The sequence below is a fragment of the Natrix helvetica genome (genome assembly GCF_964273705.1).
Source record: "Natrix helvetica genome assembly, chromosome: 3".
NCBI classification, from domain to species: domain Eukaryota; kingdom Metazoa; phylum Chordata; class Lepidosauria; order Squamata; family Natricidae; genus Natrix; species Natrix helvetica.
In genome coordinates this window covers 129560695-129704873 of record NC_138549.1, presented here as the reverse complement: position 1 = coordinate 129704873, position 144179 = coordinate 129560695, and the positions used below count along the sequence as shown (strand labels likewise).

Genomic DNA, 144179 nt, shown 5'->3' with positions numbered 1-144179 from the left:
ATCTACGTACATCTACATCTACATCTACATCTACGTGCATCTACATCTACATCTACATCTATATCAATCTATCTATTCTGAAGGATTAGAAGAGATGGTGAAGAGTGATTCCACCGATATGTAATATACATGGTGCTTTTGATACCATTTCATTTTGCAGATTTTCTGCTTAAACGTAGAAAAAATACTCTTTAACATTTGCAATATTTTTCTATTGGCATCTTTTTGGTCAATTCAATAGGACACCATTTAAAAGATTCTGAAGATGGTAATTATTAGATTCAGTATTTACAGAAGAGGCGTGAGACAGCTGAGGTAAGAGAACAGCTCCGTTTATTAAGTAAAACAATAACTAACTATGTACAGACGAATTCAGCACCTCGCCCTGCTTGACAGCTATTTATACTGGAGCTGTCAAGCAGGGTGACCAATAGAATTGCTTAGACAGCCCGCACACAGCCAGCCACGCTTTAGCCAATCAGGCGTGGCTGAGCTGTTGCTGGCTGTTCAGTCGTAAGTTGAGGACTTGTGGCCGGTCGCAAGTCAAGGACTTAGCACTCCTTCCCCCTAGTAAGGGCGCATGTGCAAATGAAGTGCATGCGTAATTGCTTAAGAAGGCGGGTCGATGCCGGACACGCCCAGAATGCCTCAGTTGCAGCAGCGCCATCGATGAGGTAAGAGGTCCCTGTGGTAGCTCCTCCCTGAAAGGAGTGTAGCTCCGGGTGACGTCATTGAGGCCTTCCCCTGGAGGCGGATCCAATGGAACTGGTAAGCCTGGGCGTAGTGGTGTGACGGAAGGAGGCGATGCCGGGAGTGGCGGCTGGAAGGCAGTGGCCAGGTAGGAGAGGCCTGATTGGGTGAAGGCCTCATGCGAAGGATGAATGGAAGGTGCAGTGGTGGACGGAGGTAGAATTTGGGCAGGCTGCCAGAAGGGTAGCCTGGGTAGGAGAGGCCTGATTGAGGGAAGGCCTCATGTGGAAGTCCATATAACGATGGGACAAAGGGTTGAGATGGAACTTGGGGCTGCTGCTGGACGGCGGTGGCTGGGCAGGTGGGGCCTGATTGTGAAAAGGCCTCAGGTGGAAGGCAGCATCTCAGTTGATCCACATGGCGTTGCCATTTGCTGCCGTCTGGGAATCCGACGCTGTAAGAGTAGGGGCCGTTTAAAGAAGTGATGGTGGCAGGCACCCACTTAGGATCCCCAGAAAAGTTCCTAGCATAAACTAGGTCCCCCTCCTTGGAAAGGTGGGGAGGGGCCCCCAGGTTGCAAGGTTGCTGCCCGGTATAGAGTGGGTACAGCCTATCCAGGATGGTTCGCAGGCGGCGACCTATCAGCAGCTCGGCAGGGCTTTAATTGGTTAAGGGGCAAGGGGTGGAGTGCTGCCCCAGGAGGTAAGCAGCCACCCTTGCCGGACAGTCACCCCGGTCCATTCTGCCTAATGCCTCAGCTCACTCCGCCCCTGCCATTGCAAGCAGGATGGTATCGGGCGGTTGAAGCGTGGCAGATCCCCTGTATGGCCAGAAACTCCTGGAAGGTCATGTATGTAAATTGGGGGCCGTTGTCGGACACGATAGTGTCCGGCAGCCCGTGGGTCATGAAGAGGCACCGCAGAGCCTGCACGGTGCTCTCCGCTGTAGTGGAAGACATAAGGATGAGCTCTAGCCAATGGGAATATGCGTCCACGACCACCAGGAAGCTCTGCCCATGGAAAGGAGCTGCAAAATTCAGGTGGATTCTAGACCAGGGGCCCCTAGGAATCTCCCAGTCCTGGGCAGGTACAGAGGGCGAAGCAGACCGGGACACCTGGCAGAGGTGGCAATGGCCTATCCAAGATGCTATCTCCTTATCCATGTGGGGCCACCAGACACAGCTGCGAGCCAAAGCCTTCATGTGACCTATGCCTGGGTGGTCCCTATGGAGGCAGTGGAGCACCTGCTGGCGAAGGGAGGGGGGGACGATGACCTGGTCACCCCAAAGTAAGCACCCACTATGGAGGGAGAGCTCCATCTGGCAGGTCTTAAAGGGGCGGAATTCCTCAGAGACCTCTCCCAATGGCCACCCTCTCTGGACCAAGAGAAAACTTGGAAAACGACGGGTTCAGCCAGAGAGTGGGCTGCCACGTCGGAGGTCATGAGCGGCAGATCCAGGGATGCGATGGACAGCACAGACGTGGAGGGAACAGGGTGAGGGTCAGCAGTAGGGAGGGGGCAGCGGCTGAGGGCATCAGTTTGAATTTGAGTTTGAGTTTTATTAAATTTGTATACCGCCCCCCTCTCCCCGCAGGGACTCGGGGTGGTGTACAGACAGTACAAATAAAACAACAAAGCAAGAACAACAATACATTAGACAACCGACAAAACATACGGTCTGTGACATACCCAAACTCATTTCAAGTTAAAAACAGTCTAAAACCAGATTAAAACCCCAAAATTTACAATATTAAAAGCCATCCAGGAAGGGCAGTAATAGATTGTACTTAAGATTCCGATTAGGCTAGGCCTGCTAGCTGGAACAGGTGGGTCTTGAGTTTCTTACGGAAGGAGCGGAGATCAACAGTAGTTATAATGTCAGGGGGGAGTTCGTTCCAGAGGGTTGGGCCCATCACAGAGAAGGCCCTACTCCTGGGCACCGCCCGCCCGCATTGTCTAGCGGAGGGTACCCGGAGGAGACCCTCCCTGTGTGAGCGGATTGGTCATAGGGATGTATGGGGTAGAATGCGATCTCGCAAATAACTAGGTCCCGAGCCATGAAGCGCTTTGAAGATGACAATCAACACCTTGAAACGCACTCGAAAAGCCACAGGTAGCCAGTGCAGCTCGCGCAGAAGTGGTGTTACATGGGAGTACCTGGTACTCCCCAAGATTGTCCGCGCGGCTGCATTCTGAACCAACTGGAGCCTTCGGGTGCATCTCAAGGGGAGCCCCATGTAGAGAGCATTACAGTAATCAAGACGGGAAGTCACCAGGGCCTGAGTGACTGTGCGAAGGGTGTCCCGCTCAAGTAGGGGGCGCAATTGGCGCACCAGGCACACCTGGTGGAATGCCCTCCCAGCCACGGCCGTCACATGATCATCCAGCGACAGCTGGGAGTCTAGGAGGACGCCCAAATTGCGTGCCCTATCCACCGGGGGTAGTTGTTCCCCCCCGATGGCCAGAGATGGAGCAAACTGGCTAAAGCGGGGCACCGGTAGCCACAGCCACTCCGTCTTGGAAGGGTTGAGCTTGAGTCTGTTGTCCCCCATCCAGATCCGCATGGCTTCCAGACACCGGGACATCACCTCGACGGCTTCGTTGGGGTGGTTCGGGGTAGAGATGTATAACTGAGTGTCATGACCTCCCCCCTGACATTAGAACCACTACTGACCTCCGCTCCTTCCGACAGAAATTGAAGACACACCTGTTCCGACTGGCTGGTCTGGCATAATTTATAACGTCTACCTCCTGGCATACACATTTTTACTGGTTTTTAGAGGGATAGTTTTTTTAAATTTAATCTTATATGACATTGGGATTTTAAATTTTATACATTTCGATTTATTTATTTAGCTGCACAGTTTGGCATATTTTATCCTCCTCTCATATACGTATTTATGTAGTTATTACTATGTTTTATTTGTTGTATTTTGATACGGACTGTACACCGCCCCGAGTCCCTTTCGGGAGAGGGGGCGGTATATAAACGCTAATAAATAATAATAATAATAATAATCTGCATACAGATGGCACTCAACTCCGAATCCTCAAATGATCTCGCCCAGCAGTTTCATGTATGTGTTGAACAGGAGAGGTGAGAGGACCGACCCCTGCGGCACCCCACATGTGAGCTGCCTCAGGGTTGACCTCTGCTCCCCCGTCAACACACATTGCGTCCGACCGGAGAGGAAGGAGGAGAACCACCGCAACACGGTGCCCCCCACCCCCATCCCCTCCAGCCGGCACAATAAGATACCATGGTCGATGGTATCGAAAGCCGCTGAGAGATCTAATAGGACTAGGATGGAGGAGCAACCCCCATCTTTCGCCCTCCAGAGATCATCCACCAACGTGACCAAAGCCGTCTCAGTGCTGTGCCCGGGCCGGAAACCGGACTGGCGCGGGTCTAGATAGACAGTTTCCTCCAGGTGCCGAGGGAACTGTTGCGCCACCACACTCTCAACAACCTTCGCTAAAAAAGGGAAGGTTGGAGACTGGACGATAATTGGCTAACTCTACTGGGTCCAGGGAAGGCCTCTTAAGTAGGGGCCTCACCACCGCCTCTTTCAAGACGGCTGGTAGGAACCCCTCCCTCAGCGAGGCGTTCACTAGTCCCAGGAGCCAGTCTCGTGTAACCTCCCAGGCTGCCAGTACAAGCCAGGAGGGACACGGGTCCAATAAACATGTGGTGGCCCGCAGTCGCCCGCGTAACCTGTCCATGTCCTCGGCGGCAACAGAGTCAAACTCCTCCCAGCATGGTACCTCAAGACTCTCCACCAGTGTCTCCCCGAGATCACTCAAGGAGACCCACTTGCTCTGGATCCGATCGATTTTATCCTGCAGATATTCCCCAAATTCCTCTGCCCTACCCTGCAAAGGGGCTTCCCGTGGCCTCTGTGAAAGGAGGGAGCGGGTCACCCGAAACAGGGCGGCAGGGCGGTTTTCTGCAGACGCAATAAGAGTGCATGCCCTAGCTGCTTGCCCGGACGGTACTGCAGCGTATAGGAATATGCAGCGAGGAATTCCATCCAGCGGGTCATCCTAGGAGAGAGAATGGGAGGGGTAGGATGGTCACTGGTCAGAAGCCCAAGGAGAGTAAGATGCCGTCCATATAAATAGTCATGGAACTTTTTAATCCCGGACACAGCAGCCAGAGCCTCCTTGTCGATCTGGCTGTAGTTCCTCTCAGCAGAGGAGAGTGTCTGGGAATAAAAAGCTATGGGGGCCTCTGAGCCACTGGGGAGTACATGGCTCAGAACCGCTTCCAGACCAAAGGGGGAGGCGTCACATGCCAATGTCAGTGGCAGCTTGTTGCTGTACTGCACTAAGACAGCCGCTGACGTAAGCATTGCTTTGACAGCCGTGAACGCATGCGCCTTGCAGCTGCCCCAGCACCGGGCCATGGATCGGTCAAGCAACTGATGCAGCAGCTCGGCTAGTGATGCCTTATGAGGTAGAAAAGGCGCGTAAAAATTCAGAAGGCCAAGGAATGCCTGCAGCTCTGCCTTAGAGGAGGGCGTGGGGGCGTTCTGGATGGCAGCTACTTTGGAAGGGGTGGATGCCCTGGGCATCAATTAAGAAACCCAGGAACTCCACCCTTGGCACAGCAAACAAACATTTTCTGCGCTTTAATTTTAATCCCGCGCCCCTGAAACGCTCGAGGTCCTTCCAAAGAACTTTGATGAGTCCCGATTGACTGCGGGCAGTGATCAGGACATCATCGAAGTAGGGTAAGACGCCTGGGAGCCCATGGAGCAAACGCTCCATGAGGCTTTGGAAGATCCCCCAGGCAACTGATATGCCGAATTGAACCCGATGGCAGTGGAAATCCCCTTGGTGGTGACGATGATCTGGGCAGTGGTGGCCTCGTCATCCACCGGGAGCTGCTGGTAGGCCTGCGCCATGTCCAGTTTGGCAAATATGCAGCCCTGCCCCAAAGAATGGAGCAGGTGCTGCACTACAGGGACTGGATAAGGGTTTGCCTGGAGGCCGAGGTTGATGGTCAACTTATAGTCGGCACAGATCCTGATGGACCCATCAGCCTTAATGGGGACCACAATGGGGGTCTCCCATTTAGCATGGCCGACGGGCTCCAAGGCTCCCTGCGCCAACAGCTTGTCTATCTCGGCATCAACCTTTGGCCTCAAGGCAAAAGGCACCCTGCGAGCCTTGAGTCTGATTGGGGCAACCTGGGGGTCTAAATTTAAAGAGATAGGGGTACCCTTATATCCCCCCAGCTTACCGTCGAAGATGTCAGCGAAGTCAGCAATGACGTGCTCAATGGTAGGGGATGCGGCCGAGGTTTGGTGCACTCCCAAAAGGGACAGGCCCAGAGACGGGAACCAGTCAAGCCCCAGGAGGGTGGGCAATGGCTGCCTACCACCAAGACGGGGAGTTTTCCGTGGAACTCCCCATAGTCAACCCACACAGAGTAACTGCCCAGGGTGGAAATTTGAGTCCCCTGGTAGTCTTTAAGGATGGTATCTGGCGGCGTCAACTGGTCACAGGAGACAGCAGGGCACAGCTTGGTCAGTGCAGTCCAGGAGAGGAAGGAGTGGGAGGATCCTGAGTCAACCTCCATGGTGCAGGGTGACCCTTTGACCAGAAGAGATACTGAGATCTTCTTGGAGTCAGCCGACGCCTTGCTGACTGACACTGCAGGGGTGTCCTGTGGATGCTTGGTGACGGTGTGGCAGTCGTCCTTCCACGGCTGCAGGTGGCATTGTTGTTGGCGTGGTAGCTGTGGCTGACCATAATGCTGCAGCAGTGGCCGGTACTCTGGCTAGGTGCAGGAGGCAGGGTGGCATGACAGACCTGTGCGAGGTGGCCTTTTTTGTGCACTGGCAGCAAATAGCGGCCCTGAAGGGACAAACGGAGCGGGAGTGGTTGCCCCCAGACCCAAACAGGTGCTTGCAGCCGTGCGGCTTGCCAATTGAGGCAGCAGCCTTCTGGGTAGAGCTCGGAGGCGGTCTACCTGGGTCCTCCTCTAGGTCATCCAGGGGAACCAGCTCATCGATGAGGCAGGTCCTCTGGGGAGGAGGAAGCAACAGCTGGTAGCGGTGCATTTCAGCCATCGACTGCTCGGAGAGCTTGGTGGCTCTGGCTTCCTCCACTGCCTGTTGTAGGGTGATGTCCACCCAGGTGAGCAATCTTTGCTTTAGGCATAGATCGCGAACCCCGCAGACAAACTGTTCGACTAGAGAATCGTCGATGTCGACAAATTCACACTGAATAGCTGCCATACAGGGAGACTGTAAGAATTGGCTTACAGTCTCAGTGTCCTTTTGTACGCACTGCCTGAAAACATACTGGCGGGCTATTCTGGAAGGCGTTGGGGCTTAGTGGTTCCTCAATTTGCTAATAAGAGTGTCCCAGTTGAGCTCGTACATGGCCAAAGGTGAAGCGAGAGCCCTGGGCGTATGAAACATCTCGGGACCGCATGAGCTCAAAACAAACCTGCATTTGGGGTCCGAGGCTAATTGATGGTTATTATTAGTGATGAGGAAGCATTCAAAACGCTCCAAGAAGCCAGCCCAGGACTCGCCAGCGATTTCGAAGGATGCGAAGGGTGGCAGCGAAGCCATAGTTGTCTCAGAGCTGAGCTGAGGTAAAAAAATGTTGGAAGGTAGATGGGAAGGAAATTAATCGAGTTTCCTTTCCTCAGACTATTCAGGCTTGAACCTTCAGCATCCCATCCTCATTACCAGTGTTAGATTCGGTATTAACAGAAGAGGCACGAGGCAGCTGAGGTAAGAGATCAGGTCTGTTTATTAAGTAAAACAATAACTATGTACAGACGAATTCAGCACCTGGCCCTGCTTGACAGTTATTTATACTGGAGCTGTCAAGCAGGCTGACCAATAGAATTGCTTAGACAGCCTGTGCTCAGCCAGCCGCGCTTTAGCCAATCAGGTGCTGTTGAGCTGTTGTTGGCTGTCAGTTGTAAGTCGAGGACTTGCGGCCGGTCGCATGTCGAGGACTTTTGGATCAGTCGCAAGTTGAGGACTTAGCAGCAATATTCAGTTTTAAAGCTATTTCTAAGCCAAATAGAATTATAACCGATTAGCTTTGAGAGCTATAGTAGCATCCACATTCACAATGAGAAGACAAGATTACAAAAGGTAGAAAGACCAGAAGTAAACATAGATTTTAGGCTAATACCAATTTAGCAGAGAGCTTTCACTTGGCTTAATAAATAGCAGCATGAAAGCTGCTACAATGCTGTGAGAAGCAGCAAATCTAGGAAATTAAAACTCTGGTGTCCTAAATTAACATAGGTATAGTACTGGTAATCCTTATCAGTATTTCTACATTTCTGATACCATTTCTTAGCATAGCCACTTGGGGGCAGGCTTGATACACTTACATATATTTATAGTCCTACATAGGGATATGCATACATATTCCCAAGCAGTAAATTGATATTTTAAATTCTCTTCCTCACATCTTCTGGAGAAGGACAGTGGCATGGGAATAAGGGGGAAGAGAGGCAAGGAATGACACGTGCAATCTTACATATTAGTTTAGCGGCTGGAAAGCTGAGCCAATGAGGGCACAACTGGCTAGTCCATCCCCCCCCTCCTCAAAAATCTTAAATCACAGCTTTGAATTCCCCCTCCATTGCTCAGATAGAAACTAAGGTGTACAGTGTGAATGGAATGGAAGACTGCTGCCAGGCACATGTCATAGGCTTTGACCCTGACAGGGAGATCCAGCTAAGAGGTAGGTTGCTTCTTCCCTAAGCCAAATTCAGAAAACATCCCAAGCAACAATTTTCATTTTCCAACTTTGGTTTCTTCTTTAAATGATTTCTCCGGTTCCTTCTTTCCATAACAATATTCCACAGAATCTGCATTTCTTCTTATCTTTATTATTCAGGGAAAGTAGACATAGAGGTTGAGTGGATGCCACCAAGCTTCACGGCAGAAAGGAACCGAGTGGATTTCTCATGTAGAGATTATGGTTTGGAGTAAAAATAGGTCAGCATAACATAGTGAGTTCAGCTGACAATTGTGCAGCATGCAATAAAAATTATAAGGATGCTCATGCATTTTAATATGGAGCAATGTTCTGAATGAATGCTTAGCAGAGAAATTCTGCAGATAAATTGGCACGTAGGAATAGGCTTCATTGAAGGGTGCCTTGTGGATACATCGTCTTTTTTTGCCTAGAAGTAGGGTGAGACATTAAATTTCTAAAATAAAAGAGTTTGCAAATGCAGGTTCATGTGACTTCAACCCAAAGGCCTGTGTTTAATAAGCAGTCAGGCAACTGCTTCAAATACCACAAAATGGAATTTGTTTTGATGTGTGTGTGTGTGTGTGTGTGAGAGAGAGAGAGAGAGAGATGATATGTTCTGTTCCAATTATTATTTCTCATTGTATTTCTTCAGACTTTAACAAAATACCCTTCTCTTTCCAGCATACAGTACATAGCTTTACAGTGGAGAAGGAATATTAATATAAGGAGGTGCATATGGCAATCCTTTGAAATTATAAAAATCCAGGCAAAGAGCAAAGTGATGAGGTTCAGCAATGTAGTAAATGAGGCACTGAAGCATGGAAGATATTATTGCTAATTTCTGTTACCATATCCTGTTTGCACAGGAAGATTGTTGTTGTCATATATAAAAAAGTAATATTGCTGTCCCTCTGGATCCTGCTTCTCTGTTAGATGAAGACACTTTGCTAAATGAAGTTATTCTTTATACAATTACACAGGGATCGTGCAATTTATTCAGAGAAAAAGTATGCTTCCCAAGAGTTAAAAAATGAGCATTCAAATCATACACGTGATTTGTAAAACACACACACACCACACTTTGAGATGTGTTTTTAATTTAATCTGTCCATTGTATCAGCTCAGGATTTCAGCAGTACCGTGTGACAAGTTGATTTTTCTACTAAAGAGATTATGGTGGTTTGACATTTGATAAAGATGTTATCATGCTGGTGTGGTAGGAAATTCTTTAAAATAGTCTTCGTATCAATTATATAAGTCAGTGTTTGCATATGGAAATTCTTGCACAAACTTAATGGAAGAGAGTGAAGGTCAATGAGTGAACATAGAAACCAGCATAATTAGGCAAAGGCCTAAAATTGAACTCTCAACTCTTGCTTTAGGTGCCCACCTACTGAATTCAGTGCACACAGCTGTTTTCAGAGTAGACATGCAAAGAATTATCCCACATGAATAACCAAAGAAGTACATATGTGCATATGTCCATGCGCATGTGCACATACACCCATGCAAAGATATATTCAAATATGCAAGTATCTCTTGGAATGCAATGGGCAGTTAGAAATTATCCATACTTGAATGTTCATTGGGATGCACTTTCTATCAATGGTGGTTCTGGTTGCCGCTATGGCTGGTTCGCTCAGGGACACACCATGCGCCTGCATGCTTGATGCGTGCTGTGCGCGCATGCGCAGTGCAACAAAAATTGTAACAAGATGGCAGCAACTACAGCGGTACCAAGAGAAACAGTTCTGGGGCGTGGCAGGCTCCAAGGACCAAGGCCGCCAACTTACTACCGGTTCGACTGAACCGGTCCAAACTGGTAGGAACCCACCTCTACTTTCTATGTATGTGTGTATGCGTTCATCCATATGTCCTGCTTGCTGAACAACATTAAGTAAATTCAAACAAGCATGGAAATTAATAAATGTCTAACGAAATCTGTCCTGATAGTTTAGTTGCTGTTCTCACTCTATCCCTGGTTCTCTATAAAGGCAGCTCCCACCTATCTTTCCACACTCTGATTCAAAAGTGGAGTTTTTCTACTCCTGCTGGAGCAAGCCTTTGAAGGTGGTCAGTCTGCTGAGAATTATTCAGAAATGACTTTCTGGTCCTGCTGCTCGTGGTCACCAGAGGCAGCCCTGGGCTTGCCTCCTTTTGGATCCCTGACCACTGACTTTAAGGACCATTCCCCTTGAATTGGGGTTCTTCCACTTCTTTTGCTAACTTCTGGGTGGGAAGTAGGGCTTTCAGTTCTCTAGGTAATCCAAAGACCCTCTTTCTCTCATGGAAGTGAGGAGGTGGGGGTGGATGAAGAACAGGTCTTCTCAGAGAATCAGCAATAAAGGAACAGTTCTCTCCTTTTTTCCCCCTCTCTGTTTTTCAGCCACCATGGGTTAGGCTTAAGCTATATAAGTAAGTAAAAAATAGCAAGACAAGGCAATATAGAGAAACGTATCTTGTCTTTATTGATAACAGTGCCTCTAAACCAGTGGTGGGTTTCAAATTTTTTTGGAACCTACTCTGTGGGTGTGGCCTCCTTTGTGGGAGTGGCTTGCCGGCCATGTGACCTGGTGGGAGTGGCTTGGCAGTCATGTGACCAGGTGGGCATGGCTAACTTGGAAAATGTGGTGAAACTCACTTAACGATGCTCTTGCTTAGCAACCAAAATTTTGGGCTCAATTGTGGTCATAAGTTCTTTTTCTTTCTTTCTTTCATCTCTCTCTCCCACTTTCTTTTTTTCTTTTTCTTTTTCTCTCTCTCTCTGGCTCTTTCTCTCTCTCTCCCTCTCTGTCTCCCTCTGTCATTTTCTCTGGGTGTCTATCTGTCTGTCTCTCTCTCTGTATCTCTGTCTCTCTCTCCTCCTTCCCCCATCTCTGTCACTCTGTGTGTATGTGTCTGTCTGTCTCTCACTCACTCTGTGTGTGTGTGTGTGTGTCTGTCTCTGTCTCTCCCTCTGTCTCTCTCCCCTCCCTTCCTCTCTCTCTGTCACTCTGTGTATGTGGGTGTGTCTGTCTCTCACTCATTCACTTAATCACTCACTCTGTGTGTGTCTCTCTATCTTTCTCTCCCTCCCTCCCCCTCTCTGTCTCTCTGTGTGTGTGTGTGTGTGTGTCTGTCAGTCTCTCTGATTCCCTCCCTCACTCCCTCTCTCTGTCTGTCTGTCTGTCTCACTCACACACACACACTGTGGTCACCTTGTTGAGTGTTCCAATCACATTTGAAACACTCAACAACTGGCCTGCATTTATGGTATTTTGCAGCATTCTGCAGTCATAGGACCAAAATATATGCTTTTAACCATATATTTTGGTCCTATGACTGCAGAATGCTGCAAAATACCATAAATGCAGGCCAGTTGTTGAGTGTTTCAAATGTGATTGGAACACTCAACAAGGTGACCACAGTGTGTGTGTGTGTGTGTGAGTGAGACAGACAGACAGAGAGAGAGAGGAACAGAGAGGGAGTGAGAGAGGGAATCAGAGAGAGACTGACAGAGTCTGACAGAATCAGAGAGGTACTTTTAACTACCTGGCAGCGGCGTTTTTCCTTGGGGGGCTCCTCAGAACATCCTAAGACTTCGGAGGGAAGCCTCCAGCCCGGAGCAGGAGCAAAGCCCCTTTTCCAACTGGCCTTTCCTCGCTTGGAGGGCTTTGGAGGGAAGCTTCTGCATAAGCCCGGCCGAGTGACAACAAGTTCCCACCGTTACGAAGCCTCGGAGGCTGTAATTTTCTGAGCTGTGCGCGCCCGCCTGTTTTCCACGGCGTGGAGCAGCAGCGAGGTTTGTGTGGCCGGCAATCACTCCAAATGCCATCCGGGAAGACGAGGAACGTGAGGGGGGACCGTTGACGGCCTCCGCAATCATCGCTCGCCTCGCAGAGCCTCGCTGCTGCTCCACGCCGTGGAAAACAGGCGCGCGCGCACAGCTCAGAAAATTACAGCCTCCGAGACTTCGTAACGGCGGGAACTTGTTGTCACTCGGCCGGGCTTATGCAGAAGCTTCCCTCCGAAGCGTTCTGAGCCTCGGAGGCTGTAATTTTCTGAGCTGTGCGCGCGCGCCTGTTTTCCACGGCGTGGAGCAGCAGCGAGGCTCTGCAAGGCGAGCGATGATTGCGGAGGCCGTCAACGGTCCCCCCTCGCGTTCCTCGTCTTCCCGGATGGCATCCTGAGTCATTGCCGGCCTCGCAGAGCCTCGCTGCTGCTCCACGCCGTGGAAAACAGGGGCGCGCGCACAGCTCAGAAAATTACAGCCTCCGAGACTTCGTAACGGCGGGAACTTGTTGTCACTCACCCGGGCTTCTGCAGAAGCTTCCCTCCGAAGCCCTCCAAGCGAGGAAAGGCCAGTTGGGAAACGGGCCAGAAGACAAGGAACAGCAGTGGCGGCGGGGAGTCAGCCCCGATGCAAAAAAAACACCAAGGGGGCGGGGCCGGAAATTACTTCCGGGTTCATTCTTCAACCGGTTCGCACGATCCGGTGCGATCCGGTAGAAACCCACCACTGCTCTAAACTAAGAATAAAAATAAGTAGGCCAAGAAGTCCCTTAGATAATCGAATAAGAAAAATGGGTGAAGAGAAAAAGAATGCAGATAGGCTTGGACCAATACAGTATATTGTATACTACAGCCATGGTGGCGCAGTGGTCAGAGTGCAGAACTGCAGGCTACTTCTGCTGACTGCTGGCTGCCTGCAATTTGGCAGTTCAAATCTCACCAGGCTCAAGGTGGATTCAGCCTTCCATCCTTCCGAGGTGGGTAAAATAAGGACCCAAATTGTTGGGGACAACATACTGACTCTGCAAACTGCTTAGAGAGGGCTATAAAGCACTGTAAAGTGATATATAAGTCTAAGTGCTATTGCTATAAGAAATATGGAATGTAAAAGTAAAGAAATATGGAATATAGAAGTAAAGAAAAACAATTGAAAAGTGGGATATAGAATCATCCTTGGAAGAAAAAACAGAAATGTGTGGATAAGCCAGGTACAAAGCCTTAGAGCTAGGATGATGAGATAAAGAGTGAGGGAGACAGAGATGGGAGAAAGGAATGCACTGTTGTCCTTAAATCAGAAGACCTGGAAATGGCTGTTGTCAGAAATCTTATAGCACTGGCTAAAGAAATCCGTGGTAGAAATATGGTAAACACTCCCAATGTGGCTGAAAGTTAAATCCAAACTCAGCGATGAAGTTCAGTTGATTTTTTTTTCCTCATTTGATTTTGGTGAAGATACTAAGCTTCTGCTGATTTACTGTTTACAGTTACTGTGAATGAGCAATAACGACAGCTGCTGTGAAGAATGAAAGACTGGTGAGTAGCTTGATCCTTCAAATCTCTCTTGAGAAGGAGAGAAGGAGAGATCACCCACAAGTGCTCCTTACCTGGAGATAGTAAGACAGCAGCCTCTCATGGGTCTAAGCGCCAGGAGCCAAGGGAGACTACAACTTTGCTCTCAGCATTGGCAGTGCCTTTAACAAGGACACTAAGGTAACTGAATTCACATTCCAATCACATATAGAAATGTTCAATTTAACCACATTATAGATACTAGCTTTTAGCTCTCTTTTAGCTTTCAGGAAAAGCCTTAAAATCTGGCTATGCTGGCTGTCAATGGGTCCAGAAGGAGAGGCTGTCAGCTGGAGATGGTTGGTGCACTAACAGAGAACATCATAGCCTCTCCACTCCAAACTCATGTCTTTTGTAACAAAAAAATCCTGGATGGATGCCTCTTAATGGGATTTACAAAGTAGAAGATTAATGAAAGATGACACTGAAATTATTTAAAGGTCAAGATTGTGAAGTGAAAAAAGAAGGAATATAAAGTTGGATTGTTTGATCGGGGATAAATGATTAGTATGATATTTCTGGTAACTCTTAACTGACTTTTTGCTGAGCCAGGATTGAAAAGATTAGCATTATTGAAATGCATATACGGGAAGTCCTTGACTTATGACCACAACTGAGTCCAAACTTTCCATTGCTAAGCAAAGCATTTGTTAAGTGAGTTTTGCCCCATTTTACAACCTTTTTTGCCACAGTTGTTAAGTGAATCACTGCAGTTGTTAAATGAATCATGTGGCTTCCACCATTGACTTTGCTTGTCGCTAGCTGGCTGGGAAGGTTACGAATGGGGATCACGTTGGCCTGGGACACTCCAACCATCATAGATACATCCCAGTTTCTATGTTAAACCAATAAGTAAGGAAGCTGCTGTGAACAATTATAACTTCTGATAAATTATATCTTTAACTAGTCAAACAATAGTACAGAATCTACTGGAAATGCAGATTCTGTCAAATGTTTAATATAAATGTTTAATAAATGTTTATTAAGCACACTTTAAGCTATGACCAAAAAATATTAAATTTAAATTTCTAACAGCAATCTATTTAAATCCCATTATGATTTGAATTGATATGAATACATTGATAAGCTGTAAATTACCAATTGAATTATATAGATGTCTCAGTCTCTTTGTCTTATTAATACTGAAGGTTGTTATTTCAAATTTTGTACAGACCTTAAGCAGTTCATAATTCTTAAGTTTAATTTTAATGCTAAATATCTAATTCACTTCCTGAATAAATATTCAGGAATACGATTTGCAGTCAATTGCCTAAAGTCATGGATGGAAAAAGCACAATTAATCCTTTATATTGTGCAGTTATTTTACAGCCAGAAAACGGGGTTCATTTTCTGCTTGATGTGCTAACTTCCTGGGATGCCATTGGGATGCCATTTTCTGCCCTGCCAGAAGCAGGAAAATGCCTTTGGCTAGCAGCCTACTGCTTCCCAACACCAATCAGTCTCTGTAGCAAGAGGAATTTTTCTTCTGACATGTGACAAGAAGGGAGCATGGTGTTTAAGGTAGTGACACCACCAGAGAAGCTCTGGGATGCCATGAGAGGGAATTTTCCTCGTTAATCATTCTTTAATTAAAGGACAGCTTGACATGAGAAAATAGAACCTGGCCTCTTGTGTAAACAGAATCCTGTTTCTTGTGTGTGTGCTGGCTTTCTTTCCTTGTTTCCTTTTTTTTTAAAATCACTTGCTGCTCACATTTTGCCATATAGCCATGTAGCTCTCTGCTACTGCTGCCTTTTAAAAATTATCTTCCTAAAATAAAGTGAGAACGGGAAAAGCCACTGCTGCTTTGGGAGAAGATGTTGCTCTGACTTATCTTTTATCCGTTTATGGAGAGCTTATGGTAGTATGTCAAGATAAGAAATGAACAGGCATAGTCTAATTATTCTTGATTGTTAGTGGTGCCAACAATTCCTTATAGGCTTCATGCAGATGCTGTCAGCCATTGCTAACATCTGTAAACAAAAAATGCATACCACAATTTTGTGCAATCTAGGTGTTCTGAAGTACAACTCTGGATTAGTCTACTCTGTATAGCAATTGGCCATGCTGCCTGAAGATAATGGGAGTTGTAGTCTCCACTTAGCTAAAGGGCATCTATTTGTGAAATATGAAGAAACCAATACCTCCGGTCACCATTTTACATGATGGAAACACAATATTTACTGATTCCCATAGTGATCTTGGAGCAAAATCTTGGAAATAGTTTCTTGAACCATATTTGTCTTCCTCAGTACACACAACAGAAGTTTCTGATATTAAGGTCCAGGAATCTATACAACCACAGAAACATAAAGCAGGGGAAGCACCAATTAGGAAGTCAACTCTAACAATAGTTCAACTGTTCTGGTATATTTAAGATTGTAGTCTGAATTTCAAAATAATTACAGTGTTAGGATTTTGCTTGCTTTCCCAGTGTTTAGCAATGGAAATAATAGCTCTAATGGAATTCCTCATGCAGTATCCTTTGGATGGATATTTTACTATGCATTTCTCTTTAGCATTTATTTGTCAGCTCATCAAATCTTTTCCTGAGGAAAGATTCAGTTCTCAGCCTAATGATAATTCTAGCTATCTAGTCTAGCTATAAATAGCAGTGTGATTTTAGTCTACAAGCAGACTCTTATTTTCCCCACCCTTCCAACAATGCTCCCTTTTATTTCTCCAAAGTTTGATTAGAATTTTGAGGAAGTAATTACAGTAGTTCTTTCTGAAGCACAACTGATTGAAGAAAACTGAACAACAACCTAAAACAGTTTTCTAAAAGTATTACAACAAATAGGTAATTTTGTTTATTTGATTTGAGGTCAATACCCACCCACGTCACATTCTTCTAATTCAACTCCTATTTCTTGTAGCTGTTTATAAAGAGTAAATTAGCACTTTTGAATATGGATTACACAGTTCATGGATTGCATCATGGCATGGTTTATTTAGACATGAACTGTTGAATAAGGCTCTTATATCACATTGAGACATCATTTGGCTTAATCTTGGTTTATGGTTTAAGAATATAAGCAATGCTCGATCAGACAATCTAGTCCCTCAGTCTGTTCTCACAGTGACCAAGAAAATGCACAAATGCATAAGGAAACCCAATAGTGGATGGCCTTCAGATGCAGTCACACTGTCATCAAAGTTAACAACCATTGATCTCCATGACTTCCATATATTGGTGCAACCCTTTTTAAGAGTTACCCAAGCTGGTAGTTGCACCACAGCTCATAGTAGCAAATGTCAAAGTTTAATTATGCTCTATGAAAAAAAAAAAAATTTGTATTTGTCTGTGGATATTAGCTGGGTTCACTTAATGCAGTCAACCAAACCCAAACAAAACGTATAAACTGTGTCACAAAACGTGGAAAGCTATGATCTGTTGAATAAACTACAACTAGCCTAAGTCATATACCATGTCATCCATAAACCATAGTGATATAGTTATGACAATTATAATTGTGATCCAGGCCATTATTGCTAACTTCATATAACGTGTTGGTGAAAGTGTTTTAATATTGTATGTCACCTCGAGTCAATCAAATAAGCATGTCGATAATGTAAAATAATAAAGAAAAAAGTGATTGGCTAGATTGTGATTCAGTGGATCATGTGAATACAACAAGCAACTGCTTTCAGCAAGCCAAGGTTCAGTTTGAAGACAGGAAAAACAAAGCTCAATGATCCAAATGATGTTAGATTCAACCACAACAATACTCGAGCAAACAACAGATACAAACTTAAGGTAAACCGCTCCAAACTCGATTGCAGAAAATATGACTGCAGCAACAGAGTGGTCAATGCCCGGAATGCACTACTTGACTTTGTGGTTTCTTTCCCTAACTCCCAAAACTTTATCCTTAGACTGGTTACTGTTGACCTCACCCCATTCCTAAGAAGTCTTTAAGGGGGGTGCATAAGCGCACCAGCGTGCCTACCGTCCCTGTCCTAATGTCCCTTTTTATTCGTATCCTTTTCATGTATTCAAAATCATGTTTATACTTTTATCTGTTATCACACACACACACACACACACACACTTGACAAAATAAATAAAATAAATAAATAGATAAAAATAGCAGTTACAAAATGCTAGTCATGCTATTTTACCCACCAATCATAGCTACAATATACATAAGTGAAACATCTTAAGGTTTTATACATTAAGGAATTGACCAATTAGTCAATAGCTACCGTATTTTTTGGAGTGTAATACGCACCTTTTTTCCTCAAAAAAGAGGCTGAAAATCTGGGTGCGTCTTACACATCGAATACAGCATTTTTTTGCCCCTTCACAAAAATGGCTGTGCATACCCTTATAGAGGCTTTCAGAGAGCTCCTGGGGGCTGGGGAAGGCAGAAATGAGCAAAAAATGGGCCGTTTTTTGCCCCCCCAGCCTACAGCAGCACTCTGTGAGCTTCCATAAGGCTATGCATGCAATTTTTTTGACAAAAAACGGGCCTGTTTTCACGAAAAACGAGCCATTTATTTTGCTCATTTTTGCCCCCTACTCCCAGGAGCACTCTGCAAGCCCCCCCAAAGCTATTCATGCCTTTAAAAAAAACAAGCCTGTTTTCGTGAAAAATGGGCCATTTTTGGGAGGTTTGCAGAGTGCAAAAACTTTTTTTCCTTTCAGAAAGCTCTTTAGTTAGAGTGATTGATGAGAATTACATTGATCAAGTGCTGTGCCAGCAGAAACAAGTCTTAGGTGCTGCAGATTGTCAGCGATTTCCTTCTCCAGCACATGGATAAATACACCTGGAAACATCTACCTACCTACCTACTCTCTCTCTCTCCCTACCTACCTACTATATTTCTCTCTCTTTCTCTCCCTCTTTCTCCCTCTATCTACCTACCTACTTTTTTAAAAAAATTGCCTCTTCAAAACCTTGGTGTGTCTTATACTCCGGTGCGTCTTATACTCTGGTGCGTCTTATACTCTGAAAAATACAGTACTCAAAGTAGATATGAGTGCCTTTTTTCCACAAGGAGTTGCTGTATATAAGAAGGAAGTGTTTAACAAGTTTAAGAATTTCTGACATAAAAATGTTTGAGCTACTGAATTTATGCCTGTTGTAGCATAAGAATCTTCAAGGAAAATTATGTGACAATCATCAAAACAAAGTGACAGCCAAAAGTATATCTTGAAGAATTCAATGATAATGTTACTCTTTACCAGATTGTGCAAGTATGAATAAATTCCTATGGCAAATTCAAAATATCTTGGAATGTTATTAAATAGACATACATGAATTTGCTGACATTAGGAATTTTCTTTGGATCATTGCAAAATTGATTTTAAAAACAAAAGTAAAATTAAAGGTCTGAAATTAATAGGTTCATGAATCACAGTAAGCTAATTTTAACTCATTATATCGCTTCACTTCATTGTGTGAAATTAGGATTGCTTAATTTGGGTTTGAAAATTTCAAATAACCACTAGATGGCAATAAGGTGTTAGTTATCCATAATTCTTTGCTGCCATCTGATGTTCTTGTGGGTTGTTGCAGCACATTTCTGGTAGCTGCAATATAGCTTATTATTTGGCGGGTGGGAAGGGAGAACAAATGCTTATTTTGATGCGTCTGTCACACGGAACTGCAAACTCTTTGCTACTATGCATTGATCATTCAGATATTTGTCATACAGGTACTCTAGGTGTAGACTGTGATAATAACAATGAAACCTCTATTTAATAGGTCTCCGTTTAGCAGACATTGAATGCAATGAACCCATTTCCATTTCCCCTCTATAACAGACATGGTATCTAAAACAGCTTGATGATGTACTTGGTTTCACATTATATACTGTTATATTTCCATCATTTGTATAATAACATTTGTGCAAGGGTGTAAAGTGCATCATCCACATAATTTTATATCATGTGGCACAAATGATACGATTTATATCATTTGCATAATGCCATTACACAAATTCACTTTTCTTATCAATCGTAACCTGCTTAGGCATTTCATGCTAAATAACTTCCTTAATCATACTATGAATTCTAAGATTGATTGGGAATGTTCTCTCTAAGTTTATTACTTGCCTGCCAGGTCAGGAATTAAAATATGTGCGGAGATATACTCTGTAATAGCCTTCACTTTGGGGCTTCTTTTCCACTCAAAATTCTCAAAGCCCAAAGCATTTGCTGTTAAATTTTGAGAAAATAAAGTGACAGGTCTAAGCAACCAATATGTGCTTAGCCACTGTGGGTGCCATGTGGTGTTTGAATTTCCACTCCAACTCTCCTTCCTTTTTGTCATTTGGACTTGATTTGCATTAGAAACTGGTCTATATCAGATCAGCCTATATCAGACCATTATTCCACCCTGGCCTTTTATGGTCTATTCTGGCAACAGGTATCCAGAGTCTTCGTCAGAATTCATTCACGTTCTCTGCAATATATTGATATCAAAGTCTGAATTTTAATGCTTTTGCATTGAATATCCTGGTCTTATACATGACTCTCGTTGCATAGAGTCACACATTTGTATTAAATGCAATTTATGCTTGCAACCTACCAATAACATGAAGGCAATCTGTTTATGTATTAACCATTGCTGGTGATGTGGTGGTTCAGGTGTTGTAATGTCTCTGGGCAGATGCCGATTCAAGTCTACCCTCAGCCATGGAACCACAGCGGCTGGCTTTGGGCTGGCCATTTTTTTCCATCCAACCTATCTCATAGGGTTTTTGTTGTTGTTGTTGTGGGGAAAAATGAGAAGAGAGAAAGCGAGAGTGCTAGAAATGCTGCCTTGAGCTCTTGAATGAAAAATGGGATATAAATCACCATGGGATTATGGGTGAACTAGCCTAGACTGAAATTCTAAATATGATGTATGTGTGTCAATAACTTCAGGAACTAAAATATCGGTGCCTTTTCCTGAGGGTGCAGAGATAGAAATGTGTAGATTTGTTTCAGCAAGATATGAATGTACTATGAGTATGGAAAATAGAAGAGCTGAGCCTGAGGGCTTCCTTAATCTGAATAGATAAATCACTTTCCAGGCTAGAAGGTTGCTGGAATAAAAGTTCCTTCACATCGTCACTGGCTGTTCATTTCTGAACCAATATTAAATGCCAACTAAGTCTGAAGCTAAAGCAACATATTTGGGTGGATGAGTTTGGGAATTGGGCAGTTGGTATGCTATTAACAGGGGAAACATAACTCAGGAAAAACAACTAGAAAGTTTGGGAGTGCCCAATTACTTCTTTGGCTTGGAGTACTAATACCAATTTTGGTTGCTTATACTTTTCTGCAGTGAAGTTGTCGTGGTTTTGATTGCTGTAGAGAGTTCTACGGGGTGGTATTCTTGTACTTCAACCAGAGTGCGCATCAATCAGCGTAGAGCTGGAAGGAGCCTTGGAGGTCTTCTAGTCTAATCCCCTGCTCAAACAGGAGACCCTATACCCGTGATGGCGAACCTATGGCACGCATGCCACAAGTGGCACGCGGAGCCATTTGTCAGGGCACGCAAGGCGCTGCCCTGTCAGCTGGCCAGCGCGCATGCGTGCGCTGGCCAGCTGAGTTCACCTTTTTAAAAGCTATTTTTCGCCTTCCCCAGGCTCCAGAGGCTTTATAGGAGCTTGGGGAGGGCGAAAAGAGCCTCCCCCGCCCCCCCGGAGGCTTCAGGGACTGTCCCTGATGCCTTCGGAGCGCTTAAAACGACCCTCCGGGCAACCCGGAAGTCACTTCCGGTTTGCTCGGAGGGTGGTTTTAAGCGCTCCAGAGGCTTCAGGGACGGTCCCTGAAGCCTCCGGGGTGGGGAGGCTCTTTTCGCCCTCCCCAAGCTCCTATAAAGCCTCTGGAGCCTGGGGAGGGCAAAAAAACCATGTAAAAATGGGGGGGTGTCGCGCGTTGTGCACGCATGCACACTGGGGGGGTGTCGCGCGTTGCATTATGGATGCGGCACGCCCGCACTCGACCCCCCTGCGCTCCCCCCCACTTGTGGCACGCGAGCCAAAAAAGGTTCGCCATCACTGCCCTATACCATTTCAGACAAGCGACTGTCCAGTCTTCTTTTAAAAACCTCCAGTGATGAAGCCCCTACAGCTTCCAAAGGCAAGCTGTTCCACTGGTTAATTGTCCGCACTGTTGCAAAGTTTCTCCTTAATTCTAGCTTGCCTCTCTCCTTGATTAGTTTCCATCCATTGCTTCTTGTCTTGCCCTCTAGTACTTTGGAAAATAAGTTGATAAATTGAAATAACTCCCTCTTCTTTGTGGCAGCCCCTCAAATACTGGAATATTGCTATCATGTTACCCCTAGTCCTTATTTTCTTTAGACTGGCTATACCCAATTCCTTCCGTTCTTCATATGTTTTTGTTTCCAGGCCCTAAATCATCTTATCATAGTTGCTCTTCTTTGCACATTTTCCCAAAGTCTCAACATTTTTTTTTGTAATGTAGTGACCAAAAGTGGATGCAGTATTCCAGGTATGATCTTACTAAGGATTTATAAAGTGGTACCGGTACTAATACTCCACATGATTTTGATTATATGCCTCTGTTTATACAACCAATGATTGTATTTGCTTTTGGGGCTACTGCTGCATACCGCTGGCTCATATTTAAGTGATTGTCCACTTGGACTCCAGGGTCCCTCTCACAGTTACTGTTTTTGAGCCAGATTTTGCCTAATCTGTATCTGTACAAGCGCAAAGTCAGAATGATCAAAGAAGTGAAAGTACGATGTTTCCAAGGCTCAAATCTCCAGCCTCCAAGTGGCAATGTTGCTTCCTTTCCCTCTAAAGTTACAGCTCTCTTTGTACTCCTTTTGTATCTTTTTTGTATTCCAGGTTTTAAAAAAAGTAAAATTCTTAAATGAAACAAAATAGAAAAAAAGGAAAAAAAACTCTTGTAGAAATGAAAAAAAGAATTTTAATCCATAGGTTATAAAAATAAAAAAAAATAGAAGAAGAAAAACTAATCTGTTCACTTTAAAAAGCTTTGCGCAAATTCCATCCATAAAATAGCATTTAAAAAGAAAGATAATACACTGTCCAATGCAATCCAATGTAGCTTAATTTCGCCGCTTATTTCTTCTGCTCTCAAATTTAACTTAGCTTTAAGGTTTTTTTCGGGGAGTCTCTTTTAAAACAGTAAAGTTTCCTCACCAGCTGTACACACTTTCTCTTTCCGTTTCCTTCCATTCCAGAGCTGTCCCAACTTCATCAGCTTGTGGCTGCACTTTTGTCACCGGCTAGAAGAATCTCTCTTGGATCAATCAGGATCTTTGCGGGGTCCCTGAGATCAGCAAGACATATTCTTCCTGATCACTGTCTCTGCGGGACGGCTTAGGTCCATACGGACCGTCCAGAAGCAAAAGTATCGACTGCGATCTCGGGACTTCGAGCTCGCAGGTCGTATCTTCACGACATCGGGTCCTCCCTCCTCAGGTGTTGGCTATTCTTGCCAGCTTAGTTTCATCTGTTTTTTAAATTATTTTTTCCAGTATCTTCCTGGGTATTGATGTTAGACGGATTGGTCTTCTATGGAAGAATTTCTGTTAGCACAACTGCTTTCTTGCTTTTGTCAGCCTGTCAATGGAGAGGAAGTCTCTTCCTACATGTAGTTTGTCACCAAGTTTCTTATAGTGGGAAGTCTGGTGAGTATGTTCCATTTCCAATTTTCCAATCAACTGGATCACAGAACCAGCCAAACAACACAGAGTTAGATGTAGAGTAAAGGGTATGATGAAATTTCATCTGGGCCCCAAAAGCATAATTACTCCTGAGCTGCATGAAGATTTGATGTTACGGGGTGAGTAACTTAGAATGACAAGGGGATACTCGGCATTGATTAAGTGTTTGAGCCTGCAAGTTTGTTGCCAACTGTCTTTTCAAACAATTCAACTGTTTCTCCCTATTAGACATTTCCTGCTTTCCCACACCTTCTGCTACTTTTGAAACCAATCCAAAGTTTTTGTTTATCTCTGAATCCATTCCAAAGGTAGTGAATTGCAATCAGTGGAGAGTGATGGGCAAAAGGAGGGGGAGGCCTTGCCATTTGCTTCCTCCCCGTCCGTTCATTTCAGCCTTCTTTCAAGCAGAAATTACTCACATTAATCAAGAGAGAGAATGTGTTTGCAGCTTGTGAATTTGGTGCGGTGGAATCAAATTCCATCAGCGGTAGCAGAAGACAGGAGCCTCTATCTCTGTCACACATGGCCTAATAGAGCCATTGCCAGAGGAAATTGGATGTGAGAATTCTCCTAAATAAATCTGCCCTTAAAAAAGGCCAGATCTACATGACAAATGGATACTTCGAACAGAAACCAGTACAGATGTCCAGTAGGGCAAATTAATATGGATCACTTCTGCAGTAAGTGTCAAAGATGGGAAGAGATGCTCTATAGAGAAAGGGTTTTTAGTTGTGTTAGTTTATGACAGTTTGCAAAGGGAAAATAAGTTACAACAAGTTACCTGAGCATTGCATTGAGACTACGAAGGTAAGAAGGGTACTGCTAAATCAATTGAAAACCCAACTTTAGGTGTCCCACAGGGACCAACAGGATGAGTTCAAGCAGCTCATAAACGTGGAAAGAAGAATGAACAACTCTGGCGTACTTTTTAAGATAGCTGCCTGGGATTTTGGAGCTATTAAACACCCATGAAGATTCAGTAGTAGACATTGATAGCTAGGATTAGTATTACAGAGGTTTGAAGAACATGAAAAATAAACTAAAAACAGTCCAACCAATTTGTGATTCTGTTTGTTCTGGAAAGCCATACATTTTTTTAGCATGTCAATGAGTCCATCATGCTAAGTCATAATATGGCTAACTAACATATCATGCAATTGTGTTTAGTTAACTTAAAGTTAGGGATCAGTATGTCATGTAGAACCAGCTTTCTAGATCATCAGCTTTCAGGCCAATGAAGCCCTTGGTCTAATTTCAAACATCATTTTCAAGTGATCAATTCAGACCACTTAAAAGACTCTATCAGGTTGCTGTATAAGAGGAAGAGAAGGAGAAAAAATGTTGCTAGTGGGGCATGTTAGGGAAGGCAGATTTCAAACTGAACACCTCCAGACTCTCGTTCAGACAAGCTCAGATACATCAATATACATTTTTGTCTCAATCATAAAGTTTGACAGATAGGCCCAAATATTTTCTCTCCAGGAAAAATTGAGGAACAATTTTGTGCCAGGGTGCAAAATAAGAGTAAGCTGAGATTGTTGTCCTTCAGCTTCAGAATGATGTTTGTGCCTTCAAAGAGAAAGGAAGTCCAAATACACTGAATCAAAAAGAAAATCTGATTCAGGGATCTTTATTTGGGCAGATGTAAATAAATGTCTACTTAGAATTGCACTGAATTTAATCTTTTTTACAACTACTTTTATTCTCTCTTCATAATTTAAGGAATCTGTGCAATTGATCCCTTAAAAGGATTCTCCTTATTGGTAACAAATCACTGCTATAATTCTTCTATTTACATTTATATATTTTACTGGATCCCTTCTTTTGTTTCATTCCTTTGCTATTGTTGGATCCCCAGATCCAAAGAGTACTGTAATTTATTTTTCCCAACACTGATTACCTGCTTCTAATAGCAAAGAGTGAAGAAATACTTCCAAGGAAGAACTGAGTAGGTAATTATAGCCTCTATGCATAGAACACTTTTCATCACCTCCTCTGATAAAAACATTTACATTTTTCTCTCTTCTTTGATTTATTGCATTGATCCCATACTTTTTCTCTTAGAACTTTAGACTAAAACTAGGTTTAAGTTGAGAGGAGCTTGCCTGCCTTGCATCTGTGTAGCAAATGAGAACTTGCCTTATCCCTAAAGGATAAGCGTTAGGACTCTTTCAGGATTCCCAGCCAACATTGGGAATGAATCTGGGGCTTAGTTGATTACCTGAAGTGGTTACTCACTCATAGCAGCTAGTTGGCTAGTTGCCTCTTCTCATCCTATCACTCACTGGCTCACATGTTGTGTTAAGTCACAACATGATTTGTTTAACAAACCATGGTTTAAACAACTTTTACCTTACCATGATTCTAATCAAAATTTTAATGGCCTGAAATGAGAACAATGGACAGAGAAGGCCCACATCTCTCAGCTGTGCTTCAGGCAACTACTCCCTTCGGTCTCTTGAAAGTGTGTGATCCTTTTCAATAGATTAACCTGTCCCTGGGGGCTTTTTGAGATGAGCTGACATGACACAAACAAGCAATTTCATTATGCATAAAAGCAAGATGAAAGAGTGGCCAATAATGTATCCTGAAGGTCATAGCAGCAAATGCCAACAAGAATCCCTCTGCACTTTGAAGACAAGCAGGCTTGTGGGCAAACTTATCTTGACCTGAACATTAAAGGTCAAGTGCCTACTTCCGAAACATGAAACTCATTCTGATTTTTCTTTCCAAAAGAAGGCCATGCTTGTCCATCATCTGAGAAACAAGACAAATTAATATTCCAATCCTTGTTGTCTAATTTAAAAAAAATCACTTCTGACAAGAACAACTGCATTTCAGACTTTCTGGCTTGGGCATTGCATCTTGAGACTTGGATGTTTTGAAGGAATGCTTGTCCCTCTGGATGACTGCTAATTTATTTTTAGTTATAAGACTGGGAATAAGAGGCATGCAGGTGTTTTTGTTCTAGAGTGAGTCTTTTGCCCACTTGAAAAGCAGATCACGTGGACTGGAAGGAATGATCTCACAATCAAAATATTCTCTGTGTACTAGGCACAGGCAAATTGCTGTTCATCCATTCAGATTAACAAAAGGGCGGTGATTTATATCCTGCTCAGGAGGTACAAGGTTTGAAAGGCAGAAGATATGGTTTTACTGTTACTTTGAGTAATAGTCTAGATTGCCAAGGTCGTAACATTTCCATCCAATCATACTAACATCAAGCAGCATTCACATGAGCTGCTGTTGTCTGTGTGAGCCAGGTTAATAGCCTTGTTAAACTCTTTCAAATGATTGTCAAAAGATCGAGCAAAGAATTGGAAACATTTATAGGAAAGAAAAGCTAGTATCTTCCTGGTAGTCGCATTAATATGCATTCTTTCACTCCTCGGTAGCTGAACCCTATTCTCTCTTTGTGACAAAGCTGGCAATTGATGTTGTCCTTACAATTTTAATGTGGAACAAATTAAAGATTCACCTGGCTGCATTTTCAATCCCATCCAGTGTCACTTGCAAGCAGAACAAGCAACTACCCATTGGCGTTTTAACTGTGGTGGGGTAAACTTGGGAGATTGGGGAAAAGTTACCTCAGATGGAGGCTTTAGCCATCTTATAAACTGTCAAGTCCCACTCTGCTGGGAAAACTCAAGAGAGAACTACAGTTTTTCTTATCCTAAAGGCAAAGGTTCCCCTCACACATATGTGCTAGTTGTTCCTGACTCTAGGAGGTGGTGCTCATCTCTATTTCAAAGCCAAAGAGCCAGCGCTGTCTGAAGACATGTGGTCATGTGGTCGGCATGACTAAATGCAAAAGACGCACAGAATGCTGCTACCTTCCCATCAAAGTGGTCCCTATTTTTCTACTTGCATTTTTACATGCTTTCGAAATGCTAGGTTGGCAGAAGCTGGGCAAGTAACAGGAGCTCACTCTGTTATACAGCACTAGGGATTTGAACCGCCAAACTGCCAACCTTTCTGATTGACAAGCTCAGTGTCTTAGCCACTGGGCCACTGCATCCCTTTTCTTATCCTAAGGTATCTTTAATTCTAATCTTGGAATCAATAGAAATTTTGGAAGCTGTAAGAATTTCCAACCTTTTTAATAGTAATATCATTAAGATGGGTTCTCTTTGAATGACTTGAAAAGTTTCTTCTCATGTTTCTTGCCCCTTGGTCTGGGTCGCCATTTATAAGTGAAAAGTGCAACAACTTCTGTCTTCTGATTGTTTGTATCTGCATTCCCTTCCTCTACTTCTCCAGCCTTTCCACAATTCTTTACCCCAAGTGACAATTCTGCAAGCCTGCTACTTGAACTAATTCTTGAAGAGTGCTAAGCTCACAACCCTCCCCCCCCCAAAAAACCCTGGTTGACATGTCAGTTGAGCCAAGGAGGAGTGTGGGGTGAGATAGGATCCTCTTTCATCCCACGTCCCTTGTCTGCTCTGCTGACATGCCAGGCAGGCTATTTTTCAACATAGATTTATTGCTCTGCTAGAAAACTGGTAGACACATGTTTGAAATATTTCAAGTGACAGATCAATAGTGCAGTATAGAGGTTGTGGGGAACACTGTACATTTCCTTCTCACTTCACCCTGCACCTTTCAAGAGTACCCGTGGCTTGACATTTAAACCAAAAGGCAAATAGGGAGAATTCTTGTTAATTGTATCCCAACTTTAATCCAAAATAAAGATTTAAGGAAACAGTATTGGCAGTAAGTGGCCATGCCCAAACTGTAGCCTGTAAAATAGCCCTGGAGTAATCTGTAAAATAGACAGAATGGCATCCCCCCCCCCAAGTAATAAGAACAGTAGAACATTTGACCATGTGAAATGACTTCTCCTTTCAGGAGAAGCAGTGGAGAATGTCTGATGCACTGATTTGCAACAGAACCAATAGAACACAGTTGGCAAAATTGAACACTGATTGGGTGTTTTTTTTAATGCAGATCAAGTGGCTTTTCAAGATTGCTAAATCTGTGTTTATCCCATAGATCTAGTACTCTGACCTGACAAGTGCACTGGAATATGCCAACCAGGCATTAAAAAAGTAGATTTTTCTGTGGAACCAGGTCAGGTCTCTCCCAAAGTCTAAACCAATTGAGTAGAAAAGAAGACAAAATTAGTGGATCAGAGGAATGCCATCTATATAGTTTACCTGGACTTCAGTAAGGCATTTAATAAGGTAGACCATAACCTACTACTAGATAAAGTAGAAGAACGTGGATTAGACAGCATCACCACCAGATGGATTCGTAACTGGCTGACCAACCGCACTCAACATGTAGTCCTCAATGGAACTGCATCTACATGGAGGGAGGTATGCAGTGGAGTACCCTAAAGCTCTGTTTTGGGCCCAGTACCCTTCAACATCTTCATCAATGATTTGGATGAGGGAATAAATGGGGAACTCATCAAATTTGCAGATGACACCAAGTTGGCAGGAATAGCCAACACTCCAGAAGATAGGCTTAAGATACATAAGGATCTTGACAGACTTGAACATTGGGCACTATCTAATAAAAAGAAATTCAATGGTGAAAAGAGTAAGGTTCTACATTTAGGCAACAAAAACAAAATGCACGGGTACAGTTTAGGTGGTACCTTGCTCAACAGAAGTAACTGTGAGAGGGACCTTGGAGTCCTAGTGGACAACCATTTAAATATGAGCCAGCAGTGTGCAGCAGCTGCCAAAAAAGCCAACACAGTTCTAGGCTGCATAAACAGAGGGATAGAATCAAGATCACGTGAAGTGTTAATACCACTTTATAATGCCTTGGTAAGGCCACACTTGGAATACTGCATTCAGTTTTGGTCGCCACGATGTAGAAAAGATGTGGAGACTCTGGAGAGAATGCAGAGAAGAGCAACAAAGACGATTAGGGGACTGGAGACTAAAACATATGAAGAATGGTTGCAGGAACTGGGTCTGTCTAGTTTAATGAAAAGAAGGACTAGGGGAGACATGATAGCAGTGTTCCAATATCTCAGGGGTTGCCACAAAGAAGAGGAGTCAAACTATTCTCCAAGGCACCTGAGGGTAGAACAAGAAGCAATGGGTGGAAACTAATCAAGGAGAGAAGCAACTTAGAACTGAGGAGAAATTTCCTGACAGTTAGAACAATTAATCAGTGGAACAACTTGCCTCCAGAAGTTGTGAATGCCCCAACACTGGAAGTCTTTAAGAAGATGTTGGATAGCCATTTGTCTGAAACAGTATAGGGTTTCCTGCCTAGGCAGGGAGTTGGACTAGAAGACCTCCAAGGTCCCTTCCAACTCTACTATTGTATTGTATAAGAGATATGCTCACAGCAACCTCAAGTAATATTCATCAGTATTTTAATAAGGTATCATATGTGATTCAGATATAAATAATTGTGATGGAATAAAGAAGAAAACCCTGCTTTTAAAATTAAAAAAAGATAAAGGCAAAAGTAAGTTTTCTCCATGTTGGGTTGAGGATAAACCAAAAGTGAGCCCATATGGATATGTCTTTCAGATATTGTTAGTGATGGATTTTCACACCTTTGTTAGCAGAATATGGGAATGAGACCAAAATTATTCTCTTCCACCTTCTATCTGTAACCTACAATTATTGGTCTTTAGAGTGTTTCTCAGAAAAGGACATATTCTCCAAGAAACTGATTAAAAATAACAATTGAATGCCAAAAGATTAAAGATGTGATAGCGGCTGAAGAGGAAGATGTACTGTTTTTAGTTAAGAGTATTTTTAAAAATAATCTAGTATAGATATATCTCACATACAAAGTTGTTATAGCTCTAACCTTTTCTCCAAGATGTTTGGAGTAATATTTAATTATTTCCCTATTTCTTTTATTCTGGGAACAGTCTTTGGACGTAGAAGCAGAGAATCGTGTTGCTAGTATTTTGCAGCAGAAACAGCAAAGACATTTATGGCATCTTGCCTGCTTACACGGTTATTACAACAGACAGTCCTGTAGACTTAAATCCACTTCATCAGGTGTATGATTGAAGTTTCATGACTGGTGGCAGCAAGCTAGGCTCTGAAATGGTGATTAATTGAGCAGGGATCTGATTTTGGCTCTTCTTGTTTAATATTGTTAACTAAACAACAATAAAGCATGATGACAAGAAACATCTTTATTGTTACAGATCAGCAATCATGTGCACTGATTGCTTGAGAAGTGCTCTTTCCTTGCAACAGAAATAGACCCTTAAGGGAAAAAAGAGTAATTTCTTCGACAAGAAGCCAGCGGTGTAAAAATCACTTCATCACTGAATTGTTCTGCAAGATTTTAACATTGTCCAGCTTTTTCCTCCTAATCAGTGGCAGCCTTTTTGGGTGCATGAATTGCTGCCCATACAAAAAGCTGCTGAAGCTTTAGCAAGAGGGAGAGGCACTTTCTCCCACACCAGCTGCACTCACTTATGGTCACTCTTCTGAATAACATCTACTGCATCCCCTTGTTCTTTTTCAACTGTGTCAATGCCCGTCGTACGTTGAATGCCTTTAGGTCTCTGCTCCCCACCCAGTAGCCTCAGACAATTAAATCCTGACCTTTATAGCTGTGGTTTATTAACTCCCTGTCTTGCTATGTGAAGGCTGAGCATTTACAGGTGGGAAGGGAGACAAAAGCCATCTGCGCACCTAAAGATTGACAGAAAATGGAGCTGTAATTTATATCCCACAAAACAAAAAGAGCACTTTTGGACAGAAAAGAACAAGAGAGTTCAATTTAACAGTTCTCATACTGCAAGAGGGAAGCTATTTTCCAAAGAGTTTCTTCAGCAATAATTGGCAATACAATTTGAGGAAATGTCAGCATCTGAAATACAGGAATTGCCATCCACTTAGATCACGGGTGTCAAACTCACGACATCACGTTGCCGTAGCTGGGGTGGGTGTGGCCTGCGCATGATGCATCCAGCCCATGGGCTGCCAGTTTGACATCCCTAATTTAGATGATGGGATAACTAGAAGTCCTTGACAGACAACTTAAGACCTGTTCTTCATTTTGAAGTGCTCATTAATAATCAATTGAATTGAATTATAGATATATGTATTTATATAGCATAGTAAATATTATTTGCTGGTACTACAGGCTACTTCTGTTGACAGCCAGCTGCCAGTAGTTCAGCAGTTTGATTCTCACTGGCTTAAGGTTGATTCAGCCTTCCATCCTATTGAGTTCGGTAAAAGGAGGACCCAGATTGTTGGGGACAATTTGCTGACTCTGTTAACTGCTTAGAGAGCTGTAAAGCACTGTGAAGCAGTATATAAGTCTAAGTGCTATTGCTAAGTGCTATTTACCCATGTAGTAGGCCTGTAGCAAATCAAATATATTGTGTCTCTCAATAGGAGGAACTAGAAGAGTGCAAAGAAGCAGACCACGTCACTAGAAATGGGGAGCCAAATTCCACCATCAACTCTGGGGCTGTGGAATTTGATCCTGATACAGAGATACAACTGCTCGTATGAACACTAATAAGTCAAAATTCAAATATATGAGAGGTGAATTACTTGAAAGAATGTTGTTAAAATATTATTTTAATTAATCATTATTTCCAAGTGATTGGAATTTTATTTCCAAGTGATCTCCTCTGCCATTCTCCTCTGCCATTCTCCTCTGCCATTCTCCTCTGCCATTCAGACTAAAAATGTATTAAAAGAAAAAGCACTTCCTCATGCCAGCATTAACGTGCATTCATCCAATCCCTAAACTGTCAGAAAGTATATCAATATAGCTGAATTTTAATATGTTTCAGCAGCATAGTTACAGAAGTAATTTGGGGCAATTTCACGGCAGTGGGCTCCCCAGCTTAATTTGCTCTCACATCCAGTGGCCCATATTAGTGGGAAAACCCACCACCAATCATTACCCATAATATATGACAAGGTGAGGTTGAGGGATTTCCTGTTTCATCCTGCTGGTAAATTAAGGGTGGGTTTTTGTTTTGGCCATAATAGATATTCCATTCCAGGAGATCAATACTGTCAATCACAATGGAGCTCACTTGCAGATCAGCAGAACTCCCTGCTTTATCCCTCACCTCAACTCTATGGTAGTAGAGTTGTAATACAGTAGTATTTTCAGAGTCTAAAGAGAGACTCACATCCTGGTTACCTGCATATTCTTCAGCAACAGTATCTGGGAAATGGCTTCTTTACCGAGGAGAGAGAGGTTGTTAACCAAACCTGAAAAAGCATCTGCTGTACTAAATAGAGAGAAAAATTGGATTCTAAAATGAAAACAATTCAGTCATAAGATTTCTGTAACTGATTGTATTCCATTTCTGTTACTCTTGTTAAAAACCTCTGGGAAAATCTTATTTACAAATGAAGTTGGCCTCCAAGAACATGATATAGTCCATTGATGGGCCATCCAGCATTTTTTACTTTGATCATGATCCCTTAGTCAGAACATTACTTATGCACATATATAAACTGAGTTCCATTCTGCTTCCTCCTGCTCCCTTTGTACACCCTTTGCGTTTTGGCACAGAACTATAGAATCTAAAGATTCCCAATGACAAGGTTACTCTAACTTAGCAACTTTAAGATGTGTAGAATTCTGGTAGTGGAAGTCCACATGTCTTAAAACTCCTGAGGTTGAAAAATGCCGGTTTAGAAAATCAACATTCCTATGACAATTAACTAAAGCATTAAAACCCAACCAATTCACAGGTCAACTTTGCATAAGCCAAATGTCCTGTCTCACTTACAGCTCAAGCAATATTGAAAGTTGAGGACAGTGCTTGGCAAAGGGACAGGAATCAAGAATTAGATGTAGATATAGACCCAGATTCAGATTTTGTCATGTGAAAACAACCAAACAAAAATGGCTGTTCAAACTAAATGTCTGTTTTCTCTCCAAGCTAAAGCCAAAGTGGCCATAGAGCGTGATGCAATGCCCAGTGTCTGACAGAGAGAAGTCTTGCCCACAGTAGCCAACAGCAACTGGCTAGCTCTCTATCTATTAAGATCTGCCTCGTCTCTAAGATGTTGTAAGATTGTTTGTATGGCAAACTTGTATTGGGAAAGGAGGGAATTTACCATTGGAACATTGGAACAATTGCATTCCAGCTGACTCTGCAGCAGCCTGGGAATGAGACAAAGGCAACATCATGAGGAATGCCCCATAAAAATAGTTTATGAGGTGTCTTTGTGCCACAGTTAGAGAAATGTAAGTATAAGCCCTAAGTGGTGCCAAATGAACAAGTGCACACTTGCAATGCAAACTATTTCTTCATGGAACAGTCAAAGTCCAGGAACAGTGATAGTGAGTGCTGGACTGTGTTATTCTACCTTTAAATCTTTGTCTTCCTGATTCTGACCCCTACATTGACCTGTCTAATCTTGGAATTAAACCTGGAATTAAAGTGTCTATTCTTGGACTTCTGCTTTAGCTTTAGTCAATTTCCCCAGCTTCAGACTTGCTTTGTAAATGAGCTATATATATGCAGTCTTGATCCCTCTAATTATGTTGCTGTTCTATAGGTCAGGATCCAGATGGTCTTACATGATATTATGATATTTGGCAGAGCCATTTTCCAGGTTCTTGGGTAATTAAGGAGTGAATTTCCTTTTTTAGGCCTGGCAGGTATTTATAATGGAATTATTTTCCTTGGGAGACTCTCCTGGTGCCAACGCTGGTGCAATTTTAGTGCTAAATCTTAATGCCACTTTCTTTTTCTGGCCTTTCAGATTGTAACATCAGATTGGCCCTTTTATTGTTGTATCTGTTCTGAGGGAGATTTATGAGCTCTTTTTAATGGTTACAGTGTGGTTTTGTTTATGAAGTGCTTCAGTGTTTCAAAAACTATTTTACACCTGTCAGTTTTTAGTCAAGATCAATATAGATATTTTCAAAATTAATAAAAGTAGAAGTAAAATAAATCAGTAGAGAAATTGGGATTGACTACACACACCCTTATAAAGTACTGTATAAACTTGGTGTTAAATAGTTTTGCTGTTGTTGTATAAGTACAAGGGTAAACTGGCACATTTATATTTTGTGACATATTTTTGTTTTTGTCTGTCACTATTGCCTTTGGACCTCTCTTATTTGGGTAATTATGTAGTGAGATTAGTTTAAATAAATCAATAAAGACACAGATTGCTTATTTTAATGATGTTAAAGTAGGAATTGTGCAGAAAAGAAGCCATTTGTTTGTTGGTGGTGGTTTGGCATCAACCATTTTTGGTAAGATGGTATGCAAATGGAGTTAATTATGCAAATTATAATTATATAAAATTAAAATTACATGAAACTAAATTATGCATCTTAACTGCAGCCCTCCAGCTCATAACAGATTTCTGATATCGTTTTCTATGCAGAACAAGCTCTCATTGCTGCACTAAACAATCAGTTTCTATCCGTTATTTTAAAAATCAAGTTTTCCCCTTAGATATTTAGCTGTTTCAAACAAGAACATGTGTTAGTCTGCGGGGAGCCCTAATAACTCGAGAGTTCCAAGATTCCAAAATCTGAGCAACGTCAATTTATTAGGCTGCATATTAAATGTGCTATTTATGCAAACCAGACAATATATTAGCATACCTATATTTCTGTAATTTCCTGTCAGCTGGAGGGGAATCTGCCTTGTTTTTCACTCATGAATGCCCTGGGAATTGCAAGATTTTGATAGGAGAAAGTAGGAAGCCCACTCTCACTCTCAGTTCCTCACCTTCAAACAGATATATTTAGATCCCTGACTGTTTTTTCTTAAAAATGGGAGAATGGAAGTTATCTAGGTTCATGTGGTACTTCATAATGATGCACAATGCCTACAGCGGTAACAGCTTCTGTACAAAGACTTCAGAATGAGCCAAGTGCATTTGAACCCATGAAAAGGAGAGAATCATTTTCAAATAACTTGGGCTAATTTGGTATTTCTAACGCGCCTATAACCTTGAGTACTTTTTCTTCATTAGGAGAATAGGATGGGAGTGAATTGTGAATGTCATAAGTATAGGAGTGAATGAATATGAGCAGGAATACATTAGCTGTACATTTTTAAGAACTGTTTTGCCAGTTCCTGAAGAAGTAAAAATGCTATAGGCTAAAAAGCACCTTGCATAATTCTACACCATTTGAAGGCAATATTTCAAAATACCCAACCCAGGATAGATCTTTGTTAAACTACAGCCAAAATGTATTGCTGTAAGGGAGTGTGTTTGTAAGTAAGAGAGTTAAGTGCAAATAGGAGCCGAGGCCCCTTCCCTGTGAACAGTTCCAGTCAGGTGGGGGCTACTCACTAAAGCATGACAGGCAGCATGCAGGCCGCAAGGGGATATTGATTACTTTTACAGTGTAAACTGACATAGACTATTTGGATGATGTAATGAAGACAGATGATTCTGGTCTCTTCTCAGCTCAGCCTGGAGGAGGGGATGGAGAAGTGGTGGGGAGAGAGACGCATCATCAATCAGATCCTGAAGATGCACTCCATAGCTTTTCCCACCTTTGATCTTCCATCCAATCTCTTTTTCACATCCCATTTCCTCAGGCTCTTTTGTTCACACATCTTGGCTATTCTGTACACTGCCCTTTCCAACTTCCTTTGCTGCTGTGGCTCATTTTCTCAGAAATAAGCTAGCTCCATATTTGACCTGCCTCCTCCAATGTAACAAGGCTCGCTGCTCGTTTCATTCTCATTACTATTTCCTGTCAGGGTTTTTTTTTTTTTTTTCCTCACCAAGTCAGGGAAAACAATGGGTTTTAAGAAATGAACAACCGAAATAACAACAAGTCTGTGGGATGAATGGATGAGACAACACAGATCTGAATGTAGATTGACTGTTTTGCTTTCTTTGATGAATTCCAATTTTCGTGGATTTTTAATTTATTATGGGATTTTTAATCCTGCCTTTATTTTTTGTCAACTCCATGTGGTATAGAAGCTCATACCTTCTATTTTCCCTACAACAACAACCCTGCGAGGTGGTAAGAGAAAGATTGATTGGCCCAAAGTGACTCAGCATCTGTTCATACCCAGGAGAGGAACTTTTGCTTTACTTTTTTATCCATTACTAGAATTGTATTTTGAAAGCCTAATTTGGGAATTTGTGTGTACTTTTTGCATAAAAATAGAGCAACTCATTTCAAAGTAATGAATGCCGAATAGATTGTAATGACTGGAGATTGGGATTCAGGAGTGCCAGATATGTTTCTTCCTCCAATACATCCTTCAGTCTGCCTTTTTTCCATGCACAGGAGGAAAATGTATGATCCCAACATGGTTGTTTTGAGTCTGCAGATGTATTTCTCCATGCAAGGAAAAAGTGGCTGCTATTTTCTGAGTACCATTTCTCAGAGATGACCATGTTTGGCTTTCCTAAGAATGTTGCATGTGTATCTTTATATGTGGTTTGTTCGTTTATTTTTGTCAGAAACATCACAATTAAAATAATGCATACAATATCATATGACATTTAAAATATAAAATACAAGACTAAAATATGTACACATGTGGTAGCAATATGTAAGGGAGTATTTAACACCTGGATAGTCCTGACATGTGCCCACAAGGTTTTCCTCCCGTGTCAGTATAGTCCTTCAGGACACACTATTCCCTGTCCCTGATGCAAACTGAAGATCTGTCTGAGGAGAAAATTCTTGTCTACAGTAGTCATATGAGAGAGATGATCTGTTTTGAAGGCTAGCCACCAAGAAGGCCTCTTCTATAACCACTCTGGATGGATGTTAGATATTTGGAGGACATACATGGCCCTCCCCAATTAATGAGGTTTATACTGTAGAAGAAATAGCTGAAGTAAAAGAAAAATTCAGGAAAGAAGTGAGAACGTCTCCCCAGGGATTACTGTATGGAGTGATGTTCTGAGCTTCTCTGCGATGCAGAATCATTATAGTTAAATGACCTTATATATTTAATCAATTAAGACAGTTTCCTACATGTTGTTGAAAATTATCCTATAGTTCTCTCTTTTAGCCACGGCTAGGTGTGGAAGAGAGACTTGAAGTTTTGCTTTTTACCAATTGGGTGACTATTTCTGAGCCATCTGTGGGTCTTCTCCTCCTCCTCCTTCTTCTTGTAATGTATTATAAACCTTGCTTGGATAGAGATCCTAGCAGGACAAGATGACTACTCCATCCCACTCCACACAGAGGCCAGCAACTTTAAGAATCATGACCACATCCATGATGGCTTGGAACTCTGGATGGGGCTGGGATACATTTGAGGAAGGCTGGTCTACAGAATGGGAAGTAATACCCCTAACAATTCTGTTTTAATATTTCTTAAGAAATGTAGGTATTGAAAGAACTGAAACAAGGGGATGGCAGTTCTGTGTCCAACTTAATGCAGAAGAGACAAAACATCCTGAAATTAGATTTCAGGAGCTGTAATTAAATTAATATTTAGGCTAGCCATTGGAGGCTTGCACGTTTCTAATAGCAGTTCTAAAGCTGCTATTAGGAAATCTCATTAGGAAATCCACAACTCTCTTTGGAGAGAAAAGGCAGGACAGAAAGATTCTTTCCTGACTGAGAGACATTGACCTAACATCATATTATGCATGTAGGTGGATGAATGTTTTTGAGGTCAGCTACTGGTGTTCCGCTGCTATAATATGATATGTGTTGTAACCATACTGATTTAACAATCTATTTATTGGATTTATATCATGCCTTGTGTTGTTTTTAAAGGTTGAGAAAGACCTAGATAAATTCCGATTTATCTACTGCTGATCCCTGATGTAGGGTGAAGTAGCCAAAGGGCATTGTATTCATGTGATGAATTACATTAATAAGAAAAAAAGGCTCTAAAAGGAAGGAAAATAATATTTTTCTAGAATGCAGCTACTATATGAAGGTTTTCTTAGAAGCTTATTTTCTGTACCGCACATAGGATGCTCCATAACTGCGATGGTCATTTTAGTGTACAGTCCTGAAATCAAATGCTTGGACATTTCTCCAAAGTAAACCTGCTGCAGCTAGAGCGCTCTATATTCATAGATTGCTTCCAATCTGATTGCTCATTCTGAGTTTCCACAGTATTTCCATCTAAATGATGAATTTAAATGTACCTCACGTATGCTTGTGAATGATGCTTTTGAAAATACCATCATGTTGTAACTGTTGCCTTTGAAGTTTACAGAGATGAGATTTTTTTTTGGCTCATTAGTCTTTACAGCATTTGTGAATCTCTAATCTGGCATACCTGAATAGTTAATCCTTGCATGGAGAATTGGGAACATGAAGGATGCTTTTGGATAGGTAACTTCTAGTGCTACCAATCAAAAGACATTGTGCAGTGTTCAATCTTTGCTTCCTTAATTAGTTTTTTTTGTAGTACAGAAAGAAAAAAAGATGAAAAAAAACTGGGGGGGGCAGAATCCACTGGAAGGTCATAAAATTTTGTGAATGTAAGCCTGGTGGCCCAGCTATTGATGGGAACTTTATGGCTGAAGAACAGGTCAAAGTGCTTCAAACAATTACAACAAATTAAATACTGGGGATTTAGGATGTTTCAATGTTTTTGATTAAATTCAGGCTTTGTTTAGCACTTGCTTTGTGAAGTAATTATTCAGCTCTACCCTTACCCTAATTATACTCTACTCATATGTTTAACTAAGCAGACAGGTGCAGGTGTGTACAAAATGATAACTTTTGGTGTATACTAAGAAATATATAACAAAAGGAAAGTTAGTTGCAGGGCACTTAATAGAAAACATAAAATATGTCAATAATAGAGTACCAACATTGGGGTAAAAGTACAAATAATGTCCCCCCCCCTTTTTTTTTTTGCTAACCATGCATTATGTTGATGGTACCTGTAATTCAGATCACAAATCATTATAACACTGTCTACTTTTTTCTTTTGATTTGTGGACTTGGAGAAATTTGGGAGGGGGGCTTCTCTAGTAACAAATATGAGAAATTATAAGCAGCCAGTTGTATTTCCGTGCCCAATTCTAAGACATTTATGCAGTGTGCTGAGAGAGAGAGAGAGAGAGAGAGAGAGAGAGAGAGAGAGAGAGAGAGAGAGAGAGAGAGAAAGAGAGAGAGAAAGAAAGAGAGAGAGAGAGAGAGAGAGAGAGAGAGAGAGAATAGTGTAGAAATAGCATCTAGACTTATATACTGCTTCACAGTGCTTTACAGACCTCTCTAAGTGGTTTACAGAGTCAGCATATCCCCCCCCAACAATCTGGCTCCTCATTTTACCGATCTTGGAAGGATGGAAGGATGTGTCAATCTTAAACCAAGAGGGTGGGTGGGGGAGAGAAGGGAGAGAAAGGAGGGAGGGGGAAGCTGTGAAGTAGCCTGCTCCAGAATTCCAATAGAGTTATGTTAATCATCAGGTGAGCGAAGAGAAATGTAATAGGAACTGGAAACATGTCACTGCTAAAAAGCTATACTGTACTGTATGTCATAAATGTAAATTCTTCTAGAATGATCCAAAGGATGCTTTGGACCATGATGTTAATAAAGAACAAAAGAAGGAAACTATGCATAGACATTTATTCCAATAATGATCATCCTCCTATATATCTCTGGGAAACTCATAAGCAAAACTTTGGAGCAGCCATCTTCCCTTATTCTTCTTGTTATAGCTTATCTAGGCACCCTAGTTCAGATTAACAGAGTTGGAAGGGACCTTGCAGATCATCTAGTCCAACCCCTGGCCAAGCAGGAGACCCTACATCTGCCACTACCTAGGATCGAACACACAACCTCTTGCACCAAGAATCCATAGAGCCATAATGTTAGAGTTTTTTTTGGTGTCTCTTGGCTGTCATTTAGTGGTTGTTTGGATTATTACAGGTAGATCTGGTGCCCCTTGCTCAGGGATAGTATTCAGTTAATACTTAGTATTCAGTTAATACTTCCAAGTATTAACTGAAGAAATCTAGATTTCCTAGACTGATATTGTCCTGAATTTTACAAAGCAATAATGCTTCTGGAACATCTGGCAATATAAAACCATTGATTTTGTAACATCTCTTCTTTGAGTGGTCTTATTTTCTATTTGTAATGAAATATTGTTACATTAGTTTCTTTCCAAGGGATGCTAAAACTCTTTTCATTCTCTATGAACGGAGTACTGTTACAATATAACTTTATGGTGAGTTACATTAACATTAAATCTACGAAAATGCAGCATACATTGACAATAGGTAGTGACAGAAATGTTTCCTTACAGTTTCTATTTGATTTTCTAGCTAATTAACATATTTAAGCAGTAATTTTGTGCTCACTTGTGTGGGAGCAAGCCTCAGTGAGACATAGTTTTGAATATACGAAATATGAATATATGAAAAAATATGGATGTGAATGGAATGTTTTGACCCTTTTCACTCTTGGACTTAATCATGCAGACCTGATAACTGTTTTCCAAACTGGTAGCCCATGAAGTAGATGTAACAATGAGGCTTGGCTCCTACTCTGTAAAAGCTAGCCAACAACAAAAAAGAGAGTCTCCATTAAAACCAATGCAAGCCTTTCCCTCCTCCCTCAAAGATAATTAGCTGCAAAAGAGAGTAATTTAGGGATGGGGATGGGGAAGAAGTCCCAGTAGGGAAAAGAATGGTTAAACCTTACTTCCACAGGTGCTGTCATTCTCTTTCACAAATCCAATTAAGCCAGAACAAAACATCTCTAAATACCACAGAGGAGATGGGATGTCAACTCCAGAAGGATGATCCTATAACCATTCCCTTTGCATAGTGATAAGGTTGAAGAAAGTGCACTGCTTGCATTGGCTGCTCTTTACTGTGTGTATGTGTGTGTATGGGGGCCCTCATGCCTGCACATGAGTGCTGTCCTCTCCAGGCAATGTTCTGTGAAAGTTGACAGCTGGTAAGGTGATGCCCTATTACCATTATCTATTCAGCCACTGCCTCACACATCAGAGCAGGTGATGGTCTGTGCCAGGGGTAGGTTCCTGCCAGTTCTAACTGCTTCTATAGAAGAGGTTCCACATACCTACAGTGCCGTTTAGAACCGGTTCCAGCTCCCTCCCCCTGCCCGTCCGCACATCATCAAGATGAAGAGCGAGAGGAGGAATTCTGGGAGTTGAAGTCCACAAGTCTTAAAGCTGTCAAGTTTGAACATCCCTGGGGTTTTTTTCTAAAGGGTTAGGGGTGCAAGTGTCTTGTAACTTGACAGCTTTAAGACTTGCGTGCTCCAAATGCGAGAGTTTCTGAGCCAACATTTTGGTCGCTAAGCAAGAGCATTGTTAAGTGAGTTTCACCACATTTTACAAGTTGGCCATGCTCACCCAGTCACATGACTGCCAAGCCACTCCCACTCAGTCACATTGCTGGCAAGCCACTCCCATCTGGTCACATGGCTGGCAAACCACTCCCACCCAGTCACATGGCTGGCAAGCCACTCCCACGAAGCAGGCCACACCTACAGAAGAGGTTCTAAAAAAATGTGAACCCCACCACTGGTCTGTGCATACTAGTCTTGCAGTCCTCTGGGAATTTCTTCTGTGTACATTCTGCCCCTTAGATTATGCTCAGAGGCCCAGAAAGGTAGATTGCAAGAATATATGACTGTGCACTTGTACTTCGGTTCAAATAAATACTTTATTTATAATGCCAATTCCAGCGACCCAGGCCACCAAACCACTACCCGTTCGTCCGAACTGGTCTGAACTAGTAGGAACCCACCATTGCAATGAATGTGTAAATGGATCTGTACAATTGGAAAATGAGAGGATAGAGATTTCTGTAGAGAACAAGTCATGTGGTTTTCAATTCTTGGAGGGGGAGCTTTGACTCTGCCCAGTATCAGGCATGCAGATCTTATAAAGTTATTTCAAAGGATCTTATCCTTGATTGGAGCTTCTGTAGAATTTTAGTAACCTCTATTGCAAGGCATACATTTAATCATTATGGACAGGACATCCTTTAGAGAGAGCTAGAGCTAGTTTGACTACAGTTATCCATACATTGATAACAACTAGGCTTGTCTAATATAATGTGTTGCACACTGGGCAACCCAGAAACACAGTGGGAAAACTTCTACTAGTTTAAAATTTAGTTGCAAGAAAGTTGTTCGTTGGGGTTAGCCAGAAGGGAGTTATCTAATAAATGCATTATCTTATGGTTCATTTCTGAACATAACAAAAACATGGGTGCCTTCTTAAATTGAGCTATCAGAACAATATTTGAGGTCACTTTGAAAATCCTTTTCTAGGACCCTCCCCATTTGAGGTAGGGCGTGTAGTGAGCATCCTTTTAGAGCAGTGCTTCTCAACCTTGGCCCACCTGAGGATGCATGGACTTCAACTCCCAGAATTTGGGGAATTGAAGTCCACGCATTTTCAGGTGACCAAGGTTGAGAAACACTGTTTTAGAGGAAGGAATTAAAATAGCGAAATGTTTCCTAATGCCAATTTATTTCACTGGAAAAATGTGAATCAGGCATTGGGATTTGCTCACAAAGGCAACTCTATGACAATGTTAATGTTTCTAAAATGGGCCCCTGAAAAAAGATCCTAAACAGGATTCCCCTTTTAAATTCATCTCTAAAAAAAATATTGGAGGACCAAGTGTTGCATAAAACTTCCATATATAAGCAGGCTTCCAATGCTTTTTAAACGGCAGCCTGCAAATGCAATTGTTATCTAAGAAAAAGCCCTCACAGGGACAATGCAAAAGCATAAAAATACAGAGGGAGGGACTCTGATGAACAATGGGTGGCTAAATATATACAGGAATTGCCTGTCTTTTGAGAGACAGAATTATTATTTGTGATGTCTTTGCTTGGAATCCAAAAATGGAGAATTGTAACATAAAAACGCCCTTAAAACAATATTTCCTCTTTTAAAACCTGATCTCAATCAGAGAGACAGACACCCAAAGAATGAAGCCTATTCACTAGAGGGGGAGAGACTGCAAATTAATTTGAAGCTTTTTTTTTTCACTTTAGAATTAATTAGGTTCTTAATTGAGGCTTCTCACTGGGTAATAATGCCCAAATCTCTGAGCCTGCCTAAGCAGAAGGTAACAGTGTGGGCCTGTGTGGTGAATGTAAAAATCTCATCATCATAACACCATTGATGCAGAAGTCTTTGCTGGGCCAATGAGAAGAGAGCAACGGATGGAGAATAATTTATTCAGTAACCTCACTTTCAGGTTGCAAAGCTCTCCTCCATTGCTTATGTAGTAGGGGGAGGCCTCTTCTTATACACCCATCCTGCCACTTCCCTCCTCCTTTCTTGTTACCACTCTTTCTCTCTCTTTTTTTTCTTACACACACACACACACACACACACACACACACACACACACACACACACACACTCCCCACAATTAGGAATATATCTATTCAGCACTGCTATTATTTGCCAGTCTTTCTGTCCCCTAGTCCTCTTTCTTTGCTAGCAAGCTATTTCCTGTGTGAAGCTGGGCTCTTTTGCACTCAGCCGTTTGTTTAGTTGCTTTTGTGTAATTGTTGTCCAAAAACCCAGATCTGCTGAAGTCTTGAAATTAAAGCACCAGGGAAGAAGTCATGTAAAGGAGAAGGAAAAAGTAAGACAGCATTCTTCTTATTCTTTGTTTAAAGTCTTGGAGGATGAATGAGAGCGTGAGTGGCATTTTTTTTAATGCAGATCTGTGAGGGTGAACTGTGGATATGTGTTACATACCTATCCTCTTTTGTTTGTACATGTGTATACATTCCTCTTTATTCCCCTTTTCAGTAATTAATCAAATGTTTATTGGCAGGTGACATTTACAGACCTCTATGTTAGAAATGCTGTGTTTCTTTATGCTTGGCAAGCTATGTTTTCATATAAGTAGATCCCCATAGCCACTGCTTTGATAGAAAGGTGAGATTTATTGTCTAAGAAAAGTGCCTGTGATGACAAAGTAGCGCATATGGATAGCGTTTTCAACACACCCCTATGTGCAGGATAGAGTCAGCAGCAAAAAGAGGAATATTTGCACACTCAATTCTACTTCATTTTTACCCTTTAGGCTTTATTTAGGTTTGATTTTATTATAAGATAACAGTTTGCTGATATATGGAAATATTTGTGTATAATGAGATCTTTTTCTGTCTCTCATGATATGTTACTATTGTTCATTGTGATCTGCATCCTAAATAAGAGTTTATTAGATATGTCAATAGAGATAGGCATATGAATGGACTGCTGAAATTAACACAAGCTCTTTGTTTGAATAAACTTTCAATTGTTTTTGCACTCTTCCCATATCTTAGTATGTGTGTGTGTAGGTGTGTGTGTAGGTGTGTGTAGGTGTGTGTAGGTGTGTGGTTGATATATAACAGTTCTACTGCATAATCATGTTACATGATTTTATACTAATTTCTTAGAAGTTCTTAAGAAATCAATGCATTTACTTCAGACTGAGGTGTGACCATGGAATCAGTCCAATCAGACTTAAGTCCTCAGTTATTGTCAACTGCCATCTGTGTGTATCAGTATGAGCCTTTGTGTTTTCTAATGCCATATGCTGTATAAAACACACAAGTGATACTTTTGGCTGTCTATATATTTGTGATCAGATAAAAAGTTCCTTAATCTGGTGCAGTCAAGTACTTCTCGTTGACTGCTGACAAGAGAAAAAACACACCATTCATGATTAAATCTCTTCTCAGGATTGTGAACAGCAGGATAAAGGTGGTAGGTGCTTTGTTTTAATTTTTTTAAAATGAGTATTGCTGGAATTGCAATCAATGGGTCAGGCGGAATGATGGCTAGCTCACAGATTTGACACTGTTGCATTGTTACTTTTGTTAGAACAAACTGTAATCTTAAAGAAAATTATTTTGACAAAATCTAATTAATAGAGATATCTTGGAAACGTTAGTCATTTTTTAAAAGGGTAAACCATGATTTATATCATTTGCTTAGTGTTATATCTTTAAGAATCGTATATAAGCATACACCCTAGTGTTTCCAATAATTGCCCCAGAGTCATCAGTCTGGGACAAAGAGAACAGATGGAAGAGTTTCATTAACTCCCAATGTTAAGGAAAAAGACACAATGAGATGAATAATAATTTTTCTCTTCCACTGGGAAGGTCTCAAAAAAAAAGAATGAGAGAAGGGAGAGAAAAAAATAAGATAAGAGAATCCATAGTCATAATGACATCTCCATAGTGCAGCTGTTAAGGACTTGAGCACAACTCCAAATTTGGAAATACATTACTATTAATTTAAATGATTAGGAGTAAAAAAAAAGATATACTAAGATATTGTCTTTTGCTATAATTTAGGTTCATGTTTGCCAAACCATCTTCAAAATTTCCATTAAGGATATGGCATTCTAGTTTATAGTGTTGCCCCCGTTAGATGTTCTGGAGCTAAGGTGTAGAAACCCCACCCCTCCTCCTCCTCTGCAGTGTATGTCACTATGTAAAAACTTAGTTGGGGAGATCCTAACATGTTGATGAAGATAATATCACTACCAGAAAGAAGTCTGCACTTCCTTTGTTTCTGCCTTAATTTTTTTTTCCCCAATAAGGAAAAGCTTTTGGTTGCTATAAAGTGAAGATAGTTTTGGTGGATCTGGATGAGGAGAATGGTATTACTCCACGAGAGCATTTTCTTTCTGGTCATTGCTGGGGTAAAAGTATCTAATGTGATTTTCTCACCACATCCAATTTATGATACAGATGACCTTAAATGATTTGTTCTTATGCTCTGAAACTAAGGTTAGCTGTGTAGATCAGCAGAGTGAGCCTAACCATAATATGCAACCCAATGTTCAGAAATGAAAAGGTAGCTTTGCAGATGCTAATATTGTCTCATTGGTACAAAAGTGAAATAGAAAATGATCTCGGATGCTTCTTTTCAAAAGCTACTTTCTGTCACGCAATCATTTCAGGTCCTTTGGGATTCACTTCCCACAATCCCCTAGCCAGTTATGAAAGTTGAGAGTTAAGTCCAATTCATCTGCAACACACCAGATTAAGAAAGGTTGGTTTGGAACAAAGAAATTTCTTGGTGATCAGCCAGCAACACCAAATGAGTCTAGAATTAGCATATTCAAAATATTCCCTGTTTTTATAATGAAGAAATATAATATGCTTAAAGTAGTTTCTGTATCATATTATAAATCTTTCCTACTGGTACTAAGGTATAGATGAAGTCTCTGAACATGTTCTATGTAAGGGCAAATTAGCCTGACTCATCCAGACAGCTTTGAACTGAGATGTATGGGTATATTTTTCTACCAGCAGCATAAATTGAAGTCATCTACTGAAGTAAATAAGCAGTGGCAGAGTTGCCTGCAGCAATTTTACTGAAGACAGTGTATTAGAGAAGTAGAATCCCCCACTCTGTAATGGAAGGTCTTTGATTTTAGGGGCATTATTATAAAACTGAGTCCTGTAGAGGAAGAAGAAAGAGTATTAGGAAATTTCAGTCATTTCAGAAAATGTAATTACATTTCCTTAATGACTTCTGAAGGTTTAACACAGCATACAACCTTATTAAAAGCAATCCACTGTATAATAGCACTAGTTTTTGTAACACACACACACACACACACACACACACTCACACACTCACTTTTGGTGTGACAGGGAGGATAGCATCTCTTTTTACGTAATGGAGTACAGTACAATTCTCATCAGCCCCTGATTGTAAAATGAAGGAACATAAGGCAACTATGCTATGAGATGTCAGAAAGGCAAAATATAGATTTGATTTTCCACCCAGTCCACTCCTCAGTGAAACAAGTGCCCACTTGTTACCTTTCTGTTGCATGCAGTCCAGAGATGTTCTCTTAAGAGCCACCTTCTGTACTTGCAACATTGCTTGCATTCTATTTTCTCTATCAGGAGACACAGTGATGGTCTCAAATGGATCATTTGTTATTGTGATTGTCATGTGCAATGCCTCATAGCCATCAATCTATTCTTGTCTACAAGGTGAATCAGCCCAGTTCTCCACGCTGGCCCGATCTACCCATTCATATTTGAGATAAGCGAAGCTCCTTTACTATGTGATCCTATAACATTGTAGATTGCAGTTACAATGCTTATTGTGGTTCATAAACAAGAAAACCTCTGAGAAACAGCAAGAAGAATGGTCAGGTGCCTTATTTTATAGAAGAGCAACACTGTATTTTAATGTGCCCATTTGAAAGCTGGCTTAAATAATAAAGACCCCTTGGAAGGGGAGGGAGGGTTGAAGTTACTTATCAACAGCTAGTAGCTAACAGCTGATTCAATAAAAACACAAGTTGCACTAGATCATAATTTTCTCCTCAGTGCATCTATTTATATAAATCTGCATCAATAGATAGAAATTAAGATAAGTAAATATTAGCAAATATTAACATACATTAGCCTTTATTTTTAGCTTGCAGTCAGAATTTAAAACAGGGGCAGGAATTGCCTAAAGATAGAAGAATCTATTTAGGAGATGAAAGGATGCAAAAACTGACCACTAATCACATACCGTGTTTCCCCGAAAATACAACCTGTCCTGAAACTAAGACCTTGCCACATTTTTCATGTGGACAAAAATATAAGCCCCCCCTGAAAATACCCCCCCCTCCGGCCAGGCAGAGCATCGCTCACTGACCTAGCGGTATCCTGAAGGCGCCAAGCCATGGGAGCCGGGGGGGAAAGCACTCATGTTGCTTGGTGCCTTAGGGATATCCCCTAGGTCAGTGAATGGCGCTCTGTCCTATGGCAGCTGACCCACAACCATAGAGCGCACTCCTAGAGTGGCTGCTGCTGGAAGAATCAGAAGCCGAGTTCCGGAGTTTGGAAGCCGGAGAAGAAGTTATGCTCGGAACGCGGCAGCAGCGGTGCCCTGGCCCTGCAGGGAGAGCTGGACCAGGGCATGGTGAGGCTGGGAAGCATGCGAGCTGGGGGTGGAACAGGCGCTCGGGCAGCCACCCTCTCCAGCCGGGCAGACCTCCATGCACTGCCCTAGGGCGTATCCCGAATGTACCAAGCCGTGGGAGCTGGGGGGCAGGCAGAGCGCTACGTGGCTTGGCACCTTAGGGATACCCCCTAGGTCAGTTAATGGCGCTCTGCCCAGCTGGAGAGGGAGTTTGCTGGCCAATTGCTCATGAGCGTGGTCACCTTATGGCTGCTTCTCCCCTGAGGCTGTCCCCTGCTCTTCGGGAGCCCGCTCGAAAAGGAGTAGCTGCCGGGCAACCCCAAAACAATAAGCCTCCCCTGATAAGGCTCAAGCCATATTTTGTGGGTCAAAAGAAAATAAGACCCTGTCTTATTTTGGGGGAAACACGGTACTAATCAAATTGGTTTGAGATTAGCATAATCTATGGACCATTTTTTAATCTATAAATCCATTTTTTTGCATGTACACTTAGAGTTTCTACACTGGAGACAATTTCCTTGTGTGTCTAATCACACTTGGCCAAATAAAATTCTATTCTATTCTATTCTATAGTGTGATTTGGAAACCTAGTTGCAGAATCATCTCCTGGAGCAAACTAAATTAATACCTGAAGTTTTTGAACTCCTAGGCCATTTATGTAACACTTTAGATCAAACAAGTGATATGTTAGGACATTCCCTTACCTACAGACTAGTTTCTTCTGCACTTTTGAGGTTCTTTCTTAGATATAAAAATGGTAAAAGAGTCCAGTTGAGCTGGAACTTCTGCTGATCACGTAGGCATGGCCCTGTTTTTTCTTGGAAAAATTACAGAAGAGTTTTGCCACTGTTTTCTTCTATTTTTCTTTCCAGTTTTCTAGTAAAAATTTCCTGGTTCTTTTTTTATGATTTTCTATCCAAATATTAATGAAGACTTAGCTTTTGAAAGATCAGTCAAGGATGGGCATTTGCAGAAAAGAAAAGGGGAGCAATGTGATGATGCAATTAACATCAGTTAAAGAATTCTCATCACTTGTGTTATGATGCCCTGATAAACCTCCTTGTGCCTTTTTATGGATGTCCATGAAACCAAAGTCTCTGTTACCAATGGAGTTGAGCATCTTTTAGATACATTCTCAGTTTATATTCTCAATCCACTAGCTTGATTGTGTGAATTGTTCTCTAATCTATCTCTCATATCTTTCTGAGCACTTCCTAGATGTACAGTAGTAAGATTAAAAACAATATAGAGTAGATGTGTCAAACAAGTAGCCTGTGGGCCAAACCCAGCCCCATGATAGACCATGGAGTTGGCCCATGGGGCCATCCCAAAGACAGTGAGGGACCAGCCCCTGCTGCCCAGAGCCCAGTCACACCCACTCAATCAGCTGTGACGGCCAGGCCACGCTCATCTTGGCCCTCAAGGGCAAACAAACTCCTGATGAGGCGTGTGACGGGATCGAGTTTGACACCCCTGGCATAGAGCAACAATATCAAATTATACTGCTGCAAATGTTCAGGTTCAGTTTTTGGAACAAAGAGGGAGGATAATCCTGAATTTTAGAAAATTTACCTCATTCAGATTTAGTTGTTATAACAATTGCGCTTTGCATTGGTTTCAACAATGATCTTTGGAGGCTTTGGGAACATGTGTGGTCTTTTCCTCTTCCTCAGACAATAACACAAATTTCCACCTGCTCGAGTATGTACAGATATTGAGTTATATTGAGTTTTCTTGGACTAAAAACCAAAACAATTTTTCAACTTCTGTTATTTAAAACAATGACATAAACTGTTGAAGCCAAACGTAATTTAAGCTTTACAATATACCTGAATCCAGGACCAAACAGAACAATATATTCTAAGAGGTTAGTTTCTGTTTAAAACAGCACCCAAACTGTGAAATTCCTTTCCAGTAGAAGTTGATAGGTTTCCAGAATATAAGCATTTTGTTATATTAGTAAAACTATTGTTTCATTGAAGACTTTCAACATATTTGATATAATCAGGTACTTACACTTTGCAGTATTTTTGAGGATTCATATAATGCAAATACTAAAACTGCAGATTTTGCATGCAGTTATTTGAGAAAAAGCCTTAGTGACTCTGCTGGAATTTAATAGACAGGTACAGGATTGTATTGTAGGGCTTCCAAAAGAGGATGGACAAGCATGTGGTCATCTAGATTTTTTGGATTCAAACATCTATTAGCTCCATTTACCATAGCCAATTTTCAAGGATGATAGAAGCTGTAGCCTCACAAAACCTGGTCATACCTTTGTTGCAAAGCTTTGTTGTCTGACATTAAAGCAAACCAAGATGGAATTTGAGGATACTGTTGAATACAATATACCCAGGCTTCTGCTACCCATGGATTTTAGCCTTTTTTAATGTGACTACTATCTCTACAATTATTTCCCATCTGTTGGGGCAATAGGGATTGATGGTAGGTAAAAGTTTCTCTTTTTTTCCTCTGCTATCAGACACACATAGCATCTCTGCTTCTTAGGGGAATTGCTACAGGAGTATTTTAAACAGCAGTAATTGAAAAGGACAGGGAACCTAAGGAGCCCAGCAAATGTTGAAGTCAAGTGAAATGGAGCAAAATGGAACCAATCTAGTGTCATTTGGGTACTGCATTCCAGCAGCTGCCTTGAGTAATTATTCTCTAACTAGTGTCAACGAAATGCCAGCAAGCAGATGGAATATTCAGGGAATTTCGTAGGAGATTCTGCTATCTCCCTCCCCCCTTTTCTTGCCTTTAATTTCTTTTCCTTCTTCTTAAAAATTCATTTTAAAGGATGAATAGTCTTGATGCAGAGAACATTTATTGATATGGATATGATGGTGATGGAAGTTCATATATTTCCCTGTTCAGATGTGTTTTGCTGCAGAGCTGGGAGGATTTTCCTTTGTGTTTTTCAAGGTATTTCAATGTGGTTTTGAAATAATTCTAGTTGGACCAATATCTTCTTACATTCATGGTCCATCTACTGTTAGCGCCTTAGGACAAGCCAAATCCAAAAATGCTAGGGCCTTCTAGAAGCTTGGCATTCAGACAAATCAGTCATCAATAAATACATAAAGATAAACCATAGTTACACACCATTCAAAAGAGACAATAAAAAGCTAAGAAAGAAACAAGAAGACCAGAACACATCATCTTCATCAACCAGCAACGAGATTATCCAGGATTAACACTAGAAGAACTGTCAAGCAATGAACAATATTCTAGTCAAGGAACTACCAAGAAGAAAACCAAACCTCCACCCAAACTGGAAGGGCTATTGTATATAAACAGGGAGAAAACTCCACCCTCACTCATTCTGGGTAATGTTACCTAGTTGGGTATGAAATACCAGCAAGCAAATAACCAAAGTCAGAAAACATCAAAGATTCCACAGTTCAATCCTGAGTTGTCTATATATTTTCTTTTATTGGAACTACCTACTTAAATTGGTTAAATTCTGATGCAAGATCTTCTTTGCAACAAACAGCCTACCTTTCCAACATGCAGTATGAGCTAATTGAAGCACCCCAAAGACATCTGCAACAGTTGGTCTTCATAATTTACTGACATTAAGAATTTAAGTATAGTACACATACAACAATGTAGCAGGGTTTCCATCTTTTGTACTTAATAGATATTAAATTAATTGTAAGTATTGTTTCAACCAATTATTTTATTACAGCTATATCCAGACAATGTAAACAAAGTAGTGCAATTGCTGCCCTCTTTTTACATTTCTGACATGTATAACTTTTTTTGTTAGACTCAGAAGGAAACTTTCCCTTTTCTTTTGCAGGATTTGGATTAGCACCACAACACTTGTGGTTGTTGATGAAATCAGTCATGAAATCATTCCTTGAAACTGTGGGGGGGAGAAATGTAAAAACATTTGATCAAATAAATGCAGCTATCTGGCAGAGGTAAGGGAAAACGCTTCCTATAGAATAAGAGAAAGTTTCCATTATTTAATTTGTGTATCACTCAACACAATGGATGAAGAAGCAAAATAGTTCTTGCTCCAGCCTTGCAGATAAATGTAAATGTTAATAGGCTACCTCCTAGTTCTGCTTGATTGTTTCTTGCCAGCTAAAATACTAACCCTAAGCAGGCTAGTAAAAATATCTTCTATCAGGAAGAAGAGTTCCTAGAATCACAAGAGTTTAAAGAACACTTTTGAGGCCACCCATTCCAACTACTGATTAACCGTTAATTGAGTATGGGTGGGTCAAACTCTTCTTTGCCAATGTCTTGCATTTCTACACTAAATATAACTGAGGGGGTTTTCCTCTTGATTCTAGTATGAAAAGTCAGAAAGCTGGAGGAAAGAGAGCAATCTGTTTTCCCATGTCGTTTGCACTTACTCACTTGCATGGAATCTGATGTGCTCTGTGTCTTGAATTTATGGTTGCCTTTTAATCAGGAAAATATAGAGTTGATGTAACTTGTAGTCAAGCATCCTGAACATCTCCTGTTATTTGCTATTTATGGCTTTAAGACTTTACATTAATACACTGTCCATTTTTAAAAAGAGAATGGCCCAAGCTGTCCTACCAACCTCTGGATCACAACACCCGATACTGAAAGAATAAAAAGCTATATGTTTCCAACTTCTTTTATTGTTTTTATAGCAATATTCTATCAAGAAAGATAACAATGGATGGTCCACTGGAGAAGTGCAAAGGGCAATTAACCTGAGAGGGTAAAAACAATGCAAGATTTAGAAAAATCTATGAGAGATAAATAAGAGTAAAGGTCAACATAGTCAAACAATGGCCTTTCTAGTAGGACCATATATGGCTGAGAGATGTAGACAAAGTGAAAGTGACATCCAAACCAAGAGGAAGAGAAGGTGGTCTACTTCAAATTATGAATTTCGAGACAATTGCTAAGGGTATCATGGGCTGCAAGTAGAACAAATTAATCAGTCTTGCTTCCTCCTTTAGGCATTTCTAGGCAAGCAAAAACTCACATTTTTAGATATGTGATAGGGTGGAAAACATGCTTAGATTTGACAAAATTGTGAAAATAGAAGAAGGGAAAGACAATGGATTATGTAGACAGATAAGATCAAATACAGTAACAAAAATATAGTAAAGGTAGGAGAGGCAGTCACCTTACAGCCTACATAGACAGGAGTGTTGGTGAATCCCCATTGCTACTCACTTTTTAAATAAGTTCTCACTGGGTGGGTTAGGTCCAGGGGTGAAATTCAGTGGGTTCTGACAGGTTCTGGAGAGCCGGTAGCGGATATTTTGAGTAGTTTGGAGAACTGCCAAATACCACATCTGGCTGGCCCCAGAGTGAGGTGGGAATGGAGATTTTGGAGGAGTCAGGAGGGAATGGGGATTTGCATTAAACTTCCCCTGTCACGCGCACCAAGCCATGCCCACAGAAGCAGTAGTAAAAAAAATGAATTTCACCACTGGTTAGGTCTGCCATATTTGAACTCAAAATTGTGATGATTATTGAAAAGCAGCAAATAGCTAATGTGTTTTTGCCTTTCTTTGCTGCCATATCTATTGTTTGGAGCTTTGCAGACCAGAATTGGAACTTCAATAGGAGACACAGCTAAAAAGTGGCATGGAAGGAGGCAAGAAGTGAGCAAAGGAAGAGTTACCTTCTACCATCTCGTGTGCTGGTCTTCTTCAGCCATTGATCACTTAGCAGTAAAAAAAGATGGTTATAAGATAGAGATACTTATATTTATATATTTATAGCCATGATGGTGAACCTATGGCATGCATGCCACAGGTGGCACACAGAGCCATATTTGCTGGCATACCAAAAGACAACTCTGCCGCGCATGCGCGTCCCAGTTAGGTGATTTTCAGCCTTCCAGAGGGCCAGGGGAGCCCGTTTTCACCCTCCCTAAGCTTTAGGAAAGCCTCTGGAGGCTGGGGAAGGGTCATGTGTGCATGCATGGGGGGCATGCGCACATGCGCAGGTGGGCAGGGAATATTAAATTGACGTGGGGACGCATGCCCACACGATATCACACGTTTGGTGTGCTATCATGTGCAATTCTGGCACTCTATAAGAAAAAGGTTCGCCATCCCTGATTTATAGGATCTAGTGATGGTCTGTATTTTCCAACCCAGCTCTGGCATGGCATGAAAGGCTGTTCTGCTTTTCAGCAGCCATATTTAGAGAACATAAGTGAATGATGTTGCTTTCAACTGGGGTCAAAGTCATTGGGGAGGCAGCCTGTCATTGTATTTGTCTGTTCCACTTCTAAAGTGGTGTTTTCCTGCTGCTTCTGGCCCCATCAGCAGCATCTCACCTAGAAGAAACCAGGTGCTCTGCTCCTATTGGACATCTGAGGTTGCTGCAAGGCACAGGCTAATGATTTTCAGAGGCATTTGAGATCTCCTATGAAACCAAAGAGCCATTTCTCCTTCTTCACTTGCCAACCCTTCTAATGGACTCTTGAGCTGCAGGAATGATAGAACGAGGTTGCATGTCATGAAGTGTATATGTACGTGTATATGTAGTGGCATTTATATGCCCAGTCCCACAGACATGTCCTATGAGATCAGAGAATTGTGGGGGAAGTGAAGTGAGTGTAAGATTAACCTCAATGACTTCTTATTCTTGCATTCAATGAATTAAGAATTATTTTGTTTGAAAAGAGCTATAATTTCTTACATCCTTCTTTCTTATTTTTATGTGACCTAAAGGGTGGAGAAGAAATATGGTGTACATTCCTTAGAAGATATGAATAAGAAATCTAGAAAAAATCTGTAAATGAAAATGTTGGATCCAGTGTTATGATGCAAGTTAGTATTTTTTCTCCTTGCTTTTTTCCCATGTGACCTTCCCAAAAATCACTAGACATTGCTTGAAAAATTCTCATTAGTTTCTCTTATCAGGCACTCTGGAGTTTACAAAAATTATTCTTTCCCAATGTGATGTAAGAATTAAGGCTGCATTAACCTCCCCACCACAGCTGAAATAAAAAAATTCCCAAGGTCTGAAATAATTTATTGTCTCTGTATCTTCCTAAGATCCTGCTTAGATATAAAAAAATGGTCTCAGATTTTTAAAAAATCTTTCTGAATGATACACCTATATGTCCGTGCATTTCTGTACACAAGGAAAAGTTAGAGATACTTAATTAATTCCTTGTGCGTTAAAGATAAAGACGCCCTCAAGTTAGTCTCGCTTCTTGATAATTCCATCCATGAAAACATCTCGGCCAGGGGTATGTGGCAGGTTCGCTACTGTTTCCTTCCGAGATGTTTTTTCCACACTTACGTGTTGTTATGCACAGTACAACAGCTGTAAGGAGGCAGTGTGGTATCGTTGCTGAGATGTGTCTATTGTTTGTTTAGAGCTGCTTTGACAGTTTCTCTAGCGAGCTCTTATCCCACCACCCACATCCTGAACTTCAACAGAATGAGATGATGTGGTCCTTTAGATCAGGGGTCTCCAACCTTGGCAACTTTAAGACTTGTGGAATTCTGGGAATTGAAGTCCACAAGTCTTAAAGTTGCCAAGGTTGGAGACCTCTACAAATTTAGATCAACTACCAGGGGTGTCAAACTAGTGGTTCACAGGCTGGATGTGTCATGGGAAGGCCACACCCACCCCAGCTCCACCAAGGGAATAATGTCGCGAAACATCACGTGACGGCAATGTGACGCCACAAGTTTGATACACGTGATCTATCCTAACTTTGTGGGTCAATCTTTCTGACTGGGAATTTGGAGAACTGTAGCCCTAAAAGACCAGATTGGCTGATATAAATGAAAGCCCAAAATCTGGATTCTTGCTTTCAATTCATATCCTAATCTCAGTGGTCTCAAAAAATCAATCCAAACCTATTCTTGAAGATAAAAGAAGTTGACAGGCTTTAAAAGTTAATGTATTGATGTTTCACGGTTAGCAATAGCAACCCTGCCCCAGAGAGAAGGAAGTTGGCATAGGGAGCCTTTAATCTTGGAGGCAAACAGCATGGTGTAAGGAATGAAGTGTCAATCCTTGTAGATTACTAAATCACAGAATCTACTAAATAAATTAATATAGTCAGCCTGAGAAAGTTCATATTTCCATACCAAAAGGCTGAATTATCCTGGACCAGCTTTAATCTAATCCATTTATCACTATTCATAAGGATAAAGAGTGGAACTAAAGATAAAGAGGCAGCCTGGAAGCTTTAGAAAAAAGTGAGAGATAACAGTTCTGCAAAATAAATAGCCTTTCTCTCCTCAGATGCAACTTAGGGACTAATGTGGTTAACCTCCTCCTTTTTTCCAAATCTCAAATAGGTATTGTGTTGCAAGTCACCCCTGCTAATGCCAGCATCATGTATATTGTTTGTGTGAAATGCACAGCCAGTATTTCATTCCGTGTCAATTGCCCTACTCTTTTGTGTAGATCATGTGTTCTTAGATTACCCTCTAGTTTATTGCAGAGAGCACTAATCAAAAGGGGGATGCTGTAGGAGGCAGCCTCCTAACTTCCCAGTCCTCTCTACTTTGGAGGAGCTCAAAATCTTTAATAGCTCACTGTTGTCATTCTGGGCATTTGAATCCATTACTCATCATGGCTCTTTTGTGCCGTTCCTGCAGATCTAGGTGAATTCCCCAAAGGTATTGCATTTCCTAACTCGAAGTCTAGATTTAATTACAGCCAGTGCTGCAGGAGATGAAATGTCCAGGAGACAAAGCAGTGCTAAAAGACACAGGCACATCCTGATAGGCTGGATCTGTTCCTCTTCCTCTGCTTTCAGCCAGCAAGAAACATGACAGTTCATGTTGTGTCTTGAAGCCAAAGATGGCATAGATTGTGCAAAATAAGATGGCTGTGGTGCCAGTTTGGGGGAGATGTGGATCAGTAACAACAAATGTATGCCAATAATTTTCATAGCTATATTAATCCCACACACAAAAAAGTTAAAGCAAACAACCAACAGGCAAGCAAGCCAGGAAGTCTTTTGTTGCTGCCTATTGGACTAAATGGGCAGGAATACATATCTAAGCAGTGCTGACCATTTAACTCCAGAGAAAAGAAAATGGCTTTTGAATATTTTTTTCAAGGAAAATAACACTGGGTAAAATCCTGGAGTGGGGATTGGGAATCTCTGGCATTTGCATTTAGGTAAGAAGAACCAAAAAGTCCTTGAGCAGGTTCCTGTTTTCTGAAGCATAATTCATTGTCAATTTAGCTTCCTATATTTCAATTAAACCCCAAGGACCTGTGTGCGCATGTGAGGGTCAAAAGAGTGAAGATGATGGCCACAATAGTACAATTGAAGTTCTGCCTGTTAGGTAAAACAATCAAAGCTCTCACTGTACCATCAGGCCACCATTTCGACATTTGGAGTTACCATCTACAGACACCCCCATCAAAGGGCATCATAATGGACTTCATGGCCTCTTGGGTTTTTTCGGATCAAAATGAGTGATTAGTCAGGGAGGATTCAGGTATCAGGACAGCTGTGCCATGAAAACTCCTACAACATTCTCTATGTCACTTCAAATAATGATGGAAGCTGAAAGATGCCAGCCAAATAAGCGAAATGCAAAGGGATTTCTAAAGCTCACTGTGCATGAGATAGAAAAGGAGTTGCCCATTTTGAAGAGAAAAGGTTTGAAGAAATTGGAATATAGTTTTTGGCATAGGATTGGTGTATATAGATGAGAAAAGGAACAGAGGATTGTAAACATTGACATCAGAGTCAGAGAACTGAAATGTGAACTAGAGACTGGAGTTTCATACAAACATAGTTTATAACCATATTGCATACTGGGACAAAACAGCAATGGGACATTATAGCTGAATCAGTGCTTTAGACTGGAGATAAGAGAGATCCATATTTAAACACATGCTAAATGTTAAAAGCATTCCAATCTTCTTTATATTTATTTCATCAACATTTCACTTCATCTTTGCAGCTTCACCCCTGGTCTGCTGTGCAAAGTTCTTCTGGGCTAAAATAGGAGGGATGTGATATTCTCCCTCCTTTCCCTTCCCCATTTCTCTTCGTTGAGGTAGTCTCAGTAAGGCTGTTGAATGTTTTCATTATCATTGCCAAAAACTGACTGCATCATGTCCTACTACTTTGTTTATAAATCTTAAAATACATTATGATAGGGGCTTGGGGGGGGGGCAGAGAAGTCCCAAAGCCCCCTACCTTGCCCACATATGCAACACAGCTCCGTTCATTTGATTGCCTCCAATTTCCAAGGTGCCTTAACTGTGCTCACTAATGATGAATTGTCATGAGAGAAGCACAGCTTCATTGCAAGGCTTCTATGCTGGAGCGGTGGGGTTTTCTGTGTTTCATTCAGCTGGGATGCTAAGCCTTTGTTTGGCCACTTGCCTGAACCTGCCTTGTCACAAATAGTTAAACACTGTGGGGCAAACACATGCCCCCCCATCCTTTATCAAAGGGTGTGATATTGTGGTCCCAAAGCGCTGAAATAGTAACACCTTCAGCAAGCATTCCAAGTTTAGAAACACATCTTTGAGGCATGCCTAATTAAAATTAGAATAAATTAACAGAGTGGCCCAGGTCCCCAGATGCAATACATTAGGTGAGATGCATCTAATTTACACTGGGCTGTTTGTGCCCAGTTTAAGATGGATTGAGTTCTCTTTTATCTGTGACTATGAATGATAATTTTGCACTGGTTATCAGGATTCACATAAACTACTTGATCAACAAATCCCAGGTGATTATTTTGTCAGTTGTTTGTACAAGGTTTTTGAAGAGCCAGAGGATTTGGGAGGGAAAGTTTCATGGCAAGAGATAAGAAGAGTCCATCTACTCAATCAAAGACCATTGAGTCCAACATTCTGTCCCCTGGAGGTGCTGAAGACAGACTTGAGAGCAACAGCCCTGTCCTGTTCATATTCCCCAGCAGCTGGCAGGGATAGACTTACAGCCTCTGTACTTGGGGTAATCCATAGCCATCCTAACATTGGATACCCTTACCAGCACTGCATCATGATGTCTATAAGTGAAGACATCAGATTTTGTGTTATAGTAATAATAAAGAAAATGTGGATGATTGATGTGGCAATTCAAGGAGATAGAGTATAAGAGAAAGGATTGGAGATCATAAAATATCAAGATCTGAAAATCAAAGTTGAAAGATTATGCCTTAAACTGGCCGTGGTGGTCCTTGTGGTTATTGGCACACTAGGTACTATACAAAAAAATCTTGGGTGGCAAGGATGAAATAACAAATGGCATTTTTGTTAAACCTAATATGTTTGTTTTATACCTAACAGCAGCCACTTTGTTTTATTGTTGCTATCATTAATGTGTCACCTTTCTAGGTGATTATTTTAAATATCATAGCATGAATATTCTATAGAAATACCTAACATCTGTTTATTCCCTATCTTCATTAATAAAAGGCTTTAAAAGATGTCTTCCACATCAGATTTATTTCCAGGAATATTCTCTGGACCCCAATGAAACCTAAGCATTTTCTTAGAAAGTAAATGAGTATCTGCAGCCTGATGTGCCTACCAACCTGGAAAAAGACAAAGCTAAATGGGATAACAGAAAGTATCTTGTGGAAATGAGGCTAGATGCTGTGGCAGGAAGCATTTTGGTAAATTTCTCTAGTTAGTTAACCATTTGGTGACAGTATTCCCAATATATTACCCAAATTCCAAATATTGAGGACCCACTTTTAAAGATACATATTTCCCAAGGAGGGTACAGTAGTACATATTTAATGTAAATACTATTCAGTAACACATTTTGTAGGCTAAGTTTATTTTTATTCATGCATGGAGATTCAGAGAGCTGTCTAGAGTAATCAATTTCAAAATCAATTTGTAGTCAATTTCTGGAATAAAATATCAAGGCCAGGTTCTCACTAGATCCACCAGGCCCAAAATACTTGGGACACAAAGTCAATAAATATCTAGTTCTCCAGAGAAGAGAAGAGAATGTTGGGAAAGATGAAAAGAAAGAGAAGAGACTGACCAATAGCAAGATGGATGGACTCAATGTCACTACAGTGGGGATGAGCACATTGTTAGGAAATCTGAAAGATCAGGTTAGGGACAGATTGCCATGGAGAAAATCTGTGTAGTTGCCTATAGTTAACAATGTCTTGGTGGCATATAATCAATCAATCAATCAATCAATCAATCAATCAATCAATCAATCAATCAAAGTAAGCTAGAAAGTAAAAGAAACATGCACACACAAACACAGACACACAGAAGAATTTAATGGCAAATTTTACACATTTTTGCTATGAAAGCTACATGGACAAGTATACATTGTCATCAGAAGTCAAGCTTACCCAAGGGAGATGTTACCTTTTAAAAGCTTTTACTGGAGGAAAGGTTGCAGCAGATTGAACAGAGTACAGGCTTTAAATGTAGAAGGTCTTTATGTTTCATATTCAGAATTTCCAAGCAGACTAGGGAAGTTTAAAACTTGAAGAATTGTTGCCTGTAAAGTAAATTGCGATGACCAGGAAGGGCCAATGAACTGACTTGGTAGAAAGCAGATTTTGTTTTGTATAGACATTTACAGATATCTTACTGAGGCTGATAGTTTACATCTACTTTCCCAGCTAGGGTGAATGCCATAGAAATAGAAGCATCCCTTGAAGCTAAAAAAAATCCTAGTTATTGAGCAAGTCTCATAGAACTTTCTAGATTCCCTTGCCTGTCTATATTTTTGGGGAATTTCAGGAATTACATGATTATATGAATTGGAGCCAGTTTGTTATAGTGGTTAAGTCACCAGACTAAAAACAGAGGGGGCATCAGTTTTAGTCCTGCCTTAAGCATAAAGCCAACTGGATGACCTTGAGCCAGTCACTCTCTTTCAGCCCTAGGAAGGAGGCAATGGAAAACCATTCCTGAAATCTTGCCAAGAAAATGGCAGGGACTTGTCCAAGTGCTCTCCAGGAGTCATTACCGATTCAAAGACACACATACACAAATGAATTAGACTGTGATTCTGATAATGATGAGAGACTTTAATGCCTAATTAGTGTCTAATTTCTGAGATACCAGGACCAGAACCATATCAGAAGCTATATCCTTCAGTGCAGCACCGTCTCTCCCTACCAGCAGAAAATGGGCTGCTTGCCTGGAAGGATTTTTGAGGAGAGGAATGTAGAGAGCAATTGGCTTTGATACTTTCAGGCACTGGAAAACAAGTCACGCAGCTAAACAATAGTTAGTATCAAAATGTTCTTCTGTTGGAATACCAGAAAGGTGGTGGTGGGAATGAGAGAGGGAGCCTCTGATTATGGTAGGAGCTGAACATAGTTTCACGTTGGCCTTATTGCCAAGAGTTACCTTCCCTCATCCGTGATGTTCCACTCCCCCACCCACCCCATGGAAACTGTAACAAGCATCTCATCAGAAAGTCAAGAATGTGTGTAGTCATGGGAAACAATGAGCTCTCAGAGGGGACAAAGCTAAGCAAAGAATAGCGCGTCTATCCCATCGGAGGGCCTGCTCTGCCATCTCTCAGCTCCTTGGAGACCACACATAACTGTGGTATGAAAGCACCTGAGAGGGCAGTTAATGACAGAAAAGCTGAGCTGGGGGAAGAGAGCGGCAGCTGTGGACTGAATTAACTGACACCTAACAAATATTTGGGGTGTCCAAGATGTTATCTTCTCCTCTCAGCCCTTGATTTTTAGAAAGTGGAAGTCCACAGTTCCAGCTGTTACCAAGAAGAATTGCTGGAGGATCTCTGCATTTATAGCATGTCTTTAAGATGAAAGGCATTTTGAAACCTAAAATAATCTAGAAAGGTGCCATTCCGGTTTCAAAGCTCCCTTTATCATTTCTATCCATTGGTCTTTTAAGGGAGGAGGGGAAAAGGTTGGCTGATAGATATCATTACAAAACACCCTAAAAGCTCCCAAATATCCTGATAATGTTTTTAAAATATTTATTTGTTTCAGGATTTCTATGTTGCAATCCCACAAGAACTTCTGATAATTTTAAAAATCTGAATATAAACCGCACACCATTTATTTAAAATTAATAAACATCTACCAGCACAAACTCTGGCAACAATATTAGAGTAACATTTATAAAATGCTCAATACAATTCATTAAAATTATTTAAAAGCTCTGTAGGAAAGGTTTACTTTGACAGCTTTCCTAAATGTCATCTGAGAAAGACGGTGTAGATATTTGAAAGTAAATATCTTTTAAAGCAGAAATACTTTAATCTTATAAATGTAAGTTCAAAAAAAATTTCTAATGCATGAAACAAGATAAATGTTATGCTACATATTTTTCTAAAAGCGAAAATAATTTGGGAGTGGAGAATCTCATAAGAGGTGACAGATTTGATTCATCATGATAGCAAAGTACAATCTCAGAATCGAAACAATCAAAATAGTAAATTATATTAAATTATAATAGCAAATTGTAAAATTGCAGAGTTGTCAGTTCTCTTATTATTTTATGATACGCTTACATCATTGATTTTTTTTTTACCAAGAGTTGTCAAACAAAAATTTATCTAACATAATTATAATCTCCTGTGGTGACCCAGCAAGATTTTTGAGTATGCTTTGGGACTGGATATTCAGAACATTCATAAGGACTTTTCTGCTCCTTTTATTTCATACTCACACTTATTAGGAGGAAAGAATGGAAATCACATTTTTAAAAAGAAAATGCTATAGTTGAAATAGTTTTGGTTTTTTAAAAAATTGAACAACACACACTTTTCCCATCAGGTTCAATGCCATTTATTTTATTTTCTGCCAAATAGTTCTGCTTGAGTTTTTGTGCTGATATTTTGATTAGGGAGATGCAGGCTCTCTGATTCATCCTGAAAATGAATCAAGCTTTTTAAATGTTCAAGAGGAATGCTTGCAGAAAAGCCTTGAAGTGTTTTAAGCATTCAGCTAAAACACACATCAGAAGCCTAATTTTCCCCAGTCTACTTTAGTTAAAGGGAAATAGTAATAACAACCATTTTCTTCAACATAAAAGTCCACAAGGGTGGTCCTCAGTTACTAATGGTACTTGCTGACCAAAGGATCATAGGATTTGGAGTAGAACAATGCTTCAACAAGTGTTCCACCATAGTGATGAGAGACTTCAGTCAGTTATTACTAGATATTCCTTCCTTAAAGTATTTTTTCCCCTGGATAGATGTGGCAGAAATGGCAGAATAAAGATATAAAAATCTAAGTTAGACTAAATTCTATGGAAGCTTGACTATGGGATAGGATCAGATGGAGTTCCTTCTTGAATTATCATATTCTGAAGTTCTGGTCTTCTTTCAGTTCTATTTTCAAAGAAGGGGGTATCCAGTGATGGGATTCAGCCAGTTCACACCTATTTGGGAGAACCGGTTGTTAACTTTCTAAGCAGTTTGGAGAACCAGTTGTTGGAAGAAATCTCATTTTGTTTTTTTCCACTTTACAGGGCTAATCCTGTAAGGAAGGCAGGAAGGAAACATTCTGGTGTTATTTCTAGCCTAATCTTTATTGCCCTGCTTCAGAAACTGCCTCTCTGGTTAACCCTTATTACATTGTAACAGCTAAGGCGAAGTGCCCATCGTCCCGGGTGATCTTGAGTTGGCCACGCCCACACGGTCACATGACCATTGAGCCATGCCTACTCAGCTGGTCATTAGGGCAGAGAACTGGTTGTTAAATTATTTGAATCCTATCACTGGCTAAGTGCTACGAGTTACTTTTGTGGAAAGAGCCATATGAGAGGAAAGAAGGGAGAAGTAGATGTATCTTGGTTAAATATCTCACTATACGGAGCCCCTAAGTATGTTCCATAAGTTAGCTTCTTCTCCAGTTTTCCAACTTTTCCAAATATAAAATAATGTGTAGAAGTATCCACTGTTTAAGGCTGTCACCAGAGATCTCTCTATCTGATACCCTCTAATAGTCATTTGCTGCTGGTCAAGAATGAATCAGGTCCAGTCCATTAACAAAAGCTAATTCCACTCTTGTTCAATGACCATTGCCTATTAGCCAGCCACTTGCAGTTATGCATTAACTATCATTCCCAGTGATAGGAAGATAACCGTTTAAAATTGAAAACAGCATTTTACAAGTCTATTGGATGGTAAGATTGGTCAATAATACCATTTGAAGATAAATAAATGAATATCATAGGTTGATAGGCAGACATGCTGAATTTGACCATTGTTCTTCCATAGCAAGCTTGGCATAAAGAAAATGATTTCTTTTTAATGCTTACGGGAGAGAGACAGACTTTTATACAAATGCCAACAATTTAGCTGACCTGTCTTCTTTTTCTAGTTTTAAAAAAAGTGCTGAAATTATTTTTGCATCTTTAAAAAGTGGTGCTGTAATTCAAGGATAATGCTTTTTTTTAAAAAAGCAATTAATCTATACCTAAAGCAAATGGTTCATTGGTTTCTTGTAAACCCAGGCAAGGTTGGAGAAAATGGTGGGCAAGAAAATTCCTTGAGTAGGTTTCACTGTAAGGCCTCTGCAGTTAAATATCCCGGTTATTGCTACGTTCAGGTTTCTGCATTAATTAAAACCAGAGGATTCTGGGTGCAATTTGAGAGCATGCCTCACTCACCTTAATAGGGCCTGCTTTTGAGAAAGTATTTGAGGGTTATACAACATGTGTGGTTGGCATTGCTGTCCTGGAAGTTCTGCATTTCACATTTATTTAAAGAGTCTGTTTTACCCTACTGAGCCATGAAGCACTACCCAGGCAGGCAGGCAGTGGAATGGAGAAAGCTAACTTTGATCTATAATCTTTATAGAAAACAGTTTGATCGAGCTATTCACAGAATTTGGTATTAATGATATAACCCAGATACATGCCCTGCATTTTTAAAAACAGCAGTGCCTTAAAATGAGGTTGGGTTTATTAATGCTACACATTGCAGCAGCTGTTCTTGACCTCATCAAATAACCTGTTATTTCCTGTCTCCTGTTATTACTCCTCTTCTACTCTACTGTATTCTACAAAAGAAGGCTTGAGCACATTCATTGTATCAAGTAGGATATAGTAATACATTACAAATACATTACTGCATAGAATTACTTTGAAATAAGTCACTGATGAGTGGGATTTATATCCATGTAAATCTCCATAAAATTGGAGTGTTGGTCCCTTATCACAGAAGTAGGGAAATTACAGTCTTGCAGAGTCTTTGGAATTATGCCTTTAACCATTTTGATAATAAATTCTACTGATAGGTTATACTGTAACTAAGGAAATCCATAGTTTTTATTTTAAGAGTAATTTATTAATTATGTCTAATTTGAAAGTGCTCTAATTCATTTTAGTACAACTGTTTTATTTTTGGTAAGGAGGTAAGTTTTGAAATATTCTGACTGTTTAACATAATTTAGTTGGAATGGGAATCACATTTGTGCAAATATTACCTTATGAATATACCTTATATGCATATCAGATCTATTGAGCTCAGCATTGGTTACTATAAGAGTAAACTGATTTTTAGAAGCAATGTTGCAAAGCCTGATGCCCCCCATATGCACTGGACTAGAACTGCTCCCATTCCAAAAAAAAAGTTTTACTCTTGTATGTTTTAATATGAATGTTTGTATATTTCTAAATTTGAATTATATTGCAAATCATTTATTTTACTTCTGATGTTTAACCCTTCATCCTACTGGATAGGAAGATACAGTAACCATAAAAATATCTAAAATATTATTTTAGGTAGGAAGTGAGGATGTTGTGGGACTACTAATTGGTGTATAAAAAGTGGATTTTTGTATTATGTTTTACTAATCTGGAAACCATTGATTGACTTCAGAATGGGATAATTATTATATTTCAAACACACACACTTTATTATATATAAAACCAGAGGCAGAAATTCATATTTTACAATTCATATTTAAATATGTCATCCTGAGTATGTGGGTTTGTCTTTTATTTTAGTAATTCTCATTTAAACGGAGTTTGGAGAAATTTGCAGGTTGCCAAATGAGTGGAAGGAACCATGGTGAAAATACAAGAATATGATTTCTTTATATCAAGGGAATTTAGGTATTGAAAAAAATAGGGGTGTGTCTGTGTGTATGTTATATAGTTCTAGAGAGGAAAAGAAGCTAGAACATGCGCAATTGAAATTACCTGCTGTAATACAAGATCAAACATAATTCATTTCCAGACTGCACATAGATAACTGGAAAGTTATCTTCTTGTCTCCCAGTTAAGTCCATCTTTTCTTTTCACCATGCTGTTTGGGAGTTACAGCATTTGCAATTTCAAGACATCTGATGGGCATCAGATATTATGAAGGCTAAAATTTACAAATCAGTAAGGCTAATCCTAATGCATCAAGCTCTGGCAAAGTGATGGGAAGATGAAAGGAGGCTTAGTAGCTATTAGACATCCCAAAGATGCAACTATTTCATTTGACCATTGAGTTCAAGGTAGTCAAATAGGAAACACATTCTTGAGAATGTAGATAGGGAGATGAAGGGAGGCTTAGTAGTTTTTAGACATCCCAAAGATGTGGCTATTACATTTGACCATGGAGTTCAAGGTAGTCAAATAGGAAAAGCAATCTTTGGAATGTAGTTCAATTTTTAAGAGCTGTAGATTCTGAGATTTCATAGCTACAGTACTTTAACTCTCAGTTCTTGTTTTTCACCCTGTAAAAGGTGGTACAAAAGGATAAATGTCCTTAAAATTATGACCCATCAATAGAAAGTACAAATGTATTGTAGATAGAGATGAACTTACTTTGCTACTGCAGATCAAAACCTCTATGACATTTATTACTAGAAATTTCTGATGGCTTTAGTAGCTGGTTCTCCATTTGCAAAGTGGGCCCTAGGACTCTTCATAAGCCTGTTGTCCAGAGAGCTCATCCACGGAGCAGATAATATGCCCCTCCTAGCTTCTTGAGATAAAGGAAACCATAGCAGAGGAGCTGCACAAGGCAGGAGTTAAAAAGCACATTCAGTACCAGAAGATCTAGGCATCCAGTCAAATATTTCTTTTGTTTGCCCCTTGTCCAGCTGCCAGTAAAGCCTTTTGGAGAAAAAGAAAAGCATCTACTGACTTCAATGTTCTCAGGATGCTAAGCCTGGACTGAATGGATTTTGTAAGGTGCTTAATCACAGCAAGAGAGGGGAAAAGCTCATAATAGAAGAGGGCTCTAAGGCATAGCAGAATATTGATGCTGTCACTTCAATGGTTGGATGATTGATAAAAGGCAGGGATAAGTGTCTGAATCTCATCCCTGAGAATATCAAGGCTGGGAAGGAGCTGGGTTTTGGGCAAGGGGGAGCTAAGTGCAATCAGAGGCTCAAATGCAGAGAAGGAAGCAGCTGTGACAAGACAGGGATGGGTGAGCCCTTTTTGCTGTGTCTTAGCTTAGGGAAAACTTTCCAAAATGGGAGGAGGAGATTTCTCCCCAGGTTCTTGGCTTCAAGAGCTTAGCAGGAGGGACATGACTAATACACATCCCACTGGGGGAGTTAGATCAAAGGTACTGAAGTAGATACAAGGGGTTTCTGCTTCACAGGATCTGGTTAAATACAGCCTTTGTTACTAAGGCCCTCCAGAGTCAGGAATGGAGAAATACCTGATCTCTTCCTTGCTTCTTTCTCTCCCCAGCACACTGCTCCAACCAAGGGCTTTGATGCAGAATCAGCTCAAGTATGAAACACAACAGTAGCTGCTTGGCTTCTGGAAGGGAGGGGCAAGGGGGTGGCAGGAAAGGGAGGGGTCAGGGGCTTCAAAAATGAGCCAAGTTGGGTTAGATACTACTCACATTTCTAAAGCTAGGAGTGGTAGAGTGGGAAGCAGCATCATACACAGGGCTTGCCACCAGCTGGATTCCTTTGGTGTTTACCAGGCAAGCAAAAGAATCTTTACTCTTTGATAGAAGCCGGTGTGCACAGCTGCAGTGGTGCTTGCAGCTGTGGTTCTTAAGGCCTGCATTCAAGCCACTCATCGTGGCATACAGTAGTCTCTGAGGCCAGGAGGTTTACCTGATGAAGGTGAGGTCATCTGTCTTCGGTGGGTTGACCTAGAGTTTTAGTGTTAAACCTAGCTTCCATCTGTTTGTAGCTCTTATTAGGAATATTGTACAGTATACTAAGAATGAATTAATAATGATAGTAGGCAGAGAAGGGGTTCTAATTGTCACCTTGGAGGGAGCATGTTTGAGATTGCTCATGATAATTGGACTTTGATTTGATGAAGCCACACTTGCTTGTGTTCCAAATTGCTTTGTAATATTTTTGTGCATCTTGCTATATTCTCTCTGCATGTGGTGCATAAAAAGCTGATTGCAGTTATTTTGTGCTAATTCACCTGGAATAAAATATTATAGCATTCCATAAATCATTTTAAGAAAGACATTTTTTTAAAAAATAAACTTATATTGTAGATTAAGATTGTCATCATTATATAGTATTTACTTGAGAGTGAGACATTCTGAACTTGATGAAACTTGCATTTTGGTAAACTATACACAATATTGTACTCTATGACTGGATGTATTATGCTAATGTGCTAATGATAAGAAAGACAAAGATTTAATATATGCTCTAAGCCAATGTGGCATTTTTGTTTGAGTCAGAGGTGTGGGAAATAGAAAAACTTCTAAGCCTTGTAGATAACTAAGTAGCAAAAATAAATATGTACATATCTCACTTTGGAATTCTTTGGTTAGTATGTTACTGTTAAATACTAACTAAAGAATTCCAAAGTGAGATATGTACATATTTACTTTGCTACTTAGTTATCTATAAGTCTAGATCAGTGAGTCTTAAACTTTGATCCACCAACCATTGAGGTTGACGAGAACTGACCTTACATGCATTGCCAATCAGTTGGGAGGTCGGCTGGCCAGGCCACGGCTTGCTCATCACCCCATCCATGGTCACAGCCACTCAGCTGGTTTGCAAAGAAGGATCGGTGGTGAAAAATTGAAATGTATAAGGAGATAATACAAGTAATAGCAGAAGTACTAAAATTCAGGAGAGACAATAATGAACAGGAATGTTTACAAATTATATGCTAGGTAAAACTATGATCTTTCCTACCTACTGCAAAAATAAAAACCTGAATAGAAAAGATGATAATGGATTTATAAAAAAATGTATTTCAGTCAGCTGGAAAGCCACTTGCATGTAATATGGAGAGGTTTCTTTTGGACAAGATTTTGAGTATTTTTATGTATTTATTAAACTTTTATGCTGCCCATCTTGCCAAGGTGACTCTTACAATCATTGAATTAAAATAGCATGTAAAACACTAAACAATAGATAAAGACTATAACTTTAAAATTTAGTTAAAATTCAATTGATCATGATGGAGAGGAAAGAAGCAAAGTGTGTCCGGGGAGATGGGGAAATTTGTCAAAATAGCAAGTTTGTATGAAGAATGATTTGAATTAGGGTATGGGGGATATAAAATAATTTAGATGGTAAGTGTGTATGTTAGGATTCATCTTTTACAATTTTTAATATTAAAAGATCTTTTAAAATGGTAGGCATATATAAATGCAACTATAGTCATATAATTTGTTAAAAAAAAGAAAAAGAATTCCCATGCTCTTAAAAACAAGTTTACAGAGAGGAGATATTTGATCAATTGCAGTAGTTTGTGACATTTTCTGAATGTTATCCAGAATGTTTGAGGAATTCAATTCTAGCTTTTTGCTGTGTAGAAGTACAGCTTGCATGATTCAGAATAGGGTTCCTTAAGGAACAGCTGGACATGAAATGCTGTCAAATATCACCATGGATAAAGTTTTTATCACTGGAGAGGCATGACAGCTTTTATGATTTACATTGTGCAGTTCTTGATACAAGTCTTATATTTTTGTGACACACCATTTCATTGTTTCTTCCTTTTTGTCCAACCATAATTCAGAATCCTATCATCTTAGAATGAACAGGCCATTGATTAAAAAAAGAGAGAAAACAGCATATATTCTTTATAATGTTATCATTATAAAGTTCTCCCACGTACACAATAGTAAAGCTCTTGAGGAAAGGAAGTTTGGGCTAAATTCTTGGTCTCTGCTTAAGACAAAGGGAGAAAGAAGCCTCAAATGTAGTGTAGATATATTATTTATTCATTGCAGTACTTCAGTATAAAAGAATATAACTGATTATCTCAAATACATTACTCTACAACTGCTAAAAACCAAACCAAACCTAAAAGAATGCAATATAAAAATATATTAAATCATATTAAAAATTGATACGCCTCATTCAGAAGTAAAAGAAGTAATGTATCTTCCAAAGTCAGTTACAAAACTGTATTATTAGCAAAGAAATTCATGTTGAAGAAAGTTGTGTTACAGAAAGCATATGTAACTCCTTCAAAAAAAATAGAAAAGATTCAGCAACTAATATTAGCAGAAAAAAATGACAAACTTGCATATTGCAATTTAGACAGAGGCCAAATTTAGAAATAGTCATATTACATAAAAGTGTGGTATATCTCATTATCGTATCACCTATTTGTGAGCAATCTCAAGACCTCAGCTGTTCCTTCTTTTAAAGTAGACAGTCTTCCAAAACAAAGAGGTCTTCAGATATTTTTCTTGGATAGCCTTTTAAATGAAGGACTTCTGTTCTCTGTAAAATAAAATACGTTTTATAAGCATATCCTTGTAACCTGCATAGCAAATATAAAATAGTTTATGTTACTTAAATAGAGCGTAGGCCAATGTTTCTTTAGCAATATGGAAGTAGCCATCTTAATATGAAATATTTTGCTTATTTATTGAATTTATATCCTTTTTTTTCTTGGAAAGTTTAAGATGGAGTGCAACAGAATCTCCCTAATTTCAATCCTGTGAGGTAGGTTGACTTGAAAGACAGGCACTTCCCCAAAGTCCTTCAGTGAGTTTTGTGACCACCTGGAAATTTGTACCTGGCTCTTCCTCTTCAGTACTTTAAGTTCTGCTCTGCAACGTTACAGCAACACAGCTATACTACATACTTTTTATTGCACTCGTACAGCAAAACATGTATTTTTTCTGATCTTTGTAAATACAGATGATAGTAGCAACAAAAATGAAGTAAGTACACAATAAATTTGGGCAAGATATTTTAATCCCACTTTATGGCTGAATCCTTGGCTTGGAAAATAGCTTACCCTATTTTTATGTTGTTTTGTGGATTGTAGCTTGTTGCAACTTTTTCAATATTAGAGCACAATTTATGCTAATGGAAGTTCTACCTTTGTATCATCTAGTGCAGGAACAATGAAAACATGTAACACACAAGTTGTGGTTATTTTTCAAGATTCCTTTGAATTAAGCTTGATTTCTGATGACTATATGCAGTGCTCATATTGTTTTCTTGGCAGCAGAATGGAAGGGAATTGCCATTTATTACTTTCAGAGCATCTTTCTGACTTATCAAAATAGCTTACAAGTTTGTTTGTTTTTTGCTTTGGCAGAAAATTAGATAATTATGTGGGGATGAAATCCTTTCAAGTTCATAGAAATCAGTGTGAGGATCTTCAAATTTATACTCCTTCACAATCTTGAAATGAATGGCCACAAACGTTTTGCTTTGTGAATACAGCGTACAATAAAACGAGAGTATTATAATGGGATGAAGCATGCTACATTTATAGACATCAACTTGGAGTGGGTTTCAGGTCACACAGACCTTTTGACCATAGAAATGGCTTACTCAGTTCTAGGAGGTGAGGGGAACACTGCTCAGAAGGTCAAAAGGCAAGACGAGAGAGACCATACACATGACAATACTTTTAATTATTTACACAGCTCAAAAAAGAAGCTCACAATAAGTAATGAATTATTTGCAGGAGGGAGAAATGAATAAGGAAAGAAGCCTAAAGTTAAAAAAAAAAGCATGCAAACCCTATTATATTTAAACAAAAGATTAGGAAATAAAGAGTAAGAAAGAAACAGAATCAGAAAGAAGAAAGGAAGATTGGATAAACAAACTAAACTGAAGAAGAATCAATGGACTGTGGGGATGAAAATAATGAAAGAATGAAAATCGGGTGGCTGCAAAAGCAGAACACAACCATACATAAACACACCTGCACTAGAGATGATCTTGGATGATATTGAGACATGGTCGCAAGCATGGGTATCTCTGTGGTAGGTGTGGGAAAGAAGATGATGTCATGGCATGTATGTCATGACATTATCCTGCAAATGTCAGATTTTGCATCATTTGCACAATGTCATCATGAAACATGACGTCTAGCTGACTCCAAACTGCAATGGCAATGAATGTACATAAATCTCTCTTTCTCTACTCTCTACAATTTGCCTTAGCCCAAAGGCTACAATTGGTCTAATTTATTTCAAGGGTCACTTTGATTTGAGGACACATTTATCAATCTGTTAGTCTAAAGCTTTTGATTTCCACTAAGTTATTATGTGAGGAAGATCCCAAGGAAGTGTCCAGCATTCTCCCCCCCCCCCCCCCGCCACATACTGTATGTTGTTGGGTGCCATTTGTAGCATGCTGAGTTTCCCCAAACTATGTATCAACATTCTGTGGACGCTTTTGCACAGAAGAGAAGACAATTTTGATATACTGGCTTTCTCTTGAGGGAGTTGAAAGCCATCCCGAATCTCCTATTCTACTGACATTTGTATTTCACGTTGGATTTGAGTGCAGTCCTGGAATGTAACACTCTTAGAATTATGAGGAAAAAATATTCTGAAAATTTATGGATTCACAGTGCACAACTGACTTTTCAGAGGCTTTTCAGAATATAATAGCCACAGGAAATGAATGGCCTTAAAAACTCCTGCTGAAAAACAAGGAACATCTCTAACAGTGCTTCTAATGGTAAACACAACCAAACAATTTCATCTGCTAAGGCAAGCAGACAACTGATCAAAGTTTTATAACAGAAATTGTTTTGTGCTGCGAGTACTTATAGAATATTAAGCAATGTTTGTATTATATCTCAAGTTACTCTGTTCAGTTACTGGTGGTCCTTGATTTACACCTGATTTTATGACCTTTTTGTCATAGTTGCTAAGTGATTCACTGGAGTTAAGTGAATCACACAGTCATTAAGCGAATATGGCATCCCCCATTGAGTTTGCTTTGATTTGTTCAAAGACAATTGGGAAGGTCACAAATGTTGATCACATGACCCTAGGACACTATAGGTAATCTTCAACTTACGACCACAATTGAGCCAAAAATTTATGATGTTAAGTGAGAAATTTATTAAGTAAGTTTTGCCCCATTTTATGACTTTTCTCACCACATTCGTTAGGTGAATAATTGCAGTTCTTAAATTAATAACATGGTTGCTAAATGAATTAGTTTCCCCATTGATCTTGCTTGTTGCAAAAGGGATACTCCATCATAAATGTGAATCAATTGTCAAGCATCTGAGTGTAAGTCACGTGACCACTGGGATGCTGCAATGGTCATAAGTGTGAAAAGTGGTCATAAGTCACTTTTTTCAGTGCAATACAATATTGTAGACTGAGAAGTGGTGGTGACTGAGCAAAGTACATGTATGACTTACCTTTATGTCTGTAAAGTTCTGTAAATTCATGTGTTGAAGGGACCGGGGGACACGTAGTTACTGGATGACAGCTCTCATCATTTCTGACTATTGGGTTGATCTGATTCTCTGGATCTGAGGGATGATGGAATGGCTCATATGAACCTGGTTAGATTTTTGCAGATTATTTATTGTACCTCTTTTGAATTAAACGTATTTATTTATTTAATACAGTTATTTATATTTGCCTTTCAAAATGACAGTCCTCCCAACACGATTGACCAGCTATCTTAATTTTATATATATATATATATATATATATATATATATATATATATATATATATATGCAAACATACAAGAATATTGCTTAAAAGCTTTCTTCCTCCAGGTTTGCTAGTGATAACTTCTCAGTGTGGGAGAAGGAAAATAGCCAGCTATTAGATACTCAGGTATCTAATTTAGATACTGTGCTTTTCAAGATACAAATCCCTTTTCTTTTGGAAGAGAATAAATGCTTAGATTTCTAGAAACCACATATTAGGCTAGTAGCCCTATAGATCCAGCTCAAGTGCCTGAATCCATACACTAGGATGCTGTTTCACTGCTTGAAAAGCACATGTTTTTGGGCTTTTAATACAACATTTTCAAAAGGCTAATCCAAAAAGTAGTGAATATCGGGAAGATGCCTCCTAAATCATCTGTTCACCTTCTGTCTTGATAAGTTAGTAAATAAACACTGTTGTTGAGCAAGCATGAGTCAGAGCAATATTTGCAGAGAGAGAGAGGAGGAAAGGCAGAGGGCCAACTCTTCAGCTGCGCAAACTGATGTAAATTCATTGATTTTCACTGGCGCTGGGCAGATTTTGTCCACAAATTCCATCTTGAGCACAAGGTGCAGACACATTCATTAAAGAGCAGGAAGTGTTCCCATCTGTAGGAAGGAGCACTGGGGAGATTTTGTTCTTCTCTAATTAAAGCATTTTCCTTATTCTAAAAGCTCTTATTTCTTTTTGAATTCCTCCTGAGAAGCTTGTTTGAAAAGGCAGCTGAGAAGAGAGACCATCCACCTGAAATGCAGGAGGGAGAACTATACACTCAATACAATTCTCTTTATCCCTTTTGTACAGCAGTTACAAAAAAAGTTTTTGTTTTGCACACCTTTTAGAGCTCTGCATGCCAGCATTCATTCGTTTCAGACTATTTTCATGAGTAATGCTTTAATCAGGTCTCACATTTCTTGCATTTGCAAACGGAATGAAAACCTACATTGACCAGAAATGTACAGTTGAGGGTTTTCCCCTCACTCCCTTCTGTCTTACATTACATGCACAGATGACACACATCAGAAGAAAAGGTACTGTAACGTATTTGTGGAAACAGTTCTTAATTGTGTGTGTCTAGTATTCAAAACTTTTTAAATGGGCATGACAAACAGTGCCAAGAGATGTTTCAAATCCATGCTTCTCAGGAAGGACTGGAAAATAATACAATATAGAAAGAGAATCAAATGGCTTCTCTTTGACAGGCAATTACCTTTCCGCTTTGTGCAGGAAATTGCCAGATGCATGCTTTCAGCTATGCCTTAGCATGCACGGCCAGAGTGTTGTGCAAAAGAAAACCTGTGATTTAGAGTATGATTGCTATATGTGTGAAAATGTCCTAAGTCTTGTATGATTCACCATGTAATGTGAATGTAGATCAGTTTGTAAATATTCAAACTGAATTGGGCCCTAACACCTAATATTTGCAGTGCCATGTAGACAATTGTCCCTGGCTTTTGACAACTTGACATTCAATACTTCAATATTTGGCTTTTCCAGATTCCCAGTATATAGCCTTTTCAGGTTCACAATCATTTGTTTTCATTTCATGACAAGAGTTTTCAAGCAATGTTTGCAGGCATTGAAATGGTTGTATTCAAGAAATAATGTATTTTCTTTATCTGCAGATGCGTCAGATAGAAAATTTTAAATTCATAGAGTACGTTATGCTTTGAAGGAACCATTTTTAGAGGGATGACTTCAATGGATTCCAGCAGCAGTCTGACAGTGAAATAGGATTTCAGGCTTTTGCCCTGGACATTTGCACAACATGATCTTGGTCAAGTTTCAGATGGCGTTCAGAAGAGCAGGACATGCACCTTTATTTTTGGAACTTCTCAAAATTATATTTTGCCCTGTGTATTGCTGCTGGTCTGTTATGCTGAGCCCTTTCATTTAAGCCACAAGGACTAAAGGTTTTTGCGCAGCCTGTGGATTATGCAGTATATGACTCCATTTGCTCAGACAATCAGTCCAAAGTAGCACAATTGTGAACCGCATGGCATTTATCTGTCCTTGTTCCAAGACATGCCTTCCTGTAGGAAACAGGATGGGGCCACTAAAAGCTTATTTCCCAGTGAGTACAAACAGGCGCAAAGTAAATTTCATTAGATACGAGCCCAGACTGTGCTGGAAACAATCAAAGTAGGTGAATTACTAATGAGATGACCAGTCAAGAGAAAATTTCCAGGAAAACACTCCATGGCACAGATTTGGATAAGGTGGCCACAGTTTGGAAGATTTGTTTTCATTCTTTTTCTATTTTCCAAAGGTTTTCAGCTTATCTTTCTTAAGTCCTCTGCTGTGGTCTATGGCTTTTTATTCCTATGTGATTGCTTTTTATACTTCATGTAGGGCTAAAAGCCATGGGTTACACAAAGGAATAATCAACTCTCTTGGGTACCTCCAGCAAAGCCGTGTGAAATACAGATTCCTGAACTCTTTCCTCCTCCTTTTAAAAAAAGAAACCATCCACATTTATTTTGGATGAATGTGACAGACCCACTCAGCAAGAGAATGTACAGAAGACTGGAGCTCATTTCTTTCCTTTTTCTGAGCTGCTTCTCTCCGTTCAGAGATGAAAGGAAGACTACTTCAAAGGTGCAAGGTGCAGTTTAATACATGTGAGATGCTTCCCAAAAAAAGAAAGAAGGAAAAAAGCACTGCCTTTCAAATATAGGTTCCTAACCTTCCCTTACCTGGTAGATCCCCATAATAAATGCTTTAAACAGAATGCAGTGCCATTTCCATAAAAGACCCAGTGAAATAGCTAATGTACCGTGGAGAGAACAGCTAGCCACAATTACAAGCTCTTCCTCATAGGTTTAGAAGTGTCGAGATGAGTTGAGATATTTATTTGGGAACATAATGTGCAAAACCTGGGGAGGTTGGTGCAGAATAAGATTGCCTATCTGTTTTTGTAGCCGTTTCTTTGACATTCTGGAGTAAGCAGGTGATAATGTTTATCTCTGCATTGCACAAAAAATATCACTGTGGCTCTGCCTACACAACATACGGTTATCCATAGTTAGTGTATTCATAACTTACTCAACTCATTTTTCTGGATTTATATCATATCCTGCCTGAAGCATAAGCTATCCACAAAGACAGAGTTTGCAGCACATTTTTGCTAAATGTTACTGTCTGGTATGTAGCTATATTTGTTGAGTGAACACAGCCACAAGAGCCATAATGTTTTAGCTGCTTCGTGCCATAACAAACGAATAGTCATCCTGTTTCTGGGTAGGATATCTGAGATTTCCTTCTGTCAAGGGTGCCCCAGAAAGGCTGCCTGAGTTCCTTCAGCAGACGCTGTCTTTCTGAGAGCCATTGCCAACTGCAAAGGTCATACCACACACCTGCTTTTCTGATTGTACTTGCTTGTAGTGGTGAATGAGTGGGACTTGGATGGCCAGTGCATAATTAACTAGCAATAATAGGAATGGGGTGGAGAGGATAAAGAACCCATTTAAGAAGCTTCTTTATTGCAAACCAAAATGTTTTCTTCTGCTGGGAAAGTAATGAGCAAAATCCCATTTGCCTTTAGCCCAGTCTGAATTGGAACAAAACCCCTATGGAATGTGCAGTCCTGTTTTCACTGTTCCATCTTACCATCAATTGTATCCCTTAATGATCAGGGCAGCTGCACTGGGGGCCCAGGAGTCTTTGAAGGCCAGGCTTTTAAATGGTCAGCATTGCTAATAAGGATTGGGGAACCTTTCTTCTCAAACACTGGCCTTTCCTGTATGGTACCTGCTCAGATTTGTTTCTCTCCAATTTCTGAGTACATCTGTAAGAGCCACCGGTGTTGTCTGCTGATTTATTTTATTTTTTTTAAAGAAAAGAACCGTAGGGACAGCTGTGTAATACCTCTTAGGATCAACCAAGTGTTCACAAAGCTCACTGAACAAGCTTTTGAATTATATAGAATTCCTTTGTTGGCTAGAGTTTACAAAAAAAATCAAGAGAAAGAGAGAAAAGAAAAAGAAGAATATGGTGATATATAGGGTTATACATATTGAGCTTGCTGTATAGTTGTAAGTCTCCAGATTGCTGTGTGGCTAAGTGGGACTTGCAGGCTAATTAAAGAACTGTTCTTGGAGGTTGGATGGAATTTTTAGGTCACAACAGGAGTATGTATCCTTTTTAGGGGACCCCTTTTTATTTTTGAATGACTTCAATGGTTTCAATCATATAAGTGAGAGCAGGACAAAAACAATAAGAAGCGAGCCAGGATAATAAATGTAATGTCTGTTAATTTTGAATTCTATTAATATAAAATATATAGTTAATAGAACTAGTGTCTACCTGCACTGTGCAATGCTTTGGATGGGATTTGAAAGAGGTTCTTCAGAATATATAGAAGCAGCTCATATATCTGACACTTTGCAGCTGAGGAGCTAAATGCATATCTCTACACACACTTCCATACTAAGTCCAAAGGCCTGCATGGCCCTACGGGCTGTGTGTCCTCTTGCTATTTGTTTAAAATGTGCAGCCTAAAATGTGACTCTGTACAAAAGAGCTGTGTGTGTGTGTTTGTGACTCTGGGTAGCTGAATGTGGCTCAAGGTTTCCGATTGTATTTCCTAAAATTATATAGAAGGGTGCTGAGATTAGTTACCAGGAAAAATTCAGCCGTTTGTGCCCCGGTGGTTAGAACAGCAGCACAGATTAGTAGATAAGTCTCCCATACAATCAAGGTAAGAATTGCCAGCAATTAACAATATTCAAAAATATCAGTGGTAAATAAAGAAGAACCTGAGATCTCCTCTTCATAGATACAAATTCTAGCAGCTGAATGTAGTCTTAAACAGGACTGAAGATGTCTTATAAAACAGAAAATAGAAGAAATAATCTGGCAATCTTTTTATTAGCAAAATCAAAATATACATTGTAGTAGGGAATACTGAATACTGAGGCAATAGAAGCCAAATTGAACAGATTTAATTAGTGGATAGAAGACTAGAATGCTTTTCCGCCTTACAGAGACAATTCCATCTTTGAGATTACATAGATGGTAAAAAGTCTGGATAGCATATTTTTAATTCCACATAATTGTAATGGTTCCTCAGGTAATCTAATAGACAGGGACAATTTGTCTCTTTATTTAATTAAATATCGAGCATCCAACATCCTTTATTTATATTCCAGACACAGGAGACTGGCTTAGTCTGTCTTCAGAAACTAGATACGATTGGACCCGGTTAATCTATCGATGGGAAACTAATAGGGCATACTGGGGCTATTAGCCTGGACGAGGAAGTTGAACAGCAATCTCTTGTTGACAAGAACACTGCATAAATATTTCATACTAATTATATATAACTAAAGGTGTACCCATTAATTGGTTTATAAAACTTCAATATGTTTTTGATATATATGTTAGATTCTTGTCCCTTTCAATTTGTTATACTATATTGATCTGGTTTTTTTTAGCAACACAGGTAAAAAAAGAAACTTTCAGCCATCTATGTTTCTGCAAATCATTTGACTGCAAGAGAGATGCTGTAAGAAAATGCTCATTTTCTAGGACACTAGCAAAATGTTGGATAAATTAGCACTGGAGTGACTGATAGGGAGAAAAATATGGGGTCCGGAATGGATCCCACCTATCACTCTGTTAAATTCTAGCCAACTTAATTTCTCTAGATTCCCAGGTTTCTCTGCTTTCTACCTTCTGTAATTTGAGTACTGGTTTAGCATTCTTGCACATTCTCATTCATTTGCCTCCCTCTGTGCTTGGCAATCAAATGAAATCCAAGTCCTTTTGCAGCAGAGATTTATACCTGATCATTTAGAACTGAATTCCATACTGTTCTGCATGGGCTGTATTTTTAGTAAAAGGATTGCAATCTTTATCTGTTCTGCTACTTTTCTAAGAAGCAGCTATCCTCAATTTTTACATGGAAATGTCTCTGTATATATTCACTGCACTGATTATGGATTTATTGCAAAATATCAGTAGCACAACGCATCCAGTATTGTAAAATATATCTTTATATTTCGACAAACCATGATTTTTTAAGAGTTAAAAGTTCATCAGGAGACATCTAACTTTGAGTAACTAATCCATTGAGGCACTGAGAATATCATTAGGCTGATAGTTTGAGGGAGAACATCTGAGCCACCTTTGTGCTAATTGCAAATTTTACAAAGGAAATTATTAATGAAATACAGAATGCAGAAGAGAAAGGCGAAGAGCTTTCACAATATAGATTGCAGGAGAGAAGGAGATGAATAAAATTTCATATAAATATTAGATACTTACAACTGAAAGTTTTCTGGAGGAAGGTATGTCTAATTGGGAAGAATTGGTAAATCGGAACATATTGCAAAATTCTGTCACAATTTGGTGCAACTTTTTATTTGCTGCTAAAGGTACAAGTGTCCTGTTTTCCTTGCTATTTAATCACCACAGTGAAATACTTCTGAGCTTGCAGGATATATTGGATGACAAAGTAGCCAGCCATATTTTAGTCTCACATATTTTTGCAAATCCAACTCATGGGTTAGTTTATGATTCCTTGTTGTACAAACTAGAGATTTTATGAAATTTATTTGCCACCCATCTCATATCCAATAACAATTAGGTTTTGAAAAACCTACTTAACCATGGTGACTACCCATGCAAATACTGGACATAGCATCAATGTAGTCTTCTGTTTGGGGAAAAAAACGCACTTTTTAAACATAATATTAGTCATAGACTACTAGAGTAAACTGATGTGTAAGTTTTTATAAGTTACTGTGTCAACCCACAGAAGAATCTGCATATCATGTTGAGTCACATATTGGCCAACCTCATCTTACCATTTTTGTATGAAACCAAATGATCTGAGAGGCACATCAAGGTTTGTCTCCATTGGGCTGACATCTAATAATGGTGCTGGCTATTCACTAAATTATTCACTAATGATAGCAATTCTCTAGAGAGATATTAAAAGCTATCTGCCCGTTACAAATATTGTCAGTATTGCTTGTGTGCTAGTCTTCATTTGGAAAGCCCTGACATTTCTTTTTACACATTTGGCAAACAGGTGTGTATAAAGCTAGAGTGTTCATTACAAATTGTGTATTTGTCTCTGCCTCTTTTTGGCAGGAAAGCTCAGATGGTGTTGAACCATAGAAAAACCCTCTTTCTTTTTGATAGAAAATGGCTTATTAAGTAACAGGCTACCCCACTGGTGCTGACTCAGGCAGAAACTAATGAACACCCTGGCTGGCCATTTGAAATTTATTGCACCTATTAATTACAACCATTAGATGCAGCCAGTGAAATTTTTATAATGAGGACCCTTGCGACTTTGCTTTCCTAGCAGCAAATTAACTGTGTATATGAAGGCTGAGGAGGGGAGAGAGGGTTAGAATCAATGGCATCAGCATACTTTACAGAAGCAATGTTTTAATTAGTGGTTCTCTGCAAACACTGCAGCCTGAAACTCCAGCTGAATATGCATCATTATTTCCCATTAAAGAGACAATGCTTCCCTTTACTAATTGACTTTATTTCCTTTTAAGGTTTTTTTTTTAAAAGCAAAAATTGAATACTTTATGTTTGGGTTTGAATATGCTGGGTGAGGGGATTGTTGTTAATGGAATTCAGAGTTAATAATTAAAACGGAAGTTAAAAATGTGGCTAAAACAAAAGGTGAAGTATCCCTCTATCTGTCTCACATTAGCAATCCGCCTTTATTTGGAGGTGCGCAAAGTAGCATCATATGTTGCAATGATCTCATACTTAATACAACCCTGTGGAGTAAACTTCAATTGAGTGAAAATATATCTTTATTGGTCATGGAATATAAATTGAATCCTAAATAACATTTAATGCCCTAGTTACCAATTATTTTCATGGTAATTCTGGAACCAATTAGAGGTAAATCTGACCTCTAATTCAATACTGGATAACCATGACCTACCAGCTGGATGCTAGTCTCAGAGATTCCCATTCTGGCTGCAATATTTCCAGCAAGCTATCGGTAAAAGGGAGGACGCGGTGGCTCGGTGGCTAAGACACTGAGCTTGTCGATTAGAAAGGTCGGAAGTTCGGTGGTTCAAATCCCTAGCGCCACGTAACAGTGTGAACTCGTTACTTATCCCAGCTTCTGCCAACCTAGCAGTTCGAAAGCACATAAAAATGCAAGTAGAAAAATAGGGACCACCTTTGGTGGGAAGGTGTTCCGTGTGCCTTTGGCATTTAGTCATGTCGGCTACATGACCACGGAACGCCTTTGGACAGTGCTGGCTCTTCAGCTTTGAAATGGAGATGAGGACCACCCCCTAGAATCGGGAACAACTAGCACATATGTGCCAGGGAAACCTTTACCTTTACCAGTAAAAGGTATGGGCGTGACAATATTTTCAGCAAAATTATACAAATCCCACTTCTGCTTTTGTCACATCATTGTCTGTTTCTACTTATCAGCAGTCCATTCTTATTTATCTTTTCCTCTGCCTTTGCTACTTGTTGCACTGCCCAACTGCTGATTGTGGCAGCATCTAAGCAGAAGAGGGCTTCAAAAATTTCAGCAATGGGTTGTCTGCCCAGTTGGTGGGTGGGCATAGGCATGGTGGGCGTGGCCTAGCCAGCCTCCTGCACCATAAGGGGGAGGCGTTTTTGCCTTCCCTAGGCTCCGGAGGCTTTCCTCGAGCCTCTCGGAGGGCGAAAACTGCTTCTCCCAGGCTCTGGAGGCTCTCTGGAGGCTGGAGACGGACCCGTTTCCAGCTTTCCAGAACTTCAAGAAGGCCCATTTTTCTCCCTCCCTGAGCTTCCGCACAGGCCCTGCATTTACCTCACATCCAAAACATGGCATGTGGAGACTCCTGGGAGGGGAGGGGCAGGGTGAGAAGGGAGAGGCGGGGTAGGCAGGGCCAGCCAGGAATGGGATTTGGAGGTTCTGGGAACCGGCGATAACGTTAGCTGCGGGTTCTCTTGAACCCAGGTGAACCTCTAGTAGCCCACCCCTGCATCTAACCCATTTTGACTGAGTTTAAAAAGATAAATGGTATCGCATGTGGTTAGTTTTTGAATTGCAAAACAGGACTGTAGGCTAACATCCTGGAAGCAGGCAGTAGTAAAGCCACTTTGATATTTAAAGCCAAGAGATCTAAATGGACATGTCTATGAAGTCGCTAAATGGTCAGGTTTGGTTTGAAGGAAACATTACCTGCCACAGTAGAAGAAAAGTGTATAGTTATCTAGTTACTTATATTTACAAGTTACACCTTTGCAATTTGTTTGTTTTTCATCAAGTCACCCTAAGTTGATGGACTATTTTATTTTATTTATTTAATTTCTATGCTATCTATCTCACTTTTACAGTAACTCTGAACAGCCTACAATGTTTTTTAAAAAGGTAAAAAGATACTAGAATATAATTAGAATGAGTAAAATTTAATAGAAAGGACTGAACAAAGAAGCTGAACACAAGATGGGCAACCTGGTCAGCCACCACCACCATAGGAGCCCCCTGTCTGGGCTGCAGGCCAAGTGACAGAGCCACATTTTTAGGCTCTTCCGGGAGACCAGGAGAGTGGAGGCAGACCTCTCCTCAAGTGAAAAAATATTCCAGAGGGTGAGACACAACAAAAAAGAAATGTTTAATTAACTATTGACTATGCTATGTGTACCTTACCTTTGCAGTACGTTTTCCAGAAACTCTAGTCTTGACACACTTTTATTAATAAACACCCATCTTAACACTTAGAAAGGGCTGTACGTTTGTACTGCATTGCTTACTGAAGAGTCCAGGATCAATTTTTCCATCTCCAAGTGATATTGGAAAAGTCTCCAGCTTGAAACCCAGGGTTGTTACTATCAGTCAGTGCAGACAATCCCAAACTAGATAGATCAATGGTCTGATTTGCTGTAAGGCTTTTCTGATATTTCTGTTTAATGCACCAAGACCATTTAATAATTTTCTTTGTTTCATGATTATGTAAACATATTAAAAGATCTTTGTTATGTTAAATGGCATCCAGACATACGGATATACCTTTACATTGTACAGGACATAAATGTGGGATACCTTTGTGGTAAAGTACTAAATTCAATCATTTCCATGAGGGATGGATTTCATATGATTTGATGGAAGGACTAGCCAATCTCAATCTTGTATTGAGTGAGAGAGAGATGCATATCATCCCAAGTTCAAGATTTTTCATGATAGCAGCAACAAAATGCTTAAATATGTGATGACTTTATGATGCCTGTATAATCACTACCTATTTTTTAGAACAAGGTAAGTAGGTTAGAATGATGTCAATGCAGAAAGATAGGTAAAGGTTAAGGTTAAGTTTCCTCTTGCACATATGTGCTAGTCGTTTCCGACTCTAGGAGGTGGTGCTCATCTCTGTTTCAAAGCTGAAGAGCCAGCACTGTCCGAAGATGTCTCCGTGGTCATATGGCTGGCATGATTAAATGCTGAAGGCACACGGAATGCTGTCACCTTCCTACCAAAGGTGGTTCCTATTTTTTCTACTTACCTTTTTATATGCTTTGGGACTGCTAGGTTGGGAGAAGCTGGTACAAGTAACGGGAGCTCACTCCGTTACGTGGCTCTAGGGATTTGAACCACCGAGCTGCTGACATTTCTGATTGACAAGCTCAGTGTCTTAGCCACTGAGCCACCGCATCTCCAGAAAGATAATGGTTATCCAAACCATATTCCAGGACCTGAGTTCACCCACAGTATTTTGCAAATATTGGTTAATCATCTGCATTCATGGATACTATTAAGTAGTAGAAATAAGTCTTTTAATAATGATGGCTGTGCTTGATATGATGGCAGGGCGGATTTTAGTGGGGATTTGAAGGGGATTGTTAAGATGACCGTATCGTCTTCATCCATTTCCTGTTAAAAATGGGAAAAGATTCCATTCACTTTCAGCCATTATACTGCATACCACATACCACAATCATTCCAATTATAGTCTAGCACAGTCTATATATCCAACTTTTGTGGCAGAAGTCAAAATAAGAATACAAAAACTGCCCATCCTTTGTCCCTGGCTTAATGTGTTCTTTTTGCTCCAGTTTCTCACAAAGGGTTTTAACAAATTGGATCCCTTCCTTTCCTCATTGCTGAGTGAATGTGTGAAAAGAGTAAAGATTTCCAATTTCAGCAGCAGGGGCTTAACTGTTAGGAAGAGCAAAAACCTGGCGAAATCAGTAATTGTTGGTCTAAGGAATTGGTCTGCCCAGCTGGTTCAGAAAGACATTTATTAGGGCTCAGGAAAAGTGACATTATTAAAGTGAGCATGCTGATTTCAGACAGCTCCCGATTCATCACTCTGACAGTGACAAACACGGCCTGAGGTTAAGCAAATGACTACAGAGAATTCTGTGGCTTTACATTTTTAATATTCACTGTGTTTTCTTGGCTGCAGAGATTCCTATTCAAAAGATCTTCTTCCTTGAATAGAAAGGGCAAAGTAGGGCCATGAAACATGCTTGGATTTTGCAAATCAAGTAGGGCCTCTGTCATTCCCCTTACTCTAGTTCATTTATCTTGCATCTGAATAGAAAGTGGAGGGTCAATTTTTAAAGGTTCCATGTTACAAGCTTTCCTAAATACACTAATAACACCCTAATGGAATTGGGACTCCTGTCACTCAGACCACCCAGGTCTCCAGGCAAACAAGTGGTTTCTGGTGCTTTTGAACTCTCCACAATTCTCCCCTCCCCCATTTCTATTCCCAGGGAATCTAATACTGCAATACACAAAGTGCCTTGTTTCTTCTACCATCCTCCTCTCACTGGTAACATGATGTACTATCAATGGAGCTATCTATCCTTGAAAACAGTTGAGTAGCAAAATTGATAACATAATTTTGACTATACACATAGAATCAGAGGCTACGATTATGACTTTGTAGCAACTGTGGAGCCTGTGATGCTTTATGAGTTTGCCTATTTATTTCAGATGTTTCATTACCTGACTATGTAACATCATCAGTACTAGCTGTGATAAATTTAGCACTGATGGTAATTAGTGTCAGTTAATTAAAGCAAGCAAACAAATAGACAAGCTCTGAGAATAACACGGACTCCAACTCTGAGCTACATTTATTCTCTTCTAGCATCTATACTCATTATAATTGGACATCCAGGTGTAATTCTAAATACATGTTTCTTTTGAATTTAAATGCTTTACATGTCCTACAGCCACTGGCTTGAAAGATTGGCTTAGTTCCTTCACTTCGTTATATCCTGTTTCTTTCCAGAGCTCAGGTAGATATCCATGGCTTTCCTCAATCATTTTTGCCCTGAGGTATTAGTGAATAGCTGAAGAGAGGTAAAAAGAACTGTTTAGAGCCTTGAGTATAATCCTTGTTCAGTTTATGTCTGTTTACTATTGAAATTTTCTTTGCCATTAATAGCCAATGAGGGTTTGGACTAAGGTTTTAGTAGTCCATCATTAATTACATAACAAAGATCTTTTTATCTACATACTGCTAAATCTTTCCTTGTTTGTAAACTTCAATTAGTCCAAATGTTGCATCATAGTGCAAAACATTTTGAATCATGGTACCTCAAATCTATAAATACATACAACATCCAGGACTCATTACTCCTGTGTGCAAAAGATGGTTTCCAGGTCTGACAGGGTAATTTAATTTTAAGATTCTTCATTCTAGTTTTATTAGCAAAATTTTGGCTGCTGCAGCATTGCCACAATTAACCACAGTCACATGACTGTGATTTCTGCTGTTCCCTGCCAGCTTCACACAAACAGTCAATAGGAAGCCAGCAGGGAGTCAGAAATTACTCCTACTGCCTCTGCTTTTTTACTTTTCCATGGTCATTCAGCTTCTCTGTTTAGGTAAGGAAATATCTCTGAAAGGATCACCCAACAGATCATGGCTTATCTAATACTTTTATAAGTTTAGATAACTCAACTGCTTCTTGAATGAAAGCACTTATATGTGTCCCAGGATAATGTTGCAGGATTAAATCTGGGTCGATCACCGGGACAAGAGGTTTAGTCTTCTGAGCTTTTGGACTCGTGCTGGAGTCCACTAAATTAGTGCAAGCAGTACTGTCAGCACTTCTCCAGGAACTAGAATATGGGCTCCAGCATAAGTCCGAAAGCTCAGAAGACTAAAACTCTGATCCTGGTGATTGACCCAGATTGGAACAATTCCTTCTACATTAATGTTATACACCTTTGTTCTTTATTTTTTTACTTTAAGAACCAACCATTAGGGATCAAACATTAGGCTCACCTAGTACAGAATTCTGTTTTTGTGTTTGTATTTGTATTTATTAGTTTGTCAAATACAAGGCAGCAGATATAAACATGGACATGAACAAAAGAAATGAATACAAATAAATGGAGACAGTAGGACAGGGACGGTAGGCACCCTGGTGTACTTATGCATACCCTCTTTACAGACCTCTTAGAAATGGGATGAGGTCCACGGTAGACAGTAAGTTTGAAGCTGTGAGGGTTAGAGGATGTAACAACAGAGTCAGGTAGAGCATTCCAGGCATTGACCACTCTGTTGCTGAAGTCATATTCGCCAACCATATGTCTCTGGGAAGCCAAGAAGCAGAAGATAAAGGAAATACCATACCTTCCACTCAAGCTCCTCGGTTTTTTGTTTTGACTATTTTTACTTTGATTCTTAAACTTTGGGTACATATGTTCCTAGAAAGAGAAGACAGATATGTTTAAAGTATGTTTATAATAAATACATGTTTGGCAATGCTAGTACTGCATTTCAAATTACAACCTGTCATCTAGAATTGGCAACCAGATTAAAGACAGACTATCATGTTTATATGTACCATCTAACAATAGAGTTATTTGGCTGGCTTGTCATAACAATCATTAAAAATATTAAACTGCAAGTATACGTCACTAAAAATTAACAACAAAGGCATTAACAATAAAGTTTCATACTTAAGAAAGCATCAAATATTTGCAGGGGGAGAAAGCAAGGAAATAATAGATGCATCAAAACAACATTGTACAAGTAACAGAACATGGACTTCGTAATGAAAATTACACAATCACATCTTTTGCATAATGACATCATAATGATTTCATCATTTGAAAACATTGCTGCTTGATGGAACTTACCACTTTAAAAGTTCTTACTTACTGAACCTCATTTAGAAATATTATCTGAAAAACATCTCTCAGTTGCATGATTCATACAGTAAATTACACTAAGATATTATTTTCTCAGCTGTAATTTGTTAAGTAAATCATTATGGTGTCAAAAACATATGCTGCAATACAAATCACAATGGCTGAATTTGTACAACCAGATTATGTATGAACAATGGGTAACATATGAAGGCAGCCAGTCTCTTAGTGAATATAAATGAAATTCTGACATTCAATAATAAAATAGGAGTTCGAAAAACCCAACCGCAGAATCTGTATGATTTGGGTAGTTTGCCAATATGGTAAAATAAATAAAGTTTGATACTGAAACATGGTAATACATGTAGAATGTGAACTTAGTCACACATACCAGTAAGACAAGTGCAAAATTAAGATTTCTTAATAGAATACCAATTACATATTCCTCTCTTCTCTGTATCATTTAAAATATCTATCTATTCTTAGGTATTGACTGAAGGTGCTTAAGACCACTGCAGCCTACTTCAAGTCTCTTACTTCCTGCTATATCAACCTGTAGCCAGAATTTGAAGTCATGTAGGAATTAGAGACTTGCTTGCCATATAAGATACCAGGTTACAAAAGGTTGCACTATTAAATGGTAGGAAGCCAAGGGAATCAGAACAGAATATCCTTTTTAGGACCAACACAGGAAGTTCCATTTTACCCAAAAGGCTGCTGTTCATCCAGCTTATTATTGACATATCTGACTTATTGACTGACATATCTTTGTGCCTTGCCAGGATTTCACATAGGATTCCAGTTTATCTGGAAGTACGCAGATCTGAACCTGGGAACATCTGCAAGCAAAGCCTATATGATGCTGCTGTACCATAACTCTTCCTTTTTCCACCCCATTGTAAAAATTACATATTATATAGAAGCATCAGTAGACCAGTAAACAAAACAATACATATTTTGTTGATTTACTTACTAGTAGTTATTCTTCAACCTTTCTCTGAATGTTTGATTAGCTTTCTTGTATTTAACAAGAAACAGTAGCATAAGAAAATGAAGAGAAGAGCAAAAGTCACATTATATAGCATTCTGAATTTGAGCAGAGGCTCATGTATACATGTGCACAAACATACAGTTACAAGATCCTAGGAATGGATATTTACTCATTTATATCAAAAGTCTTATAGTTCATATTTCGCTATAATCTGCTTCTCTACAAACTCTACCTATAGGTTCCCATTCTCTATAGACTAGCAGAATCCAGTGCAGCTCTGAATGTGCCTGAATCACCACACCACCTGCATGTTTAGCCCTACAAATGGCCATTTAACTTCCTTATTTTTTTATGGTTGTGAGGCTCTGGGAATGTTTGTATAGTTCATGCATTTTGGATCCTCTCTCTTGCTTGAAAGCTTAGAATAGAATAGAGTAGAATAGAATAGAATAGAATTCTTTAGTGGCCAAATGTGATTGGGCACACAAGGAATTTGTCTTTGGTGCATATGCTCAGTGTACATAAGGAGAATGAAATACATTCATCAAGAATAAAAAGATACAACACTTAATGACACTCAAGGTTAAAGGTAAAGGCTCCCCTCACACATATATGCTAGTCGTTCCTGACTTTAGGGGGCGGTGCTCATCTCTGTTTCAAAGCCAAAGTGCCTGACGTCTGAAGACATCTCCATGGTCATGTGGCAGCATGACTAAATGCCAAAGGCGCATGGAACGCTGTTACCTTCCCACCAAAGGTGGTTTTTATTTTTTCTATTTGCCTTTTTACATGCTTTCGAACTGCTAGGTTGGGAGAAGCTGGTACAAGTAACAGGAGCTCACTCCGTTACTTGGCGCTAGGGATTTGAACCACCAAGCTGCTGACATTTCTGATTGACAAGCTCAGCATCTTAGTCACTGAGCCCCCACGTCCCTTAGTCAAGGTTGCTAATAAGCTATCAAATCATACTAGGAAACAAATAAAAACAATATAAATTGAAAGATACAAGCAACATGGTTATAGTCATAAGTGGGGAGACATTTTTCTTTTTAATTAAATTTAATTTTAACTTTTTAATTGAATTTGTTAGATGGAAAAGTTGTTATGACAGAGGGACCTTTTGCTCATAGACTAACATGACACTCATATTACAATGCTGTATCATAGGATTCCACAATCTGAGAACAGAGTCTGTGTGGACGTTTTCTTCCAGAGCATCTATCCTGAAAACTTTATTTAAAATTTATATTAAGTTTTGAAAACTCCCGCTTGGAACTGGGCCAATGCCACCCAGCTGGCTTTCATGCGTAAGAGAGGCCTACAGTCTCACAGTATTTTGCTTTTTAAAACAGTACCTGTTATTCCAGTGATACAGTATTCTGGTGTAGTGGGTTTGTGATCTCAGCCTCATGTTGTAGAAATGGAGTACCAAAAAGTTATGATTGTGGCTGTGACTGTGTGATCAAACCTCCACTCCCTTCTTGCATACAATGCACCTAAAGAGATTGGGGCTTTAATCCCATGGTCATAGCCTCCGTCTTGAATTTTTTGAAGCCTCTCTAAGGATGCCCCTGAATGGATGGATGGATGGAGCAGTAAGAAATGTAATAAAGCCCTATATGCTATATATCAAACCCTTGGGTTGATAATTTTCTTCCCTGGCCCTTGATGCTGATTAAGGTATTCTAATACTAATTGGTGGCAGCAAAATTACAGGTGGGTAAGGAATGAGCTCATCTTGTAGCGACCAAACCAACCTTCCAAAAGCTTCATTTGACTGATCTTTGCTCTCTTCCAGCTGTTACATCCAGAAAACCTTTTGCTATTCACAGAATAAAAGTGGCAGAGAGATGCAGTGAGATGAGGACTGTCTGTTTCACGAACCTTGTGAGAAAGGAAGCCTCATTAAACAGCCTCTTGCCATTGTTCTGTGCATTTCAAAGGAAATATCTAGACTTTATTTTAAGCAGGAGTCAGGCAGACAGGTATACAGAGAAATCTGTCAAATAAAGCTGAGGGGGGAAGGGTAGAGAGAGGCTGCAGCTGCAGCCATGAATTAAAAGGGCTGGGCTTATCTGTATTGGGGCTGCTTTGTGCTGAAGGCAGACTCCTTCCCTGGAAAGACAAGGTCAGGCTGAAGCAGAGAGGATAAAAGTAGTGTCGGCTGGTTCCCAGGTTACTGGATGGGAGGGATGCAATTGTCATTGCCTTGTGGAACGGACTGATCTAAGGTGCTGAAGGGCTCTTTAATTAATGCTGAGCAGTTGTGTTTGAAGCTAGAAGGTCAGTCAAATATTCCCGGTAACCTTGGAGGGCTTACTCATGCCCTCAGTACTAGCCGAGCTATTGAAAAGCAACCATCTCAAACAGGATTTTGGCTTTCGCTGCCTCTTTTTTTTTCTTTTTAATCTGGCTGAGGTAATTCGCAGATGTCGATTGCTTCACTTAGGTGGGAGCAGTTTTTGGCAGGGGTGCAGCCAAGCCATTTAGGCTTGGCATATTTGGTTTTGCTTCACAACCTTTGTGCGAGCCAAAGAATTATTAGGCCTCTGCTAAATGCTCTGTGACCCTAACAACCAGTCCTGGCTCTAAGCATAATTAAAATAAAATAAAATAACTAAAGCTCATTAAGGAGAGGGATTGCTGAGCAACAGTTCATATTGCATTGTGTTACACCTTGATAAGGCTAGACTTGAGGCTAACATTTCTCTGGAGACTAGCAAGAGATCCTGGGCTGCCTAGAGCAAAGAGGGACATCCTTTCTCAGCTGTCCAGTTTGGCTGCTGATTGTTCCTTTAGTGTTGGTGATAGGTGGTGCAAGAGATATTCTATTGCACCCCTGAGCATCAGACCAGCTTAGATGGTCAGAAGAGACCATAGAGCAATTCTGTTTACCTACCTCTGCTGCCACTCTGCCTGGTACCGCTTTTCTGTCCCTTCAGACAGATGCTACAAAGTCCACTTGCCCCAAAGGTAGATTGGATCCTCATCAGGTCTGGGCCATAATAATAGTTTCTTTCTTTCTTTCTTTCTTTCTTTCTTTCTTTCTTTCTTTCTTTCTTTCTTTCTTTCTTTCTTTCTTTCCTCTTTCTTTCTTTCTTTCTTATTTCATTTTCTCTCTCTCTCTTTTCCTTCCTTCCTTCCTCTCTCTCTTTTTCTTCCTTCCTTCCTTCCTTCCTCCCTCCCTCCCTCCCTTCCTTCCTTCCTTCCTTCCTTCCTTGTTCCAAAGGTGTTTTTCAAAAAGGAATTGGACTAAGTATATATAAAGCTGGATAGTATTATCAGCCCAAATCAATCCACTGCGGGATGAAGGCATTCCTGCTGAAGTTAAAGAGCATAATCTAACACACTGTTGCTATGTGCTTTAGTTGATAAATAGATGTTTTCCCCTTTTCAATCTAAGACCAAAGTCAGCAGCCAATTTTCATGCCTAAGGGAGGATTAGAAACTGAGTCTCCCCAATACCAGTCTATCACCTTAATTACTACCTCATGTTAGCTCTCACACATCTCTGTATATATAATTTCCAAAATCTATAATTTGAGTTCCATATGTTTAGGAAACATTGCTACTTAACACATAAAAACCAGAAATGGAATAATAGGGTAGGCTATGTCAGGATTGCTGCTGAGGATAATGCAAATGTGACTCGGGTACCGGCATAGTTTGAGGTTTTTCTGCGCTCTTTTTAATAAAGCTTCTTTCCTTTGTTTGAAGAAGGATCCCTTATCAAGGGTCTTAAAGCAATGCTGGCTTAGGGAATTCTGAAAGTGGAAACCCACATGGCTTAGAATTGCCAAGGTTGAAAAACATTGCTCCAGAATAGATATATTCTCCTCCCACCTTTGGTTCAATGAAATAGAAATGCAAGATTTTAACAGTTCTGCTCTGTGTTATGTGAAGTGTTCAATTACACTAACTCCAGCAGGTTTTGAGGTTAGTGAGTAATCCATTCAAAAATTTCTAAAATTTGGTTGCAGGAAGGGCAGAATTTATAAAAGCAGCATACAGTTATAACTGAGTGGTTCAAACTGAATCTTATTGTAACTCATTCACTTTGTACAAACATAAGAATTGCTGTGCTGGATCTGATCAAAGACCACTGGTAATTCTATCACTAAGTATACTTTTATTCCCTTTTGCTTTTTTACTTCATAAAAGGCTTCTGCTTGAAAAGTGATATGAAAATATTTTAGTAAAACATCGCACTGCTAATCAACACAATGGATAATTAACTACAGAGTCCTTTAATACTAATATTCAGGACAGTGTACTATATTTCAGATCCTTGAGGGGCTTTTATATCATATATTATTCTAGTTTCTGGAGAGGTGCTGACTGTACTCACTCTGCTTGCACTAATTGCGATTAAGTTTGGGGCAATATTGTATAAGTAGTCACATGGTGATGCAGGATTCTATATTCAGAACATCATAGCCAAAATTGCTTGGATGTCTGCAAAATAAAGATAATCATTGTATTATGGAGAAAATAGTCCTCATAAGGAACATTCAAAAGTATGACATGAGTATTACTATTAGCCTATTATCTTCTATAATCAGAATTTATTGAATAGAGAAGATTGCTTATTAAAGGTTTCTTTCCAAAACACTGCTGAATTGAGGGGGAGAGCCGTCCCCCTCTCCACAAATCACAGATGCTAATGCACTAAGTTTTTGTGCTCATGTTTAATCTTATAATATTTCAAAGGTAATAAAGCATAGAGGTTGTCCCTAGTCCTTACTGAGTCATTGGTAGACCATTTTGGAATGTGCCACCAGCCACCAGCACATTGATTTTATGTTTTTATGTTTTTAATGGTAACAATGAAATGTTCTTTGTGTTCACAGTGAGACTCAAGTGTACAACTCTAAGGCTTTAACTATAATAAATTACATTATGGCTTAGTGTATTGAGTAAAATATATCAAGTGTGGCTTGTAAAATGTGATTTATAGTATATTTTATTGTACAAAGCCAGCCAACAAATCATGGTTAAACAAGATATGGGTGAGCATAATGTGTAATCTCAGCTAGCCAGGCTAATAATATAAGGGAAATGAATACGTACCATACAGAAGTGATATTGAGAACCAGAAATATGTTAAAAATGAGACAAAGAAGTAGTGGAAAAGTTTAAATGACAATTACTGAATAGAAAAAAGGGTGGAAGTCACAATTATATATTCTTTAAAAAAAAACACTCTTACTTCTCTATTTCTTGTTTTCTATGTTTGTTCTTGTTTGTTTTGTATATTTTACTACATTAAAATTCTAATAAAAGAGAGAGTCAGAAATTTATGAGGCTGTTAAGCAGCCACAAGAAGTTAATATGCGAGTCACTAGACATTGACTCATTGATAAAATGGCATGATAGAGATGGGACTAAATAACAGAGCTTCTAATTCCTAGTATGAAATACAGAATATAATGAACTGGTTTTTTTAAGCTACAATTTTACAATAATATTATACTTTTAAAATTAAGTTGCTGGTTGATTGGAGGTGGAGGGGATCAATCAAAAAGAGAGGAAGATGGCTTCTTACGTTTGAGCATCAACTGAGTGATGTATCAGCAGTTTCTCATGTTCCAGAACATATTCTTGTCATTATTAGTTTGTTTTTGTCTCCTATGGGGACAAAACTGTTTTTCCCATCTTATTTTTGGTTATATAAAATTCAAAGAAAGGACTACAACAGCCAATGAACCCTGAAAACAGATTTCGTGATGATTCATATAATAGTGATTTCCCTTAAAATATAATTTGCAAATTAATTACCTTTTAAAAAGTTAATGTATAACAGTGATGGGTTGCAGGTGGTACGCCCTGGTATGGGCGTACCAGAGCCTGCCCGGAGCACCGGATACCATTCCGGTACGGTGCTCCAGAGGGCCCACCCGCCCGAGCTCCTTACCTGACTTTTAAGGCTTCCGCGCTTCCGGGCACGCTCTGCGGAGCAGCTGGAGCGTCGCGGAGGCTCGTGGAGGTGCTAAGACGCATGTGCATGCTGCGCACGTCCATATGGATGCCACCGGGCCCGTTCCAACCATACCGGTTGGAACGGGATCCAGAACCCACCACTGATGTATAAGATCCTTCATATCTATATAAGGAGTAAATTATATTTAGGTAATAGGTATTTTTCAAATCTTATCTAATCAATATTACTGCAAATTTCAGGGAATGAATCTAGGATTCTCTGTTTGTAAAACATATTCTGCCCATGAACTAAGGTCTCACTCTAGATGCAAAAAAAAATCAATTTTAAGCTAGAATGTTTGTAGTTTCCTATCTGAGTAGCAACCAGAAATATTGATCCCAACTTACAGCAAGAGATGTCTTGTTTGATAGAGGGGAAACATCCCAATCCTTTCTCTCTTTTCTCTTACTTGGTATAGATTTCCTTTGGATGCTCCTGTCCCTTACCTCTCCTAGGGGATGCCCCAATTCACCTTTGCTTGCTTCTGTGGGCTCCATGGCTTCTGCAAGATGAAGAGGAAACACGAAGAGTCCAGTTCTGAGCAAGAAACTGCTGTTTGAAAAGAGAAGACTTTTCTTTTTGGGGTTCACTTAAATGTGATTTGGAAAAGCATACTTACTGCAATAACTTGGTATGATGATGTTGCCCCTTTCTTTGAGGCTTTCTTTCATGCCTTTCCTTTTCCAGAAAATCCTCTTGTTCACCCATTGGGCTGCTTGGGTCAATGGTTGGATAGGCAGGAAAAACATTAGTATGCCTTGCTAATTTTTAAAGGTATCACCTTTAAAATTTAGGTTTAGAAATGTCAATGAACTGGTAAGGAGCCAAAGAAACAATATGTATCCTACAACATGACACTCTGTGTGGGTGGGTGTGCATAAGTGTAATTGGGCTTCACGTTCTCTACAGAAAAGCTGCCCTCCCTCTTTTGGGTCTCCCATGGAGCTTGATGGATTACCTTAGGAAGATAAACTGATAGGAAGAGATGAACCCGCTATGAATGATAGCCTTTTTTTTATCAGCATTGGGAATGGGTAGAAAAGAATGTGTGTGAAAGACATTAATCTGCTTTATTACATTTATTTTTCTCTCTGCGTTTTTCTTCTCTACAGATTATAGAGGTGGAGGAGAAATGACTCAATACAAAGGGCAAACATTACAAAGGAACATCCAAAACCTGTCTGGGGAAATGACCGTTCTACAGTTTCCTAATTTGAATTACACTGACCTCTAGAGACTCTAGATATTGATGATTTTTTAAAAATGCAATTAATTTATTGAGATACATCAGCCATCTCCATACTGGAATGCGTTATAAGTATTGGACAATAAGCAGTCTGGGTAACTTTGGGCTAGTCACATTCTTTCAGCCCAAACCACCTTATAGGGTTGTTTTGTTGTGTGGAAAATAGGAGGAGAAAAGAATATTTCAATATATCCACTGCCTTGGGTTACTTACAAACTAGTAAAGGCGGGATAATAGTTAAACAAACAAGCAAGCAAACTCCCTTTCTGGCTGGGACTCTGGAAAAAAGCAGGTTAAAGAAAACTGCTATATAGATTTGTTTAGCTATTTTGCTAGAGAAGAGCCTTTGACAAAATCAGGCTGTCTTCTTGGTTTGGTTTAAACCAAGCACACAATGTTGCTCACATTTAGAATAATCAAGATGGAATAGATCATTTAGGCCCTCTAGTCTGCCTTCTCTGATATAATCAAGTATATCTGAGGTATGGTTAAGAAGAAAGGACTGCATTAGATTATAAGCGAATCCATTTAAGTCTTGTTTGACAACACAGCAGAACATTCATATGTTTGTACTGAGTTATTTTAATGACAGATTTGGCAAACATTTTGATATACAAAATCTGGTAGATGTTATATGTTCTGCCCATTTCAGTCACTGAATGCAAACAAGGAAGATAAGGTGGTAGTTTTTATTAAAATTAAAATACTACCCAATTCCTCTTATGTGTAAACTATAAATACGTTGAACTTCAGCCAATGATTAGTTTACCGTAAGGTTTGGGTTCATATTTCTCTTTAAAAATGCTGCTTTTGTACTAAATAAAGCATTTTTCTTGAATCACAGAACAACAGTTTGGATGAAAAGGTAGCAAAAAAAGCCTCTATTTTTGTAAAAGAAGGAAGGAAAGAGTAGAAATCAGTTCATTTTTTTTAGCAGAAACGAATGAAGAAACATGCAATTAAGGCACTATGGACACAGTTATCTGTGGGGAGTAGAACAATATATATGGCATAGTCCTATTTTCTCCATTGCTTGCCAGGCATTTCTTGTTGCAGAATCATTTTCTGTCAGTAAAGTAAGCACCTTTTGAACTTTACAAAGCAGATAGAAATCCCATGAATAGAGCTACATAATATGTATTTCTATATATTTAAGTTTGGGGCTATATGTTGCAACCCTCTTAGTGGTATTCATAAATATAACCTGAAATTTTATTTTGTCGAGACACTCCAAAATAGTTTCATAGGAGGCGAAACCTAGGTAAAATTTATATTACTTGAATCTATATATAACTTCAACTGGTGCAAAATGTGCTGGCATGACAGTCATGTGTTCAGGTAGATTACATGCTCCACCTCTGCTTTAGGAGTTCCATTAGCTACCAGTCTTGTTCCAGGTTCAATTCAAGATGCTGATGTTGATCTTTAAAGCCCTTCGTGGCATATGATCAGGTTATTGGAAGGACCGCATCTCCTGGATTTCATTTGCCTGCCCCAACAGATCCAGCAGGGAGGGTCTCATACAAGTTCCATCAGCTAAAGAGCTACATTTGGCAGGTCCTGGCCATGAACCTTTTCTAAGGTGGTACCCATACTATGGAATCTTCTCCCTCCTGAGGTAAGTTTGGCATCATCATTTCTGAGCTTCCAATGATCCCTTAAAATCTGGTTATGCCAGCAACCCTGGGAACTCCAAAGGATGGGTGGACTTGTGAGGTGGCTTTATTATGAACACCACTTTGTCTATATTTTCCCTGTACATTTCCCTGTATAGTTTTTAAAAGTGGTTTTAAGTATTTATTCATTATTTTTTACCTTTATTGTACACTGCCCAGTCACATTTGGTGAGATGCGCAACTATAAAAATTGGATAAAAAGATATGCTATATAAGTGTAGATCTGCTTTGGAGTAAGAATGTCATCAAATATTTAATTTGCAGGACACTAGTTAGCTACAAGACAGGAATATTATGACTTAATTTTTTGTTTGCTTGCTTGTTTTGACAGAGTTGTTTCTGCCAAGAAAATGAATTGCACTCTTTTAACAAGTTTGTGTGGCTTGATGGATGTATAGAAGACATGCACGAAGTATGGCAATTAAGACAAGAAAGAAAAGCCATTCAAATTCCTTGCTGTAAACTCTTCTTGAAGATTATACAATGATAACTCTTTGAAATTACATGTGACATTCTCCCTAGTATTCAATATTCTGTTTGTATGACTAATGCAGGAATTTTAAGCTTTGAACAGGAATGAAGTTAATCCAATAATTCTAGTATTGCCAATTTTGTAATTTAAAAATTAACATATATCACATTTATTATAACTTGTACAATTATTGAATTCCAGGATTAGTCTAGGTAGAAAAGATCGTTTAACAAAATAACTACCATAGATATATTTGGGGTTTTATTTTTAGGGTGGGGTTTTGTTTTGTTTTTTGCTATGAAGGTGATATATTACTATAAGAAAAAATATTTCTGCTTAGTAATTATTTCTGGTTTAGTAGTTATCATTTTGGGGGAGAAATTAAATTAGAATTTAAATGTTTTAATTATATTCTACTCAGGATGTTGTTCTCAAATCACAAAAAACAAGGAATCCTATATTTCTTGCTCTAATTGTACTGACAAACAACAGTTTAAAATGAAGTGCCTGGGTGATCAGTTACTATATAAAATTATTAAAAATTCAAGCTTTCAAAAAAAAGATTGACATTTATCTAAACATCCAAACTATAACAAATTTTCAATTCTCAAACACTGAAAATTATAAGTTTTTGCTAATACATTGATTAAAATTACATTATCATGTTTTTTTTTTTTGTTAATACAAAATAAGACAGAGCCAAATCTTGCAATAATATAGAAGCCAACAGACCTTATATATGCAGTATGCAAAATTATATGCTGTGATGTTTTTACATTTGTGGTTTATGAAATTATTGATAATATAAACCTGTTGAATGTATATGCAGTTAGTTTGCACAATCAAATGTATGGGTAACTAAATGATACACTTATATAGAGACATTACTAATAATTTAATCTATTAATTATTGGTAAATTTTCTAGTTATTTACATATAGTTTAAATTTCGCCTGAATTAATTATGCTTGTGGTTAGGAATTTATCATTTCATGTTGATTTCAAGATCTGCTATGTCCCCAGAAATAAATAAATGTAACTTAGAAATTCGGTGCTAAGTCATGCTAGCCACATGACCACAGAGATGTCTTCGGACAGTGCTGGCTTTTCGGCTTTGAAACGGAGATGAGCACCGCAGCCTAGAATCGGGAACGACTAGCACATATATGTGAGGGGAACCTTTACACACACACATCCATATCCATATCTGTGCACATAAAGAGCATGCATGACAAGGTAGCTGTTTTCAGGGAAAGAAATGAGACATATGTTTAAATGTTTTTGTCAACCACATGAAAGCAATTCTTTCTCTCTCCTGCCTCCTCTCTGAGAAGCTGCTCAGTACGTGTATACATTCTATGTAACTTCTATACCTCTAACCACATCTTTCTTGTGGGAACAATAATACTGGCAGCTTTGAAGATTACAGTGATATTATGTGTATTTAGGACTGAAGATAATACCCAAAAGGTAAATGTCACTAAGCACAACTTTAAATCCATTCTTTTTCAAAAAATAAATACATATTTTGCGTCCAGTTTTCATCAATGACCTGTCCAGAAGTGTGCCTCCTAGCATTTGCTAGATGAGGGGTTAATTATAATGGTCCATATTTTCTGCTATTGCAATTTTAGAATGCTGTAACTAATTGTCAATTTTAAAGTTGTGTCACATGGGTGTTACTATTCACTCTATTGTAGACTAGATACCAATATTCCATATGTAAACATTTTCAGGGGGCTTTTGGATTAATTGACTACACTGAACAATTGACACAACCAATATGTGTTAGAATTCTTGGAACATTTCACAGCGGTTATTTATTTATTTGTTCAATCTATGCACTATCTTGCCTGGAGGCGACTCTAGATGGCCTAAAATAATTAAAAATCAGTGAAAACATTAAAACATTGAACAACATTAAATTAATTTAAAATTGACAAAGAGTCGCCTCCAGTCTGCCGGCACAGATGAGGCAAGCCAATCCCATTGAGGCGAGATGATTCCTCAGATAGCTTGGACTTGTGCTATGGATGCCTTTAAAGGTGATAACCAACACCTTGAATGGGACCTGGACTGGTCCTTTCACTCCCCCCCAATACTGATCTGGACCTTCCATGGAGTATAGAGCCAAATAGTGGCACCAGGGCTCAAATCCTGCAGCCAGCCCAAAAGGGTACCATGGTCAATGGTACTGAAGGCCAGTCAAGGAGAGCAAGGATGGTTGCACTACTCCCATCTTGCTTTCAGTGATCATCAACAAGGGCAACCAACGCTGTTTCTACAATGCTGCATTTCCTAGATATAAAACAAAATCTTAGTTGTTATATATAAATGTAGAGATACTGTGTAAATAGCAAAAATAGGCAAATTAAACCTATGCAGGGCATCAGAAAGAGAAAAGAAGGCAGTTCAGAGTTACATGGCATATAATTTGGTATTTTTGCTAGCAACTCATCTGTTTCTGAAATCTGTTTTCTGACAATCAATGAGAATTGGCTAAAGCTCTGCATTAGTATATCATTTGCCTCAATCAATCAATAGTAACTGTCTTTCATTTTCACTTGCTCAGTCCTGTTATGCCTCTTTTTAAACAAATTTTGAAACCACTGGGATCAAATTATAGCAACTAGCAAGAAAGGAGTCATTAGCTTATGTCAGGATACATTTCTACATCAGGGAGAAAGAAGCTTTAGCACAGCTTCCTCCAATAGATGTCAAGATCTTGCAAATCCCAAACCAAATCTTAGGAAACCATCCAGATTTGGTTTCATAAGGAAATCTAAAATGCAATGGCACATGAAAACAGTTGGCAAGTATACTCATTATTCAAAATATTCCTGGCATCTCATTTTACTCAATCTAATCAGAATTTCTCGCTCGTAACAATAAAAGCAAAGCAACAGCCTCATTGGAGGCTGAGAGAGAATAATATGTCTCTGACAAAAGTTTCACTTTTTTCCCTTCTTCCTTTTTGCTCTCTAGATTCCATCATGGATTTAGACGTGGGGAAATTCCTCAGGAATCTTCTGGTCTCATTAGCCATAGAAACCAGAAGTTTTATTTGCATGATAAATCCTCTTTTTTACAATGGATTATCAGGACAATTTAGTTTTAAACCATTTATAGAAATTGTATATTATATTTCTAACAAGACAAGAGTATATATAATCTTGAAGATAGAACATCTATATAGATTATTCACATGCTATTAAAAACCCTTTCAGACAAATAAGTAGTATAATTTTTAGTACAGAGTCTTTGTAGTTTTGGAATATGTTTTCAGGTATAGTAGTGGTGTATGTTTTCTTAATATACAATATTTATACTTTCTTTTAAAATCAGCTGTACAAAAAGGATGAAATATTATGATAAATGAATGTCATTGCAAATATAACTGTAAACAATACAGGAAACAGTTAATGGCATATTTATTTTATGGAGTTCTGATTTCATCTCCCAAGGTTTTTATAAAATAAAATACATTCACAAATGTATATTGGTAATAATAACTGTATATTTCTCTCTCTCCTTATCAAGTGACTTGAAAAAGAGGGAGAAATATAGCTGCAATGCAGAATTCTTCTCCCAACCTTTCATCTCCTAAGGTTTTTATAAAATAAAATACATTCACAAATGTATTTTGGTAATAATAACTGTATATTTCTCTCTCTCCTTATCAAGTGACTTGAAAAAGAGGGAGAAATATAGCTGCAATGCAGAATTCTTCTCCCAACATTTTTTCAAAATTCTTATACTTGCGGATTTTGATACATTTAGCAATGGATATAACATTTTTTACTAGAGGCTTATACAATAGAGCCTCAGGGTAAAATCATTATAACATGTGATATATAGAAGTGATAGTTATTTCAGTTCTGTCTGGAACTCTTGATTATTTAAATTCACTACACTGAGGAGCTAGGATTTTGAAACCTCTATAAATAATTCTTGTATTTATGTAATACCCATTTCCAAGATATTTCAAAAGTTGGTTGGGTTGGTTATGATTCTAATAACATTTCACAAGCTAACTAATTCTGCATTGCATAATATACAGTATTTGAAGGTTCAAAGGGTAATATCCCCTTAAAGAAATCATTGGAATTTTTATAAACTGAAAAAATATGCTAAACAAGCTATATGCAAATTTGCATATAAATTGCAAATAGATTTATTTTTTTGTTGGTTTAAGGTATTTTGCTGCTCATCCAAGCAGCTTCCAAAGTCTGAGCATAGTTTGTTAGGCAGAGTGTTATTGGAATGTACCAACTCCTCTTGCCCCAACCTGAAGATTTCTTTCCCCAAAACCCTGAGTTTGGTGCAGCAGGAGTTGGTACATTCCAATGACTCTCTGCCTAACAAACTTGCTCAGACTGTGGAAGCTGCTTGAATGATCAAAACATCTCAATCCAACAAGAAAATAAGTCAAATTGCTATGATGCAATTTTTCAGACAACTCTACCTGGATTGAGAATCTTCATTGACATAAACAAGTTGTACTTCATGAATTATGTCGAAAACTAAGCGTATACAAAATGAGAGTCTTGGTGAGTTTTATAATTACTTTGTCAAATTACTAACTGCATGTGGCAGACAGCTTAGTTGAGATAAATCCAAGAAGTGCAATTTATTGTTATTTTTATATTCACTTGCTGAATATGTTCTCCACAGCCTAGCATTTCGTAACACAAGTATCGCAAACCATCTTACCATCAGATCAGTAAAACTCTTACAGTCGGCTGATGGTTATTTTGGAGTTATAAACTTGTAAGGACATGGAGCCTAAAGATTTTTGCTGTAACAAGGTGTCTTACAAGGTTGCATTATAAATTATAGATGCTTATCATGTTTGCATCTTTCACTGCGTATTGATTGGTCTTCTTGCTGATTAATTCCCTTATCTCCCTGGTGCTTGTTTTGGAACCAGCTAAATTGCTTGACGTGACTTTTTTTCTCTGTATGTTCTAAAATCTATGCTCTTGAAATAAACACTTTCTTGCTCTAACTGTGAAAGCATGCTTAGGAGAGCAGATATGGTAATTGCTGCAATAAACAAACTTTATTATTACATCTCTTCTCAGTTCACAAATTATATCTGCCTCCTTGGTGCTGTTTCCCCCCCCCCCATTTTTTTTTTATTGCTGAAACTGATGAACTGAAATATTGGCCACACTCCTAAGCTTGAACAAAGGCATAAAGAAGTGATAGGAACATGAAAATAATGCTTGCTGGGTACAATCAGAAATAGAATGTAGAAGGATAATTAAAATGAAAGGCAAATTAGATCACTGTGGGATAACTCAGTTGTTCACTTAATAATATTCTATGTAAAGAAAACAACACAGCACTAGTAAGATCATGGTTATGCTTTTGAATAAATTTTTGGACCTGTTTGCACAACATTAAGAGCAGAAATGACTTAAAAACCCAAAGAATGTTATTCATGGTAAATAGCTAAATAGACAAGTGTTGTCTATGTGATAGTAATTGTAAAAGATTAAATGGATTACATTCCCACCACAAATTATTTATATTTACTGTTTGAGTAACTTGCTAGTCTTAGCTCTAAATATACAGGTGAAACTCGAAAAATTAGAATATCGTGCAAAAGTTCATTTATTTCAGTAATGCAACTTAATTGAACCAGGTTTTGGTGCTTTTGGCAAAAGTTGCTCTCATCAGAAAAGAGGACTTTTGACCAAGGAGCAACAGGACTTTGGACTACTGTGCTTCATTAAGACCAGGTCAACGCAGCCGTCTACCAGGAGATTTTGGAGCACTTCATGCTTCCTTCCGCAGACGAGCTTTATGTGGATGCTGACTTCATTTTCCAGCTGCCCACACTGCCAAAAGCATCAAAACCTGGTTCAATGACTGTGGGATTACTGTGCTTGATTGGCCAGCAAACTCGCCTGACCTGAACCCCATAGAGAATCTATGGGGCATTGCCAAGAGAAAGATGAGAGACATGTGACCGAACAATGCAGAAGAGCTGAAGGCCACTATTGAAGCATCCTGGTCTTCCATAATACCTCAGCAGTCCACAGGCTGATAGCTTCCATGCCACACCACACTGAGGCAGTAATTGCTGCAAAAGAGGCCCAAACCAAGTACTGAGTACATATGCATGCTTATACTTTTCAGAGCTCCGATATTGTTCTATGTACAATCCTTGTTTTATTGATTGCATGTAATATTCTAATTTTCTGAGATGGTGGATTTGGGGTTTCCATGAGCTGTACACTATAATCATCACAATTATGGCAAATCACGGCTTGAACTATCTTGCTTTGCATGTAATGAGTCTTATCTCATATATTAGTTTCACCTTTTAAGTTGCATTACTGAAATAAATGAACTTTTGCACGATATTCTAATTTTTCAAGTTTCACCTATAAATTCAGGTAACAGAGACAGCCAGAAATGCTTTTGCAGAGTTGCAAATAGTATACAGATTATGCCCATTCTAAGCTATGATTATGCATACTTCATGACTTGAATATTTAATATCTCCCTGTAGCCATCAAATTGTGTGTATGTGTCTTATGTATGTATGCCACTATATAAATTTATTTAATCACACAGAACTCTGAGGTATTCTAAAGCCATAGCAATCTAGATAAATGTTTGTCAGCCTCAGCAGCTTTACAATGTGTGAATTTTAACTCCCAGAATTCCCCAGCATTATGAGAGTTGAAATCCATCCATCTTAAATTCCTGAGGCTGAGAAACACTTGGCTAGATTGCTTCAGCTAACCTGTGCTGGTTGTAGGGAAGATATTGCTCTCTTATTAAAATTCTACACTATTTGTACTATTTTACTATTTAAACACCTTTCTTAAGCTACTTATCACTGAAATAATTCCTACAAATAAAAAAAGAAATAATAGTAATTATTAATACTAAATTTTAAATTAATTAATACTAATTAAAAAGCACCTCCTCTTTATGCAAGGGAAAAAACTGAGAAAAGAGATAGATGTTAAACAAATACTAGAAACAGCACATTAGGGATTCGTGCATAGTGAAGAGAAAAATGAAAAAAAAGGCTGTGATTCACTGTCATGTGATGATTTGTAAAAAAAACATCTCCCCAAATAATCTTAATGGACTAATAGGTTTGTGTAGGGGTCCATTAACCACCAAACCTGTTAGGATGTATCCGAGTGATTTGAAATTCTCTCAGAAATCTGGTGGTTTAGTGATTGTCAAAATGACATAAAATTTCTTCATAACACCACTGAGAAATAAACTGGAAAATGAACTTTTATAATGGCAATAGTTAAATGCAGACGAATGTGAAATTCACTGAAATGGCAATGCTTTCAAAGGTCTACAACAAGCTGGAGACAAACACTTGTAGGGCCAAACACCGTTCTGTTGATGCCTAACAGTTTCTGCTCCACCTGACCTCTTTTTGACATCTAATTTGAAAACAAACATCTAATTTGAAAACAAACAAACAAACAAATAGGAAGCCAACATGTTGCAAAGAAAAGCTCTAGCCTCTAGTATGATCTTAATTTCAAAGAAAATCTCTGGGCTATAAAAACCATTCAAGCATAGTTGGAAATTAAAATATTTTAATTTCAGTCCAATGTTTCTTTGGTGAGAGGTGAGGTCCCCGCCTGCACTTGTATCCCTTTCAAAGGCAAAGGGAAGCTAGGCTGATAGAGAACTTACCTTGCAGAAATAGTGAGTAGGGCAGAAAATATTCTTATCAAGCTGCCTTTTACTGTATATTCATGGTCACCAGCAGGAAGTCAGTCTGTGAATGAGCCAGTCCTCTTTGGCAAACCTCTAAAGGTATCGCACAATAAGGTTAAATACATCATGCATTTTCATACACTTCTCCCTTCCAAAATCTCAAGACTTTTAAAAAAAAAAAGTTGAAAAAAGATTAATCCTTGATATGTTTCTTTTTCTTTCAATATCAGGAGCAATCCTGGGTAGGTACTATCTAATAGAATCACACAGGTAGGTAGAGCACAATCTAATTATGTGGAGTTTACTCCCACCTTAAAACTCAGGCTACGAAAACCTCATGATTTAAATATTTAATCAGTGTACTCTGTGTGATATTGCTTTCATACGTGGTGTAATTAATCTATTCTTTTAACAGTCAACAAGTGTTAATTTGCTTGTTGTAAAACATTATCTCTATTGTATCTGTCAGAAAGACTTATCATTAGCTGCCAAGAAAAACATGTTTTCCAGTACTCATAGGAGCATCCAAAATATAGTCATATCATAGGATCGTCCAAAATAAATTGAATTCATTTTAAATTATTTTAAAATGCAAGCTGCTTACCTGAATGCCAAATATAGGGATATGCTGATAGAAACAATGTGAACAGTTTTATGCTGATATAAATGATGTGAAGAGATTTACAAAGCCCTTTACACACTGTTTGGAGTTCGGTTTCTTGGGAATCCCCCCCCCCTCCTGAGTAATAATATAATTCTCATTATAGAGAAGGCTCAGATCCTGCAGATATCATTGGTACTCTTGGAAGCTGTCCTCATCCAACCCTCAGCTATTAATGATGCAGTTGGTCAACAGCATTTCTCAGGTCAACATAAACACCATGGATAATCCTCAGTTGCAGCTGAAGTCATGGAAGCTGTCAGCCAGTCCCCAATGGCAAAGCCCCAGGGCAGGCATCTTACCACAAAAGTTATACAAAGTCAGTACACATGTATTTATAGAGAAACCCACCAGGTTAAGCAAGGATCCAACCTCAGGAAATTAAAGATGCATCCATAATATACATCTACCAGAGGAAGGGCAATTGTCAAGTATGTGACAACCACTGAGGAATCTCACTGCTCTCCATCACAGAAAAAAAACCTTGCAAGAGTTCCGGTAAACTATTTGGTCACTCATCTGGAGGTGGGCCTGTCTCTACAGAGCTATGGTACTTAGTACCCTTCTGTATGCCTGTGAAACGTGAGCTGTGTGCCAAAGACATGCAAGACAGCCTAAGCATTTCCATCCTGGTTTTCAAAGGATGCTAGGCATCGGATCGCTAGATAAAATACCCAAATACTAAAGTTCTCTCTAGACCAAATGTACAACCAGTCCAAACACTGCTAATGAGAGCACAGACAGGTTGGGCATCTGTATGCTGGACAAGCATGTACCTAAGCAGCTCCTTTTTATACCTAGACTAGACGGAAGAATAAATGTCATAAAGATACATTACAGACCTCACTGAAGTTACTTGACATAGAGACTATGTTAACTTGAGACTGGAGGTTAACTTGTACAATGAACAGTTGCAGGAACTGGTAATGTGTAGTCCAGTGATGGTGAACCTTTTTGGCACTGAGTGCCCAAACCGGAATTCCAGGAATCCGAAGACCAGCTGGCCGGTGCACACGAAAACAGCTAGTCTTTGGGTTTCCAGCGCTCTGACATGCGTGAAGACCAACTGACCAGGGCACATGTGCGTGCCAGAAACCAGAAGAACAACTGGTGACAGCACGCATGTCCACGGAGAGGGCTCTGTGTTCCACCTCTGGCATGCGTGCCCTAGGTTTGCCATCACGGGTCTAGTCTAACAAAGAAAAGGGAGTGACATGATTACAGTCTTCAAATGTTTGAGGGGTTGTCACAGAGAGGAAGGGGTCAACTCCAGATCACCTGAGGGCCAGACAAGTAACATAGGAAAGCTTATCAAAGAGAGATCCAACTTAGAATTAAGGAAAAATTTCCTGTCAGTGAGAATAATTAATCGATGCGAGTGTTTGCCTGCAGAAATTGTGGGTGCTCCATCACTGGAGGTTTTTCAGAAGTAATTGGACATCCATTTGTCCAGAATGGTATAAAGTCTCCTGGTTGAGAAGAGCATTGGACTAGAAAACCTCCAAACTCCCTTCCAACTCTGTTATTCTCTATGGAAATATTTATATTTAACTTTTAAAGTTGTAAGCTGCCCAGAGTTGCCCCAAGGAAAGTTGGGTGGCAATGTAACAAATAAAATTTGTTAAATCAAATTCTGTATTCTACAGGTTAGGCCTTACTGAGAAATCCTGGTGCAAAATCACTCTACCAGGTGGGGCTTCATCCATAAGGGATGTCAAGTTGATAAAGTAAGCTGCCCTGCAGAAGCACAACATAAGCATGTGTTACACAAGTCTAGAGCTATCAGTGCAATGCCACAGTGTCTACACGTTTTCCCAAAATGTGCCAGGACATTCCCTGCCAAAATGGCTGACCAGTCATCTTCAGACATATCCCATTTAGTTTTAATATAACTAGAGGTGTTGAAATCTTTATTAACCACAATGGACAAAGAACAACACAACGATTTATCTAATCTTTTAAGAGTCAAAATAGCTCTATTTATTCTGGGATCAGCAAACCGCCCTCAATTTAAAAATAACTATTTTCGCAGGCTTAGTGCAGACATATGAAAGGCATGATTAGCTAGTCTCTTTTTGCATTCCTCAGTGCCTGGAATAGTTGGGAATCAGATCCGGCAAGGAAAAAAGGACCAGACAGTGCCACCTGCAGGGCTTTTCTTCTTTGCAAGGAAATTAGCTTTGTCTGTGTGTGTGTGTGTGTGTGTGTGTGTGCATGCGTGTGTGCGTGTGTGTGCACACGCGCACACATTTGGAAACTTGTTACATTCCCTGAATGAAATTCTCTTTGGCATTTCTTGATCCATGTTAGAGATGACCAACACACAGGCAAAAATAAAAGCGGCAGGATTTCACGTTTCTCTGAAATTAAGAAGGTGTGAGCTTTGCTGAGAAAGAAATATAGCAGGCATTCCATTTGGCACATACTCAGGGCTGGTTAATACCTGTAGAGTGTATTCCTATTGCTCTTACAACAATGCCCCAAGGACTGAAGTACAGATTGAGTTCTCCCTCTGAGTTTGGGGACTGGTGATAATGATGAAGAAGCGAAGGTGTTGTAGCAGAGTGTGTTCCTGGATGCCTCTCAAATACACACACTCATCCACATACCCACTGAAGACGACATTGCTATTCATTTTGTTCAGAGGCACAATGAATACATATGGATAAGATTCCTATGACTACAAAATTACAGGTAGTCCTGCTTAATGACTGGTCATTGAACACTTCCAACATTAATATTTCAAGTTTACATCAGCCTTGGAAAAAGCTCTTCTGGGCATTGTACAACATTGGGCTGCCTCCCACTGTCATGGGACTGTGATTTGTGTGGTGTTTTGCCATTTGCCATTTTCTGTTGGATATGCTGAATTCATTTATTGGCCATGGGATTTGCTTAACATCTGCCATTTGTTTTAAGGATTGCAGTGACTCACTTTATGACCCTTATAAAATGGCCATACAACTGAGTTAAGTCATGTGGTGATTTGCTTAATAATCAAACTTCCAATTTGTGGTTAAGTGGAAACTATTTGTTTATAGTTTCTCCAGTAGCTGATATCTGATAACATTAACTTTAGTTCCTGAAAAGTTCTACTGCAAGAACTATTAATCTTTAAGATGACTGAAGATGCCTTATTGCTTCAATACAATCTCTACTTAAATCAGCATAATTTATTTGAAGCCCAAATAAGTGTGCATGTGCCTTGGCTCATGTTACAAGTTTTACCTATGCTACTGGCTGTTGTATTTCATGAGTAGCAATTTGGTAGTGGATGACTCTTTTATATCCTTCTATATGCCATGGTGTTGCATGTGTTCCATTGATCATTAAGCTTCTTGACCCCATCAGCAATGACATAGTCTGGTAGCAGATGGCCATTACACCAATAAGAGACTAAAAGCAGGAAGAATGCTTTCAGTAGCTTTGTCACATCCTACAAGCAGCCGCACACTATTGTTTGCATTGCCTACAGTTTTAACACTGGCGGCAAATGCCTGCATAGAAGACCAAGGCAAAGATGGTAGAATACAACTGACATGGGCACTAAGATCATCTTGTTGTCCCCGATTGCTATATTTGATTGTGTGAAATGGCATTTGTTGATTCAAAAACCAGCCCCTACGTCTATGTGAAAATGCTAGGAAGAAGAAGCCTCTTTGCTGTTTAGAATATCTGGAAGCAGCAGACAGGGAGAAGGCTGCATCCTTTTGTCTTATTACATTTATATCTTTCCTTTCAAAATGACAATCCTCCCAAAGGACTCATCATATCAAACAAAGAACCAAACAGAAATATATTATTCTTTTAACAGGGTTATTGAGAGTAACAATCCTATGGTATGAAAAGGAAGGAGCACAAATTACAAGATTTATGTAGAAGTTTTAATCTTTCTTCCCCACTCTTCAGTATGCTCTTGCTTAATGAAGATTATAAAACTGGAGGGAAGCATCTAGTCTGCATTTATTGAACTGTAATAAACCAAAGTAGGCTCATGTAGCAATGCCATTATTCTATAGGATCTTTTACAGCTTTTGAGCTTAGACCTTCCTTACATTAAAATTATGTGCTTAATAGGGAGAGGTATCTTGAGTATAACAGTATTTTGCATGTACCTCCTAGTTGGTGAAATGTGGACAACAGCAAAGATTAGCAACACAATTTTCAGATTAAAGAGTCTAACATGCATAGAACAATATCTGTGTGCTCAGAATAAACTTGGGCTGACAAATGGCATGTTTGGCTATGCTAGTGGCATGTCACCTCAAATTTTTCAAAACTGACAACTATTACGTTTTTACCATCAGGTGGGAATAGTGCAGGTAGCATAGATTCAAGTAGGCTGTTAATCTAAACTCCCCTTTCTTAAATTAATTTTAAAAAAAAACTTTTGCTGATTAATGCCATGATGGGTAGTAGTGATCAACATTCATAGCCCCTTCTGTTGATGATACTGGGAGACAGAGGAGTGCAATACAGAAAGTAAGAGGAATAAATGGTTAAATGTGAATTAGTAAAAGAGAGAGAGAGAGAGAGAGAGAGAGAGAGAGAGAGAGAGAGAGAGAGAGAGAGAGAGAGAGAGAGACAGACAGACAGACAGACAGATGGTATGTTTTGAGAAACTAAAAAAAGGGCTTAAATCTATATAAAAGATCTTGCAAAATGGCTGTGGCACACACACACACACCTACATCCCCACATATACCTTGAAATGAAGGCATAGATTAATAATGAACTAATATGCTTATCAGAAAATATGAACAGGAATTCATGTGCTGGATATGACTGCATGTTATGCTCCAGTATATTTAGTACGCACATAGACACCAAGGCTTTTTTTGTGGTTAGCAATATAAAAGTTAACTCTTTTTCTGATGAAGAACAAAAATCTTATATCTATGTGGTTCCTAAGAGTTGACAATAATTTGATGGCAGATGATCAAATCTATTTCCAGATAGATTCCAATTCCCATTAATCCATTTTCTGCTAGCTGGGGTAGATGCAACCTAAAATTCCACAATCTATAAATTACAGATTTTTTTCTTTTTCTTTTTTTAATATATCCCATCTTTACTATTTTATAAACATCTCGAGGCAGCAAACTTATCTAATACTCCCTCCTCCTGTTTCCCCACAACAACAGTCCTGCGAGATGAGTTAAGCTGAAAGTAATGGAGCCTTCTTCGTCAAAAGCATGCCACAGAATTACAGTTCAAGATGTAGTCCACAAGGACTGGTATTATCTATTACAGGGGTCTACAACCTTGACAACCTTAAGCCTGGAGGACTTCAACTCCCAGAATTCCCAAGACAGCAAAGCTGGTAGTCGAGTTTATACCCGGTAGTCGAGTTTATACCTGAAGAATTGGGAGGGGGTGGAGAGAGGATTCCTACCTTGCTACGATAGAGCATGCAGCTACGATGTCCTCAAGGAATGCAACTGTATTGTTTATATCCCCATTTTCGAAGAAAACCACAGCACAGCGCACTTCTCTAAACTTCTAGGGATCCTGAATAAAAACAAAAATAATGTCTCTCCCCCACCACCCCATTGTGCAGCGGCAAATGGTAGCGTCCGCTACGACTTCTCTTACCTCATCTTTTTTTTTGCGGGAGGCGTGGCCTGCCCATTGATTGACTGGATGGTGTCCTACAACGGATTTAGGGTTGGGGGATGAGTGGCACGTTCAGGGATTGTTTCTGTACCGTCAGAAGGGATGAAGCGAAGTGAAACTGGTTTACCTTTTCACAGAGTGAATTCAATGGTAGAAATAAAGGGAACACAAAGCATCTTTGATCGACGTATTTAAATATAGAAGAACGCATGCGCATGCGTGCAGGAAAAGGAAACAAAAAAAAAATCTGAACCCGGACCAGCCGATCAGTCTCTTGGATGTTTGCTTCCAACTTGAGCCGCAAGACCTCGTGGCGCAACGGTAGCGCGTCTGACTCCAGATCAGAAGGCTGCGTGTTCGAATCACGTCGGGGTCATGGCATCCCTTCCCGAAAGAGGGATTTGTTTTACCCTAAATACAGGCGGTATCACTTTTCTCTTCCTGGTGCTCGTGGGTTCTCTTTAAAACGGTCCCACGGGTTGTTTGTGGATTGCAACAAGGGGAGGAACGCTAACACGCGGGAAGGACTGAAGTCAAGAAATACGTAATAAAGGTGTGGGGGTCACGGGGGGAGGCGCTTCATTGTCCCGATAAAGCACGATGAATGTAATAGAAATCATGGAACATAGAAGATCAAACGGGAAATCCTGGAAGGAAAAATAAACAAAGAAGGTACAGTTGCCACTCTTCAAAAGAAGGACAGGCGAAATCTTAATAAAAGAGCAGGAAAGAGAGATACGTGCACACTTTTACTGTTGAAGGCTATTTATAAGTATTTTGAAAGATTATAGTAGTTTGGTGAATGATTCCCAGGAGCACAATGAAAAAAATCTATTGTGATTAGGGTGGTTCTGAAGAACATCATTAATAGTAAAACAGGTGGGAAGTGGGTAAGAAAATTAAACAACAGTCTATCTTAATGATTATTAATAAAATGAAATCCAATGACCCTGAGCAGTTCAAAGCAGTTCCCACCTTAGAGGATGTAGGGAAAGGTTGGGGAGTCTACCTTCACCCCAATAAATCCTTCAGTTGTTACTATAACAAAGCAGAGAAAACTGGGAATTAATCCCATGGTCTGCTGAAAATGCTGCTGGCAATAGTCCAGCAAATCATGAGTGCCTTAATCTCACTCCCCAGTGTCCTGGGGATGCCCTCCAAGCATTCATGCATTTTAAATAATCTTAAAGCAATATTGAGTATAAATGGGGGGGGGGGAATCAATAAATGCACTTTTGTTTCCCACTGAAACAAAATTGTTGGTTCTTAATAGTTTATGTACATTTTTGCAAAACTGTTTAGTGCTGTTGGATATATATTGAATCAACACAGCTGAGCATTTCTCTGGCTATTACCCATGGCAACATCTGACTTCCATATGAGACTTATAGACTTATAGGTTTCCATAGGCTTCCACTGCAGCGTGTATTTCTTTACACTATTCACATTTTGGCCAAATGGAGCTAGATAAAAACATTGAAAATTGTTTTTAAAATCAGTAAACAAAAGCAGTATTACATTTCAGATTAAATAATAGTGTGAGTTTCCAGCATTTAAAACATCGTTCTCTAACATTTCCTCAGAAAAAAAAAACTATCAAATTTTGGCACCACAATCTAAGGAATGCAAGGTGATGTAAACCGATACAGTGAATGTCTGTCTATCGTATGACTGTTTTTTTTACCCCCTCCTCTCATAGATCAACAGTTTCTTAGAGGGGCGGGGGTGCATGGAAGACTAAACTGAACCCAGGACATCTGACTTGCAAATGATAGGGGTCTCCCTTTCAAAGATGTGTTTGATATACATGGGGATGTTTCAGAAAATGTTATGAGTGAGAAAGAAAAGGTGAGATGTGATTACCGATTTTGTTAGCAATGCGTCACATCCAACTGTCAGGTATATTATAGTTCCATGTAACTTGCACACTGTATCTTTTTCTTTAGAACTGGGGTTTCCCCCCCCTGTTTTCATTGCCGCTGAAATATGCCACTTTATTTGATGTCTGTGTTTTTATGAATGTTCACAGAGCTGACAAAATGAAATTCAACATAGAGAAAAGTAAAGTACAATACAATACAATAGTAGAGTTGGAAGGGACCTTGGAGGTCTTCTAGTCCAACCCCCTGCCTAGGCAGGAAACCCTATACCGTTTCAGACAAATAGCTATCCAACATCTTCTTAAAGACTTCCAGTGTTGGGGCATTCACAACTTCTGGAGGCAAGCTGTTCCACTGATTAATTGTTCTCACTGTCAGGAAATTTCTCCTCAGTTCTAAGTTGCTTCTCTCCTTGATTAGTTTCCACCCATTGCTTCTTGTTCTACCCTCAGGTGCTTTGGAGAATAGTTTGACTCCCTCTTCTTTGTGGCAACCTCTGAGATATTGGAATAATGCTATCATGTCTCCCCTAGTCCTTCTTTCTCTTAAGCTAAACATACCCAGTTCCTGCAACCGTTCTTCATATGTTTTAGTCTCCAGTCCCCTAATCATCTTTGTTGCTCTTCTCTGCACTCTTTCTAGAGTCTCCACATCTTTTTTACATCGTGGCGACCAGAACTGAATGCAGTATTCCAAGTGTGGCCTTACCAAGGCATTATAAAGTGGTATTAACACTTCACGTGATCTTGATTCTATCCCTCTGTTGATGCAGCCTAGAACTGTGTTGGCTTTTTTGGCAGCTGCTGCACACTGCTGGCTCATATTTAAATGGTTGTCCACTAGGACTCCAAGATCCCTCTCACAGTTACTACTACTGAGTAAGGTATCACCTATACTGTACCTGTGCATTCCGTTTTTGTTGCCTAAATGTAGAACCTTACTCTTTTCACCATTGAATTTCATTTTATTAGATAGTGCCCAATGTTCAAGTTTGTCAAGATCCTTCTGTATCTTAAGCCTATCTTCTGGAGTGTTGGCTATTCCTGCCAGCTTGGTATCATCTGCAAATTTGATGAGTTCCCCATTTATTCCCTCATCCAAATCATTGATGAAGATGTTGAAGAGTACTGGGCCTAAAACAGAGCCTTGGGGTACTCCACTGCATACTTCCCTCCATGTAGATGCAGTTCCATTGAGAACTACACGTTGAGTGCGGTTGGTCAGCCAGTTACCAATCCATCTGGTGGTGATGCTGTCTAACCCACATTCTTCTACTTTATCTAGTAGTAGGTTATGGTCTACCTTATCAAAAGCCTTACTGAAGTCCAAGTAAACTATATCAACGGCATTCCTCTGGTCCACTAATTTTGTCACATTATCAAAGAATGCAATAAGATTAGTCTGGCATGATCTGTTTTTGACAAATCCATGTTGGCTTTTGGCTATTACTTTGTTTGCTTCTAGGTGTTCGCAAATTCGTTGCTTGATTATTTTTTCCAGAATCTTTCCTGGTATTGAGGTTAGGCTGATAGGTCTGTAGTTTCCTGGATCTAATTTTTTCCCTTTTTTGAAGATGGGAACCACATCAGCTCTTTTCCAGTCCTCTGGTAGTTCCCCGGTGTTCCAGGATCTCTGAAAGATATAATTCAGTGGTTCTGAGATCTCGTCTGCTAGTTCCTTCAGAACTCTGGGGTGTAATCCATCCGGTCCTGGTGATTTGAACTCATCTAGGGTAGACAGGTGCTCACTTACCATTTTCTTCCCTATTTCAATTTGTGTTCCTAATTTTGTGGTGCTGCTTTTGATAGGTTGGACTGTTTTATCCCTTTGTGTAAAGACAGATGCAAAACATGAGTTAAATAGTTCTGCTTTCTCCCTGTTGCTTGTCACCTTCTTGCCACTTTCTCCTAGCAATGGACCAATTGTTTCCTTAACTTTTTTCTTGTTTTTAACATGTTGGAAGAAGCTTTTTTTGTTAATTTTTACTTTTGTGGCAAGCCTTTCTTCATTGTGAGCCTTAGCTTTCCTCACTTCATCTTTACAGGCTCGGGCTATTTGCTGATATTCTGCCTTAGTTATGTCCCCCTCCTTCCACTTTTTATACTTACTTTTTTTGTCTTTCAGTTTGTCAGATAGTTGTTTATGCAGCCATGCTGGTTTCTTTTGGGAGCTGTTGTTTTTCTTCTTCATTGGTATTGTGTTAGACTGGGCTTTTCTAATCTCATTTTTCAAAATTTCCCAAGCTTCTTGAGTTGTTTTCCCCTCGAGGATTCTCATCCATGGAATTTTTCCCAAGCTCTCTCTAAGTTTATTGAAATTAGCTTTCTTAAAGTCCAAGACTCTAGTTTGACTTTGTTCTACTACTTGTGTTTGGATAATGTTGAATTCCAATATTGCATGGTCACTTGCCCCCAGGGTTCCTATGACTTCAACACCTTCTATCATTTCCTCTCTGTTAGTGAGAATTAAGTCCAGTATGGCTGATCCCCTTGTTTCCTTCTCTACTTTTTGGAAAACAAAGTTGTCTGCTAGGTTTGTTAGGAACCTGTTGGATCTTCCACTTGGTGCAGAGTTTGTTTCCCAGTTGATGTCAGGGTAGTTAAAATCTCCCATTACTATTGTGGTGTGCTTCCTACATACCTTAGTTAGCTGACTAGCAAAGAGTTCATCTTCTTCCTCTGCTTGGTTGGGTGGCCTGTAGTATAGACCTATGGCAATGTCATTTCCCCCACAACCTTTAATATTGACCCAAATGCATTCAAGATAGTTCTCATTATTGTTGTGCTCTATTTCTGTAGAGACATAGTTATTTCTTATATATAGTGCAACTCCACCTCCTCTTTTATTTGGTCTATTTCTTTTAAATAATTTAAATCCTTCTAGCTGTATGTTCCATTTGTCAGTTTCATCCCACCAAGTTTCTGTAATGGCAATAATATCATATCTGCCCTCTTTTACTTGAATTTCTAATTCTCCCTGTTTATTCCTCATGCTCTGTGCATTGGTATATAGACATTTGAGTCCATTTTGATTGACCTTGTGTTTACTGTCTACATAACCTGTATTATGCCTGACTGCCCCTATTTTCTTGCCACTTGTGTGATTCATGCACATGGTATGACAATCACTATTACATGCTTGGTTTTGCTTGACAGCAGGAGTGATAATCTTACCCACACACACATCTATGTTACATGCATTTATAACCCTATGAATTTTAGTTTGCTGGGGACAGAGATGTTCTGTATCTATTAATTCTCTGTCCCCGCTCTTCAGTTTAAATGTTTATCAAGAAAATCTGTGAATTTAATGCCAAGTAACTCAGTTCCTTTCTTGGATGGGTGCAACCCATCTCTTTTGTACAGTTTTTCATTGGACCAGCTACAGGCTTCATGACTAATAAAACCAAAGCCTTCCCTTTTACACCACTCCTTTAGCCAAACATTAAACTCTGCTACACGCTGGCCCTTCCCTTTTTGTTCCTTATATACAGGTAAAACCTCTGAAAAGATAAGCCTACAACCTATACTATTAAGTTCATACCCCAAGTTCTGGAAATCATTCTGCACAGAAAGTACATCTTTCTGGGATAGATCATTAGTGCCAAGATGTATAATAGCATCAACGTCACAGTCCTTACTTGCATTCTTGACTATCTTAAGAATACGCCTCTTGTCTCTGCTGGCAGTAGCACCTGGCAGACACCTGACCTCTTTTAAAACCTCCGTATCCTCTCCTAAATTAACATCTCTTACGATTGAATCACCAACCAGAAGGTGACTTCTCTTTTTACATACCTTGATCTTCTTCTGCGACTGATGTGTGATACCTGGTTCCCCTTTTCGCCTTTCCGAAGAAAGTTCTTCGTTTTGGACCACGATCCCCTGCTTATTTGAGTCATCATTATCACAACTGCCTTGACCTATCTCTTTAGTGTCCCCATTAAGGTCAGCAAGGGCACTATATCTGTTTTGCTGGGTCACAGCAAAAGCTTTGGGTTTATGGTTCACAGCTCTCAACCTGCCAGATCCCACAGTTGTCCAGACAGCTCTTCTCCTGCAAGATCTTTGTGGTAGAGGGGGCTGATAGTGTGGCTTCACCATAGAGTGGAATGGCTGACGTAGACACCTAGTTTCTGCTTGGAGAGCACAGATTACAGATTCTAGATAGGTAATCTGCCTATGTAGACTCGTAATTTGTTTACAAAGGGGACAGTATCCAAATTTGAAAAAAGTACTGCGAAAGACAGGTGCAAAACAGCTATTACATTGAACTAAGCCAGTCATTTTGAAATAAATAAAATCACAATCTCAAACACACTAATCCAGAATGTATTATTGCTATTTTGGTTTATAGATATATGATTCGCGCGCCGTTAGGCGCGCGGGCCCCCACCTCAGTGTCTTTGTCTTGTGACTCACCCCCTCCTTCTCTCCAGCAGCTCCAATCCTAGCTTCAGGAAGATTCAAATGATATGGAGTTTAAGGGCCCCCACCTCAGTGTCTTTGTCTTGTGACTCACCCCCTCCTTCTCTCCAGCAGCTCCAATCCTAGCTTCAGGAAGATTCAAATGATATGGAGTTTAAGGGCCCCCACCTCAGTGTCTTTGTTTTGTGACTCACCCCCTCCTTCTCTTCAGCAGCTCCAATCCTAGCTTCAGGAAGATTCAAATGATAAGTCTTACACTTATGCAAGAAAAACCAAAAGTACATGTACTGATTAAGTAAAATGTGGCTTAATAGCAGTAACTGCGAGAGGGATCTTGGAGTCCTAATGGACAGTCAATTAAATATGAACCAGCAGTGTGCGGCAGCAAACAAAAAAGCCAAAGCTTTTTGCATTAACAGAGTGATTGAATCAAGATCATGTGTGGTATTAGCCCTGCTCTATAAAGCCTTAGTAAGGCCACACCTAGAATACTGCATCCAGTTTTGGTCACCGCACTATAAAAAAAGATGTTGAGACTCTAGAAAGAGTGCAGAGAAGAGTAACAAAAATGATTAGGGGCCAGGAGGCTAAAATATATGAAGAATTGGGCAAGGCTAGTCTAGTGAAGAGAAGGACCAGAAGTGATATAATAGCAGCTTTCCAATATTTGAGGGGTTATCACGAAGAAGGGGACAACCTATTTTCCAAAGCACCAAAGGCCAGTCAAGGAATAATGGATGGAAACTGAGAGATTTAATGTAGAAATAAGGAGAAATTTCCTGACAGAACAATTAACGAATGGAACAGCTTGCCTTCAGAAGTTGTGGATGCTTCATCACTGGAGGCGTTGAAGAAGAGACTGGACAGGCACTTATAAGAAATGCTATAGAGTCTCCTGCTTGAGCAGGGGGTTGGATTAGGTGACCTACAAGGTCCCTTCCAACTCTCTTATTCTAAGTTATTCTGATTAACATTGTGATAGTGTTCATTTGATAATACCGATACATCATTTTGAAATCATTTCAAAATAGGAAGGAATCCAGATGCATTAGTTAAGTAATATGTGTTTATTAAATAAAAAGCAATTAATGAATATATTTTTCAAAGCATTGAAAGAAAAATTCTTAACCAGCATTATGCTTTCTTTCGTAGGCCCACTACTTGGAGACATGGAGAATGTTACTGTAGATGTACATATAAAAAGCAAGGAACAAAACATAGAAGGACTAAGTGTGAAAGAAGAAGTTGATATTAAAAGTCTGACTGACGCTGAACTATGGAAGCAGCTTTGCTCATATGGAGTTAACCCTGGACCAATATTACGTATGTATCAGATCAGAGGTGGTATTCAGCGGGTCCTGACTAGTTCTGGAGAGCTGGTAGTGGAAATTTTGAATAGTTCGGAGAACTGGTAAATACCACCTCTGACTGGCCCCGCCTCCATTAATTCTCTGTCTCTCAAGACTCAGCTGATTGGGAGGAAATGGGGATTTTGCAGTAACCTTCCCCTAGAGTGGGATGGGAATGGAGATTTTACAGTATCCTTCCCCTGCCATGCCCACCAAGCCACGCCCACCAAGCCACACCATGCCCACCAAGCCACGCCCACAGAACCTGTAGTAAAAATGTTTGAATCCCACCACTGTATCAATCCATGATGATCTTGGGAGATATAAAAGAAAGCTGACTCACTACTTACTACTTCCTATAACCAAGAGTTGGTATTTCTACTAGGTTTTGCCCACCACTACCACCACTGCTTAATTTGCAGGAAATAATTCTTGAAACACATCCAGCTTTGAGGCAAGCTCATTTTGATAAGGGGATAGAAATGCAACTGTTTGACATTTTTTCTTTTTTTGTAACTATATTGCACAACAACAGAAGCAGAATGTGTATGTACCTTAGTTTATATTCAGGTATATATTCTGTTCTATCTTGTGGGCTCTGGCTATGCTTCTGCATACTTTGCTTCAAATTTTCCAAATCATGAATGTTGTTTAATGCACTCTTAGTTAAAAATAAGGACTTGTACCTCCAAACTAGGCATTCCGAAATGATAAGCATTTACTAAATTCCCTAGGTTTTTTTTAATATGGTAGTACTTTTTCTGGTCTTCAATCAAAAGGATTCTGTTCTTCCACTAATATTTTTAAGCATTTTTATGATGAATGATTTAGCTGAAGGTAGAATGAATGCTTATTGAGTTTCCACATGACATTACACAGGAAACACTTCAAAGAGGAATATAATTCAAAATGAATATAGAAGTATCAAAAATATATTGTTTCTCATTTTTTGTATTGCTTCTGAATTTGAATAAAAACAAATTGCATAATTGCTGGATGAGAAGCACATGGATTAATGGAGATAGATTTGAATAGCATCTCAAGGTTGACATTAGCTTTTGACGGACCTTTTATAAGCGTATTATAGATAAATTGGATTAACACAATACATGTCATCAGATATAGTGAAACAAGTCCAGTGAATATTTGAAGTTGATGATTATTTGTCCTATAGAAGAGAAAACCATGGTGGAGACATGGTAATGTTCTTCAAGTATTTGAATAATGCTTAAGACAGCAGATACACTATATTGCCAAAAGTATTCGCTCACCTGCCTTTACTTGCATATGAACTTACTGTAAGTGACATCCCATTCCTAATCCATAGGGTTTAATATGACGTTGGTCCACCCTTTGCAGCTATAACAGCTTCAACTCTTCTGGGAAGGCTGTCCACAAGGTTTAGAAGTGTGTTTATGGGAACTTTTGACCATTCTTCCAGAAGCGCATTTGTGAGATCACACACTGATGTTGGACAAGTTTACGTGGCCTACCACTTCGTGGCTGAGTTCCTGTCGTTCCCAAACACTTCCACGTTCTTATAATACAACTGACAGTTGACTGTGGAATATTTAGGAGCAAGGAAATTTCACGACTGGATTTGTTGCACAGGTGGCATCCTATCACAGTTCCACGCTGGAATTCACTGAGCTCCTGAGAGCGATCCATTCTTTCACCAATGTTTGTAAAAACAGTCTGCATGCCTAGGTACTTGAGTTAATACATCTGTGGCCATGGAACTGATTGGAACACCTGATTCTGATTATTTGGATGGGTGAGCGAATCCTTTTGGCAATATAGTGTATACTATAATGTTTAAGATGCTGGACTTGGCCTGCAGAGATTCAGGTTCAAATTCCCAGTCAGTCATGGAGTAGCACAGTAGGCAGTTTTAAGATAGGCATTCTCTTTCATCCCAACTTATCTCATAGGGTTGTAGTAATAAAATAAGGCCTCGCATATATACTGCCTTGAGCTTCCAGAGAAGAAAGTGATGTATAAGCGTGAGACGCCCTCTATGTTTTCTGAATATTTAAAATTTGCATTCCGTATATAATATGGAATAGAAGAAAAAAAAATCAAATCAAAGAATCAGGTTGGTCTATTTGTTTTAGCTTCCACAAGAATCGTTTATGAAAACAAGCTTCAGCAATTGATGAAACAATGCCCAGGAGTAGCAGCTGGAGAGAAGAGCCAAAAGGTTGACTGTGAAAGGGAAAATGTTGGAGCAAAAGGTAATGCCTAATAATCATTCGCTGAATGGAATGTTGCTCTTTCTGTGTATGAATATAATTATTACTTAGTCTTTGCTATTATCAACAGATAAAATTAACATTAATTGGCTTTATTCATGTCTGGAGTAAGGTAATTTAAGGCCCATTGATTTCAGAGAATATACCGAACAAATTATTTTGTACAACAAACAATTTATGTCTGATGCATAAGTAGTATGCTTATCGACATTGCTTTGTTCACATCCCAGAAACGTGTTTACTAGAACAAAATAAAAAACAAATCACCATGCAAAACCCTATAATCTTATATTTCAGCTGGAAGCTCTTTTCATAGAAATGCACAGTCCAGTTGCTGGGCAGAATTAATTATACAGATAATATTTGAACGAAAGTTGGGAGGACTATCCAATTCTCACTGTGTCTGGAGTAGTCTATTTCATGAAATGTCAAAATTAATGGCTTTCTTTCACATATAACTGTGAATAATGATCCAAACTTATGCAAATGAACCCCAGCTAATATTAATCAGTTTTAGACGTAATGACAAGTAAACCAAGCTGTTGGCTTTCTCGTGGCCACATTGAAGAAGCGGAAGAAATGGCTACTGCTTCCAAAATGGGTAATGGGAGAATTGCTTATTCTACTCTAGGACCAGCTGCAGAAGCCGTTCTTCAGAACAGCAACTTCAGAGTATCAGCAGAATGTGCCTGTAGTTCTGATAATGTAAGTTACACCAATTATGGAAATCTTGTGTCTATAGATAAATGCAAGGCAATTACAGGTGAATATAAACTGATGTACATTGTGCCAGACTCCTGACAAGTGAAGCAATTACTCCATTCACACAATTAGAAAGTATTTCAGTGGATTCTGTTAATGCATTAGGGCCTCAGGAGAACTGGAGCAGTATTCGGGTATTAAAGAATGAGCCAATTTTATAAGATAATTCCGAAGGAATTATTACTAGAAAAGTGGAAAGACTCCACATATATATTAAAGAAATTAGAAAAAAACACCAGGCATAACTATCTTCTGTTGCATCATTTTATGCTCCATTTTTAGAAATGCTAATCATGTCTGTTAAATGTTGATAGATCCACAGTCTTCTCGGTATCTTGTTCTAGTCCCAGTAGACCTTTTCCTTTTTCCTTCTGATTCTAGCTCCAGGTTCAGTGGTTTTGCAAACTCATCCCCAGACGATTTTCATAGTGCTGTACTGTTTCCAGACAACTGAATGGTTTAACTGGTCCCTGAGGATTTCGATATAAGTCCTCTCAAGTTTGTGGTGTTATAAATTAATAAGGGGATACTCTCTTAGGAGTACTCCAGATAGTTCATGAGGTGAAAAAAATGGTTTGGTTTCAAATTCTTTTCCTCTTTCTCTTCCTTCTCCACCCCCATGCTTAGGGTTTATACTTTCCAAACAAATGACCCCAGTCTGGGTGGGTTGCAACAGACCACACTGAGGATGCAGTACTGAGCTGCCTCAGCATAAATTGTAATGCCCCAACGCATGGGACATCTACATAGACCAGTGTTTCACAACTTTGGCAACTTTAAGTTATGTGGACTTCAACTCCCAGAATTCCCTAGCCAGTACTGGGAATATTCTGGGAATTGAAGCCCACATATCTTAAAGTTGCCAAGATTTAAAACCACTGCTCTACAGCAGTACTGTAGCATTCTGGAAACTACTGTGATGTCTGCTTCTTGACCTGGTCTACCTCAAAGGGCTGACATCATTCCAACTGATCAACAAATGAGCTAGATTGTGGGAATATTGTTTTGGTCTTTCTGTTTCCCTGGGGAAGATGCTTTAACTTTCTTCTTTTCCCATGGATCCTTTCCATAGATCCTTTGCATTTCTCCTCTCCACCTACAGTTGCTACTGCTCGCACAGAATGCAATTGCACCTGTTGCAGAAACTGCCTTGGTTGCCAGTCTGCTTCTGGGTCCAATCCAGGGGTGGGTTTCTGCCAGTGTTACTGCCGGTTTGGTGCATGCGCAATTTGCGTGCGGGCACAGTTGCCTGTAAATACGTCTGCGCATACACAGAACATTAAAAATGTCAAAAAAACATGCCACAGCGACTGGGAAACTGGTTCAGGGGCATGGCGAGCGTGCCGTCCCTACCTGTTCGGCGACTCAGTTGCAGTTTTTACTACCGAACTGGTGCGAACTGGTAGCAACCACCTCTGATCCAATTCAAGGACCTTTATAGCATGAGTCCATGTTATCTTAGAAACTGTCTCACTCCAATGGGATTGGACCTCTCATTCTGCTAGAAAGGACATACTGTGGACCCCACTGGTCTAGGAATTCCAGCAGGCAGGGTCCAGGAGAAGGGGTTTTTCTGCTTGGCTACCAGCCTCTGGAACAGGGGTCTCCAACCTTGACAAATTTAAGCCTGGCGGACTTCAACTTCCAGAATTCCCAGCTTTACTGGTTGGGGAATTCTGGGAGTTGAAGTCCCCCAGGCTTAAAGTTGCCAAGGTTGGACACCCCTTCTCTGGAACATTGTTCCCTTCAAGCCGAGATCCATCCCCACTTTCCTGACTTTCTGTAAGAGCTTCAAACCTGGCTCTGCCAACTGGCCTGGGGCCTTGATGGAGAGGTCTTTAACAGATTAAATAGAAGCTCTCATCTCTACTCCAAAACAGTATTCTGGTTTTATGCATTTATTCACTGGATTTTTATCCAGGGTTATTATTTTAACTTCTTTAATTTCTGCTTATTTAATGTCTAGTGTTTTTATGATGTTTGTAAACTCCCAGAGTCTCTTGACAATGAGATGGGCGGAATATACATTAAATAAATAAGCCCCAATTTTCTCGAGATTAGAAAATAAATGAAGTCTTTTTGCTAAGGAAAGGGAGTATCTGTTCTTATCCACCCAGCCGGGAGAACCTGAATGTTTGTGCATATAATTTCCACTCCAACAATTAGCTCTGCATGTGATCTTTGGGACCAAAAGATTGTTTTGCTCTGTGCTATTAACTGGCAAATAAACTCCTTCTTAACAATGATAGGGATCGCTTCAGAAAAATAACCTATCCCAGAGAATCGTCTTTCTTGAGCATTAAATGGTAGCTGTCTGGTTTCATTTCTCCATGTTTTCAGCCATTGCATTAAACCTATCAGAATCCAAACCAATGCAGGCTGTGGCAAAAGTGTTGAACTTTAACAATTCATTCTTGTGACGTCAGCCAATCAAATGTGTTGGTGCACAAGAGTCCAAACTGTATCTCTGAGATGCCATAAAAATAACTTATTTATCTGTAATGGATGCTTTTGAAGTGAACATTGTAGATCACTTTTTAAAAACCCTCCTTTATAGCCGATACAGAAAAATGTTTCATCTTACAATACAATACAATACAATAGTAGAGTTGGAAGGGACCTTGGAGGTCTTCTAGTCCAACCCCCTGCCTAGGCAGGAAACCCTATACCGTTTCAGACAAATAGCTATCCAACATCTTCTTAAAGACTTCCAGTGTTGGGGCATTCACAACTTCTGGAGGCAAGCTGTTCCACTGATTAATTGTTCTCACTGTCAGGAAATTTCTCCTCAGTTCTAAATTGCTTCTCTCCTTGATTAGTTTCCGCCCATTGCTTCTTGTTCTACCCTCAGGTGCCTTGGAGAATAGTTTGACTCCCTCTTCTTTGTGGCAACCTCTGAGATATTGGAATAATGCTATCATGTCTCCCCTAGTCCTTCTTTCTCTTAAGCTAAACATACCCAGTTCCTGCAACCGTTCTTCATATGTTTTAGTCTCCAGTCCCCTAATCATCTTTGTTGCTCTTCTCTGCACTCTTTCTAGAGTCTCCACATCTTTTTTACATCGTGGCGACCAGAACTGAATGCAGTATTCCAAGTGTGGCCTTACCAAGGCATTATAAAGTGGTATTAACACTTCACGTGATCTTGATTCTATCCCTCTGTTGATGCAGCCTAGAACTGTGTTGGCTTTTTTGGCAGCTGCTGCACACTGCTGGCTCATATTTAAATGGTTGTCCACTAGGACTCCAAGATCCCTTTCACAGTTACTACTATTGAGTAAGGTATCACCTATACTGTACCTGTGCATTCCGTTTTTGTTGCCTAAATGTAGACCCTTACTCTTTTCACCATTGAATTTCATTTTATTAGATAGTGCCCAATGTTCAAGTTTGTCAAGATCCTTCTGTATCTTAAGCCTATCTTCTGGAGTGTTGGCTATTCCTGCCAGCTTGGTATCATCTGCAAATTTGATGAGTTCCCCATTTATTCCCTCATCCAAATCATTGATGAAGATGTTGAAGAGTACTGGGCCTAAAACAGAGCCTTGGGGTACTCCACTGCATACTTCCCTCCATGTAGATGCAGTTCCATTGAGAACTACACGTTGAATGCGGTTGGTCAGCCAGTTACCAATCCATCTGGTGGTGATGCTGTCTAACCCACATTCTTCTACTTTATCTAGTAGTAGGTTATGGTCTACCTTATCAAAAGCCTTACTGAAGTCCAAGTAAACTATATCAACGGCATTCCTCTGGTCCACTAATTTTGTCACATTATCAAAGAATGCAATAAGATTAGTCTGGCATGATCTGTTTTTGACAAATCCATGTTGGCTTTTGGCTATTACTTTGTTTGCTTCTAGGTGTTCGCAAATTCGTTGCTTGATTATTTTTTCCAGAATCTTTCCTGGTATTGAGGTTAGGCTGATAGGTCTGTAGTTTCCTGGATCTAATTTTTTCCCTTTTTTGAAGATGGGAACCACATCAGCTCTTTTCCAGTCCTCTGGTAGTTCCCCGGTGTTCCAGGATCTCTGAAAGATATAATTCAGTGGTTCTGAGATCTCGTCTGCTAGTTCCTTCAGAACTCTGGGGTGTAATCCATCCGGTCCTGGTGATTTGAACTCGTCTAGGGTAGACAGGTGCTCACTTACCATTTTCTTCCCTATTTCAATTTGTGTTCCTAATTTTGTGGTGCTGCTTTTGATAGGTTGGACTGTTTTATCCCTTTGTGTAAAGACAGATGCAAAACATGAGTTAAATAGTTCTGCTTTCTCCCTGTTGCTTGTCACCTTCTTGCCACTTTCTCCTAGCAATGGACCAATTGTTTCCTTAACTTTTTTCTTGTTTTTAACATGTTGGAAGAAGCTTTTTTTGTTAATTTTTACTTTTGTGGCAAGCCTTTCTTCATTGTGAGCCTTAGCTTTCCTCACTTCATCTTTACAGGCTCGGGCTATTTGCTGATATTCTGCCTTAGTTATGTCCCCCTCCTTCCACTTTTTATACTTACTTTTTTTGTCTTTCAGTTTGTCAGATAGTTGTTTATGCAGCCATGCTGGTTTCTTTTGGGAGCTGTTGTTTTTCTTCTTCATTGGTATTGTGTTAGACTGGGCTTTTCTAATCTCATTTTTCAAAATTTCCCAAGCTTCTTGAGTTGTTTTCCCCTCGAGGATTCTCATCCATGGAATTTTTCCCAAGCTCTCTCTAAGTTTATTGAAATTAGCTTTCTTAAAGTCCAAGACTCTAGTTTGACTTTGTTCTACTACTTGTGTTTGGATAATGTTGAATTCCAATATTGCATGGTCACTTGCCCCCAGGGTTCCTATGGCTTCAACACCTTCTATCATTTCCTCTCTGTTAGTGAGAATTAAGTCCAGTATGGCTGATCTTCCCAGAATTACTCCTGTATCTAAATAAGTGGAGAATGAGGGAGGCAGAGCATGGTCCATCTCTCAAAACATGCTCCTAAGACATCCTTCTTTGGTGTTGTATCACTAAATATACTTTTTGAATTGTGGTGTGGGTAAGCATAGAACCCTTGTATGTGTGGCTGTACTAGCTACAGTTAGTAGTTATCACCATGTGAAAAATAGCCTGCTGCTCACATTTCAGAACTTGTACTATCCCAGCAGTATGTACCTTACACAAGTCTTACCTTTTTGCAACCTCAGTTATGCTTTCTCTTCCACCTTAGAAAGCACCTTTAGATGAAATAACCGAACGGCAGAAGAAACTCTTGTCGCCTGATTCTGAGCACAGTTTAGCCAAAATAGTAGCAGAAGTAAGTACTGTAACTGCTTGATCAGATTCCCAAAGATGTAATATGGCTTCTGATACATACCTTGGCATCTGTGTCATTTGCCCCCCACCCCCTCCCCAAAGAATGAGAAGCGAATAATGTATTTAAAACAAACTGGCACTCTCAAGTAGAATTATATTTCCAGTAGTGCCAAAAGAAACGAAGTAGATTCTGAATGCATTTTGGGATGGGAAAAAGTGGGTGGCTTGATACTTTATTTGGAAGATTACCAAACCAACAGAAAACAATGAAACAAAAATGAGCTGGCTATGTGTAGAATGGAAATTTGATAGATATTTGATAGATATTTGCCATGGAAGTGTCATGTTTATGCCCTGCTGATATAGTTCTTCATTACTAACAACTTGTCTATTAACAGCTCCAAGAGATATTACCAGAAAGCAAAATGACACCACATCGGTCACAAGGATTAAGAAAGAAAGTTGGCAACAGCCCTGAGACAAGCAAACAAAAGGTACCTTTTCAACACTATGTGAAACACAAACTGTTTTTATTAAGCGTATAATTTGTTAAGGTAGAATTTTGGAACAAAACATTACAAAATATTATTTAGGGGAATAGCACATAGCTCTAAACAGGTCAAATGATATTTTTCTCTTGAAAATGGCCCAGTTGTTAGAACTTTCTTTGAACTCAACTAGACCAAAACTAAAAAAAAAACCTCCATCAGCAGGAATGTAACATTCAGGTCAAAGGAAGTTAAGGGTACTATCTATCTGATTTCGTCACACTTGACTTGGCATATAGTCAAATCTAGGTCCCTCAAATTGAAGATTTTGGACTAAAATATTGTCGGCGCTGAGGAAGCATCATTAAAGTACTTCTTTTTTTATTTACACATAATCTGGGCTACTTTCAGATGGGAGGTTCACTATTCTTTCTCCATCTGAAGCATCCTTAGAGTACTGTCCAAGCTTGCAGAGCAATAGAAGATTTTCTGGATTGGAGGGGGGATGCTTGGGGCTGAATGACTGCACCTTTTTTCCATTCCCAGTCTCCAGAAACACACTATATGGCAATAAGCTGCTCAGATCCAGGTCTACACACCAGTCTTGACAGTGTTTATTTTCCAAGTGGATAGGGAAAAATCCCTGCTTTTTTCTTTTTCATCGCTACTGACAAATGTTTCATACACTTTACCATAAAGGTGAGTCTTACAAAGTGCTCTAAAGGTGCTTCAAGACAGAAGGCTCCAAATACTACTTGTTAAGAAGCATTTTGTAGTGTTTCCATCTCACTTGTGGGGAAAGTTATAGAAATGTGGAGAAAACAGAAGAGGATTACAAATTGAAGATGACAATGTCTACAAATAATTTTCACAAGAGGGGAGGAGCCGAAGTCGTGATGAGACGATGTGCGATCTCAATGCTCTGAGATCGCAGTTGATACTTTTGCTACTGGGTGGTCCAAATGGACCTAAACCGTCCCGCAGAGACGGTGAACAGGAAGACTACGTCTTGCTGATCTCAGGGACATCGCAAAGTTCCTGATTGATCCAAGAGACGTTCTTCAAGCTGGTGACAAAAAATTCAGCCATTTGGCTGATGAAGTCGGGGCAGCTCCAGAACGGAAGGATATGGAAAGAGAAAGTGTTTCCAGCTGGTGAGGAATTTTTACTATTTTAAAAGTGACTGCCTATAAAAAAACTTAACATTAATTTAAATTGGTGAACAGAAGAAATAAGCGGCGGAATTAAATTTGGACTGGTTTTGGACAGTGGGTTATCTTACTTTTTAAATGCTATTTTCATGGATGGAATTTATGCAAGCCTTTTAAAATGAATGGATTAAGTTTCCTTCTTATATTTGTTTTATTTTACTATTCTCTGTAATCTATGCACTAAAACTCTCCTCTTTCATTACTGTGGGTGTTTTTCTAACTCATTTAAGAATCAGACTTTTTAAAAACTTGAAATACAAAAAAGATACAAAAAGAAACAAAGAAATTGTAACATTGCAACATTGCTATTCGGAGGCTGGAGGTTTGTGTATTGGAAATGAAATACTTTTATTTTTTTTCACTGATAATCCTGGCTTGGCACTTCAAGGTCTCACAGCTTGTTTATAGAGAGTGATAAGAAGAAAAGCACACAGATGTTCCTTTGAAGTATATTTTTAACCAGAGAAAGGTGAAATGTTATTGTGAATCTATGCTTAATCCTGTTAAAACCTTCTAAGCTAGAGCAGCAGTGTTTGTTAGCTGGAGATAATGGCACAATTTCAACAGCAGAAAGAAGTTTTAAGTCTGCAAAAGATATTCTCAGAAATACAGAAATTATCAGATACATGTGAGAGGATAGAGAAGAAGTTGGAAGACTTAGTGCACCTAACAGCAAAATATGATGAAGAAGTTGAAGGTGCTAATCAAATGGAAAAAGTGATGGTTAAAATCCTAAAAATCGAAGAGGAAAATGAATATAAAGAAATTAAAATTGCTGATATTTATGGTGATTGGTTTGTCTCTGAAAAGGGAAAGAGTGGAATACTGAAAGAGGAATTAAATGGAGGGGAAATCTACGCCAGATGGCAAGATACAGAAGAAGAGAAAACAAAAGAATTTATGGATTTAAAGAGAAAATTTTATTAGCAATATCATTGATAACACTACCGACAATCAAAGATAAGCTGATTAAGGAAACAGAAGAAGGGCATCGAAATTATATGAGAGATTTTATAAGCAAAGAGTTGCTAAGAGGAGTCCATACAAAGTTGATTAAGGAGATGATTAGAGGACTGACACCACAAATGGCAGAAGATATGAGACTATTTTGCTACTGGAAAGATACAGGAAGAGTATAATTTAAAACTAGCTAAACGTAGTGAAATTTAGTGACAATAGATATAGTTAAATAAATAATTGATGATGATAATAATGTATACAATGTGTAGTGTTATGATAAGTAATAACTGGATATGAATATTGAATGGTACCCATGAAAGGAAGATTAGAAACCCTTTTGGATTATATATAAAGGTTAATAAAAAAAGAATTAAGTTAGATTCAGTTAAGTCTTGATTATTAGGGGGGGAAATGATATGATGCAGGATATAGTCAAATAAAGGAGGGATAATGATAATAACGTACATATATGTATGGGTACAACATAAGGAAATGGGATGTAAATTATAAACAGTGATTTGGAAAGAAAGATTAGAAAACTTTGTTATTAAATATTATGGATGTTTAGCTAGAATAGGACATGAGGATTTAGTGTCATTGGAGGATTTTAGAAATAGTAAATGAAATTTCAGTATGTGGTTATGTATTAAATCTTGGTATATTTTATGATGAAGGATGTTTAAACAATTATAGTCAAATGAAAATGGAGGTATAATGATGGTAACATGTATAAATATCTGAGTTAAAATAGTTAATATGAATTATATTTGTTGACTGTGGAAGAGATGCACGTAAGCCTTTTTGTAACCAACTGATACACTTTCTACAGTATGTAAAGAAGGATGTGTTGTGTTTGTTTTGAAAATAAAAAATAAAAAAAAACTTTTATATAAAAAAACAATTTTCACAAGACAGAGAAACCGTGTGCTAACAACTTTTGGAAACCCTCTTAAAACCTAAACTCTTTTTTAAGCTTATAGGAATGACATAGCTGAGAAAACTTTACAAACCATCCAAAATAGTCATAGGTCCCAGATTTTCCTCTATGTTGAACCCATTTATTGTATTGAACTCCTTTCTTTAACAAGGAATTAATAATATTTTAGAGGCCTTAAATGTGTTTAAAACAGAGTAAGCCACAGGGAGATAACCTTTTTAGTTATTCTCTAACATCACTTTAAGTGCTTCATTGTTGTCCCTCCTGACCTCTTATTTCTTCTTGTATGGAGAGGATAAAAATAGTAGCATTGCTGAAGGCTTTATTGGCACAGGAGATTTGAGATCATAAGGAATAAGAATAGCTTTGTTTGAAAAGCATTTTCACTTGAAGAATGCTTTAAAATATGAGATAAAAGTCATCCTTCTGAATGTAGCTGATAATCTCTGAAATATTAGGCAGAAATTATTTTTAACACATTTTTCTCTATTGGCTTTTGTGATCATGGATAATGATAAAAGACAAAACCCTGAATGATTAATTCCAATCCACTCCCTCCAAAAGGTGAAACACTGTGGTTGTATCTAAAGACTTTTGCCTGCTCTTTTATGGATTTCTTTTTCTATCTCGGGGAAATGTGCGGCATGCTTAGTGTTAGTAAAGTATCTTTTGGAGGAGATATTTTTGAAGATTTATGATGTCTTTGTAGTACAGTCTTATTATGGATTGTTGTATATTAATACTAATGGTTGAAAAGTTGGTACACACAATGGCGAATCCGCAGTCAGTTCTGTAACTACAGTTAGATCCCAAAGCAGAACAACTCTCATTATGCTGGCTGGGGAATTCTGGGAGTTGAAGTCCAGGCAACTTGCCAAGGTTGAAAAGATAACAATAGCAGCTCTTCTAGTAATTTTCTTCCATCAGCCACCCAGATATTCTAGGCAGTCTCCTTGTGACCTTCACTTCATTGTTTATTTTCTTTTCATGCCTGAGGGCTGCGGTTTGTGTTAATCAGGATTGGCATTTCTATTATGCTATTTGAGGAAAGGCAAGTATGTATTTCAAAGCTCAAGCTAGAATTTAGACAGTTCAATAAGATGAAACAGTATACTGAGAACAAGGTACTCAAGAATAGGAAGAAAAAATTGCATCCAGGAAAGAGACAAGATTTAGCTCTGAATCTACATCTAAGGACAAATCTTAGCTAGTGAGCAAGAGATAGGCCCTTGCTTAAGATGAAAGCAATATATTTCCTCCTAGGGAGCAACATCTGATTTGAAAACTATAGTGAATATGTCTGTTGGAATAGTGGCGCTTAATCAAGGACTGCGCTTTATTAACTGGATATATATTTTGCCTTATCCCTGGCAGCTAAGGAACTTTCCTTTCATCCATCTGACAATAATAATCCATTTTGGTAAGTTGGGCACTGAGAATGATTCATCCAAAGTCACTGAATTAGCTCTGTTGTAAATGAATCTTCCCAATGATGGTTTAGTATTGCTGCAGTACTTAGAACTGGGCTTCAAATCATTTTTAGAATACATATTTATTGCCTTTGTTATGTTGGACATGCTTTTAACAAAAAAAGATGATTATACATTTAAGGATAACTTATTAGGCAGTTAGCTTCCACAATAACCTTTGATTTTCACTTACTTTTTGTCATTTTTTTGCAAATTACTTCACTTTCCTATGGCTTCCTGGCACATGATTAATAAACTAGAGGACAAAAATATTGAGTAATTTTGGGCAATCCCTCAAATTGCACGTGTGTATTTTTTTAAAAAAAATTGTGGTGCCCGACACAGAACAAGACTGCTTGACATCATAAAAACCAAACAATAAAAATAATTAATAAAACCAAGATGAATACCATAAACTTCTATCTTAATATCTAAGGATGTTTACCATGTAGTATGGCTGTATTACTATTATCCTTCTCCTATTGGTATCTTATGATTGTTAGTTTGTTGTTTGTATGTACACTGAAGAGCTTTTGCACTAGAGACAAATTCCTTGTGTATCCTATCACACTTGGTCAATAAAACTATTGTTCTGTTCGGTTCGGTTCTGTTCCATTCCGTTCCGTCCTGTCTCATCCTGTCTAGTCCCGTTCCATTCCTATTCCCATTCCCATTCCATTCCATTCTCCATTCCACTCTAATACGAAGGCAGTAAAATACTATCTTGACTATTCATTCCTCAGATGCCTCTAGAATGGTCTTAAATAGTTTCCAAAAGGAAACAATGGGGGTGCTAGCCAGACTTTCACAGAAGGAATCCTTTATAGGGAAGGATTTTGAAGTGCACCCAGAAACCTATTGACTAGCATTGCAGCAACCCTAGAACAAGTATTGCTTAATTATGGTGACTTTGATTTGCCTGTATATTGCTTGTTATGGTTTGCAATTTCTGAGTGATCTTTAAAGGCTGCCCCATATGAAGCACATTGCTGTAATGCAAACTGGTAGTGGTAAATGTATGAGTCTCAACAGTCTTTTCTAAAAAGGAAAAGTATGATAATTCTCCAGAATTATTTGCTTTTTGAGGAGGTGGTGAATCATTATTTATTTCAAGGTCAGTGAAAACATGTCTCTCAGTAAAGAGAACTGTTTCCAGGACAAGAATTATCATAATCCCCCCACTCTCCCAAAATAGTCAGGAGAGATATGGATTATATACTGAAAGATCAGATTGGCCCCAATCCTGCCGTCTTTTTGTAAGAGTCTGAAAATATGGTTTTGCCATCCGTCGTGAGAACCTGGAAGTGGAGTAGAATCTATACTGAGTGCGGTTGATCTATGTAAGAATACCTGGATAGAGTCACAGTGGTTAGACTGCAGAACTACATGGCTACTTCTGCTGATCACCAGCTGCCAGCAGTTTGGCAGATCGAATCTCACCAGGCTCAAGGTTGATTCAGCCTTCCGAGATGGATAAAAGGAGGACCCAGATTGTTGGGGGCAATATGCTGACTCTATAAAACCGCTTAGAGGGGGCTGGAAAGCACTACGAAGCGGCATATAAGTGTTCTTGCTAAGTGCTACCTTGGGTATAGATTTTATTGTATGATTTTTATAGCTTATGTTTTTATTGTCCTTAAATTGTGTTGAAGGAATTGTCAAATCCCTCAAAGAAGATAGTTCCTTTAGTTTACAAGAAAAAAGAATGTGCATTTTATGTATTTTATAGTCACACCAATTGATAAACCCATCATTCTTTTTCAGAAAAGTGAAAAACTGCACATTGATTACGGTCATCCTGATGCAAGCACCGTAGGAACTAGGTAAAGTTCTTGATAATTATCTTATCAGTGAAGAAAGCCCAAGAAGTTCTTCAATACCTTTCAAAGTGTCTTCAGCCACAATGAAGAAAAAAATAGTGCTCATTAATCAACCCCTCCAAACACAATATGCAAAAAGTCATAATGAAGGAAAAACTGGTGATTATTAGGCAATCCCCCCAAACCTATTTTACTGAAACAGAACATGATTTCCACAGAAATCAACTGTAGTTAGTTGCTCTGAAAAGTTGAAAATATTAAAAACAATCTGGCTTGTAGATGATTACAAGCTTCCATGTGAATTAAAAGAGGTGTTAAGAAAAGCTCCGAGGAGTGAATTTATAATATTTTAAACTAAAAATGAGTAAGATAGTGGGAATGACTTTCTAATGAGAAAAAGGCAAATGTACCTATAGGCTAGTTGAGATATTCAATGCTTCAGCAATTATCTTAACAAAACGATTGCTAGATAAAAGCCCATAAATGCTGTTAAAAATAGGACCAAAGACTGTCACTTTGCATGAATTTTTTTTGTTGTATAGGAGTTCCTGTCACTAACTTGTACCTGCTATATACAAACCTCATTAAAATTCTGCGGCTCCAGTTTCTTTGTGTTATTATGTGCTATTATGTTAATTTTCAATCTATTGTGAATTACTGAAATATTAGTTATTTGTATCCTTTCATAAACATGTTCTGATTTGCAGCAGCTGGAGTTCTCTAATATGCTTGTTTTCCAGGTTAGACAAATACCGTCCTAGTCAGACACTGCATACAGAAAAAATATTAGCATTTTTCCTTTTTGGATTTTAGAAATATAATCAGCTGATATACTGCCTTTTGTGTTTTTAGTTCTCGAAGAAGAACATTAAGAGAGACTCCTCCTCCCCTTAAGAAATGTCCTGAAAACAAACCACAGAAAACATGTGAGAAACCAGCTGAAGGACCTATGCCAATAAGGATAAAGATTGCTGTGTTTTGTATCGCTGTTTTCCTTTTCTTTGTGTATGTAACTATGGAAACCAATCCATTCACAACCCTCTTTAGCAGAAAATGAGTGCCACCCTTCTTGAGAGATGGGTGGAAGACCAAGAAGGCAATTTGGTTAGCTGTTTAGGAACAAGCGACTTCAGTAACTCATTAAACAGCAATTGGGATAATCCAGTTTGTGTGTGTGCACGTGCGTGTTTTAAAGCATTTTTTTTAAAAAAATGTTTCTCTAAACTAGAAGATGGGGCAGCATTTGATTCTTCACTATTTCCGTCTAATTTGCAGGGAGATTCTTAATTAGTTTTATGTAAGCACTTCATCTGGTATTTTGTCCCTATTTTAATTTAGAAACAACTGCCAGGTTCCAGAAATTAAGAAAGACCTGATGAGGTTCTTCTAAGCAGTTTCCTATGTTTTCTTTGCCTATAGACAGAAATATTTCCAAATTAAAGCAGGTCACTTGCACCATTAAACACATACTCTGAGAACTCCTAAGAAGGAACCCTCTTAACTCTCTCCCTCCACACATACACATCTCTCTGTCTTTTGATCTTCTCGAATGCACTACCTCCCTCCTATGAGTCCAGACTGCATTCCACCACATGAACGATTCTCTTAGTACTTTCTCCCTTCCTCCATCCTTATCTGTAATATATGAAGAGGTCTTCTTGTTCCCCAGTGTAGAGTTATACAATAATACAATAGTAGAGTTGGAAGGGACCTTGGAGGTCTTCTAGTTCAACCCCCTGCCTAGGCAGGAAACCCTATACCAGTGATGGCGTACCTATGACACGTGTGCCACAAGTGGCATGCGGAGCCATTTGTCAGGGCACGTGAGGCGCTGCCCTGTCAGCTGGCCAGCGCGCATGCGTGCGCTGGCCAGCTGAGTTCACCTTTTTAAAAGCTATTTTTCGCCTTCCCCAGGCTCCAGAGGCTTTATAGGAGCCTGGGGAGGGTGAAAAGAGCCTCTCCCGCCCCCCCGGAGGCTTCAGGGACCATCCGGAGGCTTACCTGAAGCCTTCGGAACGCTTAAAACCACCCACCGAGCAAACCGGAAGTGACTTCCGGGTTGCTCGGAGGGTGGTTTTAAGCGTTCCGAAGGCTTCAGGGACCGTCCAGAGGCTTCCCTGATGCCTTTGGAGCGCTTAAAACCACCCTCCAAGCAACCCGGAAGTCACTTCCGGTTTGCTCGGAGGGTGGTTTTAAGCGCTCTGAAGGCGTCAGGGAAGCCTCCGGACGGTCCCTGAAGCCTTCGGAGCGCTTAAAATGACCCTCCGAGCAACCCGGAAGTCACTTCCGGTTTGCTCGGTGGGTGGTTTTAAGCGTTCCGAAGGCTTCAAGGAAGCCTCCGGACGGTCCCTGAAGCCTCCGAAGGGCTTCCGGGGGGGCGGGGGAGGCTCTTTTCGCCCTCCCCAGGCTCCTATAAAGCCTCTGGAGCCTGGGGAGGGCAAAAAAAGCATGTAAAATGGGGGGGTCACGCGTTGTGCACGCATGCGCACTGGGGGGGTCACGCATTGCATTATGAGTGCGGCACGCCCACACACGACCCCCCTGCGCTCCCCCCACTTGTGGCACGCGAGCCAAAAAAGGTTCGCCATCACTGCCCTTAAAGTCTTCCAGTGTTGGGGCATTCACAACTTCTGGAGGCAAGCTGTTCCACTGATTAATTGTTCTAACTGTCAGGAAATTTCTCCTCAGTTCTAAGTTGCTTCTCTCCTTGATTAGTTTCCACCCATTGCTTCTTGTTCTACCCTCAGGTGCCTTGGAGAATAGTTTGACTCCCTCTTCTTTGTGGCAACCCCTGAGATATTGGAACACTGCTATCATGTCTCCCCTAGTCCTTCTTTCTCTTAAGCTAAACATACCCAGTTCCTGCAACCGTTCTTCATAAGTTTTAGTCTCCAGTCCCCTAATCATCTTTGTTGCTCTTCTCTGCACTCTCTCCAGAGTCTCCACATCTTTTCTACATAGTGGCGACCAGAACTGAATGCAGTATTCCAAGTGTGGCCTTACCAAGGCATTATAAAGTGGTATTAACACTTCACGTGATCTTGATTCTATCAAGTTGTCAAAAAAGGTCACTATTGCAACCACCCATCCAACGGCCCACCACTCTCTAACATGTGTAACGTAAAAAGGGGGCAGAGATCCAATTGGGTGGTTGTGGCTGACATATTGCCCATTTAGGATGCTGTAGGTTACTCTGCTAGAGAACTGAGGCTAGGCCCCATAAGCTTCACCTCAACTTGATTTCTTAGCTCAATAGCAATAGCACTTACTGCTTCATAGTGCTTTCCAGCCCTCTCTAAGTGGTTTACAGAGTTAGCACATTGCCCCAACAATCTGAGTCCTCATTTTACCAACCTCAGAAGGATGGAAGACTGAGTCAACCTTGAGCTGGTCAGAATCGAACTGACAGTTGACAAAATTAGTCTGCAATACTGCATTCTAACCACTGTGCCACCATGGCACTTCAAGCTCAAGCAAGAGCATTCCTCACTTTGCATAGGATAAGGGTGAAGGGTACTTTTGGTTGGATCTGAAAGGAAGTTATTTCAGAGAGACAATTTACTCTATGAGAAAATGTTCTTGTTAAGGCTTGCAGGCATTGCTTTAATTCACCAAGCTCAACACATAGTAAGCTTCATTGCTTGCTTGCTGGTTTTACGATTAGTATTCTAAATTTGGCATAAGGATTTAATTTCAGAAAAGTGTTTTTCTTAAAAAGTACTTGTACTATGGTGATATTGTCCATTCTGAACTCAAGATTTTGATCTTAAATGCATGAAACCTGTATTCATAATTGCCTACCAGCTTTACAAACTTAGACCTAAGCTTTTTAAAACTACTTTTTTTAAACCAGAAACATCACCTTAAGGTTGAATTCATCTTTCTTTATTTTAATTGGTAGAAGAAATTGAAATACAAATTTGAGCATTTGCAACTGCAATAACTTGGTTTTGACAATCACAGGAGCTCATAGATGAGAAGAGGTGAAAAGTTACTCTCTAAAAACATATTTCCTACAAGTGCCGGGTTCTTTGTGCAATTTCTACAGTATCTAATGAAGTGCTTTATTATGCTTCTCTCTTCCCATCTTTCTAAATTGCACACCTTGTGGTTTTATTCTGTAGCAATAGAAGCACAAGCAGCAATCTAGCTGTCATAGATTTCCAATGAATACTTCCTATGATTACCTCTTGACATAAGATTTAGTGAGAAGGAGAGACTGTTTGACACATCTTTACATATCCATACTAATGATATTATACTATTGCACTGTAACGATGTACATACAAGAATAGAGAAAACATAAATTAGTTGAAATCTAATTTTTATTTTATTTATTTATCAAAGTTATATAGCTGCCCATCTCACATAAAAGTGACATAAAAGAGACTCTAGGTGGGTACAACAAGACTGAACAACCGTTAATATATTAAAACAATTACGAGGGAGGAAAAATCAAAATGGCTAAGAAGAGTAGATGTTAATAACAATAGAGCTCATCTTTACCTTATCAGTGCCCTGGAGCCCCAGCCCTGGTGGCATAACCAGGTTTTGAGGGACTTCCAGAAAATCAATAGGGATGGAGCCAGCCTCACTTTTGTAGAGTAGATTAGGTTACCAGGGAATGAGTAACTGTAAGCAGAGCATCCCAATGAGTAACTGTAAGCAGAGCATCCCAATCTAGGAATGGGTGCAACTGGCACACAATTCAAAGTTGTGCAAAGACCCTCTTAGCCATGACAACTACCTACTCATCAAGCAGGAGTTGTGAGTCTAGGAGGACTCCTAAGTCTTTAAAGACTTTTAAGACAGCAAAGTCCACCTTTTGGACAGAGAGGAATGCTGATTTGAAAGAGGGGTCAAAGAGGCCATCTTATTCAAAATTGAACAGCCCTCTCTCAACCGAGGGTGTGGGATACAACATCATCTATCTCCAGTCTACAATACAGTCCTTTCAACAGTTTCAAGAAGGCTCCACACCTATTTGTGCCACTCAGGTGACTATGATGGCACAGATAAACCTCCAAGTGGCCTCAACAACTCTCTAAAAGAATGCAAATGACCAGCTGTCTGCAAAGATCCTAAATCCTTCCATTCCCCACCATCCAGGCAGAGCTGAAGAAGCTTCTTGGATGAGAAGTGAAACATCTTCAAAGAAAAACAAAGTCCAGATGCCTCTTGAAAAAGCACCTTTGGGACAACCGTGACCTGGATGTCTGAGAATCTCCACAGATGTCTCATGTAGATGTTGAATGGGAATGGAGACAGCACCAAAGCCTTCAACCTACAAATGAAGGCCCAAGGATGAGATCTGTTCTCTGTAATCACTGATTGGAAATATCAGAGAAAGGTCTTTGCTTTGCACACAAATTCTTGCCTTTCTTATTTCTCTGCTGTAAATGAAAGCTTCCAATTCTCTGTCTAACTTAATGACTTCAATTGCCAGCTCAATAATGACCAAAACCAAAACAGTCTAGAACTATTTAATTTATGTAGGTGTTTAAAGTATCCAACATGTCTCACAGCCATTACAATAACCACAGTGGCTCTGTAAGGTAAAAAAACTGGCTCTGCCTGGTTTTGTTGAGTTTTTTTTTTTTTGTCAATGTTTTTTTGCTGGTTTCTGGTGTTTACTTCCAGTTTCTGATTTTAAAAATGGCCATTGGATAAAATGGATTTACTTAACAACCATGGTGTTCACTTAATAGTCATGGTGTTTGCTTAATGATTGCCACAAAAAATATAAAACCTCAGGAGACTCTCTAGCACCGTGATGGCGAACCTATGGCATGCATGCCACAGTTGGCATGTGGAGCCATTTCTAAGGGCACACGAGCTGTTGCCCTGTCAGCTCCAGTGTGCATGTGCGCACTGGCCAGCTGATTTTTGGCTTTGATTTTCAGCCTTTTTTCACCCTCCGGGGGGCCTCTGGAGAGTGAAAAAATGCACAATGTACAAACCATCCGGAGCCTGGAGAGGATGAAAAACCGCCCTACTGGGTCCCCCAGAAGTCGGAAAACGGGCCGTATCCAGCCTCCAGAGGACCTCCGGGGTTTTCGCCTTCCCCAAACTTCAAGAAAGCTGTGCGTGCATGCGCCGGGCAGTGGGGGGGGGGGGCAGTCACATGTGCATGTGCAGGGGGCACGGTGTGGGGGGCATTAAATTATGGAGGTGAGCACAATTTGCTTTTGGCACCTGAGGCAAAAAAGATTCACCATCATTGCTCTAGCATCACTACCCAATTTTAACTGGGTAGGTGGGCATGCTACTATTCAAACACTTAGACGGGATTGCACAGCTTGTCACTGTTAACTTTCTAATGTATACATGAGGCCTGTGTGCCCAATCCAGAAACTTCCTTGGAAAAAAAAATAATACAGAGGCTGCCAGCGTTCTATGTGCAATTCTTTTTTTCCTTTCAATGTTAAACCATATTTTTAAAAGAGTTGGGGCAATGAATCTGGCAGATTCCAAATATATATGCTGGAGTATTGTTATGCACAAGAGCAAGTTTATGCTATTACGATCATTAACTTTTGACCATAGAGATTGTACATTAGAAGTCAACCATGCTGTTAACCCAGTATGATCTCTGGGGAAGGAATATGCAAAGTACAGCATGCAATTTATGTTTCAATTACAAATCCAATAAATTCTTTTGCTCCTATTCCCATGGAAACAAATGCTGGTCTTTTAAAAAGCCCACAACCCTTTCATTTTTGCACATGGCAAACCAGAGATATTTAGCATAGCTATAACTTAGCTCTATTTTCCCCAATCTGTGAGTTTCTGATAGAGGCATGCATGCACATACATACACACACCACATTGCACAAGAGCTAGCTCTGGAAACCGCAGAGCCTCTTTTGTTCAGCCAGTGCATCATATCCCTGTCTCAGTGTCACAGTGAAGCATGAGCTTTCTGTGAGAGCTACACAGCAGCTGGAGACAATGAAATCTGTCTTCTAAGCTACATGCAACTGTCCTGATTGTATTTCAGCCTAATAAGCTGCCATCCAAACATTTCCCTGCCGCACACAGTGCACTCTTTCTCTCTCCCTTTTTCCCCTTTAATAACCTGACTCTTAAATCTTTGGGTTGAGGTGTTTCCATGGCACTAACTCTTACCCATCCCTACACAAAGCTTCTCCTTTTCCACACCCAGCTACCAGTGAAGGCAAAGGAGGCTCAGTTCTGCGTGTCCATGTTATCTGTTGAAAAGGACCAGCTACCCAAAGTCATTTTTCTCTTTTCCCCCTTCCTTTGTGTCAAGTGTCTAATATTATACCGGCATGGCTCTTAAGTGACAGCTCTTGTTTGTCAGCGCCGAGCCAGGCATCAAGAAAACATCAGTCCTGCACTACACACCTTGGATTTTTGTATCGTGACTGAGATGATTGTCTTCCCATGTGATTCAGCCTTTTATTGGGTACTGTCCTCTTTTTCCCCTCATTTATATTTTGAGCTGGCATTTTTCTTCATGGTAAGGTAAGCTCATTTAAATAAATTGTTAAGGACCTATTGCCCTCAATTTCAATGACGATAACATTTAATGATATGTTTTACCTGAAATGCGATAGCTGCTTATAAAGGCAAGGACTAGAATAATTTTTAGCATCAGTTCAAACAGATTATTATTATTATTTTTGCAAACAAGGCTCTATGCAAGTTTCCCCCACTTGTGTGGCCTAAATTTCAAGATGCTGCAGAATTGGATGTTGGGGTCTGACTTCTTTAGGATAGAATATGATTAAGCAGATTTCTAATTTTACAGACCTGGCACAATAAATAAAATGGAAGTTGCAGAAGCCATTAAGATGCCTTTACCAAGAGTTTCTTTTTATTTTCTATGTTTATGTCCATTATGGATAACTAGAAATAACCTTAGATCATTTTGAAACAATTGTGGAAATTTCTTAGAGGTGAATGCCTAACCATTTTGTTTTGACAGTGAGAAAATTAATCACAGGATTTTATGGAGAAGATGCTAGATCTCATTCTTGTTCATCTTTTAGATATGATATGGTGCTTTTATATATGCACATAGGATAAATCAAATTTATACTGTGCATGCTAACTATAATGGAAATACAAATACATAGATATATAGCTCCTGATAAATTTTGAACTATAAAATGGAGGGATCTATTAATGCTAATGTGTTCTCCCATCCCTTTTTTTTCCTGTCAGGATTCTGTGATAAATAAAGGTTAAAGTCTATCAATTGTTAGAATCCTAGAATGGACTCATATAAGGCAAGCTGAATTTTATATCCTGATAGGAATTTAGTGAAACAATTGTTCGCTCTACTTTATATGCTAAGCACCTGTATGACTAATATATTATTTTAAATTGAACGCATGTGGAGACTTCAATAGTTTGACATTATTCCTTCAGAAAGCATTTCTATTTGTTCTCCGGTGTTGCCCAGCTCACTGGAAACACTGGTGATTGGTAACAAATTGTTTCTCAGTCATGTGGGTTTCACTGGTGATATCGATACCATTCTAAGGAAAGGAGAACATAACAGAGACCTTATAATTTTCTGCAGTTGTTAAAGCAATACTGTTGCCTGTCATAAAGGGTTAAATACACATATCTGGGTACTGGATTCAGACTAAAAAAAGGGTTCAGAGTTTTTGAAAGCTAAACATAGACCTAAAGGATTCTCAAAACATTATTTTAAATGGCTCTTGGTATAGCTTGCAGGAGCTGTCCAGCAGTTCTGCAGTAGCTCTGAAATTGTTCAAAAAAAGCAATGTTGAAGTTAAACAGAAACATTTATATCACTAACTTAAGATTTTAGTCTTCACTGCCATTTTTATGAACCTTATATAATAGCTATTCATGTTTAATCCAACTTACTGTTACCTTGCTGGGGTAGGAGAGATCTAATGTGAACATAGCCTTTGTGTTTGCAAGTCTTGCCACT

The 144179-nt window shown here is 39.5% G+C and overlaps 2 protein-coding genes across 14 annotated transcripts; both read left to right on the top strand.

Moving 5' to 3' along the window:
- The first annotated feature begins 43656 nt into the window (after positions 1-43656).
- Positions 43657-100368, top strand: BLACAT1 (BLACAT1 overlapping LEMD1 locus). 10 transcript variants are annotated; one of them, XM_081949629.1, is made up of 7 exons: positions 43657-43915; positions 51010-51135; positions 52016-52139; positions 54897-54995; positions 95454-95666; positions 96148-97899; positions 98289-100368. In XM_081949629.1, exon 5 carries the CDS (start codon positions 95494-95496, stop codon positions 95593-95595), a length of 102 nt encoding a protein of 33 aa, XP_081805755.1. In that variant the 5' UTR covers positions 43657-43915; positions 51010-51135; positions 52016-52139; positions 54897-54995; positions 95454-95493; the 3' UTR covers positions 95596-95666; positions 96148-97899; positions 98289-100368. The 10 variants fall into 10 exon arrangements, with proteins under 10 accessions (XP_081805755.1, XP_081805757.1, XP_081805760.1 ...); XM_081949631.1 differs by lacking the exon at positions 54897-54995; XM_081949634.1 differs by lacking the exons at positions 51010-51135; positions 52016-52139.
- A 12361-nt stretch (positions 100369-112729) lies between these two features.
- Positions 112730-136396, top strand: LEMD1 (LEM domain containing 1). Of its 4 annotated transcripts, XM_081949365.1 has the most exons (9): positions 112994-113092; positions 114123-114263; positions 119875-120045; positions 122186-122305; positions 122955-123028; positions 128277-128363; positions 128761-128856; positions 135192-135250; positions 136100-136396. In XM_081949365.1, the coding sequence occupies exons 3-9, from the start codon at positions 119892-119894 to the stop codon at positions 136302-136304; spliced, it is 795 nt and encodes a 264-aa protein (XP_081805491.1). In that variant the 5' UTR covers positions 112994-113092; positions 114123-114263; positions 119875-119891; the 3' UTR covers positions 136305-136396. The 4 variants fall into 4 exon arrangements, with proteins under 4 accessions (XP_081805492.1, XP_081805491.1, XP_081805493.1 ...); XM_081949366.1 differs by lacking the exons at positions 112994-113092; positions 114123-114263 and adding an exon at positions 112730-112968; XM_081949367.1 differs by lacking the exon at positions 114123-114263 and having other exon boundaries at positions 112994-113084.
- The last annotated feature ends 7783 nt before the right edge of the window (positions 136397-144179 follow it).

What these genes read in the sequence shown, in the direction of transcription:
- BLACAT1 (XM_081949635.1), top strand. Translation starts at nt 95,494, where the DNA reads ATGCCCCAATTCACCTTTGCTTGCTTCTGTGGGCTCCATGGCTTCTGC.
- LEMD1 (XM_081949366.1), top strand. Translation starts at nt 119,892, where the DNA reads ATGGAGAATGTTACTGTAGATGTACATATAAAAAGCAAGGAACAAAAC. An exon ending in GGAAAATGTTGGAGCAAAAG is followed by an intron (nt 122,306 to 122,954) that starts GTAATGCCTAAT and finishes ATTCTACTCTAG; the next exon opens with GACCAGCTGCAGAAGCCGTT. An exon ending in TAGCCAAAATAGTAGCAGAA is followed by an intron (nt 128,364 to 128,760) that starts GTAAGTACTGTA and finishes GTCTATTAACAG; the next exon opens with CTCCAAGAGATATTACCAGA.